Source organism: Symphodus melops (genome assembly GCF_947650265.1).
Source record: "Symphodus melops genome assembly, chromosome: 23".
Taxonomy (NCBI): domain Eukaryota; kingdom Metazoa; phylum Chordata; class Actinopteri; order Labriformes; family Labridae; genus Symphodus; species Symphodus melops.
The window spans coordinates 1,121,882-1,262,131 of record NC_136713.1 but is presented as its reverse complement, the minus strand read 5'-3'; the positions used below and the strand labels follow the sequence as shown (position 1 = coordinate 1,262,131).

At 39.8% G+C, this 140,250-nt stretch overlaps 6 protein-coding genes across 20 annotated transcripts; 1 reads left to right on the top strand and 5 right to left on the bottom strand.

The window, feature by feature from the left end:
- Positions 1-22,091: 22,091 nt before the first annotated feature.
- LOC306818957 (trace amine-associated receptor 3-like) lies at positions 22,092-23,084 on the bottom strand (the record flags this gene model as incomplete). The annotated part of the gene is made up of 1 exon (XM_079336712.1): positions 22,092-23,084. The coding sequence occupies one exon, from the start codon at positions 23,082-23,084 to the stop codon at positions 22,092-22,094; it is 993 nt and encodes a 330-aa protein (XP_079192838.1).
- Positions 23,085-40,760: 17,676 nt separating this feature from the next.
- On the bottom strand, positions 40,761-46,490 carry LOC306818795 (uncharacterized protein; the record flags this gene model as incomplete). Its single annotated transcript, XM_079336514.1, has 11 exons — positions 40,761-41,057; positions 41,226-41,309; positions 41,625-41,888; positions 41,997-42,299; positions 42,381-42,638; positions 42,884-43,129; positions 43,235-43,489; positions 44,088-44,354; positions 45,250-45,443; positions 45,820-46,075; positions 46,486-46,490. 11 exons carry the CDS (start codon positions 46,488-46,490, stop codon positions 40,994-40,996), a joined length of 2,196 nt encoding a protein of 731 aa, XP_079192640.1. The 3' UTR covers positions 40,761-40,993.
- A 1,019-nt stretch (positions 46,491-47,509) lies between these two features.
- Positions 47,510-60,095, bottom strand: LOC306818932 (uncharacterized protein). Of its 3 annotated transcripts, none has more exons than XM_079336668.1 (8): positions 59,334-60,095; positions 56,478-56,547; positions 54,906-55,340; positions 53,141-54,773; positions 52,708-52,971; positions 50,211-50,651; positions 48,809-49,246; positions 47,512-47,844 (listed from the first exon to the last, which is right to left on the bottom strand). In XM_079336668.1, exons 3-8 carry the CDS (start codon positions 55,300-55,302, stop codon positions 47,547-47,549), a joined length of 3,471 nt encoding a protein of 1,156 aa, XP_079192794.1. In that variant the 5' UTR covers positions 55,303-55,340; positions 56,478-56,547; positions 59,334-60,095; the 3' UTR covers positions 47,512-47,546. The 3 variants fall into 3 exon arrangements, with proteins under 3 accessions (XP_079192796.1, XP_079192794.1, XP_079192795.1); XM_079336669.1 differs by lacking the exon at positions 59,334-60,095 and adding an exon at positions 58,732-58,850; XM_079336670.1 differs by lacking the exons at positions 56,478-56,547; positions 59,334-60,095 and having other exon boundaries at positions 47,510-47,844; positions 54,906-55,045; positions 55,168-55,270.
- A 1,109-nt stretch (positions 60,096-61,204) lies between these two features.
- On the bottom strand, positions 61,205-86,155 carry LOC306818943 (cilia- and flagella-associated protein 221-like). 7 transcript variants are annotated; one of them, XR_013778407.1, is made up of 25 exons: positions 86,018-86,154; positions 85,694-85,858; positions 85,400-85,521; positions 84,627-84,713; positions 84,449-84,544; positions 84,185-84,285; positions 83,941-84,044; positions 82,299-82,458; positions 81,054-81,180; positions 80,865-80,952; positions 80,589-80,697; positions 79,538-79,625; positions 79,216-79,305; positions 77,964-78,066; positions 77,493-77,590; positions 76,630-76,710; positions 75,662-75,769; positions 75,374-75,541; positions 75,168-75,253; positions 74,951-75,029; positions 73,389-73,489; positions 71,602-71,694; positions 71,400-71,504; positions 70,916-71,116; positions 61,242-61,407 (listed from the first exon to the last, which is right to left on the bottom strand). XR_013778407.1 is itself a non-coding variant. In XM_079336685.1 (24 exons), the coding sequence occupies exons 2-24, from the start codon at positions 85,824-85,826 to the stop codon at positions 61,266-61,268; spliced, it is 2,466 nt and encodes an 821-aa protein (XP_079192811.1). In that variant the 5' UTR covers positions 85,827-85,858; positions 86,018-86,155; the 3' UTR covers positions 61,205-61,265. The 7 variants fall into 7 exon arrangements, 6 of the variants coding, with proteins under 6 accessions (XP_079192811.1, XP_079192810.1, XP_079192812.1 ...); XM_079336685.1 differs by lacking the exon at positions 70,916-71,116 and having other exon boundaries at positions 61,205-61,407; positions 80,589-80,694; positions 86,018-86,155; XM_079336684.1 differs by lacking the exon at positions 70,916-71,116 and having other exon boundaries at positions 61,205-61,407.
- A 747-nt stretch (positions 86,156-86,902) lies between these two features.
- On the top strand, positions 86,903-107,969 carry LOC306818794 (NACHT, LRR and PYD domains-containing protein 3-like; the record flags this gene model as incomplete). Its single annotated transcript, XM_079336513.1, has 10 exons — positions 86,903-87,040; positions 87,193-87,299; positions 91,962-92,111; positions 92,268-92,387; positions 93,349-93,461; positions 93,610-95,665; positions 97,746-97,919; positions 104,384-104,557; positions 106,633-106,806; positions 107,580-107,969. The coding sequence occupies 10 exons, from the start codon at positions 86,903-86,905 to the stop codon at positions 107,584-107,586; spliced, it is 3,213 nt and encodes a 1,070-aa protein (XP_079192639.1). The 3' UTR covers positions 107,587-107,969.
- A 1,538-nt stretch (positions 107,970-109,507) lies between these two features.
- On the bottom strand, positions 109,508-124,857 carry LOC306818946 (cilia- and flagella-associated protein 221-like). 7 transcript variants are annotated; one of them, XM_079336697.1, is made up of 24 exons: positions 124,807-124,857; positions 124,374-124,538; positions 124,081-124,181; positions 123,308-123,394; positions 123,128-123,223; positions 122,863-122,963; positions 122,619-122,722; positions 120,977-121,136; positions 119,743-119,869; positions 119,554-119,641; positions 119,290-119,398; positions 118,240-118,327; positions 117,918-118,007; positions 116,669-116,771; positions 116,198-116,295; positions 115,319-115,399; positions 114,358-114,465; positions 114,059-114,226; positions 113,853-113,938; positions 113,636-113,714; positions 112,129-112,225; positions 110,216-110,308; positions 110,026-110,130; positions 109,508-109,669 (listed from the first exon to the last, which is right to left on the bottom strand). In XM_079336697.1, the coding sequence occupies exons 1-22, from the start codon at positions 124,823-124,825 to the stop codon at positions 110,256-110,258; spliced, it is 2,208 nt and encodes a 735-aa protein (XP_079192823.1). In that variant the 5' UTR covers positions 124,826-124,857; the 3' UTR covers positions 109,508-109,669; positions 110,026-110,130; positions 110,216-110,255. The 7 variants fall into 7 exon arrangements, with proteins under 7 accessions (XP_079192823.1, XP_079192818.1, XP_079192820.1 ...); XM_079336692.1 differs by having other exon boundaries at positions 124,719-124,854; XM_079336694.1 differs by having other exon boundaries at positions 119,290-119,395; positions 124,719-124,854.
- Positions 124,858-140,250: the final 15,393 nt, after the last annotated feature.

The window sequence follows — 140,250 nt, the reverse complement described above, 5'->3', positions numbered from 1 at the left end:
ATTTATATAGCGTCAATTCATAACAGGCGTTATCTCAAGACACTTTACAAAATAAAATCGTCCACGTGTCACAGAATCTCCTTCCAGAAGATTATCTTTAAAACCGACGTCCTAGACGACCGATGGGGAAGTTTATTTTTGTTGCTGTTTTAGTGCCATGAAAAATATTCAGCTGTCCAAAAGTACAGCCATTGTTTTCTCAGCTTAAATAGTATGGTTCACATGGTCATTTAAATAAAAAAACTATAGCGAACATCACTCACATGTTCCTCCAGGCTGCATTAACCCAGCATGCCAAAGAAATATCTGCATTTGTGATTCCAGATGGATTGTTTGACTATACGATGCCAATCGGTTTAAGGGACGCTCGTGCCACTTTCATGGTATTGCAGGGTCTCGACAATACAGAGGCTTACATTGATTATGTAGTATCCAGCAACTCCTTGTCCGAACATCTCAAGCCTGTCAGAGCGGTGTTTGAAAGGTAAAAACAGCTAACCTAACTGCCAACTTAGAAAGTTCTGAGATTGCTAAAGCCACTGTTGATTACCTGGGAAAAGTGGTTGGACAGGGGAGGTGCTAAATATGGCTTCAAAGGTTATGTAGTTTATAGTGTTAATGTTTTGTTGTGTTTTTATTTTTTCTGTAAGGGGACCTTGAGTGTCATGAAAGGCGTCCTTGAATAAAATGTATTATTATTAAAGGTAAAGGCCATTATAAACATTCCCATGCCTACCTCCCGCAGGGAGCTCAAATGGTTTTTAGGGATGGCTGGCTATGACATGGAATTTTGCAGAAATGTTGCGTAAGTAGCAGCCCCCCCTTACACACTTCACCAGCTCAAAGGTCTTTTACCATTGGACCCCAGAGTACTGGATTGCTTTCAAAAAAAATAAAAGCACTCTTAGCCACAGCACCTGTACTAATAGCTCCTGATATTAGTCATCCTTGTCTCCTCTACATAGATGCCAGCTACATCAATGTAAAACCCTTTGTTGTTTCTGCAGCGGTCTGACTCCACTAACCGTAGGTTGCTCTGTTGAAGTTTAGCATTGCAAGAGATGCAAAATCCAACATGTAGGAAAAAACATTCTAGTTGCTCATTGTCTGTCACGATTCATATTTGAATGATTGGTCATTTTGCTTTTTGGCTGAAGTTTACTCAGTACAGTGGGGCAATTTGTGTTGTTCTGAACATTAACAACTATTTGCTTTTCTAATGGGGAATTGGTATTTTTTGATACTAGCTATTTGTGTTTATGGTTTGAGTTTAACCACAGTGTCCCAGATTAATATGTCACTGTTACAGATGGAGGTAGCCTGTGACCTCCAGTGCTTCTAACGAGCTGATCATTGAGAACACCTGCCCTCATTGCACCCAGCCTTTGCTCATCAGCCTGGCTGCTCTATAAAAGGAGGTTCTTTCCCTCAGTTAGGCGTGTGGCACCAGAGAGTCAACACCTTCAGTTGACTTCTGTTTGTGGAAAGAGTGTTGTAAGGTTGGGAATGGGGAAGAGGCTTTCAAAAAAAGTTGCAAAAGGTTCCAACTTTTGTTTGAGGCCAGATTCTTTAGTTCGTCTACTTTCTTTCAGTAGAATTAGTAGATGACTGTGGAGACTTATAACTCCACCTCTCCTTTTAGAAACCCAAAGGCCTTATTTTTGTTATTTTATGAAAGTGCAATATCCTATTTGTTAGTTTCCCTCTCTGTGACTTCTGTCCTTCATAACAATTGAGGGCTTGTCAGGGAAATAATTAAAAAAATGTACTTGCGAAACATTGGCAAGTCCCATTAACCTATCATACCAAAGAATTGTTTGCACTTGTTTTTGTTTTTTTTCCAGTGGAATTGTTAGAATAACTGATGCCCCGTCCACACGTAGCCGGGTATCTCACTAAACGAAGATGTTTTTGCCTCTCAGCCACACGAAAATGCAGATTGACAGCATCAAAAACGAAGCTTTTAAAATTCTCCGACCAAAGTGAAGATTTGCGAATTCTTCGTTTGTGTTTGCATGTGGACGTCAATAACTGGGGTTTTGCGTTTCAAAACGTCACTGCCTGTGACAAAAGTGGATGTCCCCTCACAACGTTTTTTTGTTCAGGCACTTTTTTGTGAAAATTTCCGTATGTTCTGGTCCTCACTCCTGTCGTTGTTGGAGTTACTTCGTCCTCACATTGAAATGCAGTCCACTGTCATGCAATCAGCAGTCTGTGTTAAAAAATGCTTCATTATTTAGCAGACGAAGGGAGATTACCAAACAAACGGCAAATGCGTTTGGATTGTCAGGGCAGGTTGAATCAAAAAATGTTCGGCAGGTGTGTAAAGCTGTAACGGTGCACTTGGGACCCAGGTGCACCGTTCCCTTCTTTCCCTCAGTCACACGCCTAACTGAGGGAAAGAACCTCTTTTTTATAGAGCAGCCAGGCTGATGAGCAAAGGCTGGGTGCAATGAGGACAGGTGTTCTCAATGATCAGCTCGTTAGAAGCGCTGGAAGTCACAGGCTACCTCCATCTGTAACAGTGACATATTAATCTGGGACACTGTAGTTAAACTCAAACCATAAACAAAAATAGCTAGTATCAAAAAATACCAATTCCTCATTAGAAAAGCAAATAGTTGTTAATGTTCAGAACAACAAAAATTGCCCCACTGTACTGAGTAGAGTAAACTTCAGCCAAAAAGCAAATGACCAATCATTCAAATATGAATCGTGACAGACAATGAGCAACTAGAATGTTTTTTTTTCCTGTACCGTATTTTCCGCCCTATAAGGCGCACCGTCTTATAGGGCGCACCTTCAATGAATGACATTATTTTAAAACGTTTTCCATATATAAGGCGCACCGCTACAGTAGAGGCTTGGGTTACGTAATGCATCCATTGGACGGTGCTGCGCTAAAGGGAATGTTGAAATGAAAAATGTTGAATGATGAAAACAGTCAGATTAAAGTTGAATAAACTGTTTTATTATTTTCTGCCGTATTAGTACGGTATTTTCGTGTCACAGTTTATCTTTTAACAACAGCAAGGTAAAACATGTACTGCAACATTTATCTCACATAGTGGAGAGGAACTTTTCCTCCACTCAGTAAACGCGTAAAAAACATTTTGATGCTGTTACACTAAATTAAACGTTAGTGCAATCACAATATAGTAACCCTCGTAATAGTGTAAAACAATAACTCAAAAAAAGCAGTTATTGATTAAGAACTAATAACTCAAATATCACGCGTTAATGTTCATATTCACAATATGACCAACCTTGTTCAACTGTAAACACACCAAAAGAAACACGTAAAGCTCACTTTATCAGTTCATTCCTCATCTACGAATCCCTCGAATTCTTCTTCAGTGTCCGAATTGAACAGCTGGGCGAGTGTGGCATCCAACACGCCCGGCTCCACCTCATCAAAGTTGTCATCAGTCGAGTCAATGTCGCTGTTGTTGTCTGGCAGTTCAGTGACAATTCCTGCCTTCCTAAAAGCACGGACCACAGTTGAGACTGATATATCAGCCCAGGCATTTACGATCCACTGGCAGATAGTGGCGTACGTCTCCCCGTCTTGGTGAACGTGTGTTCGCCTTCTGTCATCCACTGCTCCCACGCAGTTCGCAGTCTAGCTTTGAATGCTCTGTTGACGCAAACATCTAGCAGCTGGAGTTCTTTTGTCAATCCACCCGGAATGACGGCGAGCACTGAATTAGTGTGCTTCACTTGTTTTTTGACACAATCGGTGATGTGTGCGCGCATGGAGTCGCAGATCAATAGGGACGGAGCTGTGTGGAAAAAAACCACCCGGTCTCTTCACATAAATTTCTCTCAACCATTCACTCATCCTTTCTTCATCCATCCATCCCTTTGAGTTTGCTTTGATGACGACGCCGGCTGGAAAGTTTTCTTTTGGCAAAGTCTTCCTCTTGAAAATAACCATGGGTGGAAGTTTCTGGCCATTAGCCTGGCAGGCGAGAACTACAGTGAAGGATGATTTCTCATTCCCTGTGGTGCGAACATTCACCGTACGTGCTCCACTTTTATCCACAGTGCGGTTCACAGGAATATCAAAGGTGAGTGGCACCTCGTCCATATTGACGATATGCCCTGGCTGGATCTTTTTTTCAGCAATCTTGTTTCTGCAGTATGTGCAGAAAGAGGCCAGCTTTTCTTGGTAGTCAGCTGGCAATCGCTGTGAAATAGTAGTTCGTGTGCGGATGGAGAGATTACGTCTTTTCATAAACCGAAAGCACCAAGAAGGACTCTAAATTCATTGATGTTAAGTTCTTGTGCTAGCGCTGTTGCCTTCATTCGAATAGTGATTGTACTGACGCTTCTACTTGTTGCTCTCTGTTCAACAACCCACTGTTCAAGTTTGTCCTCTAACTGCAGCCATCTCGCTTTGCACCCGCGGAAACTCTGTTTAGTCTTCTTTACTTGGCGCAGCTCATCCTCTTGCTTCCTCCACTTCCGCACCATCGATTCGTTGATGTTAAACTCTCTCGCTGCTGCTCTATTCCCGTGTTCTGCTGCGTGACTGATCGCCTTGAGTTTAAACTCTGCGTCGTATGCGCGTCTCTTAGAAGGAGCCATTTCAGGGTCTTTAAACAAACACACGAATGAAACGCCGTTTTTATATATCCCAGCATGCATCGCGCACTACTTCTTCTACGTCCGCGGCTGCTTACCGTAGTTGCAATACCTGTTGCGCCTCAATATTGATCCATATATAAAGCGCACCGGATTATAAGGCGCACTGCCAGCTTTTGAAAAAATTTAAGGTTTTTAGGTGCGCCTTTATAGGGCGGAAAATACGGTAGTTAAGTTTTGTCTTTAACCTGCAATATGCTCTTTAACAAATGGCATCATGTGTAGAGAAACATTTCCCGCTGTACCGGATGTTACTAACAGTTCAGCTCTCTGCTGACTCATTGGCAGCGAGCAACAAGCTAATTAGCGCAAGAGTAGAACTCTCCGGTTGTAATGTACAATATTTTAACAACCCCTTTCCTCCACGGTAACAGTCGGTAATAGAGAATATTCTGCCTTATTTCTAAAACCCAGGATGTGTTTGTGTACCGTGAAAGTCTTAAATAGTAAGGAGAGAGATGTCTTTGCAACACTTACCGCAAAAAATCCAGAGACGAGTGACACTCTAACGCGCTTGCGCAGATGAAGCAGTCTGTGAGCGAGGCGTTCAATGTCCCTCGGAATAAAGGAATTCACTGACAGCGAGGCCATGCACACAGTATTTTCGTGTTTTGTCTTTTTTTGCACGGAGATCATTTTGAAGATGTTTGTTGAGAAGTTTGACATTTATAAATTAAAGTTATTACATTGCTACTATATTTGTTAACACATAGTAGCGGTTGGCATCATTACTGCATTTTGCCCACAACAGTTTTATCTATAGAATTATATCTGTCTATCTTTCTAAAAAAAAAAAAAAAAAAAAAGGTATGTATAATCTGTTAGACCTATATATGATTATGCTGGTGGGATGATAAAATGTAGTGAAAATATGTTTTGAAATGGTCCCCTTTCTTCCCAAAGGGATCCGGCCCGTGGGCCGTAAGTTTGACAAGGTCACAAAAAAAAAACCATTGCTGTATGAGGGTTGTGAACCCCGTCTTCCTGAGCGACAGCGCTACATACTGCCGCTCTGCTACGAAACTAGTTGTAGTGTCAATGAGAACATATTCAATATAATTAGTGGCAGAAAAAACAACGCGTAAACATGCGAAAGTTTTGTTGTTGTTTTGTTGTCAAACATCAGAATCACTTTTATTGGCCACGTTGAACACACAAGGAATTTAAGTTCGGGAGACTTTAGTCCATCTAGAAAATGTAAACAATTAACTAAAAAGATAACCAAGCAATGAAAGATTAATATGCAAAGACTAAATAAACCGATTATGCCGGTGGGTGCCCAAAACCAAAGCGATAAAAAGTGTGGCAGCTGAAAAAGACAATTAATTTTATTGATTGATCAATGAAAGAGAGCTCTGATAGGCTACTTATATTATTACGTGGTTTAAGTTATTGTTTTAATTGTATAGTCACTTTGTCCAAGAAAAACGATTTATTTTGACATAACATAAACTTCACATACAAATTAAACAATTATTTAAATCTTTAATTATTTAAAACAAATGAACAATAACTCCTTTCAACATAAAAATTAAACACATTGATCAAAAAAAAAATTTAAAACATATATACATTATTTTCCTTCTTCCCCCTCCATCTATTCTTCCTCCAGCTGCCCCTGCTTCCCCTCTTTGTAGTCCTCCCCCTTCTTTTTCCCCTCTTCATCCTCCCCCTCTTCCTCTCCTTTCCCTCTTCCATCCCTGTCTTTCCCTACTGCAATGACTTCCTGTACCACCCCCCCCCCCCCCCCCCCTTGACCGAAATATACACAGGGAAAGGGACCAACATCATTTTTGGAAACAAATCCCCCCCATTTCTCCTCAGAAATGAGCGACGGAGCGCAGCGGTGGGATTTGGAAAGATTATTTTATGCATTTGGACATGAAATGGGATCTACCTGAAGCTGGAGGACAAGGCGGCCAATACGGAGGACCAGGAAGAGCGTGAGGTCAAAGGGGAATGAATGGGAATGGGAGCGCTTAAATAGTCCACCAGACCAGAGCGACAGGTAAAAATACACCCAGCACAGGTCTCCAAAGCCCGTCTTACCACAAAAGTAATATAGACATTAGGTAAGGACATGCTCCGTGATCGATTCAATCTCTTTTAAAAGGAGGGAACCAAGTACTCTACATTAGGAAAAAAATAAGAATTCATTTTATTGATTGATCAATGAAAGACAGAGCTCTAATAGGCTACTTATATTACGTGGTTGAAGTTGTTGCGTTTTAATTGTACAGTCACTTTGTCCAAGTAAACAATCAGTCACTTTGTTCAAGTAAACAATTATTTTTAACACGAAAATTAAACAAACGCATTTTTTTAAATCAGTAACAATCAATTAAAACGAAGTACTTTCAACAGAAATTACAAACATTGATCAATAAGAAAAAAAAATACATTCTTCCCCATACACCTCTTCTTCCTCCAGCTGCCCCTCTTCATCCTCCCCCTCTTCCATCCTTGTCTTTCCCCAATGGAATCACTTCCTGTACCACCACCCCCCTTTGAGCGAAATAAAAACAGGGAAAGGGACCGACGTAATTTTTGGAAACAATAGCCCCCATTTCTCCTCAGAAATTAGAGGCATTTCCCCACTCTCCAAAAGCAGGTGAAGCCACCCCGGCTGCCCTGGCACGGTGTCCGCCCCCAGGCATTTGGCCTCCTGGCTGGTGCTGGCCTCCTGTTGGCAAGAAATAAACATTAGTTAAACAGCTAATTATACTTAATTGGCTGAGACTTAATAAAAACCTACCAGAATTTCCGTAAATTGAGTAGAGTGAGATTTAGTCCCAAACCCCGACTCTCTGGACTTAAGGTGGGTGACCTCCACCCAGGCTCCAGCCACCACAGGGCATAGGGCGACCTCCCTCCACAGAGTGACGCCAACCCTGTGATTGTCCTTAAATAAATAGAAAAATAGTATTCTGTTTTATGGGGCTTTGATCCAGTATGCATACATTTTAAATAACAACCCATTTTAGATGTAAATCATTCCACAATGATAGGATAAATGAGTTACCTAAACAGGCTACACATTCCCATTGCAAAATAATTAAAGCATTTTTATCAAAAGTGCTGCTATGTATAGTTGTCTGCTGCATTCCCCTCCCTAATTTCCCTTTTATTCAAATCTTTGCACATGTTCTCTCAACCTCTGAAATGATGACTCTGACTTCCATCAGTACATTACAGGTGCTTTGATTCTCTCTATTTCACTCCAATGCTGAAGCTGTCCTGCTGCTAACAATAAATAATAAGAGGCTGAGAGTGACAGAGAGACACAGGGTCAATGAGAGACAGATTCAGAGCAGTTACTTCATATAATATATCTAACTTACTTGTTCCAGGACAATATCTCTGACGGGGACCTTGTCCCTACCCATGCTGACTGCTCGTATGGTGAACACCTGTATGGAAGAAATATTTTGTTGGTATTAAACATTTAACACGCAAGTATTAAAAAAATCGTGTGTGCGTGTCCTCCACCATCCCCTTCAGGGTGAACAGCCCCGGCATCCCCCTGGCCTCTGCCCAAGTCTTCTCTGGACTCAGAGGGTTGAGTAGGAGCTGCCCCTGCTCCCTGAGGTCAGCGCTCACCTCAAAAGTAAGGCTCCTAAAAAGCCTTGCCTGTGCTGTGATATTTAAACTGTATGGTGGGGCTGTCCCATGAAGGGAATATCCCCGGAGGGCATAACCCACACCAAGTTGTAATTTCAATTTTGAGGACTCAAAAAGAGTCACCTTTGATAAGATGAGCACCCTATTTTCTCTCTTTACCAAGGGGAAAACCGCCCCCCCCCCCTCAAACACCCATGAAAGTGTTTTCAATTTTTTTTTCAAAAAGAAAAATGATATGCAGGGGTGGGGGAGTGAAATCGGGGCCATGGTGTTGGCCGCAGACGGCGTTTATCTTCATCTGTATGAGAGTAAAGAAAAAAGACATTTTGTTAAAAAAAACAACTTGAGAAAACGTCCGCTTTCAACATAAAAGTGATCAGGATCGTTATCAGACTTCTGCAGAGCTTGATGACGAGATAGTCATTTGAATCAGGTGTGTTGAAGAGGGAGACATCTAAAACATGCAGGATTGTGGCTCTTGAGGACAAGGGTTGGCCACCCCTGTAAAAATGCATAATACAATCCTCTCCGTTACATAAAATGTGGCAATTAAGATAAATAGTTAATATATTGAGCCGTTTGGAAGATTACATTGGACTATTGTAAAATCAAACCAGTGTTTGAGAAGAGTGGCAACTTGCTTAATTTCAACTTTAAATTCTAGCTTTCTCAACATATACATTTTACATGTCCTAATCTGTATTATATTCTTCGCAATGAATACACAATAATATATACACATAAGACAATAAGCTAACATTTCTAGCATAAAGGCTATAATTAGAAAATGTTGTCCTTACCATTGTTCCTGCTTTGAAGGATGACCAAAGACTGACCGAAGCACTTTTAAGAGCTCAGTTAAGAGCAGGAACGTGTGTGTAGGTGCAATCAAGAGTAACCGCAGTCAGCTGGCAGTAGTAAAATTAGTACAACAAGTAAAAGTGTCCCACCACATACACACACATTGAAAAACGTGGAAGACAGCAAAAAACATCAGCAAACATTTGGAGGTATAGTTTAAAAAATATACAAGATAGCAAAACAATGTAAATGTAGTAAAAGTAGCAGGTGAAAGTAGCACAAACGGTTGAAGAGTAGTGTTGATCGCAGGAGCTGGGGATCGAACACTCAACCTTCTGAGTGAAACGTTTCCCATTCATTTCAATGGGGCAGAATTTGGTGGAAAAAGTGAAATAACTTAAAGTAAAAGTAGTACAAACGTGAAAAGTCATAGCCATAATTAGCAGAAAAAGCTGAACAGTATGATAGTTGAACAGTGAAAGTAGCACAAACGGTTGAAAAGTAGTGTTGATCGCAGGAGCTGGGGATCAAACACTCAACCTTCTGAGTGAAACATTTCCCATTCATTTCAATGGGGCAGAATTTTGTGGAATAACTTAAAAAGTAAAGGTAGTACAAACGTGAAAAGTCATAGCACACTTGAGCAGAAAAAGCTGAACAGAACTAGAAAATTTGCATTTCCCTGCGGAAAATGCGTGTGAATGCTTCACATGCAGTCATACGCAAAGACAGTAGCAAAACTAAAACAAGAAGAAGTAAAAGTATCTGAAGAAGAAGATGTAGCAAAAGCAGAAATACAAGAAGCAGAAGAAGAGGAAACAGCAGAAAAAACAGTAGTAAAATTAGTAAAAAGTCATAGCCATAATGAGCAGAAAAAGCTGAACAGAATGATAGTTGAACGGTGAAAGTAGCACAAACGGTTGAAAGAGTAGTGTTGCTCGGAGGAACAGGGGATCGAACCCTCATCCTTCTGAGTGAAAGGCGAAGAGTCACAAACTGAGCCACAGCCGAAGCAGAGGAAATAGCAGGAAAAATACCATAAGCATAAGAAGAGGTGGAAAAGTTGAAACGTTTCCCATTCATTTGAATGGGGCAGAATTTGGTGGAAAAAGTGAAATAACTTAAAAAGTAAAATTAGTACAAACGTGAAAAGTCATAGCACACATGAGCAGAAAAAGCTGAACAGTATGATAGTTTTCAAACCAAAGTGTCAGGTTTGGAGACACGAATGCGCAGAGCGCAAGCACCCAAACGACGGAGGTAAAGGGCAAAGCAGCAGAGGCAACGTGCCAGTGCCACTGCAGACCACTGACGACACCTAAAGAAACATACATTTGGATTACTAACTAAACTAAACCTGAGGAGCTACAAAAAAATGGGGAAAACATACCGCTGAAAGTGCTTCAAAGCGCACGGTCCAGGGCTTGGATGGCCGATGGAGGGGGCGCGTTGAGCAACAGGTTACCCGCTAATGTGAGCCAGGAGTGCACAATGCAAAGCAATCTGCCTGGCCTGCAGCGTGGCTGCAACCCAAACGCTGGTTAGACAGTCACTTTTAGAAATTTATCAGGCACAGCGCTTAAATGGTCCACCAGACCAGAGCGACAGGTAAAAGTACACCCAACACAGGCCTCCAAAGCCCGTCTTACCACAAAAGTAATATAGACATTAGGTAAGGACATGCTCCGTGATTGAGTCAATCTCTTTTAAAAGGAGGGAACCAAGTGCTCTACATTAGGAAAGAAAATAAGACAATTCATTTTATTGATTGATCAATGAAAGAGAGATCTAATAGGCTACTTATATTACGTGGTTGAAGTTGTTGTGTTTTAATTGTACAGTCACTTTGTCCAAGAAACAATATTTATTTTGAACATGAAAATTAAAACACATTTTTTTAAATCAAGAACAATAATTAAAACAAATGAACTGCTTTCAAAATAAAAATTACAAACATCAATAAAAAAAATAATCCCTTTTTCCACATCCTCCCCCCTACAACTCTTCTTCCTCCACCTGCCCCCCCTCTTCATATTCCTCCCCTCTTCCTCCTCTCCCTCCTTCCCCTCTTCCTCTCCTTCTTTCCCTCCAACAAGAACTTGTTGCACCACCCCCCCTTTAACCAAAATAGACACCGGGAAAGGCACAATGTTCATTTGGGGTAGTAAATTGCTCCATCTCCTCTGAGATAAGGGGCATTTCCCCAGTCTCCAAGAGAAGATTCAGCCACCCCGGCTTCCCTGGCACATCGTCGGCCCCCAGGCAGTTCGCCTCCTGGCTGGTGCTGGCCTCCTGGTGGCAAGAAATAAACGCAAGTTAAAACTGAAGGTGAAGAAAATGTGCAATTTTTATCAAAAGGTGAAATGAGACATGAGCAAAAATCAGAGGAGTGGAGTCTGTTAGCTCCATTTCCTCCTCGTAAAATCAAGAACAACTACATAAGAAACTTAATAAAAACCTACCACTATGGTCGTGTAGTGGGTGGAATGTGATTTCACCCCAAATGCACTGTCCCGACATTTCAGGTGGGTGACAGTCACCCAGGCACCCACCACCACAGTAAAAAGGGCTGCCTCCCGCCACAGATTGATTTCAACTGTGTTTGTCCTTAATAAATAAATGGAACAACAGGATTGTGATTTATGGGTTTTTTTTCCAGTATGCGTACATTTTAAATGGGAAACATTTGAATGATGTTAATCATTCCACAATGGTAGGATAAATGAGTTATGTAAACAGGCCAAACATTCATTTCACCAAATAATACAATTTTTATCAAAAGTGATGCTAAGTATCTGTCTACTGCATTCTCCTTCCTAATGTCCCTTTTCCTTGAAGACATCTTTGCACATTTTCTCTCCATCTCTGAAATGATGACTCTGACTTCCATCAGTACATTACAGGTGCTTCGATTCTCTCTATTTCACTCTAATGTTGAAGCTGTTCTGCTGCTAACAATAAACAATAAGAGGCTGAGAGTGACAGAGAGACACAGGGTCAATGAGAGACAGATTGAAAGCCCTTTTCTTACTATACACTATTTATTACTCTAACTTACTTGTTCAAGGACAATCTCCCTCATGGGGACCCTGTCCCGACCAACAGTGACTGGTCTGAGGCTGGACAACTGAATGGAAGAAATGTTTTGTTGGTATTAAACAATTACCACACAAATATCAACAAAATCCTATCAATCAGTGTGTGCAAGTGTGTGTGTCTGTTTCTGTGTGTTTGTTAAACTGACCTCCACCACCGTCCCCTTCAGGGAGAAGAGCCCTTGCAGCCCCCTGATCTCGGCCCACGTCTTCTCAGGGCTCAGTGGGCTCATTATTTGCCGACCCTCCTCCATCAGTTGTCTTCCAACAGGTATAGGGCACGTTTTAAATAGTCTCGTGTTCGCGGTCACGTTGATCCCATATGGAGGGACGGTCCCATAAAGGCAATACCCCCGCATTACATATCCCATCCCAAGAATATATTTTAGACTAGAGGTCTGAAAAAGTGATTTTCTTGATGACCTCCCCGTCGCTTATAATGGCCACCCTGTTTGTTTTAATGACAGAGGGGACAACAACCCCTCCGTCAAAAGCCCATGACAAGGTTTTATGTACCTTGGTGTCCAATAAAAAAACGATGTGCAGGGGTGGGGGTTGAAAATTTGGAGGCTGTCTTTGATCGCAAACGGCACTTATCTTCATCTACATGAGAAAAGAGAAAGAATTTATGTTAAAAAAGAAAACTTTCGCTTTCAACATACATACTGTAATAATAACAATAGAAGTTGTAATCATTTATTATGTCATTTTAATGATCTATTCAATTCAAATAAACTTTATTTGTCCCTGGGGGGCAATGTAAAGGCACACAGAGCAGTAAAAGAAGACAGTGCAGCTATACTAAAATTAGACAGAAAAACAAAATACAATTCAGAAATAATTAAAACAATTAATTATAATTAATAATATCTTAATTTAATGTTAACAAAGTCCAAAGAAAAAAATCTTCACACCTCCACCATTTTGTGAATTCTTCACGACTAATTCACAGCAGCCAGCCTGGCTGTTTGTTTTTTTTTTTGGGGGGGGGGGGGTGATTGGCCAAAGCTACTGTTACTATGCGACATCATTATTTGCCAGAACCCAGAGCCTTGTCTTACTGTACTTTGTGAGACAGTCTTTTGCTGAGACCATGTAATTAGCCAATGGCTGTGAAGATGACCTCCACATAGATGGATATGACCTTGAATCAACTCTTTGTTAATATGCTAGCTTGTCTGTGTATTTCCACATTTACTCGTTCATAATACAATCCTCTCTGTTACATAAAATGTGGCAATTAATATAAATAGTTAATATATTGAGCTGTTAGGAAGATTACGTTGGACTGTTGTAAAATCAAACCAGTGTTTGAGTGAAGTCAAAAGAGTGACAACTTGCTTAATTTTAAGTTTAAGTTCTAACTTTGTTTTCTTGGATTTTTCTCGACATATAAATATTACATATCTTAATCTGTAATATATTCTTTGCAATGAATATACAATAATATATACACATCAGACAATAAGCTAACATTTCTAGCATAAAGGCTATAATTAGAAAATCTTCTCCTTACCATTGTTTCTCTCTCGATGGATGATCAAAGACTGACAGGTGCCTTTCAGCAGTTGAGAGCAGGACAGACCGTTTGTACACGATTGGTCAAAGTTTATGTTGCTATGTGAAAATTGTTTGTCAAGACAATGAAAGTAGCCAATCAAAACACTATCTGAAAACCCATTATACATCAAAGCACATTTTAGTGTTTGATGTTACCCACTCCACCAAAACATTCCACCGGACACACACCCATTCAAAAAGAGTTCAAACTGTTAAAGAGTTATGGCCCTGTTTGAAAACTAAAAAAGTTAAGGTTCAAGGAAATTGGTGAATTGGTATAAATAGTGGAAACATTGATTAATGTTTTAAAGCAAAATGAAGTCTCTAAGTAGAACACAGCCAAAGTTATGAGGTTTTGAAGGAGGTTGAAAGGTTTAATATTTCTCAATTCATTTGAATTGGGACTTAATCCCCTCTCTGTAAGGTGAGTGTGTATGTGTGTGAGTGTGTATGACCGTGTGAGTACGTGTGTGTGTGTGTGTGTGAGTGAGACATTAACATTTGAAGCAATATTATGTTTTAAGGCGAGACACGGCAGGCAAAAACAGCCATTTTTTATGCACTGATCATTTTTGAGATTTTGGGCTTATTCAGTCCCTGAACATGTAATCTTTTAAACTACCATAAAGAAATTATCCAAATAATACATTTGTGTATATTTTAATACATTTTGTCTGGTCGCGGCGTTAAATTTCGTGTAAATTTGTCTGAAAGTTAGCATTCTAACGGGACGTGCTGTGTGACGGCTGCTCTCTGATGCCCGTCATGACTGATATCTCTGTAAAGCTCTCTCTCTCCTGCACAACACTATGTAATCCAAATAAGGACACTTCCTTTCTACCAGCAACCAGTCGTGAAAGTTTAACGGGAGGTTTAATGCTAAGAACGTAATGTGTTTCTGATAACGTGATTCGTTCAGACGCATCACATGGTATACTTTGACTCTTCCTTGTTTAGCCTCCGCGGGACCTTTTGAGAATGAGTCAAAATATCTTCCTGTAAATTAGTGAAAAGAAAACAAAAGTTGTCACTTGCAAGGGGATGTAAGAGGACAAGTTGTGATGCATTACCCCGTGAAATGCCCCCCCGGAATCGCTTCTGAACGTAAGCTGGGGGGGGGGGGGGTGATTTAGATATAAAAGTGACGCGCACGCCACACTCGTTGATGTTTGCACAATTGAATGAGCTGCTTTGTTTATTTGATTATTTGTCTGAATTGTGTGAGATCAGGGTCAAAACATGCTCCAGAGTTTATATTTAATACTCTCAGGGGACAGTGTCACACACAGCCTGATAGTCTCTCTCTCCCCCTCTCTCTTCGTTTCACACAAACACACACCCTAACTCACTCTGCATTGTGCGCATTAGAGCATCATTTTAAACGACTTACAAACATATATTCAACATTTTCATAAAACAAATGAAATAAAGTCAAAAATATGGTAAGAATGACATTGATTGCAATAAATGCACTGTCCAGCTGCAAGCTGCACTCGTCCACCCCAAGCGCGTCCTCCACACGTCATTCTGTTGGAAACTCTGTGTAACATATTATAGCATTGTAATAACAGTAGCCTATTTTTATTAAATTATTTCTTATGGATGGAATAGAAATAGAATAAAGTGCCATCTCAATTATTGTTGGTCAGTTTTACTTTTACAGGTTTTCTATTTGGTGGCAAAAACCAAGGACATGAACCTGATCATGAGTCTGTTTCCAGGACATTGAAGTGAGGATACAAACAGCCTACATGGAGGAGGAATGTACAACTATAGCCTGTAAACACTCATAGGTGAACTTTGAGTTCTGTGTGGACATTTAGTCTTCTGATGGACATAAAGCTGATGCTCATTAGTGTGTCTGTATTTGGGGTTTTCTGTGGTTGTGTACAGTTGAAAGCCTTACATGGCAGTGCTGTTTTAGCCATTTGTTATTGTCCATGTGCTAGACATGCTCTACATTGCTATAACCAATGTACTGACTAGTTGTTTTGCTTGTTAGCAATGTTTTCCTTTAGAAATGTGTGAAATTTTACTATGTAAATCTTTAAACGCTGTTTTCTCAAAAGGGGTTTTTTCTCATACTCCGTCACATAAATCTCCACTTCAGTAGCACTTACATGCACCAAACTTTCCAGTTTTATTCCTAGGTATACTCTGCAGGGATTTACAGAGGGGTTTGTTGATGTATCATTCATAGCCTGATTTATGTAACAGTTTATTCCTAAAAACAGGGCGATAATCGATTTTTTTGGTCTGTTGATAGTATTTTCTGATTTATGAAGTGATAAAAAGACATATCTTAAATCCCTTTGTATGTAATATGTTAACTGAATGAAAAAATAATTTTGAACCTGGCCATTTCCAATGTTCAGATTTATATCCCCCCAATGTATGCAAATTAGCGCTTTTTTCATTAAATAATGCCTTATTTGCATATTTCAACATAACATTTCAGAAAACTTGTAATATTAAAAATATTTTTCTTAACATAAGTAATGAACTGTAGAAGTTTCATGTTGATATCTGTGAGTTTACCCTATTCACCTGTAGTGTCTCGCCTTAATGTTTGTGCATGTTATTGACTTCATCTGTTTTTTAATCTGCACCCCTAATGTCTGCATTGACTGTTTAATGTCTGTTGTCACACCTCTGGCACTACCCCACCTCAAACACAACTGTACATGCATAAACAACACGTACTACTAGAAGCTCAGCACCTTCCTCGGGATCAATAATGTCTGTCTGTCTGTCTGTCTGAACTTAATTTCAGACATGCTTTTGACATGCTGTTGTGCAAATGGATTAGACAACAGATGGAAATTAGTAACAGATTGATGACAGAAAACAGCAACCAGGCTAGCTGTCCGTTTCCATAGAAACGTAAAACGACTTGTTTTCAATTAATTTACATCTGTTCACAGTTTAAAGTCATTTTCATTTGCTAACGCGGTTTTGTGGCAGCTTGGATTTCAGCTTTTTCTTTTTCTTTCATCGTTTTGCAAAGACGATGTCGGACTCCGTAGTTTTCTCTGGTCCTCTCCCTAATTTGACCAGTGATGACATGTATAGCCGCATGTCTTCATTCAACCGCTGGCTATCGAGGTGGTGTCCAGCAAACAATGTGGGCTTCATAGATAACTGGCAGTCCTTTTGGGTCTGCTAGCTAGAGATGGCATCCATCCTACTCTGGTTGGTGCAGCTCTATTATCTAGAAACGCAGCAGAGTTTATTAGTCCCAAACCCTGACAACTCATCAGAGTTCAGACCAGGAGGCAGAGCTGCAGTCTTACACACTTCTCTGCGCTTCCTTTAGATCTGTTTACCTGCCACTATAGCTGTCCTTGTGACTGTAAATCTAACTGTAACTCAGTTAGACCTTCTGATAGCTGTAACCCTACTTATACTATAGATACTGTGTCTGTTCTCCGCTCCAGACCTGTCATTATAAGCAATCCCAACCTCAATAAAAGAGGCGTAAATCATACAAATTTTATCAAAATCAAAACTACAAATACGATTTGGCAAAAAAATCTAACAATTAAATGCGGCCTACTAAACATTAGATCCCTAGCATCTAAATCCCTCCTGGTAAATGAGCTAATATCAGAGAATCATATTGATCTACTTTGCTTAACTGAAACCTGGCTTTCTCAGGATGAATATGTTAGTTTAAATGAATCCACCCCTCCCAGTCATTTGAATGCTCATATAGCTCGAGACACTGGTCGAGGTGGTGGAGTAGCAGCTATTTTTAATTCTAGTCTTATAATCAATCCTCGACCAAAGCTGAATTATACCTCTTTTGAAAGTCTTGCACTCAGTCTTTCACATCCAGTCTCTAGAACTTTTCAGCCAGTTCTAATTGTTATAGTTTACCGCCCTCCCGGCCCATATTCAGAATTTCTATCTGAATTTGCAGAATTTCTATCACACATAGTTCTTAGCAGTGATAGAATAATTGTTGTAGGTGATTTCAATATCCATGTGGATGTTGTTAATGACAGTCTTAGCATGGCTTTCATGTCTCTATTGGACTCTATTGGCTTCACCCAGGGTGTAAACAAACCTACTCATCGATTTAACCACACCCTGGATCTTGTTTTAGCCTATGGTATTGAAATTAACAGTTTGTCGGTTTTTCTGGAAAATTCTTTATCAGACCATTTCCTAGTAACTTTTGATCTCTTTTTACAAACCTTAACTCCTCTTAATAAAAAAGTGCTCTCTAGAAGTTTAAATGATAACGCTGTAGCTAAATTTAAGGAAGCTATTTCAGCTGCCTTTGTTTCAGTTCCATCCTCTAACCTAGTTGAAAACTCCTATAATCACTTAAGTCCCTCTCAGTTAGATCAGTTTGTAGATAGTGCGGTGGATTCACTTAGAGTTACTCTGGATTCAATCGCCCCCCTAAAACAGAAGCCAATCAAACGACAGAGATCAGCTCCATGGTACAATTTAGAAACCCGTACTCTAAAACTAACGTCACGTAAATTTGAAAGAATTTGGCGCTCCACCAAAACGATAGAATCTCGTTTAATTTGGCCAGATAGTCATAATAGATATATGAAAGCTCTACGGCAGGCCCGCACTGCCTATTACTCGTCTCTTATTGAAGAAAATAAAAACAACCCTAGATACCTCTTCAGCACTGTAGCCAGGCTGACAGAGAGTCATAGTTCATTTGAGCCATCAATTCCTTTAGCCCTTAGCAGTAATGATTTCATCAGCTTTTTTAATGATAAAATTCTAAACATTAGAGACAAAATTAGCAACTTACTACCTTTACTCAATGCAGATTCCTCCTATATTTTGGATACAGCAGAAACGATTCCAAATTCTGATACTAACCTCGACTGTTTTTTTCCAATTAACCTTGCAGAACTAAATTTGATTATTTCTGCGTCTAAACCGTCAACCTGTCTTTTAGATCCAATCCCAACCAAGTTGTTTAAGGAAGTCTTTCCTCTAGTTAGCAGCTCCATACTAGATATGATCAATATATCTTTAGCGTTAGGTTATGTACCCCATTCATTTAAAGTAGCTGAAATTAAACCGCTCCTTAAAAAGCCTACTCTTGATTCAGGAACTCTAATAATAATAATAATAATTTACACTTTATTAATCCCACGAGGGGAAATTCGGTTTACACTCTGTCTAACACACACATAGGCCGAGATACACACTCATGCACAAACAGGGTTCTAGTGACATGCATTAATGGAGAGGTCTCAGAGTGAGGGGGCTGCCCACAGCGAGCACTCCAGAGCAGTTTTGGGGTTCGGTGCCTTGCTCAGGGGCACCTCGGCAGTGCTCAGGAAATGGACTGGCACCTCTCCAGCTACCAGACCAGTTTCCGGACTTGGTCCGTGCCGGGACTTGAACCGGCGACCCTCCGGTTCCCAACCCAAGTCCCTACAGACTGAGCTACTGCCGCCCCACTGAGCTACTGCCGCCCCTAGCTAACTATAGACCTATATCTAACCTTCCTTTTATCTCCAAGATCTTAGAGAAAGTGGTAGCTAATCAGTTGTCCGATTTTCTCCACAACAACAGCTTGTTTGAGGAGTCGGGATTTAGAGCTTACCATAGCACTGAGACTAGTTAGAGTAACAAATGATCTTCTGTTAGCCTCAGACAGGGGACTTCTATCTGTGCTTGTCCTGTTAGATCTTAATGCTGCTTTTGATACAATTGACCATCAGATTCTGTTACAGAGACTAGAACAATTTCTTGGAGTTACAGGGAACTGCTTTAAGTTGGTTTAGATCCTATTTATCAGACAGATCTCAGTTTGTGCATGTTCATGATGAGTCCTCTATGCACACCAAAGTTAGCCATGGAGTGCCTCAAGGATCAGTGCTTGGTCCGATTCTCTTTACATTATATATGCTTCCTCTAGGTAGTATTATGAGGAAACACTCCATGAACTTTCATTGCTATGCAGACGATACTCAGCTCTACATAGCAATGAAGCCAGAAGACACCAACCAGCTTTGTAAACTAGAAGCCTGCCTCAAGGACATCAGGACCTCGATGACCAGAAACTTCTTACTGCTCAACTCAGACAAGACTGATGTTATAGTGATTGGACCTAAGAACCTTAGAGAGACTTTCTCTGCCGATATGACGGCCCTTAGTAGTATTAGCGTAGCCTCTAGTACCACTGTTAGGAACCTAGGAGTTCTGTTTGATCAGGATATGTCCTTTGATTCATACATTAAACAAATTTCAAGGACAGCTTATTTTCACCTTGGTAATATCTCTAAGATCAGACAGATCCTGTCACAAAATGATGCTGAAAAATTAGTTCATGCATTTGTTACCTCCAGGTTGGATTACTGTAATTCTATTTTAGCAGGGTGCTATGGTAAATCTCTAAAGACCCTCCAACTCGTCCAAAACGCTGCAGCTCGTGTTCTTACTAGAACAAGGAAAAGGGACCACATTACTCCTGTATTGGCTTCTCTCCATTGGCTCCCTATAAAATCTAGAATAGAATTTAAAATCCTTCTGCTCACCTACAAAGCTCTAAACGGTCAGGCACCATCCTATCTTAAAGAGTTAATTGTACCGTACTATCCGACAAGAACATTACGTTCCCAGAATGCAGGCCTGCTCGTGGTGCCCATAGTCTTTTCATAGCTTTTATATCTTATTACTGCTTGTCACTATCTTTATATTCTAACCTCTCCTTTTTTTTGGGGAGCTCCTGAGCTCAGGAGCTCTCTTAGGTTCCTTGGGACTGTTGGTGGGCAGGCCAACCCCCCCGAGGATGGCCTGCCCAGACCCCCCCCCCCAACCTATCCTAATCCTACTCTTCTTTCTGCATCTTGTCCCATCTCCCCCATCCCATTTTCAAGCCCAGCACAGTTTAGCAGATGGCTGTTCCATCATGAGCTGCTGAAGATTTCTGCCTATTAAAAGGAAGTTTTTTCTTGCCACGCTATGACGGATTGAGCTGGGCTCTGTATGAACACATGGGCAGAGCAGAGGCATAGTCTGCTGAAATCAATAACAGAACATTTAAGACAATGAATATATCAAAATGTTTGGTGTCATTAGACAGAGAGATTTTTATTAGTCCAGGTTAAGACGAAGCCCTGAACCATGGTGACGTTCTGTAGAACAAACTGCCCGCTGACCTGTGGTCTGCAGAGATTTTAAGTTCATCTCTGCCACCTCTGTGTGTGTGGATGATAAAGATAATTTGATATGAATTTAGGTCACTGGTTTAAAGAATATGTAGGAGTCCCCTCTGAGATTTATAGACATCTCTTAAGTCTGCAAGTTCCCTCTTGGCAACATATTTTTAAAAAAACGAAAAACCCAATTTGAAGAAATATTGTGGTTAAAGACAGCATCAGTAAATGTGATATTATGTTTTTGTATTTTTTAATGACCAGAAAGACAAGTCCTCACTTTGTTCGTGTAGCTTGATAGACCCTTCTAAGTTGTGTGTGTGTTGCATGTGATGGCTCAGGTTCCTTAAAACATACGTTTGTTTTGGATTTCATGTGTTTTAATCTATTACTTTATTTTCTAATGACAGTTTTTATTGTGTATTTTTATTTTTATTTGTTTCCTGTAAAGCTTGTTGAGTATAAATATGTATAACGTGTTATGAAAATGATTTATTTCTGAAAGTTTATGTGGCATTAGGTGGGTGTGTCGACTGATCTGCCTTTTCTGATGGCTGCAGCCGACAATCTTTTATACATTTAATGACACTCATGATCCTTGTGTTGTTTAATTCTTAATAACAGTTGGATATTGATGAAACAAAACATCAAGTTTCTGGTAACAAAATAATCAGCTTTATTTATTGTCTTTAACTGGAACATTGAGTTTTCTGTAATGTGAGAGAAGAAACAGGGAACATTATCACATTTAGAACGATGGAAACAACATTTATATTCACATTATTGCTGAACAAATGACTGTTGAGTCAAGACTCGAGAAATTTCATTTGAACAAAATGTTGCAGTCGTTGACTTTACAATGAGTCCGTAATATTTAAATCATCACGCTGCTTAGAGAGAGGGTAGAGGGAAAAAGTAAGGCACAAATGGACAGTGTGATATCAAACATATTGACAACAATCAAGAAATCACACATCCAAACATAAAGGACAGCTGCAGAGAGGAGGAAAAAAAAAAGTCACTGAAACAAAGAGACACACTGCAGGGCTCCCATATTCCTGAAACATATTTCACCTGCGTGACATTCTGAGCAGAACCCGTGTGCCAGTCGTCTCTTTGTTTTAGTGACATCAAACATCCTGCATGTGCACTGATCACTTTGCATAGCTGACAGATATTTGAGTTTTGTTATGCTCAGACTGAACAGGTTATAGACGTCATATCTTTAAAGTATATTAACCAGAGATGAGGACTGCTCCAGGATCTTTAGTGAGACAATGAACCTGATCGCTTTTCTAAACCACGGATAGAACAAAGCGTATATGAGAGGATTCAAACAAGAGTTAAAGTGGAGCAGCCAAGTCACAATCACCAACAACGCACTGTCTGATGGGTCTTGTCCTGAAAGAGAGGGAAAGTAGTATGGACAGAAAGTTATCAAAAACACCAGTATGACTATGCCCAGAGTCCTGGCTGCCTTTCTCTCTGATTTCTTTGCAGTGATTCGACCCTTGCCCACTGAAGCCACTGTAATATGAGTCTGCATGGCACGAGCCTGAGACACTGCTACGATAAACACTCTCATGTACAGAACAATGATGACCATACAGGGGCTAATAACAGTGAACACAAGGTCCACTGTTCCTGTCACATAGTCAATCACCACCACACACTCCCCAAAGCAAGAGTTATATATGTCAGGCTGCTTCAGATTATCCTTTAAGATCAGCATGTTGTAAAGGATTGAGCAGGCCCAGCACAGACACACACACAGCCCCACTCGGCTGCGAGTGATTAGGTTGGAATACTGCAGAGGAGAACAAATAGCTACATAGCGATCGATTGATATGAGCACCATGTTCCCCACAGAGGCCGAGGTAAGAATGAAGCCAACATTGTAATACAAAGCACACATGAAATCTCCCAGCAGCCAACAAGTTTCTATGAACCATATCATTACCACCGGCATCATCAGCAGCCCGACGAGAAAGTCTGAGATGGCCAGGGAGAGCAGGAGCAGGTTGGTGGGGATGTGAAGCTGTCTGAAGTGAGAGATGGAGATGATGACAAGCAGGTTGAGAAAAACAGTTAAAACAGTGATTGAGGATAGAAAAGCATACAGGAGGACGGCCTCAGCAAGAGGGCGCATAATACCCCTGCAAGACAAGTTGAGGAGCTGAGGGTAGCAGAGCTTGGCTCCCTGCTGGTCGTCCATCATCCAGCACCGAGGGGAGGTGGTGACCTGAAGCTGCTGAGCTCAGTCAGCTCTGAGTGCCAGAATGATCACAGCTCACTTATCTCTGATGGCAACTCCCTCGTCCTCCTCTTCATCCTCAGCCGGTCAATGGGCAGCTGTAGTCTCTTCCCATCTCTCCTCCTCACCTCTCCCTTGATTATTCCCCCCTCCCTCCTACCTACATGATGCAACATTGAAGTTTCATGCAACTAACGCAAAACTTTTCTCTGAACTGTAAAGCTTGAAGTGAACTGTAAAAGGGCCGCACTTTAACACAATTTAATGTCATCCGACGCTGTTTTGCTCTCTTCCCCGAGGCGCTGCTTATCAACTGGCAAGGCAGGCAACTGCTTAGGGCCCCAGTATGTCAGTTGTTGGGGACCCCCAACAACTGACATACTGGGGCCCTAAGCAGTTGCTTCCCTAAACAATCCCTCTCAATGTTGCATGCATTATTCATGGAAACTAATTATGGGTATTGGTTGGAGGGGGCCCTTGATACATCCGAAAATCATAGCCCTCACTTTTTCGTGTGGCCTCCTTTTCCCACACCAACCTGCAGACTTTCAGGGGCTTAGCCTTCGTTATGGCGGCCCCCACCGCCTGGAAGGCTCTCCCAGTACTTATCTGCAATGCTTCATCCTCAGAAGTAACCAAATTACCCCTGAAAACCGGAGTTTGTGAGCGAGTCAGGAAGATTTCTTTTTTTCATCTAAAAACCACGAGGAGAAACACAGGGAGCAGGGAGAGGAAACGACAGGCTCAGAACACACAACCACACTAACAGGCTACAAAAGACAATGAACCAACAAGAGGGTAAGTAAACACAGAGACTATATAGACAGGGCAATCAGAGACAGGTGAGACCAATCAGACAGGTGAGGACAATCAGGGTAATCAAGACGGGAGGGAAACACAGAGAGACAGGAAACCAGACAATACTGAGAACTACAATGTAAAACATGGAACACAAGGAACTAAAGGATGTAAGAAAACACAGAAGCACGGGTAGAAGACATTAAAAAGATAAAACTGGAAACACTTAAAGACTAAACAAGTAAACACCAGGAATCATTCACACAAGTAAAACAGGAAACAATATTACAGACAACAGAGACGGACACCAAGGATGCAGGGAAACAATCACACTAGGAAACAAAACAGAACACTAAGGCTAGACAACTAAAACAAGATGAAACACAGAACCAAACCAAACCATGACAGATAAAGCTGTTGGCAGGCTCGTTGAGAGAGGGCAACAGCAAAACCTTCATTCTGTTAGCCGTTCTACATTTTTACCAGGACCTTGAAACACTTCTAGCTTTGTGACGTTGTGGAGACTGGATTCACTCCAGAGCTGAGGCCCAAACTGGGTAGATGTTGATGCAAAGGATGTGCCTCGCTTTGCTCAAGTTAAATCTAGGATGAAGTGAAAAATTTCAGACCTCCTCGTTCCATATCTCCTCGGGGTGCAGATTTTGTTTCCTTCTTTAAACCTTTTCTTTTTGTTTTTTGGATGCAGCACAAACACAGGGGATGTGTGTCTTTAGTTTTTTTCTTTTTTTTTTTTTTTTTAAAGATTTATTTTTGGCGTTTTTATGCCTTTATTGTAGAGGAAGGAAAGTGGATAGAGTCGGAAGGGGGGAGAGAGTGGGGAGAGACATGCGGGAGATGGGGCACAGGCCGGACGCGAACCCGGGCTGCCCGCGAACCCGCGAGGACTGAGCCTCGATACGTGGGATCGCGCGCACTGCCGCTGCGCCACCGGCGACCCCGTCTTTAGTTTTTTTTAATCTTTTTTAATCTTTACTCAAGTTTAAAACATGCAGCATGAGCTGCTTTGAGTTTGAAAAAAAAGACACCATTTGATGTGATTTAAATCCTTTTTCTAACATTTTATCTTTTTTACCAGGAGAACTGAAAGAGGTGAATCGGTGCGCAGCAATTTAAAATTTCTTGACATGCTTTTCTTTAAAGAGATTTTTTTTTTACAAAAATATAAAATAAAGTCATCCCAGACACAGGACACAAGATTGTAATGATGGTCATGAAGTTTCAGAAGGCGTGGAGTTTAAGTTTAGAGGCTCAGTGTCCCCGAGATCTCTTTAAAGACTTCTTCAGACTTTTATTTGTTTGTAGTCTACTCTTAAATCAAAGATGTCAATTAGTTTTTTTCTTAAAGCTCCTTTGAGGAACTTTTAGTTTGAAGTGAATTTGGCGCCAACCTGTTGACAAATGTACCTGTTTTAGTAAAGATCTTTCGTTAAAGGAAGAGTTCATAGCAACATGGGATAAATAAATAAATCATAAATCCAGACTCTCCTGCGTAAATGTGTCTCTGAGTCCTGACTGTCTACAATGAGGGAGAAGCTGGAGTCCTGCTGGCTGGGTTGTTGTCAGTGCTGTGTTTACATGAACGGGACGGCCGGCCTTGTGTCTAGAAGCTGTTTTAGTCAAGAGGTACTATCTTCTCTGGTCCAAAAAAACCCAGAGCATTCAGGAGCAGAATCTAAAGTTAGATGGAGGACATATTAGCTGCTGCATTGTTGTCAGAGAAGCTTCAACATAACATGTTTCCTTCATGTCTTATAAAACATTTGTAAGAAGGCAAACACCTTTAAGTTTAATTGTCTGCATGAGGCGAGGACTTCAAGAAACCCTAAATAATCACAGAAATGTGTCCACAAATATATTTAATTTTAAAATCTGCAGATCATGATTAAAGTTATTTTTTAAGAGTTCTTCAGACCAGCTGAAAACCCAAACTTGTCGTCACCACCAGTGTATTCATTAACACCTTTTGACTGTATCCTCACTGTAGTTTCAACATGAACACAAACATGCTGCTTACAGCCTTGTCCTCGTACCAGAGGGAACGTGTCAATAACAGTGGTAACACTTTGAACCACAGGTGAGCTCCAGTTGAAAGGTGTTGATGAATACACTACAGCATCAACACATGATGCAACAAAACCCCCTCCTCACACGGGAGCCTTCACTACAGACATGACCGAAACACCACTGAACTTTTTAACCTAAAACAAACAAACATCAAATCCAGTCAAAATACTCCTCTCTGCCTCTCTGTAACTACGATAGCATACTGTAAATACAGTAAAGTCAGTTCATCACGTTGACACAAAAAATTGGCGTCCTATTCAAGGCTTAGGTGGTCCAGAAGTCAAACAACAACGGCAAAAAAATCTTTAGACCAAGCTTGATGTAAACTTACTGACAGATAATGATAGGGGAGCAGACGGTAAAAAACTGGTGGCGAGGAAGGCCCACTGTGGCGTCGCCTTTTGTCTTGGCCAAAAAGTTGCACTTGAACACACAAAGACTACAGCTAATTGCTAACCACCACATGTTCTACGATACCTGTAAGAGGTAATAACTCTCCATGCCAGCAGTCCACTGTTTTAAGACCATTTTCACACTGCTGTCGATCACCACTCGTAATATAGGTACTTCTAATCTAGAATAATGTCTGATAAAAAGTTGAAAATGGCGCTGGCGTTGTCGGTCCTTGGTCTTTTAGTGGAAAAGAAAAGAAGAGGAGGAGGCGACCTTCAAACCGCCAATCAGACTGATTCCTCTCACTAGGGTCGGGTTGGGTCAGTTGGGTTTTAGTTTTTCGCATATGTCATGTTCCTGCTATTGTTGATGTATGTTTGATTTGTTCTTGTTTTTGATGATTGTAAAGCACTTTGTAAACCTGTATTTTTAAAGGTGCTATGTAAATGAAGTTATCGTTATCATTATTACTTCCAGCACTGACACCGGTCCAAAGGGTAGTTAGCCACACGAAAACTAAGGCGACGACCGTTCACAATCTCCATGGTGTGCCAGTTGACCTGTAGATGTATAAGTGATGCATTTGGAGGAGGTGTGCTTTGGCACCCTGTTGTCGAAGCTGGGGTCGAAGAAGTTCCAGTGTGTGCTGGCTGTATCCGACCAGAAAGACAAACAATAAGTCAAAGTTGCCGTCATGTTCTCTGTGTTTTTCTCTGATGGGTCTACCTATGGGTCTGACTCCCTCAACTTAAGCATGCTTCATGATCACAAAGCCATGCATGTGTTATATTAAAACGTCATGTACAACAGGTAAGCCTGCTCAGGCCCGGTTAGCGCTGGAGCAGTGTGAGTGCAGGCCAGTCGGGGTCACGACGGGAGGTTCTGACATTGTATGGAGAAGCCAAGCGCCTTCATTAGCTCCACCTTTTCAGGTCGGCTCGACCCCAATGGAAGGGTCCCAAAAAGTAGGACGGTACGGATCGGTTATTTGGGAATCTTTCCCGGGATAAGTCTATGGAAACGCTGCAAAATGTGCTCCGTACCGAGACGAACCACTCGGTGGAAATTTCCCGTCCCACTTGTTGTTTTGTGTGGTAAATTCATGTGTTGTGCTCCGGCATGCTATTAATCGCGCAGCTCTCTCTAATCACTCAACTTCAACAGTTTAAGTCATGTGACGAGAACTATAAGCATATTCACAACTTCAAAGCCTGCAACAAGAGGCTGTAAGAGAACACATGTTTTCATTCTACAGTCTCAGGTATCTGAGGTATATATGTTTTAGTATACATCACTACTTAGAACATGAAATGTGACAGCACGGCACATTTCAAAGAAAATATTTAGATTTTCCATACTTTGTACTCCAATGTTGAGATTAGGACCTGAATTGATTCTCAAGAATACTTAGTACTTAAATACAGATGAAGTGTATATATTTCCAAAAAAAGTGTATACTTTGTTGGATAAAAGTTGCCTATTTTAATCCTTTTCCTAAATGTTGTAAATAGAAATCTGACTCCTTTATATAATTACCTTGAATCTCTCCGCGCATTCTTTTGATGGGATGAGAGGAATGACTGAAGACGTGTCTTTCAGGTTGACAGAGTTTATGAACCTGATGAATCAAGAATACAAGTTACAGAGTCTCTGGGTTCAACACTACGTGTCCCTGACAACAGACAGATGCCTGGTCAGTTCATGAAGTCTGAGCCCCGACTATCTTTCCCTGAACCCGTTTATACATTAGACAGAGATTATCTAACCAAATAATGCATTCAAGAATGTGCAGTTTCCTTCCTCTGATTGGGGCAGCTTTCCAAATTATGTGTTTCCTGATGTTTGGTTCCCCCTCATACTGCCGAATCCTTTCTCCAATCTGTAGCGGAAGACACTTCCTACCTGTTTCTAATCATAACCTGACATCTAGTCTAGTAACCAATTCTTTTCAAGGAAAAGACCACTTAGGTGATTAAGTATCAAGACTCACTCAACCTGTATAAAAGTGGGTGAGTGATTAACGGTTCAGGGCTTTAAACTAAACCTATGTTTGAATTGATGAGTGATTGGCAGTGAAGGGCCACATTAAACACATGTTAGAATGTGCACTCACTCCTACAAGCCCTCTTCACACAAAACACCTTTATGTACCGAAAAGTCAGACAATTAGATTAAAACACACAAACCTAGAATAAAACATGATAAAATAACTGGTATGACATTAACATAAGCAACAATCATTCAAACTATGGATATCAAACTATTCCTTTTGACCGGGTGATGAAACCTTATCTGATTCATTCAATGACACTTTATTTCAGTGAACACATTGAGTATAAGCAGAAAGAGGCCTATTATTCTAATATTAGAAATATGTCACTGTCATTTGACAGTATTGACTCCTGACTGGCACAGGGATGAGTCCTGAAACCCAGAAATTAGTTAGCATTTTAGCGCCATGGATTTCAAACTCTTTAAGTCAATGGGGATTTTGAATGGGTTTTTGGTTAGAGGCCTGAAATAAGGTCTTCGGTTAACACAAGCTAAACAGATGTTGATGTTTTGATAGATGAGATAAGCTAAGTTAGCTAAGAACCCCACATGTAAATTTTGAAACAACATTGCAGTGGTTGCTCACAAGTGGCTGAATGAGACTACAGTGGTTGCCGGAAACTCTCTCACTAATCCGTCTTACAGCCTCTAGTCATGTTTTTCAGTGCCCTTGCAAAGATAAGTTACTGAACAACTTATTAAGCTACGGTTTTGCTAGCTTGTCAAAACCGCCGAATAGATCGTTGAAGCATAAAAATCAACCGACTGCGTAATCGTTCGCTTGTAGCTTTTTACTTCTCTCGGCTGCATTAATGCTTCAAACTTAATATAAGTGGTGTTCAATCTGTAAAGATTATACAGCTGAACAAAACAGCTCTGCATCAGAAAGGCGTTTGCCACAAAGCTTATTTTGTGTAATGATCTAAAATCCAATGCAAAAATCCTATAGGCGAATTCTCCTGGGAACTCATAGCAAGGCTACTTCTGGGTCGGCCTACACATGCACTTGTTCATTTCATTTCATTCAGTTTAGGGAAAGGATTTCCTTTCCCAACAGGGCACTGCCAAGTCTAATGCGAGCCCGACAGTATCTATCTGTATTTGTCAGCGGTTGCCAGAGGATGAAAACGTGTCTTTTTGAAAAGATGGTGAATTAAATATCCCATGCTGCAGCGCCACAGTGTTCATGGTGGCCACTACTTTCTTCAGCTCTTTTTGCCCTCTAGGCCTCCACGATAGCCACATGACTGAAAGCTGTGAACTGTTCCCATTTTGCATATATCAATTGGTAGAGAAGCTATGTTGGCCTAATAATAAATATTATGATATGGGTTTTTTTTACATGTAAAAGTACTTCTGATGAAAACTTTAAAATGGGGCCTGTATGCTGCCCTCGCAGCGCGTGAACTTGTGCGTAGCTAGACAGCTAGTTAACATCCAGTAGGTCTTCAATGAACACACAGGGCTTGCTTTTCCTGTCCTTTACTGAGTCTTGACCGTTATGGTTCTTTTTTGTAAAACTGAAACATTACAGAGAAAATAAAATACGTAAGTATTCAAGCACTGACATATTCACATACGGTACAGCACATAAGGTAAGTATCACACGTGTACTCGACTGAATGCAAAATTTCTCCCAACATAAAACACAATTTTACTACTTAACAAACATTGTGCTCATGTACATATTTACTTACAGACAAATGTTCTCTAAGGCAAAAGCGTATCACAAAAACAGTAGCAACTCCATGAATTCTGTTGTCTGTTTGTGCTCGACACGAGAGACTTAGCCAACTAGCAAGAAAACGAAGTTACGTCAAAGATAGACCGACAAAACAAACAGTGGTAAGAGCGCTCACTCTGTCGCTATTTCTAAAAACTAAACAAAAACACAGAGTACTCACTCCGACGCTATTTTTAAATCCCAACTGACAATAGCTTACTTTTTAACTTCTTAATCCACTTTTAACTAACTTATTTAACTTATTAATTATAATTATGTCCTGATTAACTTTAAGGACAGCACACTCCCCGCTTGATATAATGACATTACATTATATCACCACAAACACATGTCAAAACAGATACAATCAAATTTAAAGGGGAACGTTCTCTGGCAATAACATCAACACAAGTCTTTTTGTTGAGTCTCAGAAAGAAGGACTACAATCTCGGACACCGGCCTTAGAAACAACTTGGCTGTCCCATCCTTCACAGTCCGCACCTCCACTTTGTGGACGCATTGCGTCCTGAATACGCCTGGCAACCCCAATAAGCCGCTCCCAGGATCCACCCATGTGGGAAGCGTGAGGAGGATTAAACACCCAGGAGCATCCTTTCTCTTGGAGGTACTTCCTGATTACTGTGCCATCTGTGTTTATACCCAAGTCTTTACAAGCTCCTACAAAGTTAGTTCCTCTGTCTGACCGCAGAAGTTTTGCTGGACCACGAATTGAGAAAAACCTCCTTAGAGCATTAATAAAGCTATCAGTTGACATAGTTTCAATCAGTTCGATGTGCACTGCTCTGGTTGACATGCACGTAAAAAGCACGGCCCAGCGTTTGCTCTCCGCACTTCCTCCTCTTGTGCGCCGTGTCATGATGGTCCATGGCCCGAAGACATCAATGCCAACAGTAGTGAACGGTGGCTCAGGAGTAAGCCTGTCCGCAGGCAGATCTGCCATTTTCTGGTCCTCCAGCCTACCTCTCAATTTGCGGCAGGTAACACACTTGTGGATGACAGAAGACACCAAACGTTTGCCTCCGATTATCCAGTATCCAGCCCCTCGGATAGCTCCCTCAGTAATGTGTCGACCTTGGTGAGCCACTTGTTCATGGAAATATCTCACGAGTAATGTAGCAATATGATGGCCGTGTGGAATAATCAGTGGATGCTTTTCTTCTTCTGTCAGGTCAGCGGAGGAGAGACGACCTCCGACATGCAGCAGACCATCTTTATCCACAGCTGGATTGAGTTTCTTAAGTGGGTTTCCCTTCCTGAATGTCTGTCTACCTTCTTCAAGACATTTCAATTCCTCCTTAAAGGCTACATGTTGGGCAGACCGAATGATCAACGCTTTGGCTTGTGAAAGTTCATGTGTGTTTGGCATTTCTCTAAAACATTTCCATCCTTTCCTTTCTCCATTGTCTGTTTTTCCTTTGAAGGATGCCGCAACATGAATGAGTCTGGCTAAGGTACGACAGAGTGTACTCCAACTTGAGCACCGCTCAAAATGTTGTGAGCCCAGCAGGGGCTCTGACACCTTGGTTGCCAGAGTAATAACCTCAGGACGAATCTTGTTGTCAGCTTCAGGCTCAATGAGGTCAAAAAGACTTGCTTCAGGTGTCTCTGCTGCTTTGTCCTTGTCTAAAGGTGGATCAGGTTCAGCTTGATCACTATCTAGCATCTTCTGCATAAACTTGATGTAATGATCTTTCATTTCTGGCTTTTTCACCAGAGTCCTCTGTAGTGAGCAGAGACGTTTTAAAGCTTGCTCCCTGTTGCTCGGAAGCCGTCTTCTTGGACAGCGAAAGGGTAAAGGAGCCACCCAACTGTTCCCTTTATTTTGGTGAACCTGTGTATCCATGATGGTCAGGAAATGTTTATCATCTATGGACAGTGCTGGTTTGTTGTCATCCTTGGACCTGTCGAACACTGAGCACCCCAGATTGTCTGCATTGTGGGCGGGCTTTGTGCTCTTCTCACAAGCAGAAAAGGTTGAACCATGATATTGCGTCATGCCTCTGTAGTCATCCTTTACATGGATACTGTTCGGACATGGTTTTAGGAAGGATGTGCGACCATTGTTCAGTGTGTGTGTTTTGTAGACACTGACCTCTGATGGTTTGTGAACTGTTCCCAAGCACACCTCTCCAACGATGACCCAGCCGAGGTCTAGCCGCTGAGCGTAAGGTGCATTATGGGGCCCGTTGATTTGCTCGCGCACTTTATGCACCCTGAGGATGTCTCTCCCTAAGAGCAGAAGGATTGGAGCATCTCGGTCCACAGGCTGAATCTGGTCGGCGACTGGGAGCAAGTGAGGGTGATGGTGTGCGATCTCTGGGGAGGGAATTTCCGTCCTGTCATCCGGCACCATGTCACACTCTATCAAGGGCGGTAAGGGAAGCTGGAGTCTCCCATCCATCGACTCGATGAAGAAATTAACAGCTCTCCTTCCTGAAGTCTCCATTTTTCCTGAACATGTTTTCAGGGTGTATGGGGTGGGGCTGGCTTTTACTTTGAAGAGGTCGAAGAATTCTGTCTTAGCAAGGGACTTGTTACTTTGCTCATCCAGCACAGCATACATTTTAACTGCCTTCTCTTTTTTCCCTGAAGGATAAGCTTTCACTAAGCAGATTTTGGAACATGAGCGTGGACTGTTAGCCTGGTCACAAATCTCTGTACACTTAGAGATGACTGAGGATGAGTATTCACCTTGCTCCCCGCTGTCACTTCCTTCAGCTACAGCACTCTGTGTGGATGCGAGAGGAGGATCTGGATGCAGTGCTGCGATGTGCTTCTCGCTGTTGCACTCTAAACACCTGATGGTCGCCTTACAGTCTCTTGCCATGTGTTGAATGGACCCACAACATCTATAGCAGATGCGATTTTCTCTTAAATAGGCTTTGCGCTCTTCCAGGGGTTTGCCTCTGAAGAGCTTACATTTTTTCAATGGGTGTGGCTTTTTATGTATTGGACATTGACGATCTGGTTCCTCTAATTTTTTCAGAACAGGATCAGTTTGGATGCTTGATGACTCTGCGGGAATGTCCATTTTGTGTACAGTCACAGAGGTTTTACGACCGTACTCTACAAGCTTTTCTGTCCTAGGAGACACATGACTGCTGGGAGTGGATATAATGAAGCTTGGGTCATTTTTTATCTTTGCTTGCCGTTGAATGAAATTGGAGAAGACACAAAAGGGAGGAAAAGCCACACTGTAATCCTCTTTGTACTTGCTTCCAACGGTTGTCCACTTTTCCTGGAGGTTAAAGGGGAGTTTTTCTACGATTTGTTTTACCCCACGAGATGTATCCAGATATGCGAGCCCTGGTAGTGCACCATCCTGCTTAGCACACTCCAGTTCCAGGAGAATGTCACTTAGCTCTCTCAGCTTAATATTGTCTTTATTGGTCAACCTTGGAAAGTGTTCAATCTTTTTTAGCAGTGCATCTTCGATGACCTCAGGTGTTCCATAACACTCTTCGAGACGTTGCCAAACCATGTTGACACCTGCTGCAGGATTGAGGGCATGTACAGCACGAATTCTCTTCGCTTGCTCTGACGATACAGCTCCCAACCATCTTGTCAACAGGTCCAGCTCCTCCCTATCTGAGAGATTTAAATCCTTTGTTGCACTTAGAAAAGAGGCTTTCCACGACCAATAATTTTCAGGTTTGTCGTCAAATTGCAGAAGCCCAGTGCTTATCATTTCTCTGCGAATTAGATGTCTTGCAAAGTCCTCTTGAGCACCTTTTGGCTCAGGTAAGTATTGTCTTTCTGGATTGGTTGTGTATTTTGGAGTACTGTGAGGGTAAGTATTGCTTGTGTTCATTGTAGGCTCTTTTTTTATGTCTTTGTTCACAGCCTGTGTGTTTACTTTACTCTCATCAGACTCAACTGTTGCGTGTTTTGAGGGCCGTTCTGCAAAGTGCTGCTGGATGTACTCACAAGTGCGTTGTACAGGACTGATGGCCTTGTCTCCGCTGCAGGGTCCTAGACTGAACTCCCGGCTTTCCAATTCAGCTTCCTCATAGGCTACAGCTTCAGCTTCGACTGCAGCAACAGCTCTTTCACATTGGAGAAGATGGAGACTCGCTTCCAGTTCTGCGTTCTGCTTCATCACGTTAGCTTCTCTTTCGGCATAAGCTAGTTGTGCTCTGGCAGCTTTTGCCTTAGCATAAGCTTTTGTGGCTGAAGATGATGATCGTTGAGAGAGTCTAGTGGATGCTCTAGATGACTGTGACTTAGCATCAAACGACCGAGGAAGCGTCTGCTCTTTGGTTGCTTCACCTTCACTAGCTTCATTTTGCTGCGTGGCAGCTTGTTCTTTAAGGTAACCTTTCCCTGAGCGTAGACTCATGTTTGCTGAATCTGTTTTCTAGTGCTTGAGCCCGCTGTGCAATTGTCTTTTTACTATGCTGCCCTCGCAGCGCGTGAACTTGTGCGTAGCTAGACAGCTAGTTAACATCCAGTAGGTCTTCAATAAACACACAGGGCTTGCTTTTCCTGTCCTTTACTGAGTCTTGACCGTTATGGTTCTTTTTTGTAAAACTGAAACATTACAGAGAAAATAAAATACGTAAGTATTCAAGCACTGACATATTCACATACGGTACAGCACATAAGGTAAGTATCACACGTGTACTCGACTGAATGCAAAATTTCTACCAACATAAAACACAATTTTACTACTTAACAAACATTGTGCTCATGTACATATTTACTTACAGACAAATGTTCTCCAAGGCAAAAGCGTATCACAAAAACAGTAGCAACTCCATGAATTCTGTTGTCTGTTTGTGCTCGACACGAGAGACTTAGCCAACTAGCAAGAAAACGAAGTTACGTCAAAGATAGGCCGACAAAACAAACAGTGGTAAGAGCGCTCACTCTGTCGCTATTTCTAAAAACGAAACAAAAAACACAGAGTACTCACTCCGATGCTATTTTTAAATCCCAACTGACAATAGCTTACTTTTAACTTTTTAATCCACTTTTAACTAACTTATTTAACTTATTAATTATGTCCTGATTAACTTTAAGGACAGCACATAAAGACTAAAGAGGAGAAATGATTTCAACTTGTTGCCACATACAACAGTGTTTGTTTTCCTCAGCATGCTCCTCTGAACCCAGCTGTAGATGTTGCTGTAGTCCTGCTTTAATATGCATTTAAAACATGTCACACTAAGTCGTTGTTACAAGTATATCACAGTGAAATACAAACCTGCTGTGTTGTCTTTGTTGTCATCATTTACAGTTCCTGTTGAGAATTTGTTCTGTGTAAGATGATGAGTGTGACGTTTCTTCAACCTGGAGGAAATGAAGAAGAAACTGAAAGACTCAGATCCAGCACATTAAAATGAGTGGAAACTACAGCGCTCAATAAATAAAAGAGGCCATCAGCCTGTTTCCTCTTCTCTTGTTGAATACTTTTATACCACTGTTATTTCTGTTTGATTGTTTCCATTAAATGAACATGTGTTTGTTTCTGCAGGTAAAAAAAGAAACAGTGAGAATAAAAAGCAGACACATTCTCTGCTGCCCTCTGCTGGAGACAATGCAGTAAAACAGGTGATCTTATGCACACACTCTGGGACTGTTATTTCAAAACACTGGAAAAATATTAAAGAGGAGAAAATTATGAAAAGTGAAATTCCATGAAAGGTTCAGTTCAACCTACTTGGTGCTATACCGGACGATATTTTCACTGCTGACAGAAGATATATTGTGAATATTTTATTATCGGTCGCCAAGAAAAATAAAACAGCAACATGGAAGAATGTTAAACCAGCGAATGTGACTGAATGGAAGCAAAGACTGAGACAAGTTTATCTCATGGAAAAAATGACGGCATCATTACAGATGAAAAGGGAGCGTTTTGATTGGAGGTGGAGCACAGTCGGAAAACACCTGACAAAGTGAAAAACTTTCTCTTTCTCTCCCATGAATTGAACCTTTCAGGGGTTGACTGGGGAGCTGTTCTTCTTCACAGCATCAGTCCAGGAGATCCATTCTAGACACGTGTGACCCGTGTGGACGTTCTGCGTTGTGTTCTGCTGTTTCAGCAATGTCTCAGGAGACAGCTTGTAGTTCTTGTATTCTGTATTCAACAGATAAAAGTACAATCAACAGGTCGTGTGTGGAGTCAAGCATCTCCCCTCTGAGCAAACTGTCAATGGCTCTGTGTTTACAATCATACATTACACATTCATTCATAATGAGTTCAAATAGAGAGATACATGTACATTAAATACAACATCATACACATATTTAGAAAACTAACTTCAATATATTATTTATGAAAACAGCAGATTAATAATATGAAGCCAGAAAACCAGTTCCTTTTGATATCTACACAGAAACATTAATCACAGCTGCTCTACATCAATCAATTAACAACTGACATATATTAAGACTGAAAAACACCTCTCCATACCAGATAAAAGTATAATCAATCAGCCGCTAACATTTGCTACCAAACTAATGAACAACATTATATATGATATTTGTCACGGATCAGAGGAAGAGACCCAAACGCACGACTCCAGGGCAAAAGGCAGTTTCAAAGATCCATTTTAACTGTACGCAGGGTTCGGTACACGGGAGTCAAACACTAACAGGTTCAGATTCCAAAAGTCAAGACAGAAACATGCTGGAACGCAGACACTGGGAACAAGACGACATAGAGACAAAAATACAAGACGAACTGGCACAGAATGAGGGGAAGGCAGACATTATATACTGAACAGGGGGTGGAGTTAACAAGACACAGGTGAGACACATCAGGTCATCAGACAGGAGGGAAACAAGGAACAAAGAGCACAAGACCAGAAACTGAGGACAAGAACAAGTAAAACACAACACTGACAACACCAAAACCAGATATATAAAATAAAACAGGAAACACCAAAGACTAACGTAAATACCAGACTATGAAATATTAAAGCACACAAGAGAAACACTGACAACAAGACAAAGACTAAATATAAAAATCAGAAACACTTGGACACAGGGAAACACTTTGAAAACATGACAACTAAAGACAAGACAGGACATCAAGATCATGACAATATTGAAAACTTTACAAAACTGATACAGGATAAATCGAATATGATCAGAAACAGAAGACCACCGTTTGATTACATCTAAACAATAAAAATGAGTTTATTGACGGAGCGTGAGTCATCATTGACCGACCTCTGACCAAACATCTGTGTCATTTAAGTATGTTGCAAAAAGAGTCGCCCTTTCCACATGTACCTGTGTATGTGAAATCAGTGAACTAACACAGCTGGGTCTCTACTCGGGCTGTAACGCTACACAAACATTTGGGTTGGGTACGGTTCTCAGTCCTTGAAAAACAAAGAAAGAGACACACACTCTGTGTATTCTTCAGTTCATTCAGTTTTATTATCACCATACTATCATCATAATATTCACCCAACATTTCATTTCATTGAACATATCGATGAGAATAAACTCCAGGCAGTATTGTTGAGTCTTGATGCGGTAAAAGCCTTCGATCGGCTCGACTGGGACTTTCTTTAAAGAGTAGGAGAACATTTTGGATTTCAGCAGACCTTCATTCAGACTATTCAAGCACTTCAGAAGTGCAAGAATCAAAGTGAACGGAGCCATATCAAAGAAATGTTGGAAAGTTGATTTGATAAAAAAGCTGTTGAATGCTGTGAATGTTGGTTTCATTATCTGAGTATGGTTTAGTGTGGTGTGAGTTGTCTTGAAATGGAACATTGATTCTATTTCCATAGTTTGAAGATAACTGGGTGTGATTAGATGCATGCATAAATGCACAAGAAATTTTACTTTCATGGTAGGAAGCTTTTTGTCTCTTTGGTTGGTAAAATTGTTTTTAGTGTGGTAACAGAGTGCTATACTTGGTGTCTTATGTCTGGTATATTGATCCTAGATGCTTTCAATTTTGATCAATAATTTGTCCATCTAGTTTTTGATTAATTTTGTTTGAAGAAATAAGAGGGTTTCTCTAATGTCAACGATGAGTAATAAAATTACACAAGCAGTCACTTCTGTTGATGGTGTGCAGACGATTAATCCATTTGTTCAAAATATCACAGAAATGGATCAAACGTTGGTCTGACATTGACCAAACCTGGACGAAAGAGGGACTTTGAACCTACATGTGAATAAAACAATGCAGGTTCTTGTGTCCACTTATAAAGTTTATCAGAAGAAAGGAAGGAAAGGGAAAAGGCGTGAAGAGAAAAGACAAACTGAACTCTGCATTCTGCAGCTGTTTGAAACTGAGGGACAGAAATTGTTTGAAGCCTCAAAAGGAAAAAGGAGCATGAGCAGAAAGAACAGGATGAGGAGATCCTCAGAAAGCTTAATCAAATACAGCTGGTGGATAATAAGAAGAAAGAGAAGAAAGAAGCTGTTATGCAGAGTCAGCCTCAACCAAATAAAATATCATCTTAACCTCAGCAGGGACAGATACAGTTTCAGCCAGTCCTGCCGACACCTATGATCCCTAATGTTTCTTTTTTACAGTCAGATTCTGGCCAGTCACAAATATGGAGAGGAAGAGGTCAGAGAAATATAGGAAGAGGTAGAGGAGGAAATTTCCAACAGCCTCCAGATGTATGCTATAATTGTGGATTGTTGGGACATGTTGCTCATAACTGTTACAGGACAGGAGGAGGCTTCAGAGGGCAATCAAGGTCACCTCGGGGACCTGTGAACCCTTACAGAGGCCCAGAGCCAGGGTTTCAGTGGTGCACAGAAGACTCAAAAGGGGGGTGTCAGCAGGTAGTGTCAGGCCAGAGCAAGATCCAAAAATAGAAGTAGAAGTAAAGATCAACTATTAGAAGTAATGGCAGATTGTGAAACAGCTGATTCCTCTTAAGAAACCAAATACGCTCCGTTATAAACATTGTCAAATAAAAATACCTATATTAGTGTCAGAACATGCACCCATTGCACTTTTAGGAAGAGATGCTTTATGTAAACTAAATTACACAATAAGGTGTACACCAGAAGGCTGTCTGGTGGATGTGCTAAGTGATACTAGTCATCACCTATTCATGACACCAGTGTCTGAGACTTCTCCAGTGTACTGGAGTCCAGAGCTACTAGTCAGCTAAGCTTTGGAAGAAGTTCATTGTAGCACAAATGCCTCATGCTAAGTTGAGTATTTGTACCGTGTGCTTAAATATGTTAAGGAAACAGATAAGTAAACACAGAAGAGTGGTTGAGTAGGCTACCTAAGGTTTAGCTTAGCTCATCTACAAGATAAGTTTTCTGTAATTTGAGTGTAAATTTAGGTCTGAACATTGTGATCATGAAAGATATTTGTTTGGTAATTTTTGAAACTATCTCAGAAGTCTGTTTAACTTAAATGATGATGTCACCTACTTTGAAAATCACAAACACATAGATACATATCTATTCAAAAAGGGAACAGTTTGAAGAGTAAAATTAGTGGAAAACTTTGTGAAACAGGTGATAAAAAAGGGTGTTTGTAGGATACATTTATGCAAACATTTGTCTTCAATTAATAATAAAAAATAAATGGTGACTTTTACTTAAAGTAGATTTTCAGTGAGTTGGTTTTTACTTTCATTTGAGTGCATTTTAAAGGGCTACTTTAACTTTGACTTCAGTGAGATTTTAATAAAGAAGGGTATTTTCACTTGTAAGAATATTTTGGTTGTCTTTATGCCTCTGACTGAGGGTCGCTTGAGGTCTGTGGAGACGATGTGAAAGGCTGATGGTAGTACTCTAAGATCTGCTAGTCTGATGATTCAGGAGGCACATGATCAGCTCATGTGCAAGGGGGGAAGTTATAAAGAATTAAAAAAAAAAAGTACTATCTGTTTAAACTAATTTTCGGAGGAGAATGCTGACGCTCAGTCTGTTCAGTTTTTGCTTCTGTTGATGAGTTTTTGTTTTGTGAGGTTTTAAGCAGGTGGAATGCTGAAAAGTTTTTTGATTAAAACAGAGAATAAAACAAGAAGATAAAAATAGAAATATAAAATACAGAAATAATACCATCTGCAAAGCCAAAGTGTTGGTGAAAAAATGAATGGGGTGTTAAAAAATTGTATTGTTTAAAATACAAACAAATTATAAATAAATTGCTGTGTAAAGCACTTTGTCTAAAAGTGCTCTATAAATAAAATTATTATTATTATTACTATTATTATAAAATATGCCAACGCATGGGATTGAATTGAGAGACTGCATGGATAAAGGGGGGACATTGAAATATGTTAATCATACATCAGGATCATGTGAAAATATGAAATAAAATGATTCTATTTTTGATGTTTTTCTTGTGCAAAGATACTGGTTTGTGATTTCTCTCCATAGGATGGTATTTGGGGAGACCAGTGTGAGAGTGATGGACTGTCCAGAGATTCCTTCAGCCTAAAGGACGTGAACATTCAAATGCAGGCGAGTGGAGGACATCCTGATGGACAGTGGACTTGAATGAGGAGATCATGGTGAGAGGTCTTGAATGAACAATCTTTGAAGTCCTATGGAAGAAGCTGATACTCCTAAAAAGCCTGACTTTGAACACATTTTCGATTTTATTTCTGAGGTTTATATTATCAGAAAATTCAAAAGAATACATTCATCATCGAGCTCAACAGAAGTGATTAAATACAAATCAGTATCTTTTACAAAACAGTTACGCCTTCTGTTTGAATCCCAATATAATAAATGATTCTGTCACGTTCCAACAGAAAGATCTGAGGGTTAGACGGGTCATAAACATGGACCTTAGATATGAGCACAGTGAAGGAACGCTCTTCAGCACACCACACTCACACCTGGTTCACTAGATTTCAAACTTCTTGGTTTTCTCAAAGGGTGCTTGGATTACAATGTTGTTCCTGAAGATTCTAGAAAACAGAGAAAGGAGAGCAAACATCACTCATTCAGCCAGAACCCTAAGTTTCAGTGTACATCAAAATAACCTATCACAATGATGATGACGAATGACTCATCTGTCAGAGTATGATAAGAAATGTCTTCATAAAGGAAAGGTGCTGTTATTAATGCATGCTCACCGCACAGTTTCGATGGAGGAGTTGTTGGAGATCAGTTCGAGCAACGTGGATGTTGAAGCATCGGTGATTTTATTGTGACTCAGGCTGTGAAATACACAAAGAAAAAAGTGACGCGGTGATTTGTTTATCACACGTCATGTCTTTTCAATCTTTCAACAATTGCTCTGCTCTGACCAAATCTGGTACATCTGACCTCCAGAGTCAATACATCAACAAAACCACTTTGGAAAACAAAATAGGGAGGTGCAACAGTCTGGAAATCAACATTTGTTTTCTCTTTTTATCAGCAAAGGTTGTGTGGTCACATCACTGGCTCTTTCTGAAACCTAACACCAACTGCACCTGTTGTATCCAAATATATTCTTTATATATTTTTACACTGTTGTCTTGTGAACTCACTCGAGGACGTGCACTTTGTGCAGATGTTCCTTGATTGTGAGCAGCAGCTGGTCGGTTAGCTGGCAGTGACTGAGGTCCAGCTCTGTCAGCCCTTCAGAGAAGTCCAGCATCCAGGCCAAAGCTCGACAGGCCTTCTGATCCAGTACAGTGTGACTGAGATCCAGCTCTCCACCCAGGGCTTTACACAAGGACCCTGCAAGTCTCACTGAGTCCCCCCTCAAAGGAAGCAGCAACACCAGCTGGAGCAGGACAACTTTATTGGCTCTAAACGGGAGAATCAGAGTGAAGGGCAGGCTATTAGTGTACTGACAGGAACAACAGACACTCAGACTCTGGTCTTGGTCATTTTATAGTCCCCACCCAACACCAAACCTGAGGCGGACTCTGTCCAGGACAGGAAACAGCAGGTCCAGTCCACTGTCCTCCACCTCACAGTCCTGCAGATGGAGCTCTGTGTCCTGGCTGCTGTATCTCAGGATGATGGAGACGACCCTGCAGTCAGCGACCGTCAGTCTGAGAGTCTCACTCTGATCGTTCTCTGACAGCTCCACACAGGAGGAACAGGACAGATCTAACCTGTGCTGCAGAGCCCGGAGCAGACTGACTGCTGCCCTCTGCTGGTCATCAGAGGAAGCACAGCAGTAGACGAACTTCAGCAGCAGATTCCTGTCAACACTGTTAGGAACACTGATTACAAAAAAGTCATTGTTAAACAAATATCAGCATTTCTGTGAGGAACAAGCACAAACGTCCGACCTGAGTTGAGAAACTTTGTCCAGTGTGCACAGGATGGATTGGATTTCCCCTGTTGGTATGGATGTCCACAGGAGGTTCAGTTTCACTCCATCACAGTGTTTGAGGGTGAAGAGCAGAGCAGCACAGTCCTCTGAGTCCATCTCTTGGCAGGTCAGGTTGATCACGTGATCAAATGACCTGAGTAAGCTGGGGACAACTGAACTGGCACGAGTTGTATAGATCTCTCTGAGGGAAGTCAACGTAAAGCTGGGAGAAATCCTGAAAGCAAAATAAAAAAGAAATCCCGACTGAAAAAGGCACAAACGCTAAAAGAAATGTAGATTTATAAAAAATGACCTTTGATTTACCCTGCGTCCAATATTCCCCAACATAGGTCAGAGTTTACTTACACGTCCACATATTCTTCATCGAGTTGTTTTTGAATTGATCAACACTTTTAAAGGGTGAGTGGCGTACATCCTTACAGGTCCAATTTTGTGAATCGTCCATAAAAACACACAAACCTTACAAATGTGATCCTGTCCAGAAAGGGAAGCAGACGTGGGATGCTCTCTTGCAGGAAGCTGTTTTTCCTCAGGTTCACAGTTATGATCTGAGACGACTGCTGCAGAAGATGATGAAGAAGCTCCCAGTTCAGACAGAAGGGGGTCAAGTCTCCATTGACCTTTCTCAAGAAGCCCAAGGTCAAGTCCTCGTCCTGAGTTTGATAGAGGAGATCTAGTAGCTGCAGGGAAGTCTTCTCCTGCAGCCTGTTGAAGAAAATTGTCAATATATCTTCAGAAGAGTGAATGATTATTACATTCTATGTGTTTTTTACACATTCGGTGATTATAAAGTTGAGGAAATATGTTTACTTGATTGTAAGAGGGCCATCATGACAGAGCAGTGAAATGAGACACCGAGCAGGGATGCAGGCCTCAGTTAGATCCAACTGTCTGACTTTCCAGTATCGCAGCAGAGATGCCAGACGACTCACAACCCTCAACGACACTTTCTCTGAAGGTGGGTCTGATTGAGAGGCACGAGAAAGCTGCTCGGTAACAGTCAGACGGGGAACTCTCAGTCTTCTTACCCATCCAGACAGAAGCAAGGCCATGCTGTTGGAAAGCCTAAGATTGAAACATTCAGAGAGAAAGCACAAGTTACATAAACAATCTGGACATTTAACCCTCTATCGCACCCAAGCACATTCATGTGTTTTTGACTTTTTATTTCTAGCATATTTTATCCTTTTTTTCCATGCATACTGATGATTTATTCAAAGTTTTGCATTTGTGAGTGTTCTACTCTTTTTTTCATGTCTATTTTTAGCTTTTCTTAAACAATATAGCATGAAACACTGAACTTACACAACCTTCACAATTAAATGTGCGCATTGAAACCCATTCAAAACACTATTTTTAATACTGCTTGAATATAAAGTATAAAACATGCATCTTCTCATTTCTCTCCTTAATCTGAAGCCCGGGGCTTTAAGTGAGTGCTCTGAGGGATTTCCTTCTCGATGACTTCCTTTTTACCTTATAAGGAAAATACATTGAAGTGCAAAGTTTGCATAAAGTGAAAATTTAACATTGAGGAAATAATAATAATGCATATGAATAAATATCGCTAAAGGTTACATAACGTCCGTATTTTAAAGGTGTATCACAGGGTTCAACTGAACAAGATGATGTTTTCAGAAAAAGAGGAATTAAAAATGCAAACCTCAGACTGTGTAGTCTTTTCGTGTGTCTAAATAGCAGTGATGCTTCTCTGACAGACATCATTCTGGGAGTGAGGATGAGATCCACGCTACGACCACAGAGTCCAAGAACTCGTCCCACAGACTTGCAGGTGTTGCTGTGCAGCTTTCCTGTTAACTGAAGGTTGAATCCGAGGAGCCGCAGCAGAGGAACCAACTGCTCAGCCTCATCTCGGGATCTGACAGACACCAATCTGCACACGACCTGGAAAAAGTCTGGCTGTCTGCAGCTAAAAAAGAAATATGTGGATGAAGTGTGAAAACAGCTGAGTGAAGTACGGGACAAATATTATTATGAACAAGCTCAGGTGAAATGTCTTTCATAATAATAAGATATTTAAAAAAAAACTTTTTAAGTATGATTCTATTCTCTTTGCATTTAAAAAATCGAACTATATAAAACTCTGCTGCTCGCTTACAGACAGAAACACAGCTCTTCTTTATGTAAACTCTATTATCCAGGTCTGCTCTAAGCTCAGCCAATGAAAGGCTTCTGATCCAACCTTCACAACAGGGTCCAAAGTCTCTTCTCATCTGTCGCCCCCCGGTGGTGGAATGAAATATCAAACTGAATATGATCTGCAGAGTGAATACCTACGACCTTCATGATGATGATGATGATGATGATGATGATGATGATGATGATGTTTAGGATGGATTTGATGCTGATCAGAGATCTAGAACAGCTGTCAATGTTGCTGTTGACAACAAGACAATAACATGTCTGATTGTCTCTGGTCACTTCCTATCAGCACCTGTGTGTCTGATTGGAATTGAAGCTGAAGATCAAATGTTTCTAAACTGTGACTAAATATCATTCTTGAAAACGTGTTGGAGGACTCAGAAAGGTCAAAGACAGAGTTGTTTCTTAAAGTCTGTCTCAATAATTCATCATCAATGATCTCCACAGACTGAACCAGAGGATCACAAGTGTTGATCCGTTTCATTCTAAATCTTTAAAAACTTCAGTAAACAGTTGTTCAGCTAAATGAGGATTTCTGGGAGTATGTTATACATGTCAACATCGTGTGTTGTTGGATAATTCAAGGTTACAGTGAGAGGATTCAGATGGAGGAGAAAAACCTTAACAGATGTACACTGTGGTGTGAAGAGTCATTCATTTACCTGAGCTGTAAGATATAAGGCAGACACTGAAGGAAGCTCCTCACTTCACTCTCTTCATATGGACAGTCAATCAGCTCCACTGGAGTCTTCTCTGGTCGGAGTCTCAGCACTTCCAGGAGGATGGAGGTCTTTCTCTCTGACAGGTTGATGGGTTGAATAATATAACTGTCCCTAAAGCTGAATCTATCAACAGACTGGATAAAGATGCAGCATGTCACGGCCGTGGTTCTATTCTGACAGACGACACTGAAACTGTGTGCAGGCTGAGAAATAGACAACTTTATTAGTCGTTGCAGAGCCCTTATATACTGTTCAACAGATGTCACAAATTCCTTCCCACTTTAGATACTTCTGTACTCTTCACATGTCAGACCTATATTTGAGGAACAGTTCATCCTCTCTTCCCATATGGTCATAGCTTCTCCAAATAGATCATAGGTCTGCTAACAGCAAAGTCACCTCTACAAAGTGTATCCAAACTGAACGTATTCACAGAAATTCGTACTATCACAGGTCAATGGACAAGACAGCAGGAACTGACTGGAGAACTGACTGTAATGATGGAAGGACTCTCAAGCCTGTTTGAGTCTCATAGTCCTTCATATGGGAGGCCAGATCCTGAAGGAACTCATACTGATCTTTTAAGTAGTCCCATCCCTCCACATCACCAAAGGGGAATGTTTCATATGAGCACAGTGATGATAACAGCTGCAGTGTGTTCTCTTCTGGCTGCTGATCGTTCTCTCCTGGCTGCTGATCGCTCTCTGCTGCTGCACAGAACAGACGTCCACAGAACTCGACTCCTCTTTCAGACCAGTCAGAGAAACTGAAATGAAAATAGAAAACTTTGTTAAGTCAGCATCAGAAAGGAGACATGAATCACTGACAGAGTGGATCTACTCAAAGCTGACAAATAAACACAAAGGAGCAGAACACACTTTGGTCATCTACACACAAATAATGATGCAATAAAGAAGATCAAATGTTTCTAAACTGTGACTAAATATCATTCTTGAAAACGTGTTGGAGGACTCAGAAAGGTCAAAGACAGAGTTGTTTCTTAAAGTCTGTCTCAATAATTCATCATCAATTATCTCCACAGACTGAAGTGGAGGATCACAAGTGTTGACCTGTTTATTGATTGATTTGTCTATTTCTGATTGTCTTTTTAATGTGCCATAGTACATTGTCCTGACTACAACAAATGATCAACATGTAGGTACATATACAACGTACACCATTCTGCTGACTTCTTTTAAGTTAGATGACAGTGTAAAGCTTTTCTCTGTTGACAGAGGCGACCCTCTATGGACTTGTTTTATCTGCTTTGAGGCTCCTGAAGGGAGCCGTAATAAAACTATCTACATCCAGAGAGAAGGTGACAAAGAAAGAAAGGAAATCAAGCAGGACCAGCAGTTTGGCTTCCTACACTTTTAAATGATACCAATGAAGTAATAAGATACAAAGAAATCAAGTCCATGACAAAAGAAAACAGATCAAACAATGAATGTTCCTTCCATGCAGGAGATTTACTGTTTTCCATTTAAAGGAGCAAATATCTGTCCATTCTTTGTCTCTTATTACCAGTTTTCTTTGTTTTCACCTGTTTCATTCTAAATCTTTAAAAACTTCAGTAAACAGTTGTTCAGCTAAATGAGGATTTCTGGGAGTATGTTATACATGTCAGCATCGTGTGTTGTTGGATAATTCAAGGTTACAGTGACAGGATTCAGATGGAGGAGAAAAACCTTAACAGATGTACACTGTGGTGTGAAGAGTCATTCATTTACCTGAGCTGTGAGATATGAGGCAGACACTGAAGGAAGCTCCTCACTTCACTCTCTTCATATGGACAGTCAATCAGCTCCACTGGAGTCTTCTCTGGTCGGAGTCTCAGCACTTCCAGGAGGAAGGAGGTCTTTCTCTCTGACAGGTTGATGGGTTGAATAATATAACTGTCCCTAAAGCTGAATCTATCAACAGACTGGATAAAGATGCAGCATGTCACGGCCGTGGTTCTATTCTGACAGACGACACTGAAACTGTGTGCAGGCTGAGAAATAGACAACTTTATTAGTCGTTGCAGAGCCCTTATATACTGTTCAACAGATGTCACAAATTCCTTCCCACTTTAGATACTTCTGTACTCTTCACATGTCAGACCTATATTTGAGGAACAGTTCATCCTCTCTTCCCATATGGTCATAGCTTCTCCAAATAGATCATAGGTCTGCTAACAGCAAAGTCACCTCTACAAAGTGTATCCAAACTGAACGTATTCACAGAAATTCGTACTATCACAGGTCAATGGACAAGACAGCAGGAACTGACTGGAGAACTGACTGTAATGATGGAAGGACTCTCAAGCCTGTTTTAGTCTCACAGTCCTTCATATGGGAGGCCAGATCCTGAAGGAACTCATACTGAAGTGTTTGATTGTACCATCCCTTCACATCACCAAAGGGGAATGTTTTATATGAGCACAGTGATGATAACAGCTGCAGTGTGTTCTTTCCTGTCTGCTGATCGCTCTCTGCTGCTGCACAGAACAGACGTCCACAGAACTCGACTTCTCTTTCAGACCAGTCAGAGAAACTGAAATGAAAGTAGAAAACTTTGTTAAGTCAGCATCAGAAAGGAGACATGAATCACTGACAGAGTGGATCTACTCAAAGCTGACAAATAAACACAAAGGAGCAGAACACACTTTGGTCATCTACACACAAATAATGATGCAATAAAGAAGATCAAATGTTTCTAAACTGTGACTAAATATCATTCTTGAAAACGTGTTGGAGGACTCAGAAAGGTCAAAGACAGAGTTGTTTCTTAAAGTCTGTCTCAATAATTCATCATCAATGATCTCCACAGACTGAACCAGAGGATCACAAGTGTTGACCTGTTTATTGATTGATTAGTCTATTTCTGATTGTCTTTTTAATGTGCCATAGTACATTGTCATGACTACAACAAATGATCAACATGTAGGTACATATACAACGTACACCATTCTGCTGACTTCTTTTAAGTTAGATGACAGTGTAAAGCTTTTCTCTGTTGACAGAGGCGACCCTCTATGGACTTGTTTTATCTGCTTTGAGGCTCCTGAAGGGAGCCGTAATAAAACTATCTACATCCAGAGAGAAGGTGACAAAGAAAGAAAGGAAATCAAGCAGGACCAGCAGTTTGGCTTCCTACACTTTTAAATGATACCAATGAAGTATTAAGATACAAAGAAATCAAGTCCATGACAAAAGAAAACAGATCAAACAATGAATGTTCCTTCCATGCAGGAGATTTACTGTTTTCCATTTAAAGGAGCAAATATCTGTCCATTCTTTGTCTCATATTACCAGTTTTCTTTGTTTTCACCTGTTTCATTCTAAATCTTTAAAAACTTCAGTAAACAGTTGTTCAGCTAAATGAGGATTTCTGGGAGTATGTTATACATGTCAGCATCATGTGTTGTTGGATAATTCAAGGTTACAGTGAGAGGATTCAGATGGAGGAGAAAAACCTTAACAGATGTACACTGTGGTGTGAAGAGTCATTCATTTACCTGAGCTGTGAGATATAACGCAGACACTGAAGGAAGCTCCTCACTTCACTCTCTTCATATGGATAGCCAATCAGCTTCACTGGAGTCTTCTCTGGTCGGTCTCTCAGCACTTCCAGGAGGATGGAGGTGTTTCTCTCTGAGAGGACAATGGACCAGAGAGCAGGAGCTGACTGGAGAACTGACTGTAATGATGGAAGGACTCTCAAGCCTGTTTGAGTCTCATAGTCCTTCACGAGGGAGTACAGATCCAGAAGGAACGCACACTGACATTCTTTAAAGTCGTCCCATACCCCCACATCAACTAAGGGGAATGTTTCATATGAGCACAGTGATGATAACAGCTGCAGTGTGTTCTTTCCTGTCTGCTGATCGCTCTCTGCTGCTGCACAGAACAGACGTCCACAGAACTCGACTCCTCTTTCAGACCAGTCAGAGAAACTGAAATGAAAGCAGAAAACTTTGTTAAGTCAGCATCAGAAAGGAGACATGAATCACTGACAGAGTGGATCTACTCAAAGCTGACAAATAAACACAAAGGAGCAGAACACACTTTGGTCATCTACACACAAATAATGATGCAATAAAGAAGATCAAATGTTTCTAAACTGTGACTAAATATCATTCTTGAAAACGTGTTGGAGGACTCAGAAAGGTCAAAGACAGAGTTGTTTCTTAAAGTCTGTCTCAATAATTCATCATCAATGATCTCCACAGACTGAACCAGAGGATCACAAGTGTTGACCTGTTTATTGATTGATTAGTCTATTTCTGATTGTCTTTTTAATGTGCCATAGTACATTGTCATGACTACAACAAATGATCAACATGTAGGTACATATACAACGTACACCATTCTGCTGACTTCTTTTAAGTTAGATGACAGTGTAAAGCTTTTCTCTGTTGACAGAGGCGACCCTCTATGGACTTGTTTTATCTGCTTTGAGGCTCCTGAAGGGAGCCGTAATAAAACTATCTACATCCAGAGAGAAGGTGACAAAGAAAGAAAGGAAATCAAGCAGGACCAGCAGTTTGGCTTCCTACACTTTTAAATGATACCAATGAAGTATTAAGACACAAAGACATCAAGTCCATGACAATAGAAAACAGATCAAACAATGAATGTTCCTTCCATGCAGGAGATTTACTGTTTTCCATTTAAAGGAGCAAATATCTGTCCATTCTTTGTCTCTTATTACCAGTTTTCTTTGTTTTCACCTGTTTCATTCTAAATCTTTAAAAACTTCAGTAAACAGTTGTTCAGCTAAATGAGGATTTCTGGGAGTATGTTATACATGTCAGCATTGTGTGTTGTTGGATAATTCAAGGTTACAGTGAGAGGATTCAGATGGAGGAGAAAAACCTTAACAGATGTACACTGTGGTGTGAAGAGTCATTCATTTACCTGAGCTGTAAGATATAAGGCAGACAGTCAAGGAAGCTCCTCACTTCACTCTCTTCATCTGGATAGCCAATCAGCTCCACTGGAGTCTTCTCTGGTCGGAGTCTCAGCACTTCCAGGAGGACGGAGGTCTTTCTCTTTGAGAGGTCAATGAACAAGACAGCAGGAGCTGACTGGAGAACTGACTGTAATGATGGAAGGACTCTCAAGCCTGTTTTAGTCTCATAGTCCTTCATGTGGGAGCACAGATCCAGAAGGAACTCACACTGACATTCTTTATCGTCTTCGTCCCATACCCCCACATCAACTAAGGGGAATGTTTCATATGAGCACAGTGATGATAACAGCTGCAGTGTGTTCTTTCCTGTCTGCTGATCGCTCTCTGCTGCTGCACAGAACAGACGTCCACAGAACTCGACTCCTCTGTTAGACCAATCAGAGAAACTGAAATGAAAGCAGAAAACTTTGTTAAGTCAGCATCAGAAAGGAGACATGAATCACTGACAGAGTGGATCTACTCAAAGCTGACAAATAAACACAAAGGAGCAGAACACACTTTGGTCATCTACACACAAATAATGATGCAATAAAGAAGATCAAATGTTTCTAAACTGTGACTAAATATCATTCTTGAAAACGTGTTGGAGGACTCAGAAAGGTCAAAGACAGAGTTGTTTCTTAAAGTCTGTCTCAATAATTCATCATCAATGATCTCCACAGACTGAACCAGAGGATCACAAGTGTTGACCTGTTTATTGATTGATTAGTCTATTTCTGATTGTCTTTTTAATGTGCCATAGTACATTGTCATGACTACAACAAATGATCAACATGTAGGTACATATACAACGTACACCATTCTGCTGACTTCTTTTAAGTTAGATGACAGTGTAAAGCTTTTCTCTGTTGACAGAGGCGACCCTCTATGGACTTGTTTTATCTGCTTTGAGGCTACTGAAGGGGGCCGTAATAAAACTATCTACATCCAGAGAGAAGGTGACAAAGAAAGAAAGGAAATCAAGCAGGACCAGCAGTTTGGCTTCCTACACTTTTAAATGATACCAATGAAGTATTAAGACACAAAGAAATCAAGTCCATGACAAAAGAAAACAGATCAAACAATGAATGTTCCTTCCATGCAGGAGATTTACTGTTTTCCATTTAAAGGAGCAAATATCTGTCCCGTCACATCTCCGGGTTAAGGGTTTAGTTTATTTCTGTTTCCCTCATGTCCTGAGTTTGTGTTTTACTTTGATTCTTCTCCTGTGTCTCGTTCAGGTCAGTTGGCTGCATGCCCTAACCCCCAGCGTCTCCCACTCTGCTAATTACCTGATGTGTCTCACCTGTGTCTTGTTAACTCCACCCCCTTTCACTATATAGTGTCTGTGTTTCCCCTCACTCCTTGCCAGTTCGTCTCGTCTCTATGTAGCAGTGTTACCAGCATTATTTCTGTTTTGCCTTCCTGTTCTGACCAAGTTTGTTTTTGATCATGATTTTCTGCCTGCCGTTTTTGTACTTCTGCCTGGATTGTTTGGCTACCGTGTACCGAACCCTGCCTGCATTAAATGGATTTTTCATACTGCCTTTACCCCTGAGTTGTGTGCTTGGGTCTCCTCCTCTGTTCGTGACATGTCCATTCTTTGTCTCTTATTACCAGTTTTATCTTTGTTTTCACCTGTTTCATTCTAAATCTTTAAAAACTTCAGTAAACAGTTGTTAAGCTAAATGAGGATTTCTGGGAGTATGTTATACATGTCAGCATCATGTGTTGTTGGATGATAAACAGATGCATACAAACAGATCTATGAATACACTGACATGGACTGTAAAAGTACTTTAATTACTTCAGACCCGTTTTTTTCAACTGTTCCCAGTTTGCAGAGAGTATTTGCAGCAGCAGGGGGCCAACTACAGAAAAAGCACAGCAATCGACACCAACGCTCTTTGTAAAATATCTATTTAGTTTTTGTCTCCTACAGGTCGTGTTGTGTCCCCACATCCTCCTCAGTCTGTGTCTGAATGAAGCTGCGATCGCGCCGCCAGCCGTCATAATTATTTGAGTCATCATCCAGCAGTTTGTGATCACAGTGAAGGAAAGAAACAATCTCAAAAATAAAACACAGGCTAAGAAAAGAAAAGAAATGAAGCACTTTCATACAGCGGCCATTCTTAAGACAGTGTTGTCATGGAGACAAGACGCACGTGCAACGAGCACACAGCAAATGCTTTTCTAAAAGCAAGGTGGACACAGGTGCCTAAAGTCACTTTGAGTCTTTGAGTCGTCTTTAGAAATAATTCTGGATTTGGTTTTGTGTCTGTAAACAAATTAAATTATTCATGAAAAGAAAAACAAGGTCATCATTTGATCAGGGGCTCCATTTTCTCACTGCATGTTAAGGTAGTTTGTTTAATTTATCCTACTCTTTGTAACACAAAAAATGGTTTTATTATTAAAAGAGAAATATGTTTGTATGCTGGATTAAGAAAAAAAGCTCCACACCTGAGTGACCTGCTGTCCAGCAAAGCCTCCAGGAGGGACCCACACAGATCTGGGCAGGCAGTAGATTCTCTATTGTCCCAGTGAAGGCAGACATCTATCTTCTTGGGTTTATTCTGTATGAAATACGCTGCAATTTCAAACAGCTGTTTTTTACCCTGAACTGGAAGGTGCAGCTGATTTCCTTTAAGGCCGAATAAGCTGAGGTCCATCTTTCCTTCATTGGAAAGAACAATTTTCAACAGCTGTTCGGGCAGATGGTCCCCACTGTGAAAGAAAGAATCAGAGATCAGTTCTTCATTATAAAGAGAGAAAAACACTGTTCATTATTCCAACAACCATTTGTACTCGATACGATCAGAGGCTCATTCTCTTCTTCAATCTGCTTTATAAGACATGCTGTACACTGAACATCAGTATGAAATGTTTAACATACCACTGGATAAGGCATCCATATAGATGTCTCATTCCTTCTTCTGATACAGAAACATCTTCAAGGTTCAGCTGTACTTTCTTCTTTGACTGAGCGACCACGTAGGCCACAGCACAGCAAAGATAGGAATCCAAACTCTTACCGCTGAGATCAAGTTGGTAATCCAGTTTTTCCAGAAAGCTGGTGCACACGTCAGGACACTGAGACTCAAACAAGCATTGGCATGAGAACAGTATGTCCACATCAGGCCCAGTGTCCTCAGCAGGAGCCTCATCATCCATACACTGGTCAGGTGAAAATGTGCTGATCATTTCTGTAAAGAACCAGTTAGATGTGTTTTTTAACTCCTGAGCTGGAATCAGATGCTCCATCAAACTTGGGCTCTTCTTAGTCAACAATCGACACATGAAAGGGAGCAAATGTTTCATGTGCTTCCTCTCCTCTGTGAGCCATTGCCGAAAACCCCCCCTAATCTGATCTGGACTCTTCAAGAGCCACACTGCTGCAAAAAACTCCTGCATTGTGTAATGCAGAAAAGCGTGTATTGTTGTCGTCTCAGTGGGAGCCACTTTGACATCAAGTGATTTCAGGAAGGAAAGGACACAGCTGTCTTCACAGTGCAGGTCGGTCAAGCTCACAGTTTTTTCTTCAGTTGCATGAAAAGCAGCCTCAGCCAAAGTCAGTAGATCCGCCCTCTTCTCCTCGATTAAGGCGTTGAGATTTTTCATTTTTTTGCCGCTGCTCGTCTGAAGACAAAAACGAACAATGTTGATGTATATTTCAGTCATACTGCCTGGCTGTGGTGAGTCTTCTGGAGTCTCAGACAACAAACAGACAGCCACCATCAGTGCGTACATCGGGACGTGGCACAGAGTGAACAACTCCAGGTTGCTGGAAACCTTCTGTTCCCTGCCAATCACAGAGAAGTACTCTTTAATGGTCTGCTCACTGAAGCCTTTCACTTCCACTCTGTCAAAGTCTCCAGAAAAGAAGTCTTCCTCGTCATCTGGTCTGCAGGTTATGATGACCTTGGCATTCGGTAGGAAGTCATTCTCTACAATTCTCTTCACCACTGAGGAAGAGAGATCTGTGATTCCATCGAAAATAATTGTCACTTTGTCAGAGTACTTCTTTATGTCCTGAAAGACTTCTTCTTTGTCTTCGTCTGGTTCACTGTATGCACTGAAAAGAAGTTCCTCCAGGCTCAGACGGGAGTCTCTGATGAGGGATGTCTCCCTCATGTCAAAGTAAAACATGTAATCAAGCTCCCCGCTGTCTGTTTCTGCCCAGAGTTTTAACATTTCATGACTGAGTGCTGTCTTTCCAATTCCAGGCTTCCCAACGATGACTATGTTTTTAGATTTTTTCAGCAGGTCACTGGGGGAGATTTCTTGTCTGTCCTCAGGGATGTATTTCCTGAGCTTTTTGGGGCGAATCATTTTGCTCTTTTGCTTCTTAGCTTTCTTTATTTTGGATGATGAAAGTTTTCCGTGTGTGTCTAATACAAGTGAACTGTATGACAGATCGGGCATGTTGATTCCTTCAAACTGTTTTTTGTCTCTCTCCCAAAATTCCTTGGATCTTTTTTGTGCTTTTAACTTTAACTTTTCTTTGTATCTGTGGCACGATCTCAGGCCTGAAAAAGATTAAACACAGGGAAAGAGTTTATAAGTGTGTCATGCTCGCTAGTCACATATTTGTACATAGACAAATTTAGGTTCATTATCTTACATCATTTAGTATAAATCACAATTCTGCTTCAAAATACCTTGGGAGTAGTTTAGATCCATTTCTGTGTCGTCCTTGAAGTCGAAGCAGCTGATCAAGACGTCAAGGTCAAACTCTTTAGTCCCAGTTAAAGCTTCAGTCTTTCTCTCAGGGAGAGAAGACGTCCTCCCAGAGGTCCTCCTGAGCATTGTGTCAATAACCTTCAGGAGTTTTTCGCAGGCTGCTTCCCCCTTCTTTATAACTGAGTCCAGTATTTTTCTTGATTTATTATAGTCATCTCTCTCTGCCTTTATTTTACTGACCTCTTCGTCACTGAAAACTCCATGGTCGTTTAAATTCTCCACAATCACAGAGACCCCGAGATCCTTTAATTTTCTCACAAGGAGGCATCTGTTGTCTTCGACTAGTAATTTAGCAGACTGTGCTGAACACGCCATTTGTCCTCACTTCTGCACACACACCCTCCTTCAATAATCTGCAGAACAAAAGACGAGGTAACATAAAATATATAATACAAATGTAAATTTCCTCATGCATCTTCAGACAATGTTTATAGAATAGTTTCTTAATCAGTTGCAGGCTAGTTTTTTACAACTGTTTTTTACAACTGAACCCAGAAAAGACTGAGGTGATTGTTTTTGGCCCTAAAGAGGAAAGGTCAGAGGTCAGCGCTTGTCTTGAATCCATGTCCTTAAGAACAACAAATCAAGCCAGAAATCTTGGTGTGATTATGGACTCAGACCTCAAATTCAACAACCACATTAAGATGGTAACAAAATCAGCTTATTACCATCTGAAAAATATTGCAAGAATCAAAAGTTTTCTGACCAAACAAGATTCAGAGAAACTTGTTCATGCTTTTATTTTCAGCAGGCTGGATTATTGTAACGGTGTGTTTACAGGCCTTAGTAAAAAATCAGTCCGACAGCTGCAGCTGATCCAGAACGCAGCAGCCAGAGTCCTCACCAACACAAAGAGGGTGGAGCACATTACACCTGTGCTTCAATCACTGCACTGGCTGCCTGTGTGTCAGAGGATCCACTTTAAAATCTTACTACTGGTCTATAAAGCATTAAATGGTCTTGGCCCTAAGTACATGTCAGATCTACTTGTAGAATATAAAACATCCAGACCGCTCAGGTCCTCAGGAAGAAGTTTACTCAGTGTTCCCAGAGTCAGAAGCAAACAAGGTGAAGCAGCGTTTAGTCACTACGCTCCTCACCTGTGGAACAAACTCCCTGAACACCTGAGGACTGCTGCCACACTCAACTCCTTTAAATCAGCCTTAAAACTTTGTTATTCACTCAGGCTGAACATTAGAAATATACTGTCTGCCTTACTGCATCACATTCTTCCTTCTTTGATAGTTTTAACAGTTGTTCCTTTATCCAGTATTTTCACTTTCATCCCCGTCTTTTAATGATGTATTTTGTATTCTTTCCTTCAGCTCTGTTTTTATGTTTTTATGTCTGTCATAAGAAATGACCTGTCAATCTCCAACTATTCCTCCTCTGTCATCAAAGTGTCCGATCCCGGCTTTGACAAAGAAGACATGAAATGTTTTGCCTGGACCACATCACACACAGACTGTTTATCGGAGAGAGACACTTACAGAAAGGCCTCAAAATGTCAACTGAAGAAAAACTCCATCTGCTGTCTGGTGCCAGTGGAGGGTGACTGTCCTGAGCATGAAAGAAACAAAAAAAGAACAAATTAGGAGTGGTAACTAATAACTGCACTGATAGTTAATGGTACTTAGAACAAAGTAGGTGTTTATTATTTAGCTTAATTATTAATATTACATTTAAAACACACTAAAAATAAAATAAAAAATCTTATATATTTTTATTCAGACTATTCAGTATTGTATCAGTAAAAAACAACATTCATTTAAAAGATTATAAAAGGTTAGACTTTTACTGGGCTTGTCATGAGTTTCCCAGGGAGCAAAATCCAGATCAATAACCAGTGCACTACAGGTGGAGGAACATTCATGTACTTATAGATTTGATGGGGGATGGACCTTCTGTCGTCATAAAAATACATTAAGGAGCCAATATGGCTGCTGCAGAGCTAACATGAACTCTGCATCATGGGGTGCCTCCACAGTCTGACAGTAGACAGTCCCTACTTTCTGTGCTGTATACTTTTAGCACCCAATGATCAGTAGGTGCGCACAGGACGCTGATGTTTGTTCCTACTTTGTCCGATTAGTTCTAAGTGGAAGTGGTTTAATTTGAAAGGTGCAGCATCCATCCTCGTTTTTATTTTATTTTTTTATCGCTTAATTCAAGAAGAGTTATGTATATATACTGTGAGGTAGACTGAAAACTAGTAGCACTATGTACATCAAATAAAAGACTAAATAAAATAACATACAGTATATACAGGGAAGCACTAATGAAAGACAGTAATTATATAAGTATGTATGTACTGTGTATCAAATTAAACCATAAAGACGCACACATGAATAAGGAATTCATTTTTTAAACATAAATCTCAGGGGAAAAGGTTTTATAACAATTGATTAAAGTTAATTCTCACTAGTTTGTTTTGATTTGGAGGAGCACGGGACCACACACACACACACACACACACACACACACACACACACACACACACACACACACACACACACACACACACACACACACACACACACACACACACACACACACACACACACACACACACACACAGTTTAGGTTTAGGTTAACCGTTTAAGTTAGGTTTAGGTTAACCGTTTAGGTTAGGTTTAGGTTAACCGTTTAGGTTAGGTTTAGGTTAACCGTTTAAGTTAGGTTTAGGTTAACCGTTTAAGTTAGGTTTAGGTTAACCGTTTAAGTTAGGTTTAGGTTAACCGTTTAGGTTTGGTTTAGGTTAACCGTTTAGGTTTGGTTTAGGTTAACCGTTTAGGTTAGGTTTAGGTTAACCGTTTAAGTTAGGTTTAGGTTAACCGTTTAGGTTAGGTTTAGGTTAACCGTTTAAGTTAGGTTTAGGTTAACCGTTTAAGTTAGGTTTAGGTTAACCGTTTAGGTTAGGTTTAGGTTAACCGTTTAAGTTAGGTTTAGGTTAACCGTTTAGGTTAGGTTTAGGTTAACCGTTTAGGTTAACCGTTTAAGTTAGGTTTAGGTTAACCGTTTAGGTTAGGTTTAGGTTAACCGTTTAGGTTAACCGTTTAAGTTAGGTTTAGGTTAACCGTTTAGGTTAGGTTTAGGTTAACCGTTTAGGTTAGGTTTAGGTTAACCGTTTAGGTTAGGTTTAGGTTAGGTTTAGGTTAACCGTTTAGGTTAGGTTTAGGTTAACCGTTTAGGTTAGGTTTAGGTGAAAAACCTTGGAAACAAAAAGAAAATGCAAAATGTTAACATGACATTAAAATCAACATAATTTAAACATTTTAACTGAGACACATGCAGGAATAATTTTTATATTTTTAAACATTTTAATGTTCTACTGCTTTAAGCACTTCTCTGTATATTGAACACATTTTAATCCTGCATTTTAAACTCATTTTAACATTCTACATTTTAACAAAAGGTTTTTGTATTTTAAACTAATTTCAATAATCTGTTTTTTAACAAATGAATATTCTACTTCCGTTTTAATCACACATGCGAAGTAAACAAACCGCCTCATTAACGTCGCCCGTGGCAACAATATCAAATCATTAATCAACTAATTAATCAATCAAGTCCGTCTTTTTTACCGCGCGCTGAAGCAAAAGTTTATAAACAGTGTTTTCTCAAATAAAGAAATACTACAATAACTTATAAACGAGCCGCATTTAAAAATAAAGAGACAGACGATCAATAACTTATAAAAACACAGCGCCGCCTGCTGCGGATTTGTCCATGCCTGTCACTTACCGGCTGCCTCTTCGGTTTGTTTTGTAGAGTCTCAACTTTGCACAGTTAGTTTGTGGTTTAATTTCTTTTTAGTTTCGCCATCTTAACATGAGCAGAGGCAGACACGTATCAAACTTTTGTTGTGTACGTCTTTTTTTAACGCCCCCGGTGCACTCGCTGCGAAGATTGGTTCCTTCCGGTCAGGTCCAATTTTAGCGCATTTTAACAAAAATAAAAATCTGTACTTCTGCAGTTTCTTTTTTAAAATTATTTTAATTTATTGATCTAAGTACTCAATCATATATATATATATATATATATATTTTTTTTTTTTTTATTTTTTATTTTTTTTTTTTTTCCCGGACCAAAGTCCAGTTTGACTTTACAGGCATCGTGGGTGGGTATCCTTATCTTTCAGTTATTGTTGCCACAGCTGTGTGATTTGTGACTATATTGAAAAGATGAAAAGCAAACATTTATATTTTTTGCGCTACCCTTTTTTCCTTGAGAATATGACAGATCGGTGGTCATCGTTTTTTTCAGGAAAATTTTGGACATTTTTTTAGACATTTATTCCGACAGGTTTGATATTGTAAGGTATGTTATTATGTTATGCGAGTTACCTGGTTAAACAGTGTATAGCCTGTAGCTCAGTGGGTCCTCGTCGCACTTCCACATTATGCCGGTGCTGTGATCTTCTTCACTCTATTTAATTACTACACTCTCTAAACTACTGCGGGGAAGTCCTCAGGCGAGACGCGGCACGGGCTCGTGCACTATCCTTACTGCATCAACTAGGCTACACGCGTGTTAGCAGTGGCTAACATTGGCTAACTATCTCAACTTACACAAACTTATCCAACAGCGATGCAGGAAAAAAAAAGATCCCACCGCTGCCACCAATGTAACCGAGCGGTGTTTATGACGCCTACACTTAGAAACTATAAAATAAAGAAATACGGAATCGGGCATGAATTGAACACACGTCTCCTCCTTTATTGCCGCACACAGCCGAACACACAGCACGCGTCCTTAACCACCACTTCCCTTCCTTAAACCTCTTCAAAATAAAAGCTGCCGCTACAGGCTATACACTGTTTAACCAGGTAACTCGCATAACATAATAACATAATAACATACCTTACAATATTTTGACAGGTCAGTGTTTTTTCCATAAAAATTGTGGACATTTTTTTATACATTTTTTCCGACAAGTCTGCGGTCATGTTTTTTTAATGAAAATTTTACCAATTTTTTCTGAGTGGTCATCGTTTCTTCATGAAAATGTTTTTTTTTTTTTTTTTTTTGACATTTTTTTATACATTTTTCGGCAGTCATCTTTTTTTTCATGAAAATTTTGGAATTTTTTTTATACATTTTTTCCGACAGGTATTTTATATCCTGCTTAAATCACATTCATACTGTGTAGATATTTATATTTCTATATTTTATATACTGCAAAATTACATTTCATACTGTGATATTTATATTTCTATATTTTATATACTGCTAGACTTACATCTCATATAGTGAAAATAGTTCATTTATATTATATTTTTAATAATAAATAATAATAATATACATATTATATAATTTATATTTATTTTTTCTGACAGGTCATGAAAATAACGTAATCATCTTTATTTTCGAGCTCCGATTGCAGGCAGCGATGTGGAAGCCGACACGGGGACACAAGGCTGGGAGGCTGGAGGGGCTTCAGCCTAGAGGAGGGGAGCGGTAAGGGCCATTATATCGTCAGAAAAAGTCTCTCTGCGGTTCGTTTCTGGTCATCTAAGTCCTGATGTCCTTGAGAGCAGACCAGATGTGTTTGTTCACCATCTTATTTGCCTCTATGAAGGTTTATTCTCTGATGGGCCCACTGCCCAACAGAACTGTAGTATTGCTTAATATGTAAATTATGTAATCTGAAACTTGAGTAAAAACAGACTAAAACAAGTGTCACAAAAAACCTCCCAGAATAACTACTGGTTTAGAACTATGCATGGCTTCGGTTCAAAGTGAAAATGGCATTCAGTCGTTCATACTATACAATTTAGGTAACTGATTGGTGTTTTCTGGCTTCATTGATACGTATAGCACAGTATCACCTGCACAGTAATAAAGTGTTCCCTCGTAACATTAATCCAGTAAATAAGATCTTATGTGCTCTAGAAAAGGAACAGAGAAAATTTGTCATCTGTAGCTGCTGTAAGCCTGTGAAAATTTCGAACAATGTCGGATGGCGGTTTGTTTTATTCATAAACAAATCAAGCCCACATTTAAAGCAATCTCATTTAAAAAGTGTAGACGTGTTATGTGGTTTCAGAAGATTATTCTCAGATCACTAATCTTGCATTATCTTGATAACTATTCCCAAGACCTGTTATTATTTTCCTTAAGTGAGTGAAGAGCTCCCTCTAGAGGTAAAGGAAGAGAAATACTGTTCTGGTCTCCATCCCATGGAGGCTAACAAAAGGCGAACATGCTAACAACATGTTATTCTGACCAACACAACTTTATTTAAAACCACATAAATACAAGAACACGTGTTTTAATCATTGGATGTGTAAAACATTGCTTTGCGTTTCAGTGACTGCAAGTTGGTTGTCATTGGCTTCAAGTTGCATCAGCCTGGTCATCACTCTTCTTCCAATCGTGTTTAACTCTGACGCCTCCATCTGAAGTTCCCCCAAGTGCCTGTAAAAGAGCAATTTCACATGATTGGAAAAATGGAGGAGTTAATATTACTGTTCCGACAAATAACACGCACCCAATCAACGTTCAATGAGTAGAATGTGTTTATACATAAAGTTCTCCAATAACAAATGCTTTTGTTTTCTAGGATGGGGGTTTACTTTTGAAACAGGCAACAAAACAATGTGCCAAATGTAACGGGTGTGTTTCTGTCCTGCTGAAGTTCTAAACTTCTCTGGATGCACATCCGTTACTGGTCGTGATATCTGCGTTGTGTTCTGTGGTGATGTTGATGGAAGATGGAGGACTCGGACCACAATTTGCTGGCGACTTCTCATTTAATAAGAACTGAGCTGGCTGCAGCATCTGCACAAATCAAAAAGACATTTCTGTGACATGCGGTTCTTTCTCACACAGGTCTCCAGTCTCCTTCCCTCAGCGAGCGCAGCGCGGACTGCGAGACATGTACATATAAATGCTTTAACAGCATTAATGTTTAAATAAAAATTAACAGTAAATAAAATGTACTTATTCAATTGAATTTCACAGCATCAAAACTACAACCAGCACAATAAACAGTGAACATGTAAAATACAAAAATACCCATACCTGCACAAATCAAAAAGACATTTCTGTGACATGCGGTTCTTTCTCACACAGGTCTCCAGTCTCCTGTTAACAGAACACACGGGAAACCCCGTAGCACTTAGCAACACGTGTCCGCTAATAAACTTCTAAAAGCTCAATGACAAAGTTTATATTCGGAACGCAACTTGTCCTGCATGCTCAGAAAGGCAACGAGTGGACAATAATTGCGACTACTGCATTTAATAATGTTGTAAAAAGAAACAGTGCTAACCCGTGAATAGAGCAAAGTAGCCTTACCTTCCCTCAGCGAGCGCAGCGCGGACTGAGAGAAGCACTACACACGTCACTCGCAACACACACACAGCGATCTCTTAAAGAGACAGTACAGGTATAACAGTATGGGTACAATGAACCTCAAAATACATAAAGAACATACAAAATGAAAATATCTTCAATATTTATAAGGATTTGGTGAAGTTTCAAATAAAAATAAATATATCATTTTAACCTGGTTACATTCACCCCTCCTGAAATTCACCAACATCCTTAAGCGACCAAAAAAAAAACAGAAAAAGCAACGTCTATACTGGCAAAACCTGGCACAAGTCACATGAAAGACCGAGTCTCCCTAAACAACTCAGAAGTTACCCCTCATACAAGGATCAGGAAGGACAGAGGTTGTACAAGTCTCTAAACTCCCCTAGTAAAATGCAACGCCTAATACGCCGCACAAAACTTGGCCCTCTTTTCAAACCCATAGACACTTGCCATACTGCAAAAAAAAAAAAAATGTGTGCGGCCTACCAAGACCTCTCACAGAAAAGAAGAAGAAAAAAAAAAAATTAATATTTGTGTCATCACTTCTTAACCCTCAAGAGTAAAAGAGAATAGAGAACGATCAGCAAATGAACGTCTCGGACCCTTCAAAAATGGTTTCTGAACCATGGATTCTATCAGCCTATTTACTGACTTCACTAATCTGCCTGTACGTGTCCTGACCTCACCATCAGCCCCAGCGCTCGTGCTCGAATCAAGTTCAACTGAGGGGTCAGCATGTGGTTCAAGTGAATTAGATGGACAGTCAGTAATGGCAGTTGAAGGACTGGGCATTGGACTAGACTGGATCTGCACTTCTGAACCCACCAGCTCGGACACAGACGAAACTTCAGACTCCGTTTCATCTCCGGAACAAGAGAGAACTTGCGCGCCATCACCCTGAGTCACGACTCCAGACATCGAAGCAGTATCCTCATCTGAGAGGCAATCATCCAGGTCAGACTCCCTACTGTCCAACGATAAATCTGCCACACGGGCATCCCCACATTGGTCAATCCCAAGGAATGGCAGGAAGTTGACCTCAAGCAAGAGGTTTCTGTGTACAACTCTTGTGTGTCCCGCTGCATCTATTATTCTGTAAACATGTATTCCGGGATTCGCATCAACAACAGTGTACACACCATCCTCCCACCTGTCAGCTAATTTCTTCTTCCCGCGCTCTCCCTTGTTTGCAACCAAAACACGGTCACCAACAGACAGGTAGGTACCCTTGACCCGCCTGTTGTATTGCTGGGTTTGGTGCTGCTGCTCTGTGGAAGAATGTTTCTGGGCAATCTCCATTGCACCTTTCAAGCTGGACAGCAAAGACTTGGAATAAGAATCATAGTCAGCGACTGCAGGATCAGTCAAGACACGCTTGAACATGATGTCCACTGGCAGTCTAGGAACACGCCCAAACATGAGGAAAAAGGGTGCATAACCCGTTGTCTCGTGGATGGTTGCATTATAAGCAAATGTGAGAGTCTGAATCTGTTGTGGCCAATGCTGTTTCTCTTTGAGGGGGAGAGTACGAAGCATGCTACCCAAGGTGCGATTAAACCTCTCAGTGCCCCCATTGCCCATCGGGTGGTATGCTGTCGTGTGAGATTTCTTAACACCGGCCAACCGAAGAAGCTCCGCAATCAAGTTGCTTTCAAAATTGGCGCCCTGGTCCGAATGAATCCTTTCTGGAAAACCGTAGACACAGAACACATTATCCCAGAGTTTTTTAGCAACTTGCTTCGCTGTCTGATTAGCGCAAGGGAATGCATGGGCGAGTTTGGTGAAATGGTCGGTGACCACTAGGACATCCACAGATCTTTGTTTGCTGTCCTCCGCTGACCAGAAATCCATGCACACTAACTCCATTGGCGCCGAGCTCCTGATGCTCTCCAAAGGTGCGCGAGCAGAAGGTTCAGGTGACTTCCCAACCACACATCTCCGACAGCATTTGACATATGAACGCACATCTTGCTCCATGCCTGGCCAATAAAAGCGCTGCCTAGCAAGAGACAGAGTACGGTCCTGACCCTGATGACCCGCCAGGTCATGGACACCAGACAACGCCTGATCTTTAAGAAGCTGAGGCAACACATATTGAAACCTCTTCTGCTTGGTGACAGGGTCTCTTGTTACTCTATACAAGACATCGTCATGAACCTCCAGCTTGTCCCATTGCTTTAGCAACCTGAGGGCCTTCAAGTCAGCACCATGCATCTCCCGCCTAGATGGTCTTTTCTTAGATGTAACAAAAGGAAACACTTTGGAGATGCAGGGGTCATGCTGCTGATTTAACTGCAGCTCCTGGGTAGAAAGCATGGGTAACACATCCTGACCGCTCGACAAATGTTGGACGAGCTGAACCAAAGGCAATGCCCTGTATTCCGCCGCATCAGTCCAGTCAGTATGAGCCTGACAGAGAGCTCTAATCTCAGCTGCATTACACACCCTCCTGAAAACGGGAGTACCCGCCGAACCTCGGACTTGATACTGACAACTGACTCTGAAAACGTCCTGCACAGAATCCACTGCCATGTCATCAGCTTCCCGAACCAAAGTGGCATAAGGTTCCTTCAACAGCCTCTGGCCAACAGTCTTTGCAAAGGGGTCACGACTCAAGGCATCCGCAACCACATTACTTCTCCCAGGTAAGTGCTTGAGGTCGAAAGAGTAGGAAGCAAGTTTAGACACCCAACGGATCTCACATGCGTCAAGTTTTGGCTTCGTTAAAAGGTAAGTGAGTGGATTATTATCCGTCCAGATGGTGAAACTGCGACCTTTCAGCCAATGGCTGAACTTTTCACATACACTCCACTTTAAAGCCATGAACTCCAACCGATGAGCCGGGTACTTCCGCTGAGAAGCACTAAGAGTTTTGCTTGCAAAAGCTACTGGTCGGGCCTTGGATTCACCTCGAGGAACTTGCGAAAGCACTGCACCCAGACCATCTAGCGACGCGTCTACTGACAGGATGAATGGTTCGTCAAAATCCGGGTGAGCAAGGACAACACATTCCAACAACATTTGCTTCAACTTTCCAAATGCATCACCACACTCCACTGTCCAATCTGCAGCGGTAAGCTTGCGAAAGGTGCCTTGTAACCTTGCATTTTTGGCAGCCTTGCCCCTTCTCTTCTGACCAGCCGTAAGTGCAAACAAAGGCTTAGCAAGGGAGGAACAGTTGGGAATGAAATGTTGATAATAAAACACCATGCCAAGGAAAGATTTGATCCTCCGCACAGAAGGCGTGCACCCATCAGTCTCCATGAGGTCTGACACTGACATGTTATTAATGGCCTCCACCTTCGCAGGATCGACACACACACCTCCACCATTAATGACATGACCAAGAAAGTTGACTTGCTTCTTTAGCAGATGGCATTTCTTAGGAGCGAGTTTCAAGTTGTTCTCTCGGAGCCTCCGAAATACTGTCTCCAGTCTTGAAAGGGCCTCTTCCTCTGATGGTGCAAACACAAGAAGATCATCAAGATAACAGAGAAGCTTCGAAAAGTTCATGTCCCCAAAGATGCCAGTCATCATCCTCATAAAGGAAGCCGGACTATTACACAGTCCCTGTGGCATGCGGTTGTACTCATGCAGCCCAAGGGGGGTGGTGAAAGCTGTGTATTTCTTGTCATCTTCATGCATCGGGATGTTGAAGAAGCCAGAGGTCAGGTCCATTGTGCTGAAGAGACAGTTTCCTCCAAGAGCAGCCAAACAGTCAGACTGGTGAGGTAAAGGGTGTGCGTCCTTCAAAGTCCGGGCATTAAGCCACCTGAAGTCATTGCAGAGTCGCAACCCACCATCTTTCTTCCACACCATCACAAGAGGTGAAGCGTACTCACTGGTAGACTTCCTGATGATCCCTTTTTCCTCCATATCAGTCAGAACCTGCCTCAGCTTCTGATAGTGAGCTGGTGGGACCCGCCTGTATGGTAAGCGAAAAGGTCGGTCATCAGTGAGACGGATGCGATGTGCGTATCCCTCGACTTCGCCACAGTCCAGTGAATGCCTAGAGAAAATATCATGATATTCTGTCAGCAGCTGAGTTAGACGAGACCCGCAATCGACACTAACCTGACGGAAATCAATGTCGATGTCACCGAGGCCCAAATCCTCCAGCGTGTTGGCTGACTGAGCAGTGGGACAAGAACCACCGAAGGAGTCAGGTTGCAGCGACTCCGTGTCAAACTCCTGGTTTGCTGAGTCGCACTGTCGTTTCTCCGACACTTTGTGTAAACCTTGAAAGACATCTACGTCCTCAATCGCCAAACACGGAAATACATCAGCCATTTTGCTGTTTCTCTTAAGCGTGACAGCTTTGTCAGATGGGTTAACAACAGTCATCGGCACCCATCTATCACCCCAGAGTGGTGTAACAAGGCGACCCACCAAAATCCCCCGTGGCATAGCCCTGGAGCTAGTTGGTTCAACGATAACCGTACTGCCAGGTGACATAGGAGCATTAGCAGGCAATCTGCCCCACACCAAATGTTCATGTTTAGGCAAGAGGGTTACTGCTTGAGTGAGCTTGACAGTCCCTATTCTATCAGGAACTTCACTTCCTTTCCAACGTGCAACGTTGGTAAACATCAACAAGAAATGCTCAATATCAGAGTTAGACTGATGTCCATATCCAGAGGCAATGTCCCAGTAACTGCTGTCATTCTTCAGAGCGTGAATCAAATACTTGATGACATTTGAGCCCAAAATGAGGTCATCATGCTGACCAGGAACAACTAAAGTCGGTACAATGCAACTAACCCCATAGAGCTCCATCTCTAAGTCATAAAAACCCTCCGGTCGAGTCTGCAAACCACCACAACCAATCAAAACAATGTTTTCTTTAGGTTGCTGCTTCTTAGGTAAAACATTGGCCGAACAGAGTTTGTCCACTGCACTTTGGCTAATGCTACAAGCCATAGAACCAGAATCTATCATACCTTGAACCTGAACACTACGGTTAATCATCACTGAAGCATAGAAAAGCTCACTGAAAGCTTCAATTCTCTGAGTGGCCTGAATGACTATTCTCGACCCCTTAGGTGCTTTGGCACAGCTCTCCTCATACAAATCAGTGAGGTCACAAGTTTCAGAGAGGGATTCATTCACACAACCCACACCGCCCCTCCCCAGATGTGGGATGTCTAGTTTAACTGCTGATTCTGGCTGGAAGCACTGTCAGCAGTCTGGGGATAGCTCTTGCTATATCGCTGAGTACAATCCTTCTTCCAGTGGCCAGGAGACAGGCACTTAAGACACCTGTTCTCCCGTCTGCAGTGAGACAACGTGGAATGAACGGAAGCCCCACAAACCCTACAGGCTCTCTGAGAAGGCTGAGACGCTGTAGTTTGGTCGCTAAGATGAACTGGCACCTGCGTGTGCTGTGTGACTAGCCGATCTAATAAGCTAACTAAACTCTTCATGCAGTCGTTGTCAATGTTAGTAACAGTAGTGGAAGCTGGAGGTGGTACAGTTGACTTACTGTAGTCACAGGCAGGTGCATCACCAAGCATAGGCACATGACACTGAGAATGAACTTCACGCACTGTTGAGCCGGGTTTAACTGGTTGTAAAGCTGCAGACCGAGTCTTCTTCTCCTGCATGTGCTCATCAAGTCTCTCTTGAATTTCACAGGCTGACCATTTCTCTGCAGACTTGAACTTGAAAACACTGGCGAGTGCCTGATCAGGACAGTGTTTGATGAACATCATGCTGACTTCATAGCTCGGATCATCAATGCTACGGCCCTGTCTCTTCAAGCATTCATCCGCCACATCCACCGTTTTGTTCAACCTGATCCAATACTCCATTGCATCCTCGCCTGACATGGGCAAAGTGTTGTAGAAATCCGCTAATGGCATGCTTGAGTACGTTAGTTCACTGAAATGTTGCTTTAAGATGTCAAAAATCACGTGGGGATTAGCAGCATGGTCAATGGATGTGTTGTTACGTAGCTTTATCTTCACCACATCTCCCGCCTTACCCATCAGCTTCGCAAGGATTTCTTGTGAATGTTCATGAACTGGAATCGCTCGTTTCTTCAAATACAAAGACATAAGGTTTAGCCACTCATGGACTGTGAACCTGTCAGAACCATCACCTCTAAATATGGGCGGCTCCTTTGCATCTGACTGTAAAACCACTTTAACATCTGGTAATGTTGTCTCTGATCGCTGTACAGAATCACTAATGTTCTGTGTGCTTCTATCTGCTTGCAGCTGAGCACTAATAGACTTGCCTAACTCCTCAGCTAATTGTGTAATGAGCGAGCCCAAGTCAGGGCCCTTTTCGACTTGAGAAGATCTGGTCTGACTCACATGACGCGTGGACGTAAGATGAGGAGTACCTAACACTGTGTCTCCAGGACCCGGTGTTCTGGCCACTAAGGGATGACTGATAAACCCCCTACCCACACCAAACTGGTAACCAGGAGAAACACTATCACTATCCTCACCCTCCCTGTCAAGGAAAAATGTCTCACCCTCAGCCATAGTCCAGCCACACACCTTACACAGAGGATATGAATGGAAAGAAGAAAAAAAAAAGAAAAAAAATATATATAGCAGATCAAGGTTGCTATACAAAGAGCAAAAATCAAATCACATGAGCGCCTTAGACACAAGTCACACTCATCAAATTACCTGAACTGCAACTAACTTAGTATCTTGAGTCACAAAATAAAAACAAAAAAAACAAAAAAATCCTTGCTGTGCCTATATCTAATAACAATCAATACAAAAAAAAAAAAAAAATGCACTAAACCAGCAGGTGCAGTCCAGCAAAATACCTGAATACCCAAAAAAAACAAGTGATGGCAGCCTCCCTCGGCGAACGAGCAGGCGTCGTTCCTCAGACCAATCCTTGAAAGGTCACGGCACCATTGTAACGGGTGTGTTTCTGTCCTGCTGAAGTTCTAAACTTCTCTGGATGCACATCCGTTACTGGTCGTGATATCTGCGTTGTGTTCTGTGGTGATGTTGATGGAAGATGGAGGACTCGGACCACAATTTGCTGGCGACTTCTCATTTAATAAGAACTGAGCTGGCTGCAGCATCTGCACAAATCAAAAAGACATTTCTGTGACATGCGGTTCTTTCTCACACAGGTCTCCAGTCTCCTTCCCTCAGCGAGCGCAGCGCGGACTGCGAGACATGTACATATAAATGCTTTAACAGCATTAATGTTTAAATAAAAATTAACAGTAAATAAAATGTACTTATTCAATTGAATTTCACAGCATCAAAACTACAACCAGCACAATAAACAGTGAACATGTAAAATACAAAAATACCCATACCTGCACAAATCAAAAAGACATTTCTGTGACATGCGGTTCTTTCTCACACAGGTCTCCAGTCTCCTGTTAACAGAACACACGGGAAACCCCGTAGCACTTAGCAACACGTGTCCGCTAATAAACTTCTAAAAGCTCAATGACAAAGTTTATATTCGGAACGCAACTTGTCCTGCATGCTCAGAAAGGCAACGAGTGGACAATAATTGCGACTACTGCATTTAATAATGTTGTAAAAAGAAACAGTGCTAACCCGTGAATAGAGCAAAGTAGCCTTACCTTCCCTCAGCGAGCGCAGCGCGGACTGAGAGAAGCACTACACACGTCACTCGCAACACACACACAGCGATCTCTTAAAGAGACAGTACAGGTATAACAGTATGGGTACAATGAACCTCAAAATACATAAAGAACATACAAAATGAAAATATCTTCAATATTTATAAGGATTTGGTGAAGTTTCAAATAAAAATAAATATATCATTTTAACCTGGTTACACAAAGTCATTTGTTACTTTAGCTCTAAAAGAAGGTGACTGTTGAAATTAAACATGCAAGTACACTATTACCACATTACGACACCAACCAGCTTCGTAAACTAGAAGCCTGCCTCAAGGACATCAGGACCTGGATGACCAGAAACTTCTTACTGCTCAACTCAGACAAGACTGAAGTTATAGTGATCGGACCTAAGAACCTTAGAGAGACTTTCTCTGCCGATATGACGGCTCTTAGTAGTATTAGTGTAGCCTCTAGTACCACTGTTAGAAACCTAGGAGTTCTGTTTGATCAGGATATGTCCTTTGATTCCTACATTAAACAAATTTCAAGGACAGCTTATTTTCACCTTGGTAATATCTCTAAGATCAGACAGATCCTGTCACAAAATGATGCTGAAAAATTAGTTCATGCGTTTGTTACCTCCAGATTGGATTACTGTAATTCCCTTTTATCAGGGTGCTATGGTACATCTCTAAAGACCCTTCAGCTCGTCCAAAACGCTGCAGCTCGTGTTCTTACTAGAACTAGGAAAAGGGACCACATTACTCCTGTATTGGCTTCTCTCCATTGGCTCCCTATAAAATCTAGAATAGAATTTAAAATCCTTCTGCTCACCTACAAAGCTCTAAACGGTCAGGCACCATCCTATCTTAAAGAGTTAATTGTACCGTACTATCCATCAAGAACATTACGTTCCCAGAATGCCGGGGGACCTGGCACCAGGATCTTTATTGATCTTTATTTTTCTCTCTCTCTCTGCTTTCATATCTTATGACTGCTTGTTTATATCTTTATATTGAAGTTACTAACCTCATCCTTTTTCTGGGAGGTCTCTCAGGTTCCTCGGGACTGTTGATGAGGATGGCCTGCCTAAACAACCCCCCCCCCCCCCCAAAACCTATCCTATCCTATTCTTCTTTCTGCATCTTGTCCCATCTCCACCATCACATTTTCAGCACAGTTTAGCAGATGGCTGTTCCGTCATGATCCGGGTCTGCTGAAGATTTCTGCCTGTTAAAAGGAAGTTTTTTCTTGCCACGCTATGATGGATTCAGCTGGGCTCTTGTCTAAGTATATAAGTAAAGTAAGTAAGTAAAGTCCTTTGTTAATGTTGACAGACAAACAGTAAGGTCCTTTACCTGCTTTTGTAAAGTGTCTCGAGATAAAATCTGTTATGAATTGACACTATATAAATAAAGATTGATTGATTGATTGATTTATAAAGCAACAATATACTTCTTTGTGTGTGAATGTGTGTGTGTGTGTTATCCATAAATGAAGCCAACATCCCCACCTGAGTGTCATGCCTCGAGTGAGGTTTGCGCTGACTGGAGCTTTCCATGTCAAGAACTCTGCTCTGATTATCTCTGGTGATAGTCGAACACTGGAGCCTTTATACCTACAAACAAACACACAGAATATGAGCATCAAATCAGATACAACTCGAAATTCATCCCAAAAATAAAAAATGACCATAAGAAGTTGAATGTGCTCACGTTTGGTCCGTGAGCTGAGAAAGCTCAACAGGAGGTCCACTTAAAGGAGCAGGTGAATCTGTGCAGAGTATATCTGCACTGTAGCCCAAAGACCTGTGTAGAAAACACAGAGATGTTTCTCCTGATGAGCCCAAGGGCTGCTGCTGCTTTGAATCAGACTGAAGGCAGACAATCCTTTACTTAAAGATTCTTCTAGTAGCCACAGGGTTTTCTTTTTTGGAGGTATCTGCATATAGCTTGAAGTTATATATAATATTTATACTCTATTACTGCACTATAGTTCTGTTACGTCTGTTCATTACATATATGTATCATGTCTGATCACATCTTAGTCCGATCACTGTCCACTTATATCTTTTTCTGCACTACAGTTCTGTTTATACAGACAGTCTACTGCATGTTTACATCACATACACCTGTTCACATGTCTGCTTTCATCTGACACATGCACGTCTTTCTACATCTCACGTCGACGCTGTGTCTCTGTGTCTGACTGTGACTTGTGTGTTTTTAACTCGTGCTAACATCCAGACACTTTCCTCTCTTCTGCTCTTCGTATCTAACTCTGTGACTGGATTCTAACCTGTACTAACACACTAACATCCTGACACTTATTCTAACCTGTACTAACACACTAACATCCTGACACTTATTCTAACCTGTACTAACACACTAACATCCTGACACTTATTCTAACCTGTACTAACACACACTAACATCCTGACACTTATTCTAACCTGTACTAACACACACTAACATCCTGACACTTATTCTAACCTGTACTAACACACTAACATCCTGACACTTATTCTAACCTGTACTAACACACTAACATCCTGACACTTATTCTAACCTGTACTAACACACTAACATCCTGACACTTATTCTAACCTGTACTAACACACACTAACATCCTGACACTTATTCTAACCTGTACTAACACACACTAACATCCTGACACTTATTCTAACCTGTACTAACACACTAACATCCTGACACTTATTCTAACCTGTACTAACACACTAACATCCTGACACTTATTCTAACCTGTACTAACACACTAACATCCTAACACTTATTCTTCTTTTACACTTTATTCTTGTTGATTGGTTAAATGTTTTAGTATAGTTACACTGTCGTTATTTGCTGCTCTGTGTGCCCTGAATTGCCCCCGGTGGACAAATAACGTTTTTTTTTTAATTGAATTGAATTAATTAAGAAATGTCAACAAGTAATAATGCACCAGGATGTATATGCAGACACACCAGGAAGACTGTCTTGTCTTCTGCGCATTCGGTGAGGAAATAACCCTCCATGCCAGCAGGCTCTCTGTCGTCAGAATACAAGAAGACCATTGTCGTGCATCTAATAGTACTTCTTATCAAAATTAATGTCTGATGAAAAAAAACATCACTGGTGTTGTCAGCCCTTGGTTTTTTAGTGGGAAAAGAAAAGTAGAGGCAGAGACAGCAAATAATGAGAAGCCGGATACTCGAGCGGCAGTATCCAAACTGCTCAATAAAACCTTTTGAACAGCCAATCAGAGAGATTCTTCTCACCGACACGCATTCAAACGTTGAAAAAAGACACCGCCAATAATATGGTGACCAATCTCCATCACTCAGGAAAGTGGAAAATGGAAAGGAGACAACAGGGTGAAAAGCAGAGCAGCACAGTTAGCGATCATGTCAGATAAAATACACCGTGCAAACAGATCTGTATTTATAAATGTTTGTTATGTTCTGTGTGTTAAAGAGATCACTGATCATCATTGAGTTCTTGTTTACCTGCGCAGGGTCCAGTCACAAGTGAGACCAGGCTGATTGGACAAACAGTTCAAGGAGACTTGAGGAAAAGTCTTAATTTTCCTGTGCGCTGGACTTGCTACCTGTTGTTGGTTAAAAAAAAAAAAAAAAAAAAAGGAGAAGTCATATCTGCATCGGTAGCTGGTTTTTCCGTTTCCAGCATTAAAATGCTTCAAGGTGGGACAATCTATGAAACAAAATTAAAATGGTATTATAAAAACATGGTTCATGTTTAGGATGAAAGAGTCAATCAATACAAAGAAAGTCAAAGACTGATGAATAGAAGTTCGTGAAGCATTAAAGGTGACATGTGCGAAACAATGTCCCTTCGTGACATCACAAAGGGCAGTAGCCCCTCCCCCAGGTGGGTGACACTCCCACAGAACAGTTTGTTCTGCCCTCCTTGTCTGGCTTCTCACCATAAACAATACAACGTGGATCGATAGAACACCAAAGCCATAAACAATACAACGTGGATCGATAGAACACCAAAGCCATAAACAATACAACGTGGATCGATAGAACACCAAAGCCATAAACAATACAACGTGGATCGATAGAACACCAAAGCCACATCCCTTTAAAGAGAGGGGCGTGGTCAGACGCAGTGTGTCTACATTTAAACTACAGCTTGTTCTGAGCAGGGCTGATCTAGAGGGGTGGAGCAGGAGCAGGAAACTTTCCAGACATGTTTTGGGGACCTCTGAGATAAATCACTCAGGACAGCTGTGGCTCAGTTGGTAGAGTCGTCGTCCCTCAATCGAGAAAGTCGAGGGTTCGATCCCCAGCAAGCAACACGTCCGTGCAAAATGTGTCCTTGGGCAAGATACTTAAATTGCTCGAACACCCCTGACACAGCGTATGAATGTGCGTGAATGGAGTTAATTACTGGATGGGCCACATAACCAGCCATCAGTGTGAATGGGTAGGTGTGATCTGTGGTGTAAAAGTGCTTTGAGTAGCTCTTTTCTAGAAGACTAGCAAAGCGCTATACAAGCTCAAGTCCATTTAGCATTCACTATGCCAACATGTAACACGAGGGGAAAGGCCATGTATGTTATTACCATGTTCTTGTTTTTCTGGGAGCTCCTGAGCTCTCTTAGGTTCCTCAGGACTGTCGGTAAGGATGACCAAACAACCAATCTGTCCCCCCCCCCATCCTTCTTTCTTATTCCATCTCCCCCAATCCCGTTTTCAAGCCAGTTTAGCAGATGGCTGTTCTATCATCAGTCCAGATCTGCTGAAGATTTCTGCCTGTTAAAGGGAAGTTTTTTTCTTGCTCCGCCTTTCACACTATGATGGATTAAGCTAAAAGGTTTACCTGCTTTTCTTTAAACATAACAACGAGCTTTTTACCTGCTTTTGAAAGACAGGTTGGGTCCACTGAGACAAAACGTCGTCTTCAAACACCGTCGTTCCGAGTCATTGTTGCAGTAAAGTAAGCACGTGGTGGCTGATCAATCGATGTTTATTTTCATAGCGATAAGAATAAAGATTGATTGATTAATGCTGGTAATATTGTTTTTTTTATTATAATAAATTACCTGGTGATCCAGAAGCGTCTTCGGAGCGCGTGAGGTTTGTGTCCTAACGTCACAGATGTTGCTCTCAGGTGTTGTATACCTGCACAAACAAAGCCCTTTCTTTCTTTTTATCTGGTCACGCTTAGTGATCCTTTTATACTGTCCTGCTTATTGATCTATGTTCTGGCTGTTATTCTGGGACAGAACTCAACAGTATGGGTTGTTGTATTTTAGTTACCTGGGCACAGGGCAGAGATGGAAATGAAGGTCACTCTCAAGGTATTTTGGGGTTGTTTTGTAATTCTGCAGGCCTGGAGCTGGATTCTTAGGCAAAGACAGAAAAGTTGTCAAAAACAAACTGCTTGGATACCACCTTAAAAAAGAAGCACCCTACGTAGAAACATAAATAATTATTTTTCAGGCTTAAAGGGGACATGTATTTACAAAGACTCTGAGTGGATGTGCTTGAAAAGGTCTGAATAGAGCTTCAGGGATCCTGAAGGTGAGACTGTGATCCTCCCGTGTGGCCACGTCCTCCTCTCCCTGGTCATTCCCCTGTCGACGCTCTGCTGTGGGAGATTGCGTTTGATTGTCATTGGGCAACAACTCGTTCTAAAAAGTTGAAAACAAAGTGGAAAAAAAGAGGAATAATGAAAATGAGATTGAATAACTGAACGAAGATTGAATACATATTTTCTTATTTTTGTTGTGTCTTTCACTCTGCAATGTTACCAGAGCTCCAGTGCGAAGTTGTCTGTCCAAAATAGTGGGAATATAAGAATGAAATGCCTCCAACGCTGACACAGGGTGGTAGCCCATGAGCCTGTAGTGTCGAGGTGCCTAGGGTTGAAAAACAACACCAATAATGTATAACTGGCCCCTTGTGTTTATAATGGGTACAGTCCAATTTTAAAATATTGGAGAGATCCATCTCCTCCCTAAAGTCGATGTTCTGAAGCTTCACTATTCATCCAGCTCTGCATCTGTCTCCAAAGCTTTCTTTGTTCTTTCACCATTTTCCATATGCATCTCCTCGTTTTTCCTCGTCTCCTAGTTATTCTTCTGCTAATTAGAAAAAGGCTGAGGCTATCTAGGACGGGCATCGCTACAACATCTGGTGGTTTGCTGTTTGCCTGGCAGTCTGAAACAGCCATGTGGAGGTGGCTTTAAGCCGCAGATTCTCTGGTGAAAACAAACTTACAGTATATGACCGACTTCATGACCCATTCGCAGTTTCACTGTGTGAACTTATAGTGACTGAATGTTTAAAAGAAGCCAGCATCGCACGTTTCCTTTATTGGTCATGATATAGTAAGGTAATTTTATTATTTACATATTGGTCCTTTAACTTTTAAAATCAAAAGAACAAAGACACAGATAATAGCGATGGCTAACACAGCTTACCTTGAAGATTGATAACTACTGACATCTATCTGTCACAAAAAAAGGTTTGGACCACCAATTACATTTTTTTGCTTATATGTAACAAATTAAGTATTATGACGTATTTTTTTTTTCATTTTAACATATGTTGCACAGAAAAGCTTCATCTTGAAAAATAGAATAAAATTTGAAAGAAAATCGATAAATGTGGTAGAAAAATGAAAAAGGAGAATGTCGCACGGTTGAATAAATGTACTCTATTACTTTTGATCACTGCTGCTCAGTGCTGATCTGATTCTTATGTGTGATCGACCTACTTGAAGGTTGAAGAAAGGAATCTGTGTCGTCACATTCCTATCAGTAGTATCCACAGGCAGCGTGTCCAAATGACTGGGAGCCTGGAAGACAAATAATAATTATCTTTCAACAACAAGGAAATTCAAAGTGCTTCACAAAAGACATCAAAGAGCATCATGAAAGAGGACAGAAAAGAAACATTAAAAGATGCAATTTGAAAAAGGAATGAAATTATTCAAGTAAAAATAATTGAAATAAAATTGATTTAAGGAAACAAATTAAAATAATTAAAAGTTACAGTGCAGAGTGAAAGATCAACATCTTTATGAACATAATTTAGTTTAAAGGCAGCTGTCAACAGGTTTGTCTTTAACCTGGATTTAAAAGAGCTGAGAGAAAACTCAGCTGACCTGCAGCTGAGTTTGTTCCAGATATAAGAAGCTAGAAGCTGACGACACGTTTGGTTCTGACTCTGGGGACAGACAGCAACCTTTACCAGATGACCTGAGCTGTCTGGATGGTTCCTAGTTAATCACCCGTATTCTGGCAGTAAACCATTAAGCGCTTTATAAACCAGCAGCAGGATTTTAAAATCTGTTCTCTGACAGATGGGCAGCCGGTGTAAACACCTCAGAACTTGACTGATGTGATCTATTTTCTGTGTTTTGATGAGGACTCTATTACCAACACATGGCATTATAAGTTATGGATCAAAGAGTGTTTTTAGTGGATAGGCTAGGATGAAAAGAAATATGGTTTATATGCAAAGAAGAGGTCAAACAAAGGCTGAATTTTATGTAATTTAACACAGTATATGTGGAGAATTATTCTCTGCAGAGCTGCTTTAGTCATTCCAGGTTGGTGTCAGTTATATAATACTCACCAGCAGATCAGTTTCATTACTAAAATTGGGATCAGAAAACGGGAAGACTCTGGCAGGTAAGATTCTCTGATCACAAGTCGTCCGGCAAACTGAAAAAGCTGTGACAAAAAAAATACAGATGAAACGTGAACAGATCGTGTGTCGTTAGGTCTCAGTGAAACACGACTGACAAACGCACACACAGGATGTTCTAAGAAGGGCATCTTCAAGAGTGTCTTTCTCAAGACCCTGTCATTTAATGGGAGAAGTGATCACCCACAGAGTAGTAGTAGTGAGACTGTGTGTGTGTGTGTGCATGTCTGATGATGTGTGTGTGTGGAGCTCCCGCTGTGCCGTGCTCTCTCGTGCTGTAAATCCACAGACTGGGATACCAATATTACGTCATTATGGAATCAATATGAAAGTCGTCAGGCATATTGAATGAAAAGAGCCAATGAGCCAACGCATTTTTTACTCAGACATTGAAATTACTTGTGAATGAGGAGGTCACAGGACAATCAACACTTTTCTTCAGGCCTTCTGACAGTTTTTTCAAACAGGTTAGTCGATGATTCATCCGACATCTGATCACGACCTGGAAGAGACAGAAGAGAACATTGTACTTTGTATTGACCGTTCACATGAAGCTAGTCACTGATATTCAGAGGCAAGTGTGGCATGCATCTAAAACTAAGTAATAAAAGAGTTTAAAATTGTACTATGTATACGGGTACATACAGCATCATTGTTTATGCTCATTCTTTTATGTGTGAGGAAAGAAGGAAGAAATATCATCTCATTGTTTTACAGTGGAGCGAACACAAGTCCCAGGAGTCAGCAGCCATTTGATTTATGATGATCACATCAAGCTTCACTCTACAAGCTTGATTGTTGTTGTTTTTAATGCATTGTCAGAAAAGTTGTTTGCTTGATTAAAAACAGGCAAACAAGCCACACTCAGAGTCTCTTATCCAAACAATGAGATTCCAGAGGGTTCCTACCCAAGAAGCTCAATTACTTTTATTTCAATTACCACTAAGAGAGATATTATGTTGCTGTTTTTTACTCCACTCTAAATGTAAATTGGGCCCGACATTGGAAGACTTCCACATGGATAAAGTGAGGAAATGGGGCTGTACAAACACTTGTATTCCCCTGACAGAAGATGGAAGTTTATCTGTTTTTGGGGTTGCAAAGGGGTGGAAAGTTTCCAGTAAATCAATCGATCTTTATTTGTATAGCATCAATTCATAACAGACACTTTACAAGAAGCAGGTAAAGGACCTTACTGTTTGTCTGTTAACATTAACAAAAGAGCAGGTAACAAGACCATGCTCGTCGTTCTGTTTACAAAAATGTCCACTACATTTAAAAAAACACTTTCCATGGGAAGTTAGGATTGGGAATGTTTTAAATATATTACAAATCGGAAACTTTAAATGTGAATTTTTGGAAATTAACTGGAAATTGAGGGTAATTTAATTGAACTGTATCAAATCAAAGCATAAATATAATTGTTTTGTCCAAAGCAGACGTCCATGGGAAATAATACAATAAAAAAAAAAAAAAAAACGTTTAAAATAAATGTCCCCATTACATGATCAAAACGTACGTCCCTTTATACACGGGCGTGTGGCTTCAACAGGCTTCATCTGTGCATGTGAAGGAGGAGTGCACAGTGCATCTACACGCACTGAGATACAAGTCTTGTCTCAGTGACATCACAGTATTTGGAGGTGTTTACCTTGCGTGCTGCCTGCTGAAACAGCGTGAGGGCTCTTTGTCTTTGCTGAGAAGCGTGGCAAAGCTGCAGAGACCGGGCTCCATCAAAGGCCTTGAAAAGGTTGAAAGGACAGTTACAGCTTAACACTGACCTGTTGAAATGAAAAAGCACCACAAGCTGGATGTTTTTGTGGTTGAGCAGCTGAAGAGTGAGCTGTACATGTTGGTGTGTTTGCAGGGAAAATGCTGCTTCTTAAAGCAACTGAGGACTCGAGTGTGCAAACTGAAACTTGCTGCTTTCATGAACACAACTTGCAGTGTGAATAATAACAAGCCTCTCTTACGATGCATTCACTTAGTGCAGCCTCTTTCTCCTCTGTTATCTGCCTCCTTCTGTCCTCTGAAACTGGGTCGTCACCGAGGCGGACTTGCCTGGAAAAAAAACCCCGAACTTATACTTATTCAATTCTTGTCCTAAAATGTATAGACAATGTATTTCACAATAGAAACAAGCTCAATACAGAGATTAATAGAAAAGCAAGCATTGAAAAAAACACACAGAGAAAATGTTATTTCCCATGAAAGCATTTTCTTTTGTTTCTTTTCGTTTCTTAAAGATCACAAGAAACAACTTTGCATCATTTCAAAATCTGCAAAATCCTTTGTGATGTGTTTTCCTTGTGTGAGTAATAGGGGTGCAGTCACCCTGAGGTGTTTGTATTTTAATCACTGTATTGCAGTTCAGTGGATCATCAGGCCTGAAGAAGATCCTTTGGATGGAAACATCATCCTTCATGCAGCTTTTAAGGAGCTGAACACACCTGTGCAGACCTTTGTTTTCCACCTGGATGTAATTCGCTCAGATATGCGAACAGTTGTTGTTTTTTTTCTGTTCATGCCTTTTATTGCAAAACATTCAGATTGAAACAGCGACCTGCTTCGGTTGAACTGGTTACTCTAATTTCAGGGCGCCCACTAGATGTCACTGTTTCCCTGCGGATGAAACCCCAAAGCTTCAAACGAGGCTTCAACTGCACAACCTGACAAAGCCGTTCAGCTGTTTGTGTATTTCTGTTAATACTGACAATCATTGTTGTGCTCAACCAGTCTCATCAGAGAGGGATCACAGCTTCGTCTGCATCATCGTGGATCATATATGACTACTTTGTAAAAATGAATCCCAATACTAATGTCCCTCCCCTCTAACATACAGAGACTTCTTTTTCTTGCTCCAGTCAAACAACCTCAGTAGCTGCATGCAGGGTCCTTCTCTTATGAATCGCTCCCAATAATAATCAAGGCATCAAGTCTTTTGTCCTCCCTCACCCGCGTTGATTTTCACAGGAAACTCCAACCACGCGACGGGACAGAAACGTGCTAAACGACAGTACGTACCATTTGATTTGGTTAGCTTGCAGGTCCTTCACGTTCTGTTTGACCTTTTTTTTGAAGAGCGTCTCCTTTATCTTCCTCTTTTGCAGACCATTCATGCTGCCACAATCTGCTGAAGTGAAGGTGGAAACAAGCAAGAAAGATACTTTTTTTCATTTGTACCTGAAATGCTTTTTTAACTCGATGGCCTGAATTAAAGAAATAAATATGACACACCTGAATAAGACACCAGGACTGATGATCAATAAAGTCAAATAAAGTGTATTTGATGTCATTTACCTCCCCTCAGGTCTTTAGAACTGGCTTTACTGACGTCTTTTATCAGCATCTTTGCCACGCCTGCATGGGTCCACACATCGACTGGAGGCTTTATTTCAGGATGAACACAAACCAGGTTTTTTCACCATCTTGACACCAAACTTCCACGTCAGCTTTTGAATGAAATTGTGAGCACATACACTTCTGTACCTTTGCTTTTTCACCCTCCTTGGTCTTCCTGTATTTGACTTGACATCGAGACACTTGGGTTGCAGGTAACAGTCGATTATACGCTGCAGACACTGCTTCTCCATTAGCTGGCATTCCTCCACGCTCACTAGAAAATAACATGAACAACAAAAGAAAAACTGATGATGAAATGTGCTCAAACTTTGATCGAATTATTTAGACTTTGATAAACCTCATAAATCCCTGAGAGTTTTACACACACGCAACACACACTAACAAGTGGCAGGAGAAAAGACAAGACAAGAAACACTGAAGACAGACAGAGAAGGAGAAAATGTAACAACAACTACACACTAAAACACAATGATAAGAAATTACAAAATAAAACAGGAAACAGTGAAGGCTAAATCAGAAAACAATAAAATAAAAGTAACACAAAAAGACAAAAACGTAACAAGAGTGAACCATGACATTGACAGTGTAACTCTTCCTGGAACCAGGGAATGTTTTTGTTGGTCAAAATATATTTGTAAGACAGCATAAGGCTTTTTCTTTTCTTTTTTTCCAGAGCACCAGCTTCTTTTTTCAAGTGTTTTCATTGAGGAGAGAGCGTTCGCAGAAAGCGGCGGCCCGGAGAAAAGGTGCAGAGCCAAGCGTCTATTGAAAGTCTTTCAACCTTATAGAGAGGCGCTGTTATTCCCTGGAGTTTTGCCGCCTACAGGGGATGTATCTCGTACCCACATCCTCTTTGCTCAATGTCTGATCGGGTCAAAATCTCAAATAAAACGTGTAGTAAAAAGTAAGGGAGTAATGTTGGTCATACAAGTCCAAAAAAATAAATCCAGATTACATAATTTACACAAATTATTACATAGATAATGAATCCTCAAGGTTATCTGTTGCATTTTTAGAGACACTTTAAAGCCTTGTTTCTTGGGGATCACAGTCACAAAGTAAATGGACAAATGTGACACGTTTGAGAAACAAACACTCAACAAAGACAAAGACAGTTGTGTGCAAAGATATGATGTCGTGAGTTTTCCAGACTCACTTCTTATAGCTGTATAAGAATGAAACATATGAATACAAAATATATTCATCAGACTTAAAATAAACCTGCAGCATACAAGAGACTCTAACACTGACTGATCAGTGTGCAGAAGATATCTCTTCATCTGTCACTGGAAAATGTCATCTTTTATTTTTCACTGGACGGACGATCTGGTGCATTTTAAAACGATAAAGATACTCAATTTGTCCAATGACCTGGGGGCGCGGTGAGGGGCGGAGCTCCCGGTGATGGTGCATAGGTAGGGTTTGGTGTTGAACTGTGAGATGATCAGCTGGATGGTGACTTGAGAAGTCTGGTATTGGACAGGACTGAAGGTCACAATAATCTTCACTTCACCATGAGCTGGTATCACACCTGGAAGAGTGAGGGCATGACTTATGTGTGCACACATTTGATCTACACCTAGGTCAGTGATTCCAGAATTGGAATCCAGGTGAAGGAGAAAAGACAGGCTCATTAACGTGATCAGCGCGAGCCAAAACTGTCCAAACGTCCCCAAAGTCCACTGTGCAGGCGATGTCCTCCAAACTGTCAAAAGACACCTGAAGAACAGCCGCTAAGCATTGCAATCAATGTTTATGTCATGGTTTGGTTTTTGTTCTGTATTTAATCTTGTTTTAGTTTATTATTTCCCTCGTGTTCGGTGTATGTATGTTCCTAGTGTGTTTACTTTAGTCCTTCGTGTGTTTCCTTGTGTTCTCCTTTGTTGCCTGTTAGTTTATTTCCTGTCTTGTGTTTTAAGTCTAGTCTTTAGTGTTTCCTGTTTTATTTTGTAGATCTGGTTTTGGTGGTATCAGTGTTGGGTTTTACTTTGTACTTGTCTTCAGTGTTCTGGTCTTGTGTTCTTTGTTCCTTGTGTTTCCCGCCTTCCTGATGACCCTGATGTTCCTCACCTGTCTCGTTAGCATCACCTGTGTCTGATTACCCCTTGTCTATTTAGTCTCTGTGTTTGCCTCAGTTTCTTGTTGGTTCATTGTCTTGTCTTTGTCAGATGTCGGTTGTCGTGGCCTGTTGTTTCCTCTCCCTGCTCCCTGTGTTTCTTCTCGTCGTGATTTTTGGATTTTGGATTTTTCCTTGTAAGTTTTTGTTTCATCTTTTGTTAATAAATTAGTTTATTCTGCACATGGGTCCTCCTCTCCTGTTTCCTACCCCGGATCGTGACAGTTTACATTGCGAGTGACCTGGGATTCCAAAGGCACGGACATGGGACTCATTTGGTTTAAAACCACTGATTGGTTATTGTGAATATTCAAATGAGATTCTTGGAACTGTATTTATCTGCATTTTTGATTCATGAAATGGTTTTTTAAAAACTAATGAAATTTTGATTTGCTAAAATTTAGTAAAAGGAAAAGTTTAAAAATTTAGTAGGCCAGTGGAAATTATTATTTTGTGATTTCATGTTCTTATTTTGTGATTGCAAAACCATAAGAGTGCTAAAAAATGTGCATTCTCTGTTTGTTTTGAGGGTTTTCCACCTACTGCAACCTACTGTGATCTACTGTAAACTGCTGCAAACTGCTGCAAACTGTTGCAAACTACTAAGAAGAGAGACTGCAAAAGAAATAAAAGCAGCTAAACGCAAAGAGTGGAGTCCTGTATGCTTCAGTTGGGGGATGTCCTATCAAGTGGGGACAATCTGCACAAACTAGACACGCACTTGACAGTGTAGGTTCTCACACTTTTTTTTGTACTTATTTACCACTTTCTTTCTCCACTTATATCTACTTTAAGCAACAAGCGAATAGAAACATATTCTTTTCATCTTCTTAAAAATGGAGTCGGCCACACGTCTTGTCCTCATATTATACTGCTCAAAATGTCTTGAGTCCATACCTGTAAGAGGACTGATGGAGAACGCTTCGTTGGGTTGAATGACAAACAGCTGGAACTCAAAGTCAATAGGACAACTGCATTTCAGGGGTATAGCATGTGAGACACTAGAGACAGGTGGACAAGAAAGCATGAGGTTACTTTTTTTTAAATACTGATAGACAGGAAAGTCCTCAGGTAGACAGAAGGTCAGAAAATCTGCCCACTAAAGAGCCCAAGACTCACAGTGTATGGTATAAATACTCACCTTTGTCCAAGTGGTACTTCTGACAGGTGGATGTGAGGGGGGATGTGTAGGTCATCAATGACCGGGTAGGCATGCACTGGAATTAACAGGTTCTCTTCCCCCTTACAAAGAATGAACAAGAATAAGAAAAAGCATCAAAGTGAAGGTGTAAAAAAGGATGAATTACCAGTAACCATGACATCAACTTTTAAGTCCTCCTAAATGACTCTTTTTATTCCTAAGACTCATAACACGTCACAGGTGGACAAATCTTTGGAGCCAAACCTTGCAAAGAACCCGAACACTGTCATAGAAGTAACGCCACTCGTCGGGACAGAAAGTGACCTTCACCGTGTAGGAAAGACCCGGAATGAGTCGATACTTGGAAAAAATAACAACAGTTAGAACACGGCTGAATAGCTGAGTGGTTTTCTGGTCAGCAGTTTGCAATGAAAAGAAGTACCTTTTTTGTATATGATGTTTTGAAGTGCTTCGTTTGTGTGGGAATGATTTGAATATCCATGACTTCAGATGAGATGTTCATTATTTTCTGAGAAAAAGAAAAACAGAGAGATTATTTTCCTCCAACCTTGTGCACTCGTGAAAACCCTTTTTGTGATGTACTTCCTTCTTAAATCTACAACGTTCAAACGTCAGGTACAGTACATGCTGGCCTCACAGTACCTACAGTAGAGGCCATTGCCTGCATCTTGGTGCACTCTCTCTTTATAGCTGTTACATTCAGCTTTCATGAGAAATGAATGCTCCAACTTGGAAAACCATCACACTGAGTCAATCAAAACTCTTCTTACTAATCACCTGCGTTTGTATAAGGGCCAGCTTTTTCTTGACAGACTGTGTGGGGGACGGACATAAGCTGGACAAGCCTGATGTGAAGAAGTTGGTGTCAGAGATATAATCTGTCCCATTAACCTAATGCAAGTGTTTTAGCCTTGGAATTACATTTCGATGTTTTTTTGCACTTGAGAAAGTTGATATTACGGGAACCAGATTGGAAGCCTTTGGAGGTCAGATCCCTGCTGTAGAGGGCGAGTGCAACAGCAAGCACTTGAACTATGAGCGAGACATTAGGTCAAAGCTCAATGCATGTTCAGCCATGTTCAATTCTCTGTCAAAAAAAAGATTTAAAACACAAAAGAAAACTCACAGTACATCTACTATGTACTATCTGAATTTGAAAGTGAGTGGGGGAAAAAAAAAAAAGGATTTCCTCACCAGTATCTTTACGTAATCCTTCCCCAGCTCAAACCCGCTGAAGTGAAGCTCGGAGGGGTCTGCTTGGATCACGCTGTTGCTTTTCAGTTTGGCAAAGAATTCTGCGTCGGGGAAATAAAATACTAAATGGAAAGAAGAAAATAGCCTAGGCTTTTTTTTAAGTACTTTTTCATACATTTAAAAAATACTGTTAGCTATTTTTGAGCAATTTTTCAACCACAGCAAAAAAAAAAATAACCAAGAAGAAAGTATGCACTGCGACTTCGAGGAAGGTTTTTGATGACAGGTTTATACTTGATTCCAGCAGAGGATTGGGGATGTTGGATGGACTCCTACTCTCCTCCACCAGCTGGCTCAGAGGCATCATGGGAGTCACCCTCTGGAGAGACTTATAGAGCATCTGCGGCTCGGAGAGGAGCGTGTCCATCCTGGCTATAGGGTCAGCTGAGCTCTGAATCCCTAAAGAGAGAAATGTAAGAGGGATTTAGGACAGTCAAGGACATAGTGTTATGTTGGGAAGCATCATAATATCTTCAATATTAAATTAAAATATTAAAATATATAAAATTAAATAAACCTTTCTAGAAACATTTCAGAAAATGGAACTTTAGAACTTACTCAAGATTTAGGCAGTGGGTTTTAACACTTTTTTTCCCAGATAAAACCGCCATATCCCGTCATTTTTTGTTCAGTTAATTCCCGTTTTTGTTGTGAAAGCGCCCCACTTACCAAACACCGACGTTTTCATGACACCGACGTTGCCATGACACCGACGTTGACAGCGCTGGAAAGGGGGCGGGACGAGCGAGCCGTGGGGAAACTGCAGCGAACCAATCGCGCGACAGCACAGCCCGGAAGCAGACACGTTTCCTTTCAAAGCAAAGCTAACTACGATTTATAAGTCGGTCTATTTGGCGAAACAGGAGTTTCATTCTGTTTGTGGGCTACACATGCATTGCATATTTGAGTAAGAAGAAATTATATTAACAAACGTTTAAATGTGCTATCTGTTTCCTTCCTTTTAATCACACGTGAAATAAACCAAAATACATTTTCTTTTGAAAGTACTAACAGGAAGTTTTAGTGCTTTCTAGATAAAAACATTGATCAGATTGACTGTAGGCCACTTTACATATCGGCATTCTGATTGGGTCTATTTGATTTTTCAGACGTGTCATACATCTTCTGCATGGCAGGATGCTCGTTTTTTATTGTTATCAGATTGATGTGGGTTCATTTTCTTGAAACAGTCGCTCAACCTATCAGAGACAATGACAAGAGTTGGACTTATTGGAGTGTTACTCTTAGGCCAGGTAAGAATGAAAAAGTGTTAAATCAAACTATGGAAACTTTTGAGAACCATGCCAGCCTCTCGTCATACTTTAATTGCAGGCAATAGGTGTTCCGATGACCTCTAGTGGTCACAAAAATACAATGCACCCTGAACACACCTTGTACTGTTACTCCTAGAATCTGTACGCCTAAAGAATCTTTCCAAAATGCATGCAAAATAAAAGAGTAATTTTCTGTTCTGACCTGTCAAGAAAGCAACACCAGTGTTTACTGCAAAGGACTGTGGGATGGCCTGAACTGCTGGCCATCGGCAAACTGTCTCTCAACCTTGTCCAAACCATTCAGAAGGTGAGATACGACTTGAATAACTGAGTAATATGCAAGGAAAGGGATTTGGTTGGATACTTAGAGGCACATGATTTTCACATCTATACATTTCCTTAGCTCACATTTCTATCAGAGAGCTGTGACAGACACTAGATTTGATTGCTGTTTTGCAGGTAAAGTGCATCACAACTGCACCACCGTCGGCTGGTCAGACCCGCTTGTCCCTCATGAAGAATCGTGCAGCTAAACTTTCAACGAGACACTTCACTTTCCCGGAGAGGTTGGTGATATTTTAAAGAAAACAGTATGTGTTGATTCTGCATTAATAACTAGAGGAACAATATGATCAAATTAGAATTTAAAAAATACAGTAATGCTTTGTGTCTCTTTTCATGTATGTATTTGATTCTGGTTTTTGATGGGTGCTGTACAACAACTTTACTCTATGTTTAACGACAGCACATAATGTAGTTATGGTAAATGGACTTGAGCTTTATATGGCGATTTCACACGCCTTCCAAATGAGGGACCATCAGAAGTAACTTTGCATTCATACACATTACACGCCCCTGCCGGCAAAGCAGCTGGAGCAGTAAGGGCTCCTGCCCAAGTACACATCAGACATGTGGTTGCAGGACCTGGGGACAGAACCCCCAACCTTTCGGTTGAGAGTCAGCCGACCCTTCCAACTAAGCCAGACATGTATTTTCTATCATTATAGTGTATGCCTGTGTACCATATACGTATACGTGTTGTTTATGAAATGTTAATTAAGACTCTTTTCCTTACTGACCCCTGGTGTCCTAAAGAACGAAGCATGAGTCATCGTTGGTTAGATTAGTTTAGCTAACCCAACAGTGGCCAATCTTACAGTTCATTGGGGCCCGAGGCAAAAATTCACAGGAGGCCTCTCCAACCAGCATTCATCACCATTAGATTATGAATAATCTGACAACCCTTGGCTCCTTAGATAGCCAATCAGTTATGTTGCACACTGAGGGGTAAATTTGGTTGTTGAACAGCTAAAAAAAAAAAAGGAGGAATAAAATCAGAAAAAAGTTGACAAACATATTTACAGAAATTAAATTGTGAAATCAGTCTGTTTAATATGTGATTATCTCCTTCATTTGTACAGTCCTCGGATTATCATTTGTACTTCTCCTATGTGAAGACCATGCACACAGCGGGATATACACTCTATCTCATCTCTTTCACCATAGCTATCACTATTTTCTGTCTGTTCAGGTTTGAAATAGTTTTTAAAAATATATATTTTCTATCACCTTCAACTATCCAAGATATTTCAGAAAGTAAAAACACAAAAACAGATTTTGTAACTTCAAACTTTAAATTTCTTCAGAAAGCTTCATTGTACCAGGAACTACATTCATATCCAGAATACTTAAAATTAATTTTTCTGTTGTTTAATTCTGTTCATATACAACAATGTCTGGAGATTACTGATGCCAAAATAACCCTCTTTCATCCTGAGAGCCGTCTTCATCTTCATCAGGGACTCTGCTATTCACCAATGCAGAGCTCTACCATTGTGACTACTACATGGTATGCATAAATATACATAACTTACTTTTTTTTTTTTTTACCAAGGAACATGCACTTAACCTCATCAACACTACTCCCAAACAATCAGCTGTGTGTTCCTTCACCAAACACAAGGGTCTGATTGATATGAGGTTTTTGGGGCCGATCCTGAAACCAATATTGGGAGAGATCATTTTCTTCGATCTATTTTTGGTCTATAGAGATATATAAACAGACATGTAATGTGCTGATCCCTCAATTACAGTTGTGAAATAATATACAATGAAGACAAGATGGTCACCTAACTGTGCATGTACATGCTTGACACTGTTGGGATTGATACTGCTTGTTTTAATTCAGAGGCCTATAGCACCCTCTTCTGGTGACAGCCAGAAAGAACTGTTAGTGCAAAACAATGAAACTCAAATTAAATCCTTTTTAACTGGTGAAATAATCTCTCAAATATTTTTTGACATGGGTATGTATGTTTTCTTTATTTTTTCAACATGGGTATGTTGTTTTTTTGCATTTTTTTTGACATAGGTATGTGTGTTGTTTTTTCGACATAGGTATGGATGTTTTTATTTTTTTTGGACATGGGTATATATATTGTTTCTTTTTATTTTTTTGACATAGGTATATATGTTGTTTTTCTGTTTTTTTTTCTCGACATGGGTATGTATGGTGTTCAACATCAGTTACCATGGTGATATACCCAGGTAAAAAGTAATCGACCCTCGTAGGACTGAAAACCCAGAGTTAACCCTAAAGTTACCCCGCTATGCTCAAATCCTGCTTCGTAGTATCGACCTCAGGAAACTTCACTGTGATGGTTTTATAACATCACGTTCAGAGTTTACCTCTGGATTTAAGATAGTTTAAAGTTAAGGTCAATTATTACAGTGCTAACCTCTATGATGTGCCTCTTTTCATTTTATTTATAAATAAGGTTTCATAGGCCTGTTTGTAAATGACCAATTATTGTTGTGAGTTTTATATATTGTTTTTTTTTTGTTTTTGTTTATGCTTCGGGGCTTTTATTTTGAAGGCAGCGTTTGCTCAGAGGGAAAATCTCAGTCGTCCATTCAATGTTAAATAGCAAGCAGCTGGAAAGGTGCACAAGGTCCGATCCTGCTCTGTCTGATTCTTTATCCAGCGTGTTTGATTTGTTTGTGACCTTTCTGTGTGTCCGTGCTCCGGTGGAGCTGAGTCGTCAGGTTGGAGCAGTTCGGGTTGGTCAATCAGCTGTTTTTCCACCATCAGCTGTTTAATGGCCTCCGACGCATGCCTTTGATTTAGGTTGTAACTTTGGCTTCAGTCATGAGTTTTGAATTTCACTGTTGTTTTTAACACATGTATGTGACAAAATGTTCACTTTAAAATGAACTTGATGAATTCTTAGTTTATATCATAGTTTGTTGACATGTGATTTTATTGTAAATGGGTATGCTATGTGTTCTATTTGTATATTTGGTACGTGGTTTATGTTTAATGGTTGTTTCCTATTTGAGTTTTCTTTCCACAGCTCTTACGGTGTGTTTGTGATGATTGCATTGATCTATGAAATAAAAGTGATCATAAACCATCAGTCAACCAGAGAGTCATCCATTGTTCCAGCCGGGTCTGCTACAATTCTATCAGCTGAGTGTTTTTTATCATTGCTGTTTATTTTACAGTCAAATTCAATTCTCTTTAAGGGAGCTGTAAAAATGTGTGTTAGAAAAAGCTCTTCAATAATAATTATCAGTTAACAAACACACACACACACACACACACACACACACACACACACACACACACACACACACCTACACACACACACACACACACACACACACACACACACACACACACACACACAGCAGCTCATTTCCTGTAAGTGGAGGAGGGAGGAGCAACACGTGATCCAGACTCATGAGAGGAGGCGGGACAGTGAAAGTGAAAGTGTTCAGTGAGTTCAGACATTTTGTGGACAGAAGTGAAGAGAGAAGTAAAGAGTGAAGCAGGGTGAGTGTTTATCCACAGTTTTTATATCTTCACTTCTGTACTCTCAGTTTCCTCCTGTCAACTGAACACAGACAGTTTCTAATGACGTCACAGCTTACATTCATATGAGCTGTGTGTGTGTGTGTGTGTGTGTGTGTGTGTCTTTAGAAAAGGCCCAAAGTAACGGACATGTTGTTGACTGATATCGCGAGAAGTGAGCCTGCCCACGTGATCAGTCCTGATATTCTAATGAGTGGCACGCAGTATCAACAGACAGATCGATTGATAGACACTTTATTGATCCCGAGGGAAATTCAAGCTGACGAGTGAGCTTCAGTTGTCACGTGATAACTTAATAGAAGCTGTTTGTGCCTAAATTAAAGTGTGAGTATTCATCTCTTGCATATTTGTCATATTGTTTCCTCATATGGATGTTGTTTGGTTGATATGAATGAAAGTCGGAGCCCGCGTGCTCGCGCTATGATCAGCCACGTTCATGACAGCTGATTGCGTGCACGCTAATTTACGTCCCTCTGCTCACGTGACTGCGCGTGAGCGTGAGATGCGTCATGTTGAGTTAAAGGCACGTTCATTTATACACTTATTACGTCGTGTTTAGACAGTTGTGATTGAGCCCAAAGTGTTTAGTGTTAATTAAGTATTGTTATTTAGCTTGCCTTTCAACTACGCTAATTCGGCAACCGGATGTAGCAGCTTGCCTGTATGTTTCAAAATAAAAGCATCCTGCTGGTTCCGGCAGTTAGAGGATTTCTATAACAGGAAATGCTGTGTCAAGTTGTTAGCAGTAACTTAACAGGACTGAAATGTTAAAGAGACCTGTGCATTGTGTGTTTGAGTTTGTTAGTTTAAGACAGTGTGAAGAGAAATGTGATTATAACTACTGAATGGCTTTCTGTGTAAATGTATGGTTATATTTGACTGACAATATTACTTTATATAGGTGAAGTCATTTATGTTATTTATTATTGAGACTGTATTTTGTTATTCTTTCTTTTTATAGAAAACCACACACACACACACACACACACACACACACACACACACACACACACACACATGCATAAGTGAAACAAGCAGTTCCAACTAGCTGTATGTGCTGCTCTATTGGAAAGTAAAGAAGAGCTGAACAGTGTGAAATCTCTCTCTGCCCTTTCTTTCATCATACTCCCTGGAAACGTGGCCTTAAGTGGTGTTCTGGCCGACACCTCGGTGTGAACCTAGTGACAAACACAGAACGAGCGCCCAGCCTGAGCTATTGTTATTATCTCTACTACAGTGTGTGTGTGTGTGTGTGTGTGTGTGTGTGTGTGTGTGTGTGTGTGTGTGTGTTAGATCATGTTTCCTGTTTCTCTTGTGTTGATCTCTCAGTGAGTGTTTCTGTGTTTCCTCTCAGACTGACTTCAGATCAGATCATGGATGTGAGTTTAGAGGAAGAGGAGGACGGAGCAGAGTCTCCTGGACCCAGCTGTCAGTCTCTGAAGAGTGATCGGTCCAAAGGTCATCCTTATAACCTCAGAACTAAACGTGAACCCTCGGACACAAAGTAAGTCTTCTTAGGAAAGAAACAAACCATGAAAGCTTCTCATCATCCACAGCTGTAGCCCTTTTTATATTTACAGCTTCTTTTATAGTTTTGTCTTCAGACAGTTTATTAAAGATTCATATCATAAAAATATCAAATGTGTTTTTTTTTTTACAGAGTTCAGAGGAGCAGACAGAGAGCAGAGTCTCCTGTACCCAGCTGTCAGTCTCTGAAGAGTGATCGGTCCAAAGGTTTCTATATATACTTCAGAAATAAAGGTGGACCCTCGGACACAAAGTAAGTCTTCTTACTAACTCTTTGTCTCTTCAGATGTTTTAGGAGGGTTAAAACACAAGAAACAATCATCTCCCTGCAGACTATGAGCTGAATCCAAACAGAAGAATTTCTTTCTTTCTTTTTTAATTTCATCTTTATTAAAGCAGGTAATTAACCCATTGAGATCAAGATGTCTTTCACAAGGGCGACCTGGCCAAGAGGGCAGCAGCACACGTCCTGATTAAAACAGTTTACAGACAAGTTAAGAAAAAAACAACAATTCCACTGAACAGATCAGTTTACAGATGAAGTGCAGAGTTGTGATGACAGGTTACAATTCAGACACACAGACACTGTCCGATTGCCTCACGTTTTTTGTCCTTTAAGATCGAGCCAAAGGCTTCAAGTGAAATGAGGTCGGCCATTTTCAAGTCATTTTGGAGAAAGTTCCAGGTAGAGGGAGCAGCAAAACTGAACGCTCTTTTTCCGAGCTCAGTGCGGACACGAGGAACAGACAGTTTTAAAACATCACAGGAACACAAGGCGTGTTGGCTTCTGGTTCTTTGAAGGTGTTCACATAAATATGACGGCACCAAACCAAGAAGAGCTTTATAAAGAAGATTTAGCCAGTGTAAATATCAGATTCAGATTTCATGTACAGGTCACAGTGATGAGTAAGGCGTCTACAACCTGTCACAAATCTCAACGCGCATTGATACACGGTATCCAATGACTGTAAACATTTAGCAGAGGCGCCCATGTACAGCACATCGCCATAATCCAACAAAGGAAGGAAGGTAGACGAAACAAGAAGTTTCCTCGGCCTGAGTGAAAAGCAGGATTTATTTCTATAATAAAATCTCAGCTTCACTTTGAGTTTGGAGACGAGTTTGGTGATATGTGCTTTAAATGATAGTTCACAGTCCAGAAGGAAAGATGCCATAGATGGAGTAGATGTAGATCTAAAGACATGTCTTCACAGGGGGACGAAGAGGACTCATGTTAGAGAGGAGCAGACGTCCTGTCCTCAGTATGGAAAAAGATCCAGACCAGGAGCTGGACTGCAGACAGTCAGTCAGAGCAGCACTGAACAAAGTAAGACTGTACACCTTTGTGCTTCTGTGATCTCCTCAAACACGACTTTTATTGGTCAATGTCAAAAGTCTAGAAATTAAAACTCTTTTTACTTCTTTTACAAAAACATCTGAAAACAATAATCAGATTCTATCATTCTCTCTTTCAGTAGATGGAGGTCAGCAGGAGGTTTTAGATCAACATAAGGTCAGTCTGAAGACGAGATGTGAACATGTCACTGAAGGAAGTGATGAAACAGGAAGTAGAGCCCCCCTCAAAAGGATCTACACTGAGCTCTTCATCACAGAGGGGCAGAGAGAAGAGGTGAACACCCAACATGAGGTGAGACAGATGGAGACAGACTCTAAAAAGAAGACCGTCCATGAGACTCCAATCAAGTGCCAGGACATCTTTAAAGCCTTACCCGACCAACAGGAACCAAAGACAGGAGCTCAACCCGACCAACAGGAACCAAAGACAGGAGCTCAACCCGACCAACAGGAACCAAAGACAGGAGCTCAACCCGACCAACAGGAACCAAAGACAGAACCTCAACCTGACCAACAGGAACCAAAGACAGGAGCTCAACCCGACCAACAGGAACCAAAGACAGGAGCTCAACCCGACCAACAGAAACCAAAGACAGGAGCTCAACCCGACCAACAGGAACCAAAGACAGGAGCTCAACCCGACCAACAGAAACCCATCAGAGTGGTTCTGACAAACGGCGTGGCTGGTGTTGGAAAAACCTTCTCAGTGCAGAAGTTCACTCTGGACTGGGCCGAGGGCTCAGAGAACCAAGACGTCAGTCTGCTGATCCTGCTTTCATTCAGGGAGCTGAACTTGATCAGAGATGAGCGCTACAGTCTTCTTGAGCTGCTCTGTGTTTTCCATCCAACATTACAGAAGGTGGCAGCAGAGACGCTCGCTGGCTGTAAACTGTTGTTCATCTTTGACGGCCTGGATGAAAACAGACTGTCATTGGACTTCACAAACAGGGAGGTTGTGTCTGATGTCACGCAGAAGTCATCGTTAAACACACTGTTCACAAACCTCATCAAGGGGAATCTGCTCCCCTCAGCTCTCATCTGGATCACTTCTCGACCTGCAGCAGCCAATCAGATCCCTCCTTCATGTGTCGACAGGGTAACAGAAGTACGAGGCTTCACTGACGCCCAGAAGGAGGAGTACTTCAGGAGGAGGTTCAGTGATGAAGATCTGTCCAGCAGAATCATCTCACACATCCAGACATCCAGGAGCCTCCACATCATGTGTCTGATCCCGGTCTTCTGCTGGATCACTGCCACAGTTCTGGAGCACATGATGAGCACAGAGCAGAGAGGAGAGCTGCCCAAGACCCTGACTGACATGTACTCACACTTCCTGCTGGTTCAGACAAAGAGGAAGAAGAACAAGTATGGTGAGGGACGTCAGGCGAGTCCTCAGAATCTCACCAAGTCTGACAGGGAACTTCTTCTGAAGCTGGGGAGGCTGGCGTTTGAACATCTAGAGGACGGAAACATCATGTTCTACCAAGAAGACCTGGAGCGGTGTGGTCTGGATGTCACAGAGGCCTCGGTGTACTCAGGAGTTTGTACAGAGATCTTCAAACCAGAGTGTGTGATGTTCCAGAAAACAGTCTACTGCTTTGTTCATCTGAGCGTTCAGGAGTTTCTGGCTGCAGTCTACATGTTCCACTGTTTCACCAACAGGAAGAGAACAGTACTGAGGACTTTTCTGGGACAAACACATTTATATTTAACTCTTGATGTTCTCCTAAATGAATCAATGAAGAAATCCCTTCAAAGTCAGAACGGTCACCTGGACCTGTTTGTTCGCTTCCTTCATGGTCTTTCTCTGGAGTCAAACCAGAGACTCTTAGGAGGCCTGCTGGGTCAGACAGACAACAGTCCAAAAATGATCCAGAGAGTCATCAACAACCTGAAGGAGATGAAGAGTAAAGATATCTCTCCTGACAGAAGCATCAACATCTTCCACTGTCTGACGGAGATGAAGGACCTCTCAGTCCATCAGGAGATCCAAAAGTTCCTGAAGTCAGAGAACAGATCAGAGAAGGAACTCTCTGAGATCCACTGCTCTGCTCTGGCCTACATGCTGCAGATGTCCGAGGAGGTTCTGGATGAGTTGGACCTGAAGATGTACAAGACATCAGACCAGGGACGACAGAGACTGATTCCAGCTGTGAGGAACTGCAGGAAGGCAAAGTAAGTCCAGATGTGATGAGCATTATAAATCAGTGTCATGTACTAATAGTGCTGGGTGATATGACCTCAAATCAATATCACCATTCATTGAACATGTGACCTCAGTTAAGATTAATAAAAGATGATTTTGTTTTAGTTTTTTCCCTCATAGTTCACTGACATGGTCTCTACTGTAAATGTGCTCCACTATTAAAGCTGGGATATGTTTCTAATGAAGGAGTGAATATCTGATGAACTATCGAGTGGTTACTAAGTGAATATTTAGAATTGAAATCAAATCATCTCTTGAAATGAAAACCACACATTTTAGTTTTAAAGGACAAATTAACTTCTCTAAAAGAGAAACTTTTTTCTTCAGTGTTTTCATTTGACTTGTTTTTGTTGGACGTCGTCTTCCATGAAGACAAAATGTGTTCAAACTTCCAGGTCGTGGATTGGACGTGTCTTCACGTGACTCTGTCCTGAAAATAATTAAAATAATTGACATGGGCGAGATGACATCAATTAATTGTTCTGAAAGTCAGTTTGTAATAATGTTAAATTAATTTCCCAGCCCTATGTAATAATTTAATAAACTAAAGTAAATCCTCTCTGGTCAATAAAAACTGTTCCTCTGTTAATGTTCAGGAGAAACAGTCAGTGGTAGTTTTTTTCAGACGTGATGTTTTTGAGGTTTTTGTCCTGAGTTCATAAATGTTTCTGATAGTTTTTTTGTGAACACATTCAGGAGAGAATTCCCAAAGAAGTGACTGAGATGTGTGATAGTGTTAATCCCTGAAAAGAGAGATATCAGATGCTGTGAGCGCCCCCTTCCAGCCTCAGCAGGCATTACTAATCAATCATGAGCATCATCTCTGAACATGTCAGCAGGTAGATCACAGATAAAGTGTTCTTACAGGAGATCCTTCACCTCACTACATTTGATTCTTTGCTGACTTGTTTGATTTCTGGATCATTCTGCAGCAGTCTCTGTATTTTCACCTTTATAGAAGTGAGTCAGACGGCTGGAGAATGAGATGGTCCTCCTCCAGAGTTACTGTTCAATGACTTTCAAATGGTTTTCTACTGCAGAGAGAGTCCTCTGAATAGATCCCACTTTAGATCACTATAGACATGAGCTCATCCTAAATCAAACTCCATGTGTTTCCATGTGTAACCCTCCTGGATAAATGCACGTCTTTCTAGGTTCTGGAGGAGCGAGGTCCTGAGCACAGTAACCATACACCACACACACACACACACACACACAGTTTAGGGAACAGCAGCTTTGTTTGAGTCAAATCAGGATTTTGACCTCTAAATGAAATCATGAGCATGAATGATGTTTACCTTTATTAGTTACAGGATCACTAAATCACATGAACTGGTCTGAATGACTTTGCAAAGCCATAACTTGTTTGCTAACAGGCAGAAAAAGGAGCACAATGAAGTGAGCAGCTGGCTGACTGAGACATGTGAAGTGCAGCTTTTTAAGATGACACACACTTCACTCAGTTTCATGACTTCTACAGGAACTCTTCTCACTTCTAACTGATGAATTATCCTCTGTCCATCTTTATCACTTAGTGCTGCTGTTTATCAACTTCTACATTTAACAAGGTGACAACATGGTGACCATCTCTTACTCACTCTGGCTTCATAAAAAAAGAAACTCTGGTCCTGCATCGCAGACTTTTACTTTGCTGCACATCAATCTGCACTGCAAAACTACTGTTGATTTTAGTCGTACAAAACTGCAACAATAAACTCACTGACTTAGTAATCACAGCTCGAGTGTGTTACATCAAATAAACACATTAACTGATGAACTAAACCAATAATGATGTTATTTATGACTCTTTTAATAACTATTTTAAGCTGTTTTTAGCAGCAGGGTTACACATCTGTAACATTTAGTAAATGATTGAAAGATGAAGAATGTGCAGGTTTGAAAAGCAGTGAGGAGACTCAGTGAGAGATTCCACTGATGTGTAAAGTTAAGACCAAACAGGACCTGTCAAACTTCAATCATCAGATGTGAGACGTGAATATCAACGCTTCTTTCATGACTCTTAATTTTCTATTTTATGTGTCACTACAGACTTTCTGCCTGTGGACTCTCAGAGACTCACTGTGACGTCGTGGCCTCAGCTCTGAAGTCCAACCCCTCCCATCTCAGAGAGCTGGACCTGGGCTCCAACAAGCTGCAGGATTCAGGAGTGAAGCTGCTGTGTGAAGGACTGCAGAGTCCAAACTGCAGACTGGAGACTCTGAGGTCAGATCACTGACTGTAATATAGATATGAATATAATAGAAACTGTGTTGAATGTGTTTGAATTTCACCCATTCTTGAGAATTGGGAAACATCATGTCCCAGACAAACAAACTTAAAAATACCACTTACAGGAACTTAACGTATTTTTTGGATTATAAATCGCACCAGCCGAAAATGCATAATAAAGAAGGGAAAAAAACATATATAAATCACACTGGAGTATAAGTCGCATTTTTTGGGGAAATGTATTAGATGAAATCCCACACCAAGAATAGACATTTCATCTTGAAAGGCAATTTAAAATAAAAATAAAATAGAGAACAACAGGCTGAATAAGCGTACGTTATATGACGCATAAACAGCGAACTGAGAATGTGCCTGGTATGTTAACGTAACATTTTACGGTAAGAGTCATTCAAAGAATTACAGCATATAGAACCTGCTACAAGTTTACCAAACAATCAGTGTCACTCTTAATCACTAAATCCAATGAAATCTTCCTCGGTGTCACTTCTGCACAACTCCACCAACTCCAAAGGTAAACAATGCGCCGCTTCCTGCTTCTGCCATGACCCGCCCCCGCTGAATTTTGATTGGTTGACGTATTTGTGTGTGAGGATTGCTGATATACGCCTAGTCTCTTACGTGAATGAGATAAATAATGAGATCAACTTAATAGCCCGGGCTATTATTTGATATTTTCTGGTAATGTGTTAATAATTTCACACATAAGTCGCTCCAGAGTAAAAGTCGCACCCCCGGCCAAACTATGAAAAAAATTGTGACTTATCGTCCGAAAAATAAGGTATTCCTTTTTTAATGAAAATCCCTTTAAAAGATTTTTATTATGAAACTAATTTGAAATCCCAAATGTTGGTTCTGATTTCTTTGTTTCATGTCTAAACCTGCCCGATGGCAGAAAACTATTTAAAACTTTAAACTATTTAAAAAAGAGTCAAACTCTTCAAACTATAAAACCTTCTGATACTAAAGGTGTAAAAATACTATTATCAAATATAATTTACCATTATAACCAAATATTACAAGTCTGGAATTAATTCCTGCTCTTTAATTAATTAATTCACAACTGCTCTTTAAATGATAACAGCATATTTTTAACAAAGAAACATCAAGTTCATCAAACAAATAACTATTATAAACTAAACAACAGAACACAAAGTATAAACACACAAGTGTGTGTGTGTGTGTGTGTGTGTGTGTGTGTGTGTGTGTGTGTGTGTGTGTGTGTTGTGTGTGGTCACATGATGGCGGTCACTCAACACAGGTCTCCTAACCTCGGGTCTGTACTACAAAGCAGGATTTGAGGTCAGCGAGGTCACTTCAGGGTTAACTCTGGGTTTCAGTCCTACGAGGGTCGTTGACTTCTTACCTGGGTTTATCGCCATGGTAACTGACGCTGCACACCTAACCTGCTCTGGAGCAGGTTATGTTGGAGATAAGAGATCAAACTGTGAAGATCAGATCTTTGATCATGGAGCTCCCGGAGCTGATCGAGAGGGGGGAGGACACTTCATGTGTCCTGCATGATTTTACATTAGACTATAGTCTGTTAAGTTCATGATTATTTTTCACTGATATCCTTCAACAGAAAAAACACCGGAGCCTTTGAGTTGAAGATATTCAGTTACGAATATTTTCTTCTGTCTCCCTCCTGCAGAGGGAGGCACAGATTGAATGCAGGGAAAAAACATTACATATGACACAAACATGTACACAGTAGCAGTAAGTGTCAGGATGGGAGAGAAGACGGTGTGTGCAGGGTGTGTGCATGAGTGTGTGTGTGTGTCTGGCTTCCCCGGGCTCGCTCAGGTCAGAATGTTCTCAGTCGCGATATCCGGCGAAAACACTGCATGTGCTGTGGAGACAACCTTGGTGTCTCTCAGAGTTAGCTGATAACATTGCGATTACACAGTCCCACTCAATGGACACGTCCTTGGCCTCGGCTCTTCCGGCAAAACACCCCCCCCCCCCCCCCCAACTCCCCCCACACAGACACCAACTCCCCCCACACAGATGTTCAGTTATGAATATTTTCTTCTGTCTTTGAATGATATCTTCATCTGAATGTTTAGTGTCTCCATGCCGCTCTGTTTGTGATGGTCAGAGCTGCAGCTGAACTTCTCAAACTGTTCTCCTCTCCACTTTAAAGAGTCAGAGCAACACATTCAGTTCAGAGAAGAAACAGGACTTATTATAGTCAGGTCAAAGGTCAACTAACGATGGAACAAATATAATAAGCTGCACGTTTATACTCGCTGATTTTCATTTTTTTGTCCTTTTGTTCTTCCTGCATTTGTTGCTGCAGCTGTGAAACTTTAGTCTTTGGAGCCTGTTTGTCTTAAAGATAAGATAATCCTTTATTCATCTCACGAGCGGATACATTTACAGTGTTACAGCAGCAAAGAGCCGTTGGAGGAATTCTTTTTTTTCTGAATTAAATCCAACAAACTCCTTTAGGACGAGGGGACACAGGTTTTCCTTTCTGTCTCTCAACAGATTCAACTCGCCTTTCATCGCAGTGAGCTTTCCCCAGATGCCATCCGTTCTTCGGCCTCGCTCTGCCAGCGCCACAGTCTGTGCTCCAACAGCTTTGCCCATGTCAGTTACCATGACTGGCAGCCCCGGTGCTACCGCCGGAGCTGCCGTCTTCCCAATTTTCCGGTACACCAGAGCTATGCCAAGGCCAATCAGCATTAGACTGGTGAACATGAAGCCGAATATGTACACATGCTCAACATCTTCCAACGATAGCACTCCCAGGTACACGACTCTCCATGTGTTCCACGTATCCAGCAGCGTTCGTTCCATACGGCCAGGTGGACTCCCCCGGTCCAGTGGATCTTATAGAAAAGATCTTGTCAATTGCGTTGAGAGCCCAGCTTATTAATTCCATATTAGCTGATTGATTCCGGAGAGACAGAGAGAAAGAAACACTCCAGTGTATTCAGACGAGACAGAAGCAATGGGAACACACACAAGGACGAGATGTGAAAAAGCATCCGTCTTCCTTGAGAGCTAGAGAAGGAAAAAAAAGATGTTCAATAATAATAAACATATTTATATCATTAATATAGTTTGATCAGAGTTTGTTAGATATGATGATCTGCTGACAGCAGACTCTGTGATGATTGTGATAGGTTATATAAAGATAACTCCGCCCCTTTTATGTTCTCTGAAACTCAGAGTTGACTTCTCAGGTTGATAATCAGCTTCATAGTGTGGCGATCCACCGAGAGGAAAATACCTTTTCCGCCTGCTCCACGCCCTGTGACGCGTTCCTCTATGGCCATTGAGCTCCCTGATATAAAAGTGGTACGTACACACCAAGATGGCGGCGTCCGTAAATCCCGGTTACCGGTGTTGTAGTCCGTGGCTGCCCCAGCCTTAGAAACAAAGTCAGTGTAAATTAATTGCCGGAGTTTTCGGGTTGGTACCGGGTTTCGGGTTGGTTCTTCAGTAGTGCCTCCTTTCTGGCTGGACCTCAGGAAAGGGAGAGTCGCTGAAGCAGGTCGGATCCCCGGTTTCTGGAGGTAGCGCCGACCTGTCGGAGTACTTTCTTTTTCTTTATTTTGGTTCAATGGCCGTCACGCCGAAGATCTTAATGTGGGTTGAGAAGAGCGAGAGCTCACTCTGGGTTTTTTTGTAGTTATTGTTGAAGGTGCAGTCAAAGATTGACTCACTCACAAGAGAGCCCGCTCTTGGTTTTTTTGTTGTCACTAAAATCTTGAAGAACTGTGAAAAGACACTGACTTTGGGTTATTTTTGATGGACGTGAGATATGGTTAATTTAATACATTTCCATTCATTCTCCACTTCATGGCTTTGTGTGAAATTCTAGTGTTTATGTGTATTGTTGATTGTTCTAATATGGAATAATGTCTGGTTCAAAGAACTAGAGGATAGCTTTGTGGTGGTTGGAACAAATTTATATCTTATACAACTTTGTTCATTGTCGGTTGAGATACCGGCTGGCACCCCGACAAAAAAGACCCCTTAAAACCGCTACAACAGGACTGTTAATCATGATCTCTAATGTCAGGGTTAGTGAAGCCAGATCAGCCAAAGAGACCCTGGATATGTTAAACTCACTTCTTAGTACAGGCTCCTGGTCTATTGTGTGTGTGTGTGTGTGTGTGTGTGTGTGTGTGTGTGTGTGTGTGTGTGTGTGTGTGTGTGTGTGTGTGTGTGTGTGTGTGTGTGTGGTCTGAAGATGCTGAATCACAGTCTGAAACTCGTGCACAACTTGTGAATAATGAAGTTGAACACTAGAAGCCAGAGGCTGAATTTCTGTTAGACAGTTTTTACACTGGTCTTCCTGAACATGAAGATATTACCCGGATATAACGCTAGAGTTCACAGAGAAACACACACGGGACGCAGCGGACAAAGAGCTTTTAAACTAGTCAAACCAGAGACGCAGTGGTCAGATAAGAAGCAAATATTATCTTCACAACTTCACATGAATGACTCAGTTATTAAACACACTCTCTAAAGCTCACTGCTCAGACCTGATTCAGCCTCACTTGTAAAGCGTTTGTCTGCGGTTGAGGAGGGGAAAGGTCCCACCATGAAATCAGATCTCCAGTCTGTTTCCGTGCAGATGAGTTGTGATGGCGGCGGCGGTTCCCAGAGGATGAGCAGGATCGGTGTGTTCTCTGTGGAGCGAGGCGATCTCCGTGGTTGTCCTGTTCATTGCAGGATGGAACCAGACGTGATCTTTACACTCTCTAAATACCGTTTTTAATTCGGTCTGTGAATAAGACGCTCTCCGAGAATCTCAGTCGAGATGCGTTCAATGGATGATGCAAGCTGGGGATTCAGAACACTGTCACTCTTTGAGGCCTCGGGTTGCCTGCACAAACAAAGAGCAGCGTGCTGTGAAGCAGGAGTAGACTTGTGTCTCTGGATGCTGGAAGCATTTGAAGAGAGAGAACAATGGGAGACGACTGCTTTTATTCACCCTAAACTTCACACCAACATGTGTTAGCTGTTGCAGAGCATGCTGGGAGTAAGAGTCAGCTAAAGAACTACTATTCTGGCTGTCCTCAATAAACGCAGTGCTTTGTTATCCATTGAGTTTTTAGAGTTAGGTTCAGAGAGAGAGAGAGAGAGAGAGATTAGAAATAGCTGAACTGTCAGCTCTACAGAAGACGTGTAGAACTATATTTTAATGCAACATGAACTGTATCCATATTAAAGATATTGTCTTATATCATGTTTGAATATATATCCATATATCTTAAAACTGGATATATCTCCCAGCCCTAATCTGCCGCCAAGACAGGACACGTCCAGTTATATCTCTGATATTTCTCTGACTCTGATCACTGTTGGAAATATTTGATGTGATGTAAACGCTATATCTCAAAATGAAGGAACACTGCATCAAATCCTCTCTCTAAAAAATCAAGCTCAAAATAAACATTTCTCCTCTCCTCTTTGCCTGATCATCCCCGGCCTTTCTTGCTGCTACAAATAACTTGATTGACGCTGCCTCTTAAAACTGCGTTACATCGTTGCTCCGATTCATTTAAATGCCGTTCTAAAAAAAAAAACCTGCAGTCACGTCGGGAGACTCGCGACTGTGTTTACTTTCAGTTTTAATGAAACGAAACTTAAAGAAAAATACGAGGAGGAAATAACAGATGTGTCAACCTCTGTCTCTCTCTCCTGTTCGTCTACTGTGTGTATAACCCCTCCCCTCCCCCTGCTCAGTGAGGACACAGACGCAACCGCACATCTTCACCAATGATATCCGGCTTTAACAGAAAAAAGACAAGACAAAAACTAACCGGCTCCCATCTGGCTTCCAATGACGAGCCGGCTCCTGTCGTTCACTTCAAAGAGCCGAGTCTTAGAGCCGACACATCACTACTCTGTAGTCTCTGTAGTCTGTGAGCGCGCTGAATGCACACAAGCAAATTTTCTCAATTTCCTGATCTGACAAAATGATTGAATCTGTGATTGATTCAACAGAACATAATGCTTTCTCAATTAAATGTAACAGATGTGTAGGCTACACAAAACACTATTTGTTATTTCAGCCATTAAAACATGGTTGGTTGTAACAAGCAGGCGTTACCATGGTAACTGCAAAGAAGCAGGTTTGTAGGGACGACCCGAGACGAGTTAAAGCTTAATTAAGCAAAAGCATGATTCATTCGATTAATCGATTTGGATATTCGATAGAATACTCGATTACTAAAATATTCGATAGCTGCCGCTCTAATTTAAATGTAAAGATTCTAATAAAATTCAACATATTGTACGTTTCAATCTAAGAATGATCAGGAAGTACAAAAACATGAATGAATCACTATGAAGTCCTTCAATGTGTGAATGAACAGATGATGATCACATCAGTGTGTTCATGTGGACAACATCACACATTCAAGTATAAAGCTCACTGTCATCTACATTTACTTCTTTTATTCTTTATTCAGATTGGAGAACTGCAGTTTGTCAGAGATCAGCTGTTCTTCTCTGGCCTCAGCTCTGAAGTCCAACCCCTCCCATCTCAGAGAGCTGGAGCTGAACTACAACAAGCTGCAGGATTCAGGAGTGAAGCTGCTGTGTGATTATCTGCAGAGTCCAAACTGCAGACTGGAGACTCTGAGGTCAGATCACTGACTGTAATATAGATATGAATATAATAGAAACTGTGTTGACTGTGTTTGAATTTCACCCATTCTTGAGAATTGGGAAACATCATGTCCCAGACAAACAAACTTAAAAATACCACTTACAAATGAATTTATTCACTTTTTAATGAAAATCTCTTTAAAAGATTTTTATGATGAAACTAATTTGAAATCCCAAATGTTGGTTCTGATTTCTTTGTTTCATGTCTAAACCTGCCCGATGGCAGAAAACAATTTAAAACTTGAAACTATTTAAAAAAGAGTCAAACTCTTCAAACTATAAAACCTTCTGATACTAAAGGTGTAACATACTATTATAGTCATCGACACTTTAAAATGTTGTTTTTAGGAACATTTGGACCTGTTAAAGTTGTGTCCCAGATTTGAGTCAACTCTGTCAGACTTTTACAGAAACATCAAATAATCAGACATAAAAAGAGGTGAGCTACAACATCAAGGACCCCCGTCTTATTCCTGCTTTTAAAAAGGAGGGATGCTGTTCAAACATGGTTCACATTTTGATTTGTTGAGAACTTGATGAAATGATTTTACTATCAGCTGTGTCTCTACTCGGGCTGTAACGCTACACAAACATTTGGGTTGGGTACGGTTCTCAGTTCTGAAGATTGGGTTGGGTACATTTTGGGTCCAGTAAGGGACCTGATGCAACACTTTCTTTTTCTTTATCAGGAACATTTACAACTTCCCTTTTACACATTGTCTTAAGTTCAGCATGGACAGTTCAGACTTCACCTGCTCAGGTTTCTTTTTCATGACATTTTAAATGAAACATTCAAAAATAACATCAAATCAAATATACTTATAACCAAAAGAGTCTCCAATCAATAAAAGAAATGAATGAAATAAAATCATCCATATAGCCTATAGTATATATAAAAAGATGTGTTTTAAATGACAGAGACAAACAGTGACACCTTTCTGTTTATGAAGTCAGCACTTTTTAGAGCACAAAATAAAGCTGGGACAGTTTCATCTCACAACTATTCATATTTCCCTCTGTCAATATAAGAAGCTGTAAAAACACACAGTCCCATTCTGCATGTAATCCACTGTAATAAAAACAGCAGTGGTGTTTGTTATGTCTTCTGCCCGTTCAGAATTATTATCAAGAGGCTGTTTAAATGCAAAGGAGACTTGGCTTTGCTCCACACTCTCTTTGTTCCTGCTTGCAGTGATGTTCACGTTGGCGTGCTATCTTTTTGACTGCTTTAATAAGTTGTACGTGTTGTCAACGTACCCGACAGCTTCACTGCTGTCACACCTGTGAGCGCTCGCTACACTTGAATTGTGCACTGGCACACAGATTTTAGCCCAGGCTTTCTGTCATGAAAAAGACTTTTGGTTCAAGGCTTTAAAAGCATCAGATCCCGACAACAGACGGGTTCAAATCAAGATTGAAATGAAAAAAGTCCTGAGAAGAGTGGAGAGTGACAGCAGGGCACGAGGACAACAGAAGGGAGAAGAGAAGTTTCAGCCACAGTGGCAGACAGCTGGAGCTGGAACACGCTGCAGCTACATTTCTACTTAGATTAAAGACTAGATCCTGGTAAAGATCAAGGTTATTCACAAAGCATGTCAGTCCTTAAGAGAGCTCCTAAAGTCCAAATGTAAGGATGAAGAGTTTCTCCCTCAGAGAAGAAAGGAGGAGAGAAAGGTGACAGCTCTATCACAGCCTCATATTAATATCAAATAGATTCAGTCCACTCTTACAGTTACCAGCATGCTGAACAAACACTGTAGCATCACAATGCTTCAAGACTTCATTGTTGACTGTTATTTTAACATGGGTTTAGTCCATTTGAAATGAATTCAGATATTTAAATGTAAAGATTCTAATAAAATTCAACATATTGTACGTTTCAATCTAAGAATGATCAGGAAGTACAAAAACATGAATGAATCACTATGAAGTCCTTCAATGTGTGAATGAACAGATGATGATCACATCAGTGTGTTCATGTGGACAACATCACACATTCATGTATAAAGCTCACTGTCATCTACATTTACTTCTTTTATTCTTTATTCAGATTGTGGGGCTGCAGTTTGTCAGAGATCAGCTGTTCTTCTCTGGCCTCAGCTCTGAAGTCCAACCCCTCCCATCTCAGAGAGCTGGACCTGAGATTCAACAACCTGCAGGGTTCAGACGTGAAGCTGCTGTGTGATCTTCAGAAGAATCCAAATTATGGACTGAAGACTCTGAGGTCAGTCTCTCAGTGTTCTTTAGTAAACCCTCCACATATCAGCTCATACATATATTTACATGCTTGTTGTTCGTTGTTGGAGAAATCCTTTTCTTGGTTCTCTACTACAAAGAGAGTTCAACATACTCAGGGTTTGTTTTCTGTGATCTGGCTTCACTAACCCTGACAGAAGAGATGGTGCTGAACAGTCACATGAAGCTGGTGATCAACCTGAGAAGTAAACCCAGAGTTTCATAAAAGGGGCGGAGCTATCTTCATATAACCTATCACAATATCTAACAGACTGTGAACAAACAATATGAATAATATGAAGAAGTTGAAGAGAAACAGGCTCAAAGACTAAAGTTACACAGCTGCAGAAACAAATGCAGGAAGGACAACTGACAGAAACAAAGAAACATCAGAGAGGATTCATGTCCAAACTACGCCATCTTCTATTTTCCTCCCATGGTTAGTTGACCTTTGACCTGACTATAATAAGTCCTGTTTCTTCTCTGAACTGAATGTGTTGCTCTGACTCTTTAAAGTGGAGAGGAGAACAGTCGGCTGTCAGAGCTGGTAGGACAGAACGACGCTGTGTGTGTCTGAGTGTGTGTGGACGTGAAGCTCTCATAACTCAGTGTAAACTCACACTCAGACACCAACATGAAACCGTTCAGTGTTAAAGTTCAAAGGTGGAGTGGGGGCGGAGCTTAGTTACAGCGCTGTGGGGGAATCTGATGACTCACAGCTGATGAAAATGATTTCTGTCCTCTCTCTTCTTCTCTCATTAGCTGGTGATCTCTGTGATAATGTGAGTGATCAGGACTCTGGTGGAGCAGAGAGGAGCAGCTGATGATCCACAGAGGAGGAACCTCCACCATCTTGTGTGTGGAGAAGCTCTGCAAGCTGAGGAGAGCTTCATCCATCAGGGACTGACAGAGGAATCAGCTCACACTTCATTTCAATCATATTCCTTTTTTTAAATTGTATTTGTAATCACACATATTCAGAGACATTTGTACAGTACAGTCATTTGTGCTTAAACAATAGAGTGATTCCTCTTTTTATGTTTTTGTGCTTTAACATAGAACAAAACAAATCCAATGTAAGAGATGAGGTGATCTCCCACTGAACAGAAAAACAAAGACAAAAACAAAGTATACAGGGGTTCATAACTAAAAGAAAAAGCAGTTGAAAGAAAAGATGGGAGTTTAGGGGAGATATAGGATTTTCATTTTATCCAGAGATCCTCAAATGAGTTTTTGTGAAGCTTCAGAGAACAAGTGATCTGTGTCATTGAATAGATTCCATAAACTACATGGTAGCAGTCTTCCACTGGTGGAGGAACATTTCTTTGTTATGGCCTTTCTCCCAGCAATGCTCAGGCTTCCAAATGAGTATTTGCTTTAGTGGATGAATGCAGGTTAGCAAGGAAGACTTGGTCCCATTCCTGGGTAACATCTGACTTTAAAGACATCTGTTGGTTCTCTGTGGATCTCAAAGCAGAAGCTGTGTTTTTTTAGGACAGAACAGGTGGTAGTGATTTGCTTCCTGTGAGCCACAATTCCTCCAGCAGCTAGAAGAGTCTATGGGTACATCTCAGTTCCCTTCATTGCATCCAAGTGTCCTCCACTTGTGTCTTAGTCCCTCCCAGCAGAGATGCACAGAGATATTGTCTGTCAGTAAAAAGACTTGGGTAAAGTCAGCTCTCTCCTCAGACCTCCCTCCTCTCTCCTTCTTTCAGTATAAGAGCTTTGGGACCATCCTTAACACGGCCGGTCTAGAACTATGTGGGGTTGGGTCCAGGAGCCAGGAGATAGCACTGAAGAGAAGTGAGATAGAGTCTGTGTCATGAGATTTCTGAACAGCTTTAATAAAGTATCTAATCAGACTCTTCCAACCCAATGTTCTCCATGAGATGGAGCTTATGATCTTCCACTCAAACTCACAGTATTTTCCCAAAAGCTTCTTCACAGATGTGGAAGTTAGTTTCCTTTTCCCATTTGTGTTTGATGTAGGTGGTATGTTCTCTGTGTTCCTCTTGTAGCCCTCTATACAACCTGCAAATGATTTGAATCCCAGAGTCCCCTCTATAGGCAGCTATGAAAACTTGTATGAGATTATTGTCAAAGACTTTTTAAGCCTTGAGAAACTCCCGTTAAGGCTCGTGCACGCGCATTTTTAATTAAATCGTTTTTCATCATTTTTGGAATTATTCCTTTTCCCACCATTGACTCTTAAACGATCTCGTTATCTGAACTAACTGAATTGGCCATTTCAGTTAGCAGGAAGTTAACGATCGTTCATCAACAGAAATACTTTTGGATAAATCTCAGAGCTCTCCGGGAGGCCGTTGGACACTCAGGACGCGACCCAATTGCACAGTAGAACCGACTCCGACCTGAATTGTCAAAGCAGTTCTGGACCGCAGAATTCTTCGGTCCCTCTAAGGCGGATTCGTTGATTCTACAACAAAGTAAGACGCATTCAACAGCTGGTCAAACCTGCAGAGGGTCGTGTCACATCGTGTCCTTTTTACTTCCCACAGTTCAGTTTATCCTTTAATCTAAAGTTTTCCTCTGTTCACTCCACTTTTTGTCCCGAACTAAACTATCATGTTTATCAGACAAACGTTAAACCACAATACCATACTCAAGTCGTCATAATAACATTTATCATTTCTGGTGTTCACCTTCATCAAATATATCAGTCACATAAATACAAGAACACGTGTTTTAATCATTGGATGTGTAAAACGTTGCTTTGCGTTTCAGTGACTGCAGGTTGGTTGTCATTGGCTTCAAGTTGCATCAGCCTGGTCATCACTCTTCTTCCAATCGTGTTTAACTCCGACGCCTCCATCTGAAGTTCCCCCAAGTGCCTGTAAAAGAGCAATTTCACATGATTGGAAAAATGGAGGAGTTAATATTACTGTTCCGACAAATAACACACACCCAATCAACGTTCAATGAGTAGAATGTGTTTATACATAAAGTTCTCCAATAACAAATGCTTTTGTTTTCTAGGATGGGAGTTTACTTTTGAAACAGGCAACAAAACAATGTGCCAAAGTCATTTGTTAAGACCTTACCTGCTCTTTTGTTAACAGACAAATAGGAAGCTTTTGTAAAGTGTCTCGAGATAAAATCTGTTGTGAATTGATAAATAAAGATTGATTGATTGATTGATAAAGCAATGTGTGTGTGTGTTATCTATAAATGAAGCCAACATCCCTACCTGAGTGTCATGCCTCGAGTGAGGTTTGCGCTGACTGGAGCTTTCCATGTCAAGAACTCTGCTCTGATTATCTCTGGTGATAGTCGAACACTGGAGCCTTTATACCTACAAACAAACACACAGAATATGAGCATCAAATCAGATACAACTCGAAATTCATCCCCAAAAAAAAAAAGTTGAATGTGCTCACGTTTGGTCCGTTAGCTGAGAAAGCTCAACAGGAGGTCCACTTAAAGGAGCAGGTGAATCTGTGCAGAGTATATCTGCACTGTAGCCCAAAGACCTGTGTAGATAGATAGATAGATAGATAGATACTTTATTGATCCCGAGGGAAATTCAAGTGTAGAAAACACAGATGTTTCTCCTGATGAGCCCAATGACTGCTTCAGCTTTGAATCAGATTGAAGGCAGACAATCCTTTAGTTCAAGATTCTTCTAGTAGCCACAGGGTTTTCTTTTTTGGAGGTATCTGCATATAGCTTATAGTTATATATTATATTTATACTCTATTACTACACTATAGTTCTGTTACGTCTGTTCATTACATGTATGTATCATGTCTGATCACATCTTAGTCCGATCACTGTCCACTTATATCTTTTTCTGCACTACAGTTCTGTTTATACAGACAGTCTACTGCATGTTTACATCACATACACCTGTTCACATGTCTGCTTTCATCTGACACATGCACGTCTTTCTACATCTCACGTCGACGCTGTGTCTCTGTGTCTGACTGTGACTTGTGTGTTTTTAACTCGTGCTAACATCCAGACACTTTCCTCTCTTCTGCTCTTCGTATCTAACTCTGTGACTGGATTCTAACCTGTACTAACACACTAACATCCTGACACTTATTCTAACCTGTACTAACACACTAACATCCTGACACTTATTCTAACCTGTACTAACACACTAACATCCTGACACTTATTCTAACCTGTACTAACACACTAACATCCTGACACTTATTCTAACCTGTACTAACACACACTAACATCCTGACACTTATTCTAACCTGTACTAACACACACTAACATCCTGACACTTATTCTAACCTGTACTAACACACTAACATCCTGACACTTATTCTAACCTGTACTAACACACACTAACATCCTGACACTTATTCTAACCTGTACTAACACACACTAACATCCTGACACTTATTCTAACCTGTACTAACACACTAACATCCTGACACTTATTCTAACCTGTACTAACACACACTAACATCCTGACACTTATTCTAACCTGTACTAACACACTAACATCCTGACACTTATTCTAACCTGTACTAACACACTAACATCCTGACACTTATTCTAACCTGTACTAACACACTAACATCCTGACACTTATTCTAACCTGTACTAACACACTAACATCCTGACACTTATTCTTCTTTTACACTTTATTCTTGTTGATTGGTTAAATGTTTTAGTATAGTTACACTGTCGTTATTTGCTGCTCTGTGTGCCCTGAATTGCCCCCGGTGGACAAATAAAGTTTTTTTGAATTGAATTGAATTGAATTAATTAAGAAATGTCAACAAGTAATAATGCACCAGGATGTATATGCAGACACACCAGGAAGACTGTCTTGTCTTCTGCACATTCGGTGAGGAAATAACCCTCCATGCCAGCAGGCTCTCTGTCGTCAGAATACAAGAAGACCATTGTCGTGCGTCTAATAGCACTTCTTATCAAAATTAATGTCTGATGAAAAAAAATATCACTGGTGTTGTCAGCCCTTGGTTTTTTAGTGGGAAAAGAAAAGTAGAGAGCAAATAATGAGAAGCCAGATACTCGAGCGGCAGTATCCAAACTGCTCAATAAAACCTTTTGAACAGCCAATCAGAGAGATTCCTCTCACCGACACACATTCAAACGTTGAAAAAAGACACCGCCAATAATATGGTGACCAATCTCCATCACTCAGGAAAGTGGAAAATGGAAAGGAGACAACAGGGTGAGAGGCAGAGCAGCACAGTTAGCGATCATGTCAGATAAAATACACTGTGCAAACAGATATGTATTTATAAATGTTTGTTATGTTCTGTGTGTTAAAGAGATCACTGATCATCATTGAGTTCTTGTTTACCTCCGCAGGGTCCAGTCACAAGACCAGGCTGATTGGACAAACAGTTCAAGGAGACTTGAGGAAAAGTCTTAATTTTCCTGTGCCCTGGACTTGCTACCTGTTGTTGGTTAAAAAAAAAAAAAAAAAAAAGGAGAAGTCATATCTGCATCGGTAGCTAGTTTTACCGTTTCCAGCATTAAAATGCTTCAAGGTGGGACAATCTATGAAACAAAATTAAAATGGTATTATAAAAACATGGTTCATGTTTCGGATGAAAGAGTCAATCAATACAAAGAAAGTCAAAGGCTGATGAATAGAAGTTTGTGAAGCATTAAAGGTGACATGTGCGAAACAATGTCCCTTCGTGACATCACAAAGGGCAGTAGCCCCTCCCCCAGGTGGGTGACACTCCCACAGAACAGTTTGTTCTGCCCTCCTTGTCTGGCTTCTCACCGTAAACAATACAACGTGGATCGATAGAACACCAAAGCCATAAACAATACAACGTGGATCGATAGAACACCAAAGCCATAAACAATACAACGTGGATCGATAGAACACCAAAGCCACATCCCTTTAAAGAGAGGGGCGTGGTCAGACGCAGTGTGTTTACATTTAAACTACAGCTTGTTCTGAGCAGGGCTGATCTAGAGGGGTGGAGCAGGAGCTGGAAACTTTCCAGACGTGTTTTGGGGACCTCTGAGATAAATCACTCGGGGACAGCTGTGGCTCAGTTGGTAGAGTCGTCGTCCCTCAATCAGAAAGTTGAGGGTTCGATCCCCAGCAAGCAACACGTCCGTGCAAAATGTGTCCTTGGGCAAGATGCTTAAATTGCTCAAACACCCCTGACACAGCGTATGAATGTGTGTGAATGGAGTTAGTTACTGGATGGGCCACATAACCAGCCATCAGTGTGAATGGGTAGGTGTGATCTGTGGTGTAAAAGTGCTTTGAGTAGCACTTTTCTAGAAGACTAGCAAAGCGCTATACAAGCTCAAGTCCATTTAGCATTTACTATGCCAACATGTAACACGAGGGGAAAGGCCATGTATGTTATTACCATGTTCTTGTTTTTCTGGGAGCTCCTGAGCTCTCTTAGGTTCCTCAGGACTGTCGGTAAGGATGACCAAACAACCAATCTGTCCCCCCCCCATCCTTCTTATTCCATCTCCCCCAATCCCGTTTTCAAGCCAGTTTAGCTGTTCTATCATCAGTCCAGATCTGCTGAAGATTTCTGCCTGTTAAAGGGAAGTTTTTTTCTTGCTCCACCTTTCACACTATGACGGATTAAGCTGATAGGTTTACCTGCTTTTCTTTAAACATAACAACGAGCTTTTTACCTGCTGTTGTAAAACAGGTTGGGTCCACTGAGACAAAACGTTGTCTTCAAACACCGTCGTTCCGAGTCATTGTTGCAGTAAAGTAAGCACGTGTCGGCTGATCAATCAATCTTTATTTTCATAGCGATAAGAATAAAGATTGATTGATTAATGCTGGTAATATTTTTTTTTTTATTATAATAAATTACCTGGTGATCCAGAAGCGTCTTCGGAGCGCGTGAGGTTTGTGTCCTAACGTCACAGATGTTGCTCTCAGGTGTTGTATACCTGCACAAACAAAGCCCTTTCTTTCTTTTGATCTGGTCACACTTAGTGATCCTTTTATACTGTCCTGCTTATTGATCTATGTTCTGGCTGTTATTTTGGGACAGAACTCAACAGTATGGGTTGTTGTATTTTAGTTACCTGGGCACAGGGCAGAGATGGAAATGAAGGTCACTCTCAAGGTATTTTGGGGTTGTTTTGTAATTCTGCAGGCCTGGAGCTGGATTCTTAGGCAAAGACAGAAAATGAGTCAAAAACAAACTGCTTGGATACCACCTTAAAAAAGAAGTACCCCACGTAGAAACATAAATAATTATTTTTCAGACTTAAAGGGGACATGTATTTACAAAGACTCTGAGTGGATGTGCTTGAAAAGGTCTGAATAGAGCTTCAGGGATGCTGAAGGTGAGACTGTGATCCTCCCGTGTGGCCACGTCCTCCTCTTCCTGGTCATTCCCCTGTCGACGCTCTGCTGTGGGAGATTGCGTTTGATTGTCATTGGGCACCAACTCGTTCTAAAAAGTTGAAAACAAAGTGGAAAAAAAAGAGGAATAATGAAAATGAGATTGAATAACTGAACGAAGATATATGAAGAATGAAAACATGTGTTCTTATTTTTGTTGTGTCTTTCACTCTGCAATGTTACCAGAGCTCCAGTGCGAAGTTGTCTGTCCAAAATAGTGGGAATATAAGAATGAAATGCCTCCAACGCTGACACAGGGTGGTAGCCCATGAGCCTGTAGTGTTGAGGTGCCTAGGGTTGAAAAACAACACCAATAATCTATAACTGGCACCGTGTGTTTATAATGGGTACAGTCCAATTTTAAAATATTGGAGAGAGCCATCTCCTCCCTAAAGTCGATGTTCTGAAGCTTCACTATTTATCCAGCTCTGCATCTGTCTCCAAAGCTTTCTTTGTTCTTTCATCATTTTCCATATGCATCTCCTCGTTTTTCCTCGTCTCCTAGTTCTTCTTCTGCTAATTAGAAAAAGGCTGAGGCTGTTTAGGACGGGCATCGCTACAACATCTGGTGGTTTGCTGTTTGCCTGGCAGTCTGAAACAGCCATGTGGAGGTGGCTTTAAGCCGCAGATTCTCTGGTGAAAACAAACTTACAGTATATGACCGACTTCATGACCCATTCACAGATTCACTGTGTGAACTTATACTGACTGTTACAATCTTTAAAAGAAGCCAGCATCGCACGTTTCCTTTATTGGTCATGATATAGTAAGGTCATTTTATTATTTACATATTGGTCCTTTAACTTTTAAAATCAAAAGAACAAAGACACAGATAATAGCGATGGCTAACACAGCTTACCTTGAAGATTGATAACTACTGACATCTATCTGTCACAAAAAAAGGTTTGGACCACCAATTAAATTTTTTTGCTTATATGTAACAATTTAAGTATTATGACATATTTTTTTTCATTTTAACATGTTGCACATAAAAGCTTCAAATAAAATTTGAAAGAAAATGCAAATCGAAAAATGTGGTAGAAAAATGAAAAAGGAGAATGTCGCACGGTTGAATAAATGTACTCTATTACTTTTGATCACTGCTGCTCAGTGCTGATCTGATTCTTATGTGTGATCGACCTACTTGAAGGTTGAAGAAAGGAATCTGTGTCGTCACATTCCTGTCAGTAGTATCCACAGGCAGTGTGTCCAAATGACTGTGAGCCTGGAAGACAAATAATAATTATCTTTCAACAACAAGGAAATTCAAAGAGCTTCACAAAAGACATCAAAGAGCATCATGAAAGAGGACAGAAAAGAAACATTAAAAGATGCAATTTAAAAATGAATGAAATTATTCAAACTGAAAATATGTTCAAGTAAAAATAATTGAAATAAAATTGATTTAAGGAGACAAATTAAAATAATTAAAAGTTACAGTGCAGAGTGAAAGATCAACATCTTTATGAACATGATTTAGTTTAAAGACAGCTGTCAGCAGGTTTGTCTTTAACCTGGATTTAAAAGAGCTGAGAGAAAACTCAGCTGACCTGCAGCTGAGTTTGTTCCAGATAAAAGCAGCTAGAAGCTGACGACACGTTTGGTTCTGACTCTGGGGACAGACAGCAACCTTTACCAGATGACCTGAGCTGTCTGGATGGTTCCTAGTTAATCAGCCGTATTCTGGCAGTAAACCATTAAGCGCTTTATAAAGCAGCAGCAGGATTTTAAAATCTGTTCTCTGACAGATGGGCAGCCGGTGTAAACACCTCAGAACTTGACTGATGTGATCTATTTTCTGTGTTTTGATGAGGACTCTATTACCAACACATGGCATTATAAGTTATGGATCAAAGAGTGTTTTTAGTGGATAGACTAGGATGCAAAGAAATATGGTTTATATGCAAAGAAGAGGTCAAACAAAGGCTGAATTTTATGTAATTTAACACAGTATATGTGGAGAATTATTCTCTGCAGAGCTGCTTTAGTCATTCCAGGTTGGTGTCAGTTATATAAAACTCACCAGCAGATCAGTGTCATTACTAAAAGTGGGATAAGAAAACGGGAAGACTCTGGCAGGCAAGATTCTCTGATCACAAGTCGTCCGGCAATCTGAAAAAGCTGTGACACAAAAAATACAGATGAAACGTGAACAGATCGTGTGTCGTTAGGTCTCAGTGAAACATGGCTGACAAACACACACACAGGATGTTCTAAGAAGGGCATCTTCAAGAGGGTCTTTCTCAAGACCCTGTCGTTTAATGGGAGAAGTGATCACCCACAGAGTAGTAGTAGTGAGACTGTGTGTGTGTGTGTGCGTGTCTGATGACGTGTGTGTGTGGAGCTCCCGCTGTGCCGTGCTCTCTCGTGCTGTAAATCCACAGACTGGGATACCAATATTACGTCATTATGGAATCAATATGAACGTCGTCAGGTATATTGAATGAAAAGAGCCAATGAGCCAAAGCATTTTTTACTCAGACATTGAAATTACTTGTGAATGAGGAGGTCACAGGACAATCAACACTTTTCTTCAGGCCTTCTGACAGTTTTTTCAAACAGGTTAGTCGATGATTCATCCGACATCTGATCACGACCTGGAAGAGACAGAAGAGAACATTGTACTTTGTATTGACCGTTCACATGAAGCTAGTCACAGATATTCAGAGGCAAGTGTGGCACTAAGTAATAAAAGAGTATAAAATTGAACTGTGTGTACGGGTACATACAGCATCATTGTTTATGCTCATTCTTTTATGTATGAGGAAAGAAGGAAGAAATATCATCTCATTGTTTTACAGTGGAGCGAACACAAGCTCCAGGAGTCAGCAGCCATTTGATTTATGATGATCACATCAAGCTTCACTCTACAAGCTTGATTGTTGTTGTTTTTAATGCATTGTCAGAAAAGTTGTTTGCTGAATTAAAAACAGGCAAACAAGCCACACTCAAAGTCTCTTATCCAAACAATGAGATTCCAGAGGGTTCCTACCCAAGCAGCTCAATTACTTTTATTTTAATTACCACTAGGAGAGATATTATGTTGTTGTTTTTTACTCCACTCTAAATGTAAATTGGGCCCGACATTGGAAGACTTCCACATGGATAAAGTGAGGAAATGGGGCTGTACAAACACTTGTATTCCCCTGACAGAAGATGGAAGTTTATCTATTTTTGGGGTTTCAAAGGGGTGGAAAGTTTCCAGTAAATCAATCAATCAATCGATCTTTATTTGTATAGCATCAATTCATAACAGACACTTTACAAGAAGCAGGTAAAGGACCTTACTGTTTGTCTGTGAACATTAACAAAAGAGCAGGTAACAAGACCATGCTCGTCGTTCTGTTTACAAAAATGTCCACTACATTTAAAAAAACACTTTCCATGGGAAGTTAGGATTGGGAATGTTTTAAATATATTACAAATCGGAAACTTTAAATGTGAATTTTTGGAAATTAACTGGAAATTGAGGGTAATTTAATTGAACTGTATCAAATCAAAGCATAAATATAATTGTTTTGTCCAAAGCAGACGTCCATGGGAAATAATACAATAAAAATAGAAAATCAAATTTTTAAAATAAATGTCCCCATTATATGATCAAAACGTACGTCCCTTTATACACGGGCGTGTGGCTTCAACAGGCTTCATCTGTGCATGTGAAGGAGGAGCGCACAGTGCATCTACACGCACTGAGATACAAGTCTTGTCTCAGTGACATCACAGTATTTGGACGTGTTTACCTTGCGTGCTGCCTGCTGAAACAGCGTGAGGGCTCTTTGTCTTTGCTGAGAAGCGTGGCAAAGCTGCAGAGACCGGGCTCCATCAAAGGCCTTGAAAAGGTTGAAAGGACAGTTACAGCTTAACATTGACCTGTTGAAATGAAAAAGCACCACAAGCTGGATGTTTTTGTGGTTGAGCAGCTGAAGAGTGAGCAGTACATGTTGGTGTGTTTGCAGGGAAAATGCTGTTTCTTAAAGCAACTGAGGACTCGAGTGTGCAAACTGAAACTTGCTGCTTTCATGAACACAACTTGCAGTGTGAATAATAATAAGCCTCTCTTACGATGCATTCACTTCGTGCGACCTCTTTCTCCTCTGTTATCTGCCTCCTTCTGTCCTCTGAAACTGGGTCGTCACCGAGGCGGACTTGCCTGGAAAAAAACCCCCCCGAACTTATACTTATTCAATTCTTGTCCTAAAATGTATAGACAATGTATTTCACAATAGGAACAAGCTCAATACAGAGATTAATAGAAAAGCAAGCATTGAAAAAAACACACAGAGAAAATGTTATTTCCCATAAAAGCATTTTCTTTTGTTTCTTTTCGTTTCTTAAAGATCACAAGAAACAAATTTGAATCATTTCAAAATCTGCAAAATCCTTTGTGATGTGTTTTCCTTGTGTGAGTAATAGGGGTGCAATCACCCTGAGGTGTTTGTACTTTAATCATTGTTTTGCAGTTCAGTGGATCATCAGGCCTGAAGAAGATCCTTTGGGTGGAAACATCATCCTTCATGCAGCTTTTAAGGAGCTGAACACACCTGTGCAGACCTTTGTTTTCCACCTGTCTGCAATTCACTCAGATACGCGAACAGTTGGTTTTTTTCTGTTCATGCCTTTTATTGCAAAACATTCAGATTGAAACAGTGACCTGCTTCGGTTGAACTGGTTACTCTAATTTCAGGGCGCCCACTAGATGTCACTGTTTCCCTGCGAATGAAACCCCAAAGCTTCAAACGAGGCTTCAGATGCACAACCCGACAAAGCCGTTCAGCTGTTTGTGTATTTCTGTTCAGACTGACAATCATTGTTGTGCTGAACCAGTCTCATCAGAGAGGGATCACAGCTTCGTCTGCATCATCGTGGATCATATATGACTACTTTGTAAAAATGAATCCCAATACTAATGTCCCTCCCCTCTAACATACAGAGACTTCTTTTTCTTGCTCCAGTCAAACAACCTCAGTAGCTGCATGCAGGGTCCTTCTCTTATGAATCGCTCCCAATAATAATCAAGGCATCAAGTCTTTTGTCCTCCCTCACCCACGTTGATTTTCACAGGAAACTCCAACCACGCGACGGGACAGAAACGTGCTAAACGACAGTACGTACCATTTGATTTGGTTAGCTTGCAAGTCCTTCACGTTCTGTTCGACCTTTTTTTTGAAGAGCGTCTCCTTTATCTTCCTCTTTTGCAGACCATTCATGCTGCCACAGTCTGCTGAAGTGAAGGTGGAAACAAGCAAGCATCATTTGTACCTGAAATGCTTTTTTAACTCGATGGCCTGAATTAAAGAAATAAATACGACACACCTGAATAAGACACCAGGACTGATGATCAATAAAGTCAAATAAAGTGTATTTGATGTCATTTACCTCCCCTCAGGTCTTTAGAACTGGCTTTACTGACGTCTTTTATCAGCATCTTTGCCACGCCTGCATGGGTCCACACATCGACTGGAGGCTTTATTTCAGGATGAACACAAACCAGGTTTTTTCACCATCTTGACACCAAACTTCCACGTCAGCTTTTGAATGAAATTGTGAGCACATACACTTCTGTACCTTTGCTTTTTCACCCTCCTTGGTCTTCCTGTATTTGACTTGACATCGAGACACTTGGGTTGCAGGTAACAGTCGATTATACGCTGCAGACACTGCTTCTCCATCAGCTGGCATTCCTCCACGCTCACTAGCAAATCACATGAACAACAAAAGAAAAACTGATGATGAAATGTGCTCAAACTTTGATCGAATTATTTAGACTTTGATAAACCTCATAAATCCCTGAGAGTTTTACACACACGAATCACACACACGCAACACACACTGACAAGTGGCAGGAAGAAAGACAAGACAAGAAACACTGGAGACAGACAGAGAAGGAGAAAATGTAACAACAACTACACACTAAAACACAATGATAAGAAATTACAAAATAAAACAGGAAACAGTGAAGGCTAAATCAGAAAACAATAAAATAAAAGTAACACAAAAAGACAAAAACGTAACAAGAGTGAACCATGACATTGACAGTGTAACTCTTCCTGGAACCAGGGAATGTATTTGTTGGTCCAAATATATTTGAAAGACAGCAAAAGGCTTTTTCTTTTCTTTTTTCCAGAGCACCAGCTTCTTTTTTCAATTGTTTTCATTGAGGAGAGAGCGTTCGCAGAAAGCGGCCGCCCGGAGAAAAGGTGCAGAGCCAAGCGTCTATTGAAAGTCTTTCAACCTTATAGAGAGGCGCTGTTATTCCCTGGAGTTTTGCCGCCTACAGGGGATGTATCTCGTACCCACATCCTCTTTGCTCGGGTCAAAATCTCAAATAAAAGGTGGAGTAAAAAGTAAGGGAGTAATGTTGGTCATACAGGTCCAAAAAAAAAAAATCCAGATTACATAATTTACACAAATTATTACATAGATAATGAATCCTCAAGGTTATCTGTTGCATTTTTAGAGATACTTTAAAGCCTTGTTTCTTGTTTCACAAAGTAAATAGACAAATGTGACACGGTTGAGAAACAAACACTCAGACAAAGACAGTTGTGTGCAAAGATATGATGTCGTGAGTTTTCCAGACTCACTTCTTATAGCTGTATAAGAATGAAACATATGAATACAAAATATATTCATCAGACTTAAAATAAACCTGTAGCACACAAGAGACTCTAACACTGACTGATCAGTCTGCAGAAGGTATCTCTTCATCTGTCACTGGAAAATGTCATCTTTTATTTTTCACTGGACGGACGATCTGGTGCATTTTAAAACGATAAAGATACTCAATTTGTCCAATGACCTGGGGGCGCGGTGAGGGGCGGAGCTCCCGGTGATGGTGCATAGGTAGGGTTTGGTGTTGAACTGTGAGATGATCAGCTGGATGGTGACTTGAGAAGTCTGGTATTGGACAGGACTGAAGGTCACAATAATCTTCACTTCACCATGAGCTGGTATCACACCTGGAAGAGTGAGGGCATGACTTATGTGTGCACACATTTGATCTACACCTGGGTCAGTGATTCCAGAATTGGAATCCAGGTGAAGGAGAAAAGACAGGCTCATTAACGTGATCAGCGCGAGCCAAAACTGTCCAAACGTCCCCAAAGTCCACTGTGCAGGCGATGTCCTCCAAACTGTCAAAAGACACCTGAAGAACAGCCGCTAAGCATTGCAATCAATGTTTATGTCATGGTTTGGTTTTTGTTCTGTATTTAATCCTGTTTTAGTTCATTATTTCCCTCGTGTTCGGTGTATGTATGTTCCTAGTGTGTTTACTTTAGTCCTTCGTGTGTTTCCTTGTGTTCTTCTATGTTGCCTGTTAGTTTATTTCCTGTCTTGTGTTTTAAGTCTAGTCTTTAGTGTTTCCTGTTTTATTTTGTAGATCTGGTTTTGATGGTGTCAGTGTTGGGTTTTACTTTGTACTTGTCTTCAGTGTTCTGGTCTTGTGTTCTTTGTTCCTTGTGTTTCCCGCCTTTCTGATGACCCTGATGTTCCTCACCTGTCTCGTTAGTCTCACCTGCGTCTGATTACTCCTTGTCTATTTAGTCTCTGTGTTTGCCTCAGTTTCTTGTTGGTTCATTGTCATTGTCTTGTCTTTGTCAGATGTCAGTTGTCGTGGCCTGTTGTTTCCTCTCCCTGCTCCCTGTGTTTCTTCTCGTCGTGATTTTTGGATTTTGGATTTTTCCTTGTAAGTTTTTGTTTCATCTTTTGTTAATAAATTAGTTTATTCTGCACATGGGTCCTCCTCTCCTGTTTCCTACCCCGGATCGTGACAGTTTACATTGCGAGTGACCTGGGATTCCAAAGGCACGGACATGGGACTCATTTGGTTTAAAACCACTGATTGGTTATTGTGAATATTCAAATGAGATTCTTGGAACTGTATTTATCTGCATTTTTGATTCATGAAATGGTTTTTTAAAAACTAATGAAATTTTGATTTGCTAAAATTTAGTAAAAGGAAAAGTTTAAAAATTTAGTAGGCCAGTGGAAATTATTATTTTGTGATTTCATGTTCTTATTTTGTGATTGCAAAACCATAAGAGTGCTAAAAAATGTGCATTCTCTGTTTGTTTTGAGGGTTTTCCACCTACTGCAACCTACTGTGATCTACTGTAAACTGCTGCAAACTGCTGCAAACTGTTGCAAACTACTAAGAAGAGAGACTGCAAAAGAAATAAAAGCAGCTAAACGCAAAGAGTGGAGTCCTGTATGCTTCAGTTGGGGGATGTCCTATCAAGTGGGGACAATCTGCACAAACTAGACTTGACAGTGTAGGTTCACACACTTTTTTTTGTACTTATTTACCACTTTCTTTCTCCACTTATATCTACTTTAAGCAACAAGCGAATAGAAACATATTCTTTTCATCTTCTTAAAAATGGAGTCGGCCACACGTCTTGTCCTCATATTATACTGCTCAAAATGTCTTGAGTCCATACCTGTAAGAGGACTGATGGAGAACGCTTCGTTGGGTTGAATGACAAACAGCTGGAACTCAAAGTCAATAGGACAACTGCATTTCAGGGGTATAGCATGTGAGACACTAGAGACAGGTGGACAAGAAAGCATGAGGTTACTTTTTTTTAAATACTGATAGACAGGAAAGTCCTCAGGTAGACAGAAGGTCAGAAAATCTGCCCACTAAAGAGCCCAAGACTCACAGTGTATGGTATAAATACTCACCTTTGTCCAAGTGGTACTTCTGACAGGTGGATGTGAGGGGGGATGTGTAGGTCATCAATGACCGGGTAGGCATGCACTGGAATTAACAGGTTCTCTTCCCCCTTACAAAGAATGAACAAGAATAAGAAAAAGCATCAAAGTGAAGGTGTAAAAAAGGATGAATTACCAGTAACCATGACATCAACTTTTAAGTCCTCCTAAGTGACTACTTTTATTCCTAAGACTCAATAACACGTCACAGGTGGACAAATCTTTGGAGCCAAACCTTGCAAAGAACCCGAACACTGTCATAGAAGTAACGCCACTCGTCGGGACAGAAAGTGACCTTCACCGTGTAGGAAAGACCCGGAATGAGTCGATACTTGAAAAAAAAATAACAACAGTTAGAACACGGCTGAATAGCTGAGTGGTTTTCTGGTCAGCAGTTTGCAATGAAAAGAAGTACCTTTTTTGTATATGATGTTTTGAAGTGCTTCGTTTGTGTGGGAATGATTTGAACATCCATGACTTCAGATGAGATGTTCATTATTTTCTGAGAAAAAGAAAAACAGAGAGATTATTTTCCTCCAACCTTGTGCACTCGTGAAAACCCTTTTTGTGATATACTTCCTTCTTAAATCTACAACGTTCAAACGTCAGGTACAGTACATGCTGGCCTCACAGTACCTACAGTAGAGGCCATTGCCTGCATCTTGGTGCACTCTCTCTTTATAGCTGTTACATTCAGCTTTCATGAGAAATGAATGCTCCAACTTGGAAAACCATCACACTGAGTCAATCAAAACTCTTCTTACTAATCACCTGCGTTTGTATAAGGGCCAGCTTTTTCTTGACAGACTGTGTGGGGGACGGACATAAGCTGGACAAGCCTGATGTGAAGAAGTTGGTGTCAGAGATATAATCTGTCCCATTAACCTAATGCAAGTGTTTTAGCCTTGGAATTACATTTCGATGTTTTTTTGCACTTGAGAAAGTTGATATTACGGGAACCAGATTGGAAGCCTTTGGAGGTCAGATCCCTGCTGTAGAGGGCGAGTGCAACAGCAAGCACTTGAACTATGAGCGAGACATTAGGTCAAAGCTCAATGCATGTTCAGCCATGTTCAATTCTCTGTCAAAAAAAAGATTTAAAACACAAAAGAAAACTCACAGTACATCTACTATGTACTATCTGAATTTGAAAGTGAGTGGGGGAAAAAAAAAAAAGGATTTCCTCACCAGTATCTTTACGTAATCCTTCCCCAGCTCAAACCCGCTGAAGTGAAGCTCGGAGGGGTCTGCTTGGATCACGCTGTTGCTTTTCAGTTGGGCAAAGAGTTCTGCATCGGGGGAAATAAAATACTAAATGGAAAGAAGAAAATAGCCTTGGCTTTTTTTAAGTACTTTTTCATACATTTAAAAAATACTGTTAGCTATTTTTGAGCAATTTTTCAACCACAAGAACAAAAAAATAACCAAGAAGAAAGTATGCACTGCAACTTCGAGGAAGGTTTTTGATGTCTGGTTTATACTTGATTCCAGCAGAGGATTGGGGATGTTGGATGGACTCCTACTCTCCTCCACCAGCTGGCTCAGAGGCATCATGGGAGTCACCCTCTGGAGAGACTTATGGAGCATCTGCGGCTCGGAGAGGAGCGTGTCCATCCTGGCTATAGGGTCAGCTGAGCTCTGAATCCCTAAAGAGAGAAATGTAAGAGGGATTTAGGACAGTCAAGGACATAGTGTTGTGTTGGGAAGCATCATAATATCTTCAATATTGATCAATATTGTTAAATTTGGCTACTATCAAATATTCATGTGTAAAATTAAATAAACCTTTCTATAAACATTTCAGAAAATCGAACTTTAGAACTTACTCAAGATTTTTTTTTCAGATAAAACCGCCATATCCGGTCATTTTTGTTCAGTTAATTCCCGTTTTTGTTGTGAAAGCGCCCCACTTACCAAACACCGACGTTGCCATGACACCGACGTTGCCATGACACCGACGTTGACAGCGCTTGAAAGGGGGCGGGACGAGCGAGCCGTGGGGAAACTGCAGAGAACCAATCGCGCGACAGCACAGCCCGGAAGCAGACACGTTTCCTTTCAAAGCAAAGCTAACGACGATTTATAAGTCGGTCTATTTGGCGAAACAGGAGTTTCATTCTGTTTGTGGGCTACACATGCATTGCATATTTGAGTAAGAAGAAATTATATTAGCAAACGTTTAAATGTGCTATCTGTTTCCTTCCTTTTAATCACACGTGAAATAAACCAAAATGCCCTTTCTTTTGAAAGTACTAACAAGAAGTTTTAGTGCTTTCTAGATAAAAACCTTTATCAGATTTCCGTGTAGTTCACTTTACATATCGGCATTCTGATTGGGTCTATTTGATTTTTCAGACGTGTCATACATCTTCTGCATGGCAGGATGCTCGTTTTTTATTGTTATCAGATTGATGTGGGTTCATTTTCTAGAAACAGTCACTCAACCTATCAGAGACAATGAAAAGAGTTGGACTTGTTGGAGTGTTACTCTTAGGCCAGGTAAGAATGAAAAAGTGTTTAATCAAACTATGGAAACTTTTGAGAACCATGCCAGCCTCTCGTCATACTTTAATTGCAGGCAAAGTCATTATTATCAGTTTGTCATCCTCATGTCAATCTGGTGAAAGAAGAGGAGAAATGCATGAACGATGCGCAGCTGACTAAGTCACAAGAAGTAGGCCTATCAGATGGGTAATATATATATATATATATATATATATATATATATAGTAGCGATTGTAGAGCCAATCGCGGGGATTTCATGCTGCAATGCATTATGGGTGTTCAGGACTTTGGTGTAAACCATGAGTGTTTGGGGTATTGATGTTAATCACCACCTGCTGTTGATAATTTACGGTTTTTATAGTGATAGTGGGGCTCCACAAAGTTCTGTACAGAACATTAAGGCAGTTTTTATCTGTTCTAAATCAAAGTGAGGAGATGATAGTGATGGGGATGCAAATATATTTACATACTAGCACTTACGTAGAAATACATTACATTCGATAAGCTGTTCAGGCAGAACAAAGCGGTCCAGACGAAATGGTAGAGAAGGTGGAATCTATTGAAGAGCAGCTGTAGTAGCAGGAGGGCCGCATAAGCAGTTCAGAGAAGAAGAAAAAGTTTGTCTAAACTTTTTGGAGAACATCATTTTCAATTGTCTAGGAAGCACCGAATCCTGCGACCCCTGGATGGAGCCTAGCCCTACGCCACCATCGCCTGGGTCCTGGGTATTGGGAAAAGGTCCTCACGCTGCATCTCCGGTGGACGAGGGGGCTGGAGTTTGAAGGCAGACATTTTTTATATTTTAGAGAACACATTCCTTTTAAATTAGACAACACAATGTATTTATCACATGTTTTTTTGTATTTTTCGACACAGGTATGTCGATTGTTTCTTTTCTTTTTTTACATAGGTATGTATGTCGTTTTTTTCACTTTTTTCGACATAGGTAAGTATGTCGTTTTGTTAATTGTTTCGACATAGGTATGTATGTCATTCTTTTCACGTTTTCGACATAGGTATGTATGTCGTTCTTTTCACGTTTTCGACATAGGTATGCATGTCGTTTTTTTCACTTCTTTCGACATAGGTATGTATGTTGTTTTTTACGTTTTTCGACATAGGTAAGTATGGCGTTTTTTCACTTTTTTCGACATAGGTATGTATGTCATTTTTTTCACTTTTTTCGACAGAAATGGATGGCGTTTTCTTTTTTTTTCGACATAGGTATGTATGTCGTTCTTTTCACTTTTTTCGACATAGGTATGTATGTCATTTTTTCACTTTTTTCGACATAGGTAAGTATGGCGTTTTTTCACTTTTTTCGACATAGGTATGTATGTGGTTTTTTTATTTTTTCGACATAAGTATGTATGCCGTTTTTTCACTTTTTTCGACATAGGTATGTATGTTGTTTTTTTCACTTTTTCGACATAGGTATGTATGTCGTTTTTTTATTTTTTTCGACACAGGTATGTATGTCGTTTTTTTCACTTTTGCGACATAGGTAAGTATGGCGATTTTTCACTTTTTTCGACATAGGTATGTATGTCATTTTTTTCACTTTTTTTGACAGAAATGGATGGCGTTTTCTTTTTTTTTTCGACATAGGTATGTATGTTGTTTTTTTCACTTTTTCGACATAGGTAAGTATGGCGTTTTTTCACTTTATTCGACATAGGTAAGTATGGCGTTTTTTCTCTTTTTTCGACATAGATATGTATGTCGTTTTTTTCACTTTTTTCGACATAGAAATGAATGGCGTTTTCTTTTTTTTCGACATAGGTATGTATGTCGTTTTTTCACTTTTTCGACATAGGTAAGTATGGCGTTTTTTCACTTTTTTCGACATAGGTATGTATGTCGTTTTTTTCACTTTTTTCGACATAGGTATGTATGTGTTTTTTTTAAGTTTTTCGACATAGGTGTGTATGTCGTTTTTTTCAATTTTTCGACATAGGTATGTATGTTGTTTTTTTCACTTTTTCGACATAGGTAAGTATGGCGTTTTTTCTTTTTTTTCGACATAGGTATGTATGTCGTTTTTTTTAATTTTTTCGACAGAAATGATTGGCGTTTTCTTTTTTTTCGACATAGGTATGTATGTCGTTTTTTCACTTTTTCGACATAGGTAAGTATGGCGTTTTTTCACTTTTTTCGACATAGGTATGTATGTCGTTTTTTTCACTTTTTTCGACATAGAAATGAATGGCGTTTTCTTTTTTTTCGACATAGGTATGTATGTCGTTTTTTCACTTTTTCGACATAGGTAAGTATGGCGTTTTTTCACTTTTTTCGACATAGGTATGTATGTCGTTTTTTTCACTTTTTTCGACATAGGTATGTATGTGTTTTTTTTAAGTTTTTCGACATAGGTATGTATGTCGTTTTTTTCAATTTTTCGACATAGGTATGTATGTTGTTTTTTTTAAGTTTTTCGACATAGGTATGTATGTCGTTTTTTTCAATTTTTCGACATAGGTATGTATGTTGTTTTTTTCACTTTTTCGACATAGGTATGTATGTCGTTTTTTTATTTTTTTCGACACAGGTATGTATGTCGTTTTTTTCACTTTTGCGACATAGGTAAGTATGGCGATTTTTCACTTTTTTCGACATAGGTATGTATGTCATTTTTTTCACTTTTTTTGACAGAAATGGATGGCGTTTTCTTTTTTTTTTCGACATAGGTATGTATGTTGTTTTTTTCACTTTTTCGACATAGGTAAGTATGGCGTTTTTTCACTTTATTCGACATAGGTAAGTATGGCGTTTTTTCTCTTTTTTCGACATAGATATGTATGTCGTTTTTTTCACTTTTTTCGACATAGAAATGAATGGCGTTTTCTTTTTTTTCGACATAGGTATGTATGTCGTTTTTTCACTTTTTCGACATAGGTAAGTATGGCGTTTTTTCACTTTTTTCGACATAGGTATGTATGTCGTTTTTTTCACTTTTTTCGACATAGGTATGTATGTGTTTTTTTTAAGTTTTTCGACATAGGTATGTATGTCGTTTTTTTCAATTTTTCGACATAGGTATGTATGTTGTTTTTTTCACTTTTTCGACACAGGTAAGTATGGCGTTTTTTCTTTTTTTTCGACATAGGTATGTATGTCGTTTTTTTTAATTTTTTCGACAGAAATGATTGGCGTTTTCTTTTTTTCCGACATAGGTATGTATGTCGTTTTTTCACTTTTTCGACATAGGTAAGTATGGCGTTTTTTCACTTTTTTCGACATAGGTATGTATGTCGTTTTTTTCACTTTTTTCGACATAGGTATATATGTCGTTTTTTTCACTTTTTTCGACATAGGTATATATGTCGTTTTTTTCACTTTTTTCGACATAGGTATGTATGTTGTTTTTTTCACTTTTTCGACATAGGTAAGTATGGCGTTTTTTCACTTTTTTCGACATAGGTATGTATGTTGTTTTTTTCACTTTTTCGACATAGGTATGTATGTCGTTTTTTTATTTTTTTCGACACAGGTATGTATGTCGTTTTTTTCACTTTTGCGACATAGGTAAGTATGGCGATTTTTCACTTTTTTCGACATAGGTATGTATGTCATTTTTTTCACTTTTTTTGACAGAAATGGATGGCGTTTTCTTTTTTTTTTCGACATAGGTATGTATGTTGTTTTTTTCACTTTTTCGACATAGGTAAGTATGGCGTTTTTTCACTTTATTCGACATAGGTAAGTATGGCGTTTTTTCTCTTTTTTCGACATAGATATGTATGTCGTTTTTTTCACTTTTTTCGACATAGAAATGAATGGCGTTTTCTTTTTTTTCGACATAGGTATGTATGTCGTTTTTTCACTTTTTCGACATAGGTAAGTATGGCGTTTTTTCACTTTTTTCGACATAGGTATGTATGTCGTTTTTTTCACTTTTTTCGACATAGGTATGTATGTGTTTTTTTTAAGTTTTTCGACATAGGTATGTATGTCGTTTTTTTCAATTTTTCGACATAGGTATGTATGTTGTTTTTTTCACTTTTTCGACATAGGTAAGTATGGCGTTTTTTCTTTTTTTTCGACATAGGTATGTATGTCGTTTTTTTTAATTTTTTCGACAGAAATGATTGGCGTTTTCTTTTTTTCCGACATAGGTATGTATGTCGTTTTTTCACTTTTTCGACATAGGTAAGTATGGCGTTTTTTCACTTTTTTCGACATAGGTATGTATGTCGTTTTTTTCACTTTTTTCGACATAGGTATATATGTCGTTTTTTTCACTTTTTTCGACATAGGTATATATGTCGTTTTTGTCACTTTTTTCGACATAGGTATATATGTCGTTTTTTTCACTTTTTTCGACATAGGTATGTATGTTGTTTTTTTCACTTTTTCGACATAGGTAAGTATGGCGTTTTTTCACTTTTTTCGACATAGGTATGTATGTTGTTTTTTTCACTTTTTTCGACATAGGTATGTATGTGTTTTTTTCACTTTTTTCGACATAGGTATGTATGTGTTTTTTTAATTTTTTCGACATAGGTATGTATGTTGTTTTTTTCACTTTTTCGACATAGGTAAGTATGGCGTTTTTTCACTTTTTTCGACATAGGTATGAATGGCGTTTTCTTTTTTTTTCGACATAGGTATGTATGTCGTTTTTTTCAATTATTCGATATAGGTATGTATGTCGTTTTTTTCACTTTTTTCGACATAGGTATGTATGTCGTTTTTTTCACTTTTTTCGACATAGGTATATATGTCGTTTTTTTCACTTTTTTCGACATAGGTATATATGTCGTTTTTGTCACTTTTTTCGACATAGGTATATATGTCGTTTTTTTCACTTTTTTCGACATAGGTATGTATGTTGTTTTTTTCACTTTTTCGACATAGGTAAGTATGGCGTTTTTTCACTTTTTTCGACATAGGTATGTATGTTGTTTTTTTCACTTTTTTCGACATAGGTATGTATGTGTTTTTTTCACTTTTTTCGACATAGGTATGTATGTGTTTTTTTAATTTTTTCGACATAGGTATGTATGTTGTTTTTTTCACTTTTTCGACATAGGTAAGTATGGCGTTTTTTCACTTTTTTCGACATAGGTATGAATGGCGTTTTCTTTTTTTTTCGACATAGGTATGTATGTCGTTTTTTTCAATTATTCGATATAGGTATGTATGTTGTTTTTTTCACTTTTTTCGACATAGGTATGTATGTCGTTTTTTTCACTTTTTTCGACATAGGTATGTATGTCGTTTTTTTCACTTTTTTCGACATAGGTATGTATGTTGTTTTTTTAAGTTTTTCGACATAGGTAAGTATGGCGTTTTTTCACTTTTTTCGACATAGGTATGTATGTCATTTTTTTCACTTTTTTCGACAGAAATGGATGGCGTTTTCTTTTTTTTTCGACATAGGTAAGTATGGCGTTTTTTCACTTTTTTCGACATAGGTATGTATGTCGTTTTTTTCACTTTTTCGACATAGGTAAGTATGGCGTTTTTTCACTTTTTTCGACATAGGTATGTATGTCGTTTTTTTCACTTTTTTCGACATAGGTATGCATGTGTTTTTTTAAGTTTTTCGATATAGATATGTATGTCGTTTTTTCACTTTTTTCGACATAGGTATGTATGTCATTTTTTTCACTTTTTTCGACAGAAATGGATGGCGTTTTCTTTTTTTTTCGACATAGGTATGTATGTCGTTTTTTTAAGTTTTTCGACATAGGTATGTATGTTGTTTTTTTCACTTTTTCGACATAGGTAAGTATGGCGTTTTTTCACTTTTTTCGACATAGGTATGAATGGCGTTTTCTTTTTTTTTCGACATAGGTATGTATGTCGTTTTTTTCAATTATTCGATATAGGTATGTATGTTGTTTTTTTCACTTTTTTCAACATTGGTAAGTATGGCGTTTTTTCACTTTTTTCGACATAGGTATGTATGTCGTTTTTTTCACTTTTTTCGACATAGGTATGTATGTCGTTTTTTTTTACATAGGTATGTATGTTGGGGTTTTTTTTGACATAGGTATGTATGTTATTTTTTTTTTACATAGGTATGTATGTTGTTTTTTTCACTTTTTCGACATAGGTAAGTATGGCGTCTTTTTCAATTTTTTCGACATAGGTAAGTATGGCGTTTTTTCACTTTTTTCGACATAGGTATGTATGTCGTTTTTTTATTTTTTCGACATAGGTATGTATGCCGTTTTTTCACTTTTTTCGACATAGGTATGTATGTTGTTTTTTTCACTTTTTCGACATAGGTATGTATGTCGTTTTTTATTTTTTTCGACACAGGTATGTATGTCGTTTTTTTCACTTTTTCGACATAGGTAAGTATGGCGTTTTTTCACTTTTTTCGACATAGGTATATATGTCGTTTTTTTCACTTTTTTCGACATAGGTATGTATGTCGTTTTTTTCACTTTTTTCGACATAGGTATGTATGTGTTTTTTTAAATTTTTCGACAGATATGTATGTCGTTTTATTCACTTTTTTCGACATAGGTATGCATGTCGTTTTTTAATTTTTTCGACATAGGTATGTATGTTGTTTTTTTCACTTTTTCGACATAGGTAAGTATGGCGTTTTTTCACTTTTTTCGACAGGTATGCATGTCGTTTTTTAATTTTTTCGACATAGGTATGTATGTTGTTTTTTTCACTTTTTCGACATAGGTAAGTATGGCATTTTTTCACTTTTTTCGACATAGGTATGTATGTCGTTTTTTTATTTTTTCGACATAGGTATGTATGCCGTTTTTTCACTTTTTTCGACATAGGTATGTATGTCATTTTTTTCACTTTTTTCGACAGAAATGGATGGCGTTTTCTTTTTTTTTCGACATAGGTAAGTATGGCGTTTTTTCACTTTTTTTGACATAGGTATGTATGTCGTTTTTTTCACTTTTTCGACATAGGTAAGTATGGCGTTTTTTCACTTTTTTCGACATAGGTATGTATGTCGTTTTTGTCACTTTTTTCGACATAGGTATGCATGTGTTTTTTTAAGTTTTTCGACATAGATATGTATGTCGTTTTTTCACTTTTTTCGACATAGGTAAGTATGGCGTTTTTTCACTTTTTTCGACATAGGTTTGTATGTCGTTTTTTTCACTTTTTTCGACATAGGTATGCATGTGTTTTTTTAAGTTTTTCGACATAGATATGTATGTCGTTTTTTCACTTTTTTCGACATAGGTAAGTATGGCGTTTTTTCACTTTTTTCGACATAGGTATGTATGTCGTTTTTTTATTTTTTCGACATAGGTATGTATGCCGTTTTTTCACTTTTTCGACATAGGTATGTATGTTGTTTTTTTTTACATAGGTATGTATGTTGGGTTTTTTTTGACATAGGTATGTATGTTATTTTTTTTTTACATAGGTATGTATGTTGTTTTTTTCACTTTTTCGACATAGGTAAGTATGGCGTTTTTTCACTTTTTTCGACATAGGTATGTATGTCATTTTTTTCACTTTTTTCGACAGAAATGGATGGCGTTTTCTTTTTTTTTCGACATAGGTATGTATGTCGTTTTTTTCACTTTTTTCGACATAGGTATGTATGTCGTCTTTTTCAATTTTTCGACATAGGTATGTTTGTCGTTTTTTTCACATTTTTCGACATAGGTATGTATGTCATTTTTTCACTTTTTTCGACATAGGTAAGTATGGCGTTTTTTCACTTTTTTCGACATAGGTATGTATGTCGTTTTTTTATTTTTTCGACATAGGTATGTATGCCGTTTTTTCACTTTTTTCGACATAGGTATGTATGTTGTTTTTTTCACTTTTTCGACATAGGTATGTATGTCGTTTTTTTATTTTTTTCGACACAGGTATGTATGTCGTTTTTTTCACTTTTTTCGACATAGGTAAGTATGTCGTTTTTTCACTTTTTTCGACATAGGTATGTATGTCGTTTTTTTCACTTTTTTCGACATAGGTATGTATGTGTTTTTTTAAGTTTTTCGACATAGATATGTATGTCGTTTTATTCACTTTTTTCGACATAGGTATGCATGTCGTTTTTTAATTTTTTCGACATAGGTATGTATGTTGTTTTTTTCACTTTTTCGACATAGGTAAGTATGGCGTTTTTTCACTTTTTTCGACATAGGTATGTATGTCATTTTTTTCACTTTTTTCGACAGAAATGGATGGCGTTTTCTTTTTTTTTCGACATAGGTAAGTATGGCGTTTTTTCACTTTTTTCGACATAGGTATGTATGTCGTTTTTTTCACTTTTTCGACATAGGTAAGTATGGCGTTTTTTCACTTTTTTCGACATAGGTATGTATGTCGTTTTTTTCACTTTTTTCGACAGAAATGGATGGCGTTTTCTTTTTTTTTCGACATAGGTATGTATGTCGTTTTTTTAAGTTTTTCGACATAGGTATGTATGTTGTTTTTTTCACTTTTTCGACATAGGTAAGTATGGCGTTTTTTCACTTTTTTCGACATAGGTATGAATGGCGTTTTCTTTTTTTTTCGACATAGGTATGTATGTCGTTTTTTTCAATTATTCGATATAGGTATGTATGTTGTTTTTTTCACTTTTTTCGACATTGGTAAGTATGGCGTTTTTTCACTTTTTTCGACATAGGTATGTATGTCGTTTTTTTCACTTTTTTCGACATAGGTATGTATGTCGTTTTTTTTTACATAGGTATGTATGTTGGGGTTTTTTTTGACATAGGTATGTATGTTATTTTTTTTTTACATAGGTATGTATGTTGTTTTTTTCACTTTTTCGACATAGGTAAGTATGGCGTCTTTTTCAATTTTTCGACATAGGTATGTTTGTCGTTTTTTTCACATTTTTCGACATAGGTATGTATGTCATTTTTTCACTTTTTTCGATATAGGTATGTATGCCGTTTTTTCACTTTTTTCGACATAGGTATGTATGTCATTTTTTTCACTTTTTTCGACAGAAATGGATGGCGTTTTCTTTTTTTTTCGACATAGGTAAGTATGGCGTTTTTTCACTTTTTTCGACATAGGTATGTATGTCGTTTTTTTCACTTTTTCGACATAGGTAAGTATGGCGTTTTTTCACTTTTTTCGACATAGGTATGTATGTCGTTTTTTTCACTTTTTTCGACATAGGTATGCATGTGTTTTTTTAAGTTTTTCGACATAGATATGTATGTCGTTTTTTCACTTTTTTCGACATAGGTAAGTATGGCGTTTTTTCACTTTTTTCGACATAGGTATGTATGTTGTTTTTTTCACTTTTTCGACATAGGTATGTATGTCGTTTTTTTATTTTTTTCGACACAGGTATGTATGTCGTTTTTTTCACTTTTTCGACATAGGTAAGTATGGCGTTTTTTCACTTTTTTCGACATAGGTATATATGTCGTTTTTTTCACTTTTTTCGACATAGGTATGTATGTCGTTTTTTTCACTTTTTTTCGACATAGGTATGTATGTGTTTTTTTAAATTTTTCGACAGATATGTATGTCGTTTTATTCACTTTTTTCGACATAGGTATGCATGTCGTTTTTTAATTTTTTCGACATAGGTATGTATGTTGTTTTTTTCACTTTTTCGACATAGGTAAGTATGGCGTTTTTTCACTTTTTTCGACATAGGTATGCATGTCGTTTTTTAATTTTTTCGACATAGGTATGTATGTTGTTTTTTTCACTTCTTCGACATAGGTAAGTATGGCATTTTTTCACTTTTTTCGACATAGGTATGTATGTCGTTTTTTTATTTTTTCGACATAGGTATGTATGCCGTTTTTTCACTTTTTTCGACATAGGTATGTATGTCATTTTTTTCACTTTTTTCGACAGAAATGGATGGCGTTTTCTTTTTTTTTCGACATAGGTAAGTATGGCGTTTTTTCACTTTTTTTGACATAGGTATGTATGTCGTTTTTTTCACTTTTTCGACATAGGTAAGTATGGCGTTTTTTCACTTTTTTCGACATAGGTATGTATGTCGTTTTTGTCACTTTTTTCGACATAGGTATGCATGTGTTTTTTTAAGTTTTTCGACATAGATATGTATGTCGTTTTTTCACTTTTTTCGACATAGGTAAGTATGGCGTTTTTTCACTTTTTTCGACATAGGTTTGTATGTCGTTTTTTTCACTTTTTTCGACATAGGTATGCATGTGTTTTTTTAAGTTTTTCGACATAGATATGTATGTCGTTTTTTCACTTTTTTCGACATAGGTAAGTATGGCGTTTTTTCACTTTTTTCGACATAGGTATGTATGTCGTTTTTTTATTTTTTCGACATAGGTATGTATGCCGTTTTTTCACTTTTTCGACATAGGTATGTATGTTGTTTTTTTCACTTTTTTCGACATAGGTATGTATGTTGTTTTTTTTTACATAGGTATGTATGTTGGGTTTTTTTTTGACATAGGTATGTATGTTATTTTTTTTTTACATAGGTATGTATGTTGTTTTTTTCACTTTTTCGACATAGGTAAGTATGGCGTTTTTTCACTTTTTTCGACATAGGTATGTATGTCATTTTTTTCACTTTTTTCGACAGAAATGGATGGCGTTTTCTTTTTTTTTCGACATAGGTATGTATGTCGTTTTTTTCACTTTTTTCGACATAGGTATGTATGTCGTCTTTTTCAATTTTTCGACATAGGTATGTTTGTCGTTTTTTTCACATTTTTCGACATAGGTATGTATGTCATTTTTTCACTTTTTTCGACATAGGTAAGTATGGCGTTTTTTCACTTTTTTCGACATAGGTATGTATGTCGTTTTTTTATTTTTTCGACATAGGTATGTATGCCGTTTTTTCACTTTTTTCGACATAGGTATGTATGTTGTTTTTTTCACTTTTTCGACATAGGTATGTATGTCGTTTTTTTATTTTTTTCGACACAGGTATGTATGTCGTTTTTTTCACTTTTTTCGACATAGGTAAGTATGTCGTTTTTTCACTTTTTTCGACATAGGTATGTATGTCGTTTTTTTCACTTTTTTCGACATAGGTATGTATGTGTTTTTTTAAGTTTTTCGACATAGATATGTATGTCGTTTTATTCACTTTTTTCGACATAGGTATGCATGTCGTTTTTTAATTTTTTCGACATAGGTATGTATGTTGTTTTTTTCACTTTTTCGACATAGGTAAGTATGGCGTTTTTTCACTTTTTTCGACATAGGTATGTATGTCATTTTTTTCACTTTTTTCGACAGAAATGGATGGCGTTTTCTTTTTTTTTCGACATAGGTAAGTATGGCGTTTTTTCACTTTTTTCGACATAGGTATGTATGTCGTTTTTTTCACTTTTTCGACATAGGTAAGTATGGCGTTTTTTCACTTTTTTCGACATAGGTATGTATGTCGTTTTTTTCACTTTTTTCGACATAGGTATGCATGTGTTTTTTTAAGTTTTTCGACATAGATATGTATGTCGTTTTTTCACTTTTTTCGACATAGGTATGTATGTTGTTTTTTTCACTTTTTCGACATAGGTATGTATGTCGTTTTTTTATTTTTTTCGACACAGGTATGTATGTCGTTTTTTTCACTTTTTCGACATAGGTAAGTATGGCGTTTTTTCACTTTTTTCGACATAGGTATATATGTCGTTTTTTTCACTTTTTTCGACATAGGTATGTATGTCGTTTTTTTCACTTTTTTCGACATAGGTATGTATGTGTTTTTTTAAATTTTTCGACAGATATGTATGTCGTTTTATTCACTTTTTCGACATAGGTATGCATGTCGTTTTTTAATTTTTTCGACATAGGTATGTATGTTGTTTTTTTCACTTTTTCGACATAGGTAAGTATGGCATTTTTTCACTTTTTTCGACATAGGTATGTATGTCGTTTTTTTATTTTTTCGACATAGGTATGTATGCCGTTTTTTCACTTTTTTCGACATAGGTATGTATGTCATTTTTTTCACTTTTTTCGACAGAAATGGATGGCGTTTTCTTTTTTTTTCGACATAGGTAAGTATGGCGTTTTTTCACTTTTTTTGACATAGGTATGTATGTCGTTTTTTTCACTTTTTCGACATAGGTAAGTATGGCGTTTTTTCACTTTTTTCGACATAGGTATGTATGTCGTTTTTGTCACTTTTTTCGACATAGGTATGCATGTGTTTTTTTAAGTTTTTCGACATAGATATGTATGTCGTTTTTTCACTTTTTTCGACATAGGTAAGTATGGCGTTTTTTCACTTTTTTCGACATAGGTTTGTATGTCGTTTTTTTCACTTTTTTCGACATAGGTATGCATGTGTTTTTTTAAGTTTTTCGACATAGATATGTATGTCGTTTTTTCACTTTTTTCGACATAGGTAAGTATGGCGTTTTTTCACTTTTTTCGACATAGGTATGTATGTCGTTTTTTTATTTTTTCGACATAGGTATGTATGCCGTTTTTTCACTTTTTCGACATAGGTATGTATGTTGTTTTTTTCACTTTTTTCGACATAGGTATGTATGTTGTTTTTTTTTACATAGGTATGTATGTTGGGTTTTTTTTGACATAGGTATGTATGTTATTTTTTTTTTACATAGGTATGTATGTTGTTTTTTTCACTTTTTCGACATAGGTAAGTATGGCGTTTTTTCACTTTTTTCGACATAGGTATGTATGTCATTTTTTTCACTTTTTTCGACAGAAATGGATGGCGTTTTCTTTTTTTTTCGACATAGGTATGTATGTCGTTTTTTTCACTTTTTTCGACATAGGTATGTATGTCGTCTTTTTCAATTTTTCGACATAGGTATGTTTGTCGTTTTTTTCACATTTTTCGACATAGGTATGTATGTCATTTTTTCACTTTTTTCGACATAGGTAAGTATGGCGTTTTTTCACTTTTTTCGACATAGGTATGTATGTCGTTTTTTTATTTTTTCGACATAGGTATGTATGCCGTTTTTTCACTTTTTTCGACATAGGTATGTATGTTGTTTTTTTCACTTTTTCGACATAGGTATGTATGTCGTTTTTTTATTTTTTTCGACACAGGTATGTATGTCGTTTTTTTCACTTTTTTCGACATAGGTAAGTATGTCGTTTTTTCACTTTTTTCGACATAGGTATGTATGTCGTTTTTTTCACTTTTTTCGACATAGGTATGTATGTGTTTTTTTAAGTTTTTCGACATAGATATGTATGTCGTTTTATTCACTTTTTTCGACATAGGTATGCATGTCGTTTTTTAATTTTTTCGACATAGGTATGTATGTTGTTTTTTTCACTTTTTCGACATAGGTAAGTATGGCGTTTTTTCACTTTTTTCGACATAGGTATGTATGTCATTTTTTTCACTTTTTTCGACAGAAATGGATGGCGTTTTCTTTTTTTTTCGACATAGGTAAGTATGGCGTTTTTTCACTTTTTTCGACATAGGTATGTATGTCGTTTTTTTCACTTTTTCGACATAGGTAAGTATGGCGTTTTTTCACTTTTTTCGACATAGGTATGTATGTCGTTTTTTTCACTTTTTTCGACAGAAATGGATGGCGTTTTCTTTTTTTTTCGACATAGGTAAGTATGTCGTTTTTTTAAGTTTTTCGACATAGGTATGTATGTTGTTTTTTTCACTTTTTCGACATAGGTAAGTATGGCGTTTTTTCACTTTTTTCGACATAGGTATGAATGGCGTTTTCTTTTTTTTTCGACATAGGTATGTATGTCGTTTTTTTCAATTATTCGATATAGGTATGTATGTTGTTTTTTTCACTTTTTTCGACATTGGTAAGTATGGCGTTTTTTCACTTTTTTCGACATAGGTATGTATGTCGTTTTTTTCACTTTTTTCGACATAGGTATGTATGTCGTTTTTTTTTACATAGGTATGTATGTTGGGGTTTTTTTTGACATAGGTATGTATGTTATTTTTTTTTTACATAGGTATGTATGTTGTTTTTTTCACTTTTTCGACATAGGTAAGTATGGCGTCTTTTTCAATTTTTCGACATAGGTATGTTTGTCGTTTTTTTCACATTTTTCGACATAGGTATGTATGTCATTTTTTCACTTTTTCCGACATAGGTAAGTATGGCGTTTTTTTACTTTTTTCGACATAGGTATGTATGTCGTTTTTTTATTTTTTCGACATAGGTATGTATGCCGTTTTTTCACTTTTTTCGACATAGGTATGTATGTCATTTTTTTCACTTTTTTCGACAGAAATGGATGGCGTTTTCTTTTTTTTTCGACATAGGTAAGTATGGCGTTTTTTCACTTTTTTCGACATAGGTATGTATGTCGTTTTTTTCACTTTTTCGACATAGGTAAGTATGGCGTTTTTTCACTTTTTTCGACATAGGTATGTATGTCGTTTTTTTCACTTTTTTCGACATAGGTATGCATGTGTTTTTTTAAGTTTTTCGACATAGATATGTATGTCGTTTTTTCACTTTTTTCGACATAGGTAAGTATGGCGTTTTTTCACTTTTTTCGACATAGGTATGTATGTTGTTTTTTTCACTTTTTCGACATAGGTATGTATGTCGTTTTTTTATTTTTTTCGACACAGGTATGTATGTCGTTTTTTTCACTTTTTCGACATAGGTAAGTATGGCGTTTTTTCACTTTTTTCGACATAGGTATATATGTCGTTTTTTTCACTTTTTTCGACATAGGTATGTATGTGTTTTTTTAAATTTTTCGACAGATATGTATGTCGTTTTATTCACTTTTTTCGACATAGGTATGCATGTCGTTTTTTAATTTTTTCGACATAGGTATGTATGTTGTTTTTTTCACTTTTTCGACATAGGTAAGTATGGCGTTTTTTCACTTTTTTCGACATAGGTATGCATGTCGTTTTTTAATTTTTTCGACATAGGTATGTATGTTGTTTTTTTCACTTTTTCGACATAGGTAAGTATGGCATTTTTTCACTTTTTTCGACATAGGTAT

What these genes read in the sequence shown, in the direction of transcription:
- LOC306818943 (XM_079336684.1), bottom strand. Translation starts at nt 85,826, where the DNA reads ATGGACACGCTCCTCTCCGAGCCGCAGATGCTCTATAAGTCTCTCCAG. An exon ending in TTCCTTTCTTCAACCTTCAA is followed by an intron (nt 75,770 to 76,629) that starts GTAGGTCGATCA and finishes TTTCAACCCTAG; the next exon opens with GCACCTCGACACTACAGGCT. An exon ending in TGTGACTGGACCCTGCGCAG is followed by an intron (nt 71,695 to 73,388) that starts GTAAACAAGAAC and finishes TTTTCTACACAG; the next exon opens with GTCTTTGGGCTACAGTGCAG.
- LOC306818946 (XM_079336692.1), bottom strand. Translation starts at nt 124,749, where the DNA reads ATGGCGGTTTTATCTGAAAAAAAAATCTTGA. An exon ending in ATCTGAAAAAAAAATCTTGA is followed by an intron (nt 124,539 to 124,718) that starts GTAAGTTCTAAA and finishes TTCTCTCTTTAG; the next exon opens with GGATTCAGAGCTCAGCTGAC. An exon ending in GTAATGACACTGATCTGCTG is followed by an intron (nt 115,400 to 116,197) that starts GTGAGTTTTATA and finishes TTTGTCTTCCAG; the next exon opens with GCTCACAGTCATTTGGACAC.
- LOC306818932 (XM_079336668.1), bottom strand. Translation starts at nt 55,302, where the DNA reads ATGGCGTGTTCAGCACAGTCTGCTAAATTACTAGTCGAAGACAACAGA. An exon ending in GGATCTAAACTACTCCCAAG is followed by an intron (nt 54,774 to 54,905) that starts GTATTTTGAAGC and finishes AATCTTTTTCAG; the next exon opens with GCCTGAGATCGTGCCACAGA. An exon ending in CGTTATATCTCACAGCTCAG is followed by an intron (nt 47,845 to 48,808) that starts GTAAATGAATGA and finishes CTTTCATTTCAG; the next exon opens with TTTCTCTGACTGGTCTGAAA.